This window comes from Megalops cyprinoides, chromosome 18 (genome assembly GCF_013368585.1).
Source record: "Megalops cyprinoides isolate fMegCyp1 chromosome 18, fMegCyp1.pri, whole genome shotgun sequence".
NCBI lineage: Eukaryota > Metazoa > Chordata > Actinopteri > Elopiformes > Megalopidae > Megalops > Megalops cyprinoides.
The window spans coordinates 19,654,804-19,775,561 of record NC_050600.1 but is presented as its reverse complement, the minus strand read 5'-3'; the positions used below and the strand labels follow the sequence as shown (position 1 = coordinate 19,775,561).

Sequence of the window (120,758 nt, the reverse complement as noted above, 5' to 3'; positions counted from 1 at the left end):
TATAACTTGTCCTTATCTTCAAAACACTCTATATTTGCTGTGGGTCACCTGTTACCTGACAGGCAATTCGAGCAGCCTTCAGGAGTATTGAACTCTTCGAATTGTATTTCCAGGACTCCAGACCCCACACACAATTAAAATGTTTTCACTACCCCAAAAGTTATAATGTTTGGCTTTCTCAAAAAACACTTGACAGTGATACTCAAGTTTATCAATTCAAGAAAAAACTCATGCAAATCAATGTATAAATGTAACTAATCACATTTTGTTTTCGTGTCTTACACTGATTTTGTAGAGATATTAAACAGTGAAAATAATTTTTTAAAAATGATCTGTTTCAAAATCAGTTTTAAAGGATAACCGTGTCAGGTGAAAATTCTGGCACTTTTAAAATAAAGGTGACATGAAAATTGGCTATTTTTTGTACTTTATGCAGTGCTATGTATTCAAAATCCTTTAGCCAAGGGTACACTTCAGTTGTTCAGTTTTTTCTTGAAATATTGCCATTGCTGATGTTGCACACATGGTGCAAAAATGATAACTGGCTAACATCAGAGACACTCAAGGCTTGTCTAGAACAATAAAATGTGGATTACATTCTGACGATGAGATTACTTTTGGATAAGGTCATCACCACCACTGACTGAGGCCAAACCACTGCCTGCCTGGATTTCATTCACAGCAGAGAAATGTTTCTTGTAAAAGACCAAGCCATAAATTTGTAAAGTGTATTGGGAATTACTCAGCACATGGAAGGCACCAAACCCTAAGGCTGGATCCTCACTCCTGGACATGTGCTGCTGATGGAAATCACACCTCACTCCATCTGTCTGTTCCACTAACGACGTTACCACTTGAATTCCAGAGTGATGTAACTGTAAGGCTGCTAATTGCAGCTGGAGCTGTTTTGTACACCAAGATCGGCAACCAAACTGCCTGCATTAGTTGGGCCACTACCCCAAACAGCAGTTACGAAATAGTCTGCGCCACCATAATACTTTGATAACAATCATGTCACATCCCTCAAGAAGATGAAATAGAGAACCGCTTTTACACGCAATTACCGTGACTGTTTAGTGTTGAAAAGTATTCTGTCAGTCAGTATAATGCAGATATTTGGTTTCTCCTCTGATATGAACAATGAGCATTGAATCATACTCATTGAAAGATCTCTCAAGATATTTTTTTTAAGTTGAAGATGCCGAGTTGTGTCATAATTCATAACAAATGAAGAAAAGATTTCCTATTGCTCAACACTACCTCCTCTGTGTGTATCAAAGCCCTTTGGGTTTGTGCAGAAAAAGATATATCTGTCTGCACAGCTAGTTTTGTTTCTCATTACCAGTCTTTATCCAGTCTTGATTCACGTAAATTTAATGCATTCACACTCTAAACTCATCAAAGGTGGGTAATATGCAGGCAATAATAACTATAATGTTTTTTTTTCTTTCCCATTAACAGACCATGGTCAGAATTACAAGTTGAAAGGTTGTGCTTCCTTTTTATTATTCAAATTCATTAACATCATTTCAACGCCATATTACATTCAGTTTTTCATATTCAAGGACGTCACATTCTGATGTCTTACTTCAGAGCTGATCAGTCAAAAAGAAGTTCAGATAGCCAAAGAAACCTGGAGTCTGAAGGTTATCCATTGTTAAATGATGCCAATGAGTGGTGATTATTTGAATAGCATGAGGGTGGAAAAAAAGATGCTTTTCATACATAACTGAAACATCTATGGTCCAGTCTTCTTAATGGCTTCCTCTGCAGATGACGTCATCGTCTATAGTGGTGTCTGATTATTCCAGGAAGATTGGTGCTGCTCATCTGTGAGACACCTGCAGCTGATTTCTGATCCATCTGACTCTGAAAGGGAGCACAGTTCGGTTTGAAAAACACCTGGAAATGAGCAATTGACTTGAATATGTAATTACTTACTTTGTATGCATTTAGATAATTATGCCTCATGGGATTTCATTTTTTCATTCATACATCTGTGCTGTGCCCATGTACCCTTATGGTGTCATTTATTTTGCAGAGTAATACATTTGGCAGATGCTTCCAGATGAACTTCCACACAAACTATAAGGAGCATATTTTAGAAATGCTTACAATATATCTCTGTGTCATATTAATGACAAGAGAGTCTAGTTAGAAAATATTGGAACCGGTTAACTATCAGATGTGTGTGTGTGTGTGTGTGTGTGTGTGTGTGTGTGTGTGTGTGTGTGTGTGTGTGTGTGTGTGTGTGTGTGTGTGTGTGTGTGTGTGTGTGTGTGTGTGTGTGTGTGTGTTTAATAGAATGTTTGCTTAATTCAGGATTTATAGTGGGGCATTGAAGCATGCCCCCTTTTTAATTTCCATTTCCTGCAATACCTTCTACTTTCAGCAGGTGTCAGAATTTGACACATCTCAAATATGGTATTTGGAGTTCAATGACAACTTTTTCCAGCTACTTACTGAATTAATTTTATCCATTCATTCATATATTTAATCATTAGTATTCATTGAACATATCCTGCTAGCATGTGTACACAAAATGGTGACAAACAGAAAAATGAGACATATTCTTTTAAAATTTATGACAACATTTGTCAATGGAAATTCTAGAATAAATAGCCAGCTGTATGGCATATATATATATATATATATATATATTTATATTTACCATATAAGTGGAAAATCAGTATATTTAGTTGTTTTTATTGATATTGCGATGTTGTTTCTTAAATATGACATCAATCTAATTCTTCTCAGCACCCCCAACTTAAATTATTTCCCAGTAATCTCCACAAGGCTTCTTTAAAAAGAATCCATCATTTATAAAATACTAAAATATGAAATTAATAGCTATGGGTTTATATAAAGGCTAATTTAAATAAGGTAATAGATTTGTGGGATAATATGGTCCATACTCATGACAAGCAATACAGGCCCTGGGGCCAGACTTTCCCCTCTTTCCTTGTTCTGGTTTTCCTCAGCAAGAGCCATTACTGTATCCATGGAGATTTCATATAAACTGCAGCTAGTGTTCTGGCTGAAACTTCACAGCCTCTACATATATACAGTTCAGTGCGTAGTTAATGTCCTACCCTGTTGCGGAGGACCTGTTTATAGCTCCCCTGGTAGTGATGGCCATAGATGTTATGATTCCATGCAAGTCTGCCTCGAGATCCTGCAGGCAGCTGATCTAGAACATGGGGAGATGGTTGCCTGTAAAAATTGAATACTTCAGTGTTAAATCATGGATATGAGTAACATCATGCCAATATATATATATATATATATATATATATATATATATATATATATATATATATATATATAGATCACAAGATTAATCAAGCATACCACACACACATGTAACACGTCAGCACAATATGATAAATAAATATATAAATACACGGTAATCATTATATGTCAAAGTACTGAATAATTCATTATGTGTTGAACAAAATAACTTCACAATTCACAACAAAGTAAATGTCTATCATACATCATTATATATATATAAATGTAGATGTATGTCGATTTTATGTTTTTATTGCACATTACACCTCAAATGAATTAAAAAATTATTTTAAAATGCATATTTATGCACCAGCCTACCATGGATTGTGATGTGTGTGGGTCGGTTTCTCTTCTAAAGATGAGCTAAACTCTCGCTAAGGAGACATTTTATTACGCCACATTAGTACAACAGAATACCACATGAGCTCCATGTTTCTGGGGCAAAGGCCTGAGCTAAATTATTTCAAATAAAGAAATTTAGTCTACATTTAGTCTTAGTCACTCTCAAAATGCAAAACAAAAATAAATTGTACAGTTGTGTTCTAAAGATCCTCTGATTTATTCAGACCAGAAGCAGGACAACTGTTTGACCTTTACTGGATCAACTTGTTTTCTATATTAAGAAACAGAAAAGAGGAAATAGCAAGTATATGAGACTTGAAATATTTTATCTGAGAAATGTTGATTAGAGCACTAATCAACATCCAAACATTAAACTCATTTTTGATCCAAACCTTGAACTGCATGTTGCTCTGCATGGTTCTGCTATTTAACGCCATGCTATACTGTAGCCCCCAGCCTATCCCCCCAACGTAGCAGTGTTTGGGCTTGGGGGGAGGAGCGCCCGGGGCCGCTCGGCACAGGTACTCCAGGTCACCAGTTTCGTGCGGAGATATACGGCCCACGCCGATGTAACGAGGGAAATCGACCGGTCTCACTCTATAGTCTCCAATTCCGTCGGGACCTGAAAGTATTCAGGACAGTTTATATGTTGTGTTTTTTTCCGGGAAACTGCAGAAAAAACACTGAGCAAGAGTCACCCAGCCCTCCAACTAAGGCAGGACTAATTACGATGGTGGTTCGTGGCATTAAAGTTTTATCAACGTCAGACCATACGGTGTCTTTTTCAGGGCATCGTCGAAAGAGACGACTGATTGTTCTCTGTGTTCGAGCAGAGAGGGAGGAAAAAGACTTGAGGATGTCCTGAATTGTACACTGTACATTCTTCCGTTATTTCCGTCCAAACCTTTTCACACAAAGGCAGGATTTCTCCTTCACTGGTGAAATTATATCTTACTGAAAGGAGAGACATCGAATAGGCTATCCTTCTCTAACGAGGGTGCGAGAGGCACTCAAAACAACAGAAACGCAATTCACTTGTACTTAATAACAGCCCGACAGTAGATGACATAACAAAGCAAAACCAAATTAACAGTTTTAAGTCTATAGTTTTGTTTTTTTCTGTTATTATTATCTCATTATTGTCTGTTATCGTTTCTTTGAAAATTAATAACGGAAGCGGTCGTGCTGTAGTGTATCAAATAGCCTAATTAAATCGTTAAAGATAACTTTGTTCATAGGCCTACTTTATCACAATATATGCAGTGACTTCGCTAGTTAGTCTTTATCTGACAGTTAACTACCTCCATTATTCTCTACATTATCTGTCTTTCTCTATCTCTATACACAACGTTGACAAATCCTACCTGTAAAAAGTATTCTTTGTCCAAATGTCTGTGGAGCCGTCCTGCCCCCAAGTGATGACATATTGCCATAAGCATTTCCCTTCATTGAGTTTTTTGTGTCGTCCCTGTCTGTTGTTGGCTGCACAACCTTACTGATCAGGGCAGCACCAGATAACCTCACTGCTTAGGTCTGAGGGCAATGTGACCAGTGTATACCGTGGTAGTGGTGCTGTCACTTGTCGTTGCCATGGTCGCAGGGTTGCCACGATGTCAAAGCTTAGTTACTCGAATGAGCTTGGTGTCCGCTGCAATAACGTTATGTTTACCACGTGTGACACACAATGTAACAATATGTATCATCTGCGTAACGTAACATTTTGCCAAAAGCGATATTTGACTAGATGGATAGATGATCATCTCAGACAATGAGTTAAAATATTACAAGGATCTGCAAACAATGGAGTCAGTTTACGTGAGAGGGCAGAAATGTCTTACCTACATGTAAACGTTCTTGTCCTGTAGGTCTATACATGTTTGTAAAATCATCAAGCCTTCTTAATAATTGCAAATATAAAAAGGTTTCCATACCCCCCTTCAAAAAAAGAAGATATTTAAAAACACTCATAAATAACCCAAATTTATAATCCGAGCCACAAGTATTTGAATAATAATAATAAAACTCGTTAACGTTTGTAGGGTTTGCTGGGACGTTAAATCGAATGTATTTAACTTCGACTGATTTATGAATTGTGTATTATTGCTGCTGCTGATTTTTTTTAGCGCATTATTTTGTTTTGAAACAACTGCTTTTTCTCTTGAATTAAACTACCTTAAGAAACTGTAATCGTAAACTATTGATAAATATTAACGTTTATGTAACGAAATGTAAAAATATTCCCGTGGATTTTTGTACATCGCATAGGACGTAGACTACAATTTTAATTTGATCAGGGTAGACAGCAAGCGGTTTTAGTGAACGAATAGTTTCACTCCTGTGATTCCAGTTTCTGTCAGTAGGTGGAGACAAAGATTATTTTGTTATATTATTGTCTCTTATGGTCAAATAGTGCAAATGGACTCGCCCATAAGCTTTCCACTCTTGTCAGTCACCATGGTGGCACAAAGCAGCAAGCCGTGGCGGCCTCATCGTCTTTTTTAATGAAAAAATGGATATTCCGTTTTGTATGCAGTTTCATACATTTATTTGCTTACAAATTGCCTGTATGGGTAACCATATACTGATAAGAATTCGCCGGTTTGCTTAGACGGAATCTTGGAATTGATTAAAGAGCTGAGAGAATGCAGAAGAAAACTGACTAGCTAGCTCCAGCTGGCTTTTCGTAGCGATTGAATTAACAAAGGCGGTTTTTAATTTAATTTATTATACTGAATTATAGCTTGCAAAGTGGCTTGTCCACATCAACCTGAAAGTCTTTTTATCTGGTTACAGCCTGAGCAAGAGATCAACTTGGCGCATCCCAAGGAAGTCCTGAAGGATTTTGAACCGAGGAAAAAATAAACCCCGAGGCTTTGATCTTGGCCTCCATTTGTGGAAGTATTGAGGTTAAAGACGATAAGAAAGTGTGGTCAGAGATAGTAGTTTATTTCCTTTGTCAATATTGGGACTAGGGAGATACGCGTTTGTACCTGGATTAGTTTTTCTCTCCCAAGAAGAATGGCGTCCTACGTGGATAACAGTTTCAGGCAAGCGGTGATGATGGACCCGGCCGACCGAACGCAACAGGTTTGAAACACAAGTTTTCTCAAATACATCGGTGCATTTTGAAAGTGACAGGCTTGCAGAATCTTAAACTGTTGACAGCTGGGATAGGATTTTTCGCAGAAATTGCAGTTTGATCGCTTATGGCGAGTTAGCAAGCAAGCTATCTATCTCATTTATCGTTCATGTGATTTACACTTACATATGGTGCTGAACGACGCCGTTAGCTAATTAGCTAATAACTAACGTTACTCCAAATTTGGAGTAGTATGACTTCTACTAATGTAAGGATCTTGATACACTACAGCAAATAGTAACGTTAGCCATCCAACCAACTGGCTAAGTTGTTAAATTGCTATGAACAATATTTAGGGAATTTATGTAGATAACTAGACTAGTTAAGCCAGTAACGTCATCTATTTGACGCACTGTTTTTACACACTAGTAATTCGTGGTTCTTTTTTTCGCAACGACCGGACATTAGCGGGAGCAAAATCCCACTGTAAGCGCTGGATTGTCAGCCACTTGCAAATACCCCATCGTTCTCTAGAACTTTCTCCTTCATGTGGCGAGTTGGTCTGTGTATACATCTCCATGCGCTGCACAAGATGCATGACGCTAACGTTGCTCGTTTTAACGCAAGCAGCTGACTGCCTAGACTGGCTATCACGGTGGAGATGCTGCTCGTCCCGTTGGCACTTGACTGAGCCATGTTAATTACAGCTAGGTACCTAAAGGATTCATCTGCAAATGTACCGTAATGCAAAGGCTGCCAATAGGGACCCCAATGTCCAAACAGAATTCCATAACTTGTGTATGTGTGTGTGTGTGTGTGTATGTGCGCATCTATGTGTATATATGGGTGTGTTTATGTATGTAAAACTGGGGTCTTTTGTTTTTAATATATGGACACAGTGTTGTGTGTTTGTATACGTCACGAACGTCAGTTGTATGACCTCATTTGGATGGCATTAAAAAAAACGCTGATTTCCACAGGGAAGTTAAAACACCAGCGAAGAGGGAATAGTCTGTGAAACTGTCCCACGGTTTAAAAAACAGATTAAAAGTAGTATGCCTGTCTATGTAAAGATAAGCTTAAACCAATTTTTCACCAGGATATTTTCAGAAATTTGTAGTCATTGTCATATCAATCTCAGAGTGTGTGTGACTCACCAAATTCACCTATTCATTCACTAGCAGTCACCGCGACGATTCTGGGAACATTCTCAAATCTTCTTTAAAGTGAAGTAAGCCTATTACCACCAGAGACATTACAATATCTTTTTGCTAATTCTGGACGGAAAAAATGAGCTGATAACGATATATCCCCAGAAATAATTGTGTCATACAGAGGGGAAAAAAACGTGTTGAGCACGTAGGCTCCGAAAAGGACTCAACACACCTGTTGTTGCTGTTGCTCTTGAGTAGGCTAACCTAAAAAGTTAGCATACACAAGCAGTTTAAAAGCTGTAGGGGATTCATTCCATCATTGAAGCATGCAAACAGAATAGAAACAATTTACACTGAGCATGTTTTACTCATTTAAATGCAGCTTGATCTCCATCCTCAAGGTTTTCTTGATTTTTTTCATTATCAGAATTAAACTGAAACATTTTTTTTTTATTTCAATGAGAAGGGTCAAACTGGGGTAATGGTAAATGCAGCAAATCCATTCTAACAAACTGGTAGATCCAAGTAGATCTGTACAATTCCCTCATTCCCTGCCTTACTGTGCCCAAACGCTAAACATGTTTGATGTGTTCCGGTACCTATTGAAACGCTAATGGTAAGGATGGATCATCCGTCACACACTTCACCGAGCTGCAGAGTGTACTTCCTGCACTCATATCCTCATGAAGCACATTTTTTAAAGCATACTTAATGGACACACAGTTTACAAACTCCTTTGAGTTTTTGCGTTCATATGAGAGCCCCTTTTGGGAAAGTGGGCCTTTTTAATAGTCACCCACCCAGTCTTGTGGTAAATTTATGTACTTCACTTTGGTCATTAACCGAGTAACAGCTGATACTTTGAATGGTATTCGTTAGAGCATGATATACAACCTTCCTGAGCTCATCCTTGCATTTTCCAGCGATTGCGTTATGACTACAGTCTGTTCTTGTCGAATAATAGACCTCTAAATCTGTCTTTCTCTGGCAAAGTGTCTTGGCGGCAATCGCGCCAAGTAACGCTTCAAGTGTGTTTTGATACTGTATTGTCTTTGATATTTATGGTTGTTCTCTGTGGCCCAGCACCAGTGGCATTCGAGTAGAGATGGAAATATTAAAAGTGGAAGAAAAACATATTGTTTGATTTAAAAGATTCTTAACTTGCAGGTGCAATTCATGTGTAGATTAGCTAGATACTGAGAATAAATTGAGTCTCTAGAGTAACTGAAATATTTTGTTCAAAATACAATTCACATACATATTTTGGCTCTATCATGACTTGGACCGATACTCAGTATTACAGTAATATAGTGTTCTGATTGGCTAAAGATTGTGCAAGAACTTAATCTAAAAGAAGTGCCATATTTACTGTCAAAACCATCATTTGTTGCTGGTAACCATGAATAATCAGCATTACCAGTGCTCCAGAATTGCTTACAATGTATTGAAACAGGGTTTTAAGTTCTGTGGGTGGCTGACGCTGACACCATTACTTCATGTAGCCTATATCCCATGCCGTTTGCTGCTGGTCTATGCAACATTTCCATCCAGCAAGTGCAGTTCCTGTGTATTTTCTGTTGTGAGCCATCTTTCAAGCTGGCTTGCACTACCTCTATCTTCAGCCACTCTGTTACTGGTACTGTACTGAGAGTTTCCAAATTGTTCGTGTGAGATTTTTTCTTCTGGCTCAGTGTATGTGTGTGACCAGCAGGACGGTACGTGAGTTAAATATGTGCGAAAGATAATGATCGATCAATCTGAATGTGGAGTAATGGACAGCTTTTCAGAACAGAGTGCTTATTGTGTAGCCATTAACTGAAATCTGCAGGACAGGTGATATTAAGTACATAAACATACATTGAGTGATTATCCTGAGTGTTGTCACGCTGTCACAATGATAAGCTGCCATTCATGATCAAAAGAAAATGTGGAAAAAATAAGATGGACATACACCCTTCACAATTTTTTTCCTCGGTGTTTCACTTTGACAATACATGTTTATCATGTTGCAGTTTACTTTGCAGGCATGTGGTTATATTAGCATTTTCCAGAATTTTCATAATCTGCCTTCTTGTACATGGTATTGTTTTTTTCAGTCACATAGAACATGAAAAGTTGTGATGGTTTTAATGGCTGTAATGGTTTTAATATGTGTTGTATCGTATTTTTAGTAACTAGCTACTTTATTCTCTTAGGTTATTCAGAATATGCTTTGTTTGGTTTTTTTTTTAATGTCAAGCAAAAAACAAAACAAAAACAGTAATCATCAGGGGCATTGTCCTTATTTTTGTTGGATGTTGATGGTTGATTTGTTTTAAGCGTTACTTAACATATGCCTCTCTGTAATGGACTGCATACGGTCTCGTTAAATTGGCTGCAAGTGCCACCAGTCAGCGTGCGGCACAAGCCCTTGTGACGCTGAAGTGCACTCAGAGGGAATATCAGCACATCCGCACTGCCATTACGACTCCAATTACTGTCGGGAGAGAACATTGAATTTGAGTGCAATACATTATATCTGTGTTTTTCAGCGCTGGCCAGATTGACAGAACGCTCTGAGGCCTTACCATTAGCTAAATGTGTTAGATTATGTAAATAATTAAATAAATCGGGCACCCCTGCCTACACCTCTGACTGCACCCCTATGCCCCCCCCCCCCCCCCCCCCCCAAAGGCGAGGGAAAACTCATGATAGTGGCACAGATGGGGGGGTCTTTTTATGCCTCACGTCTGATTGCAGAGGCGAGACGTGGTTATCACTGCACATGACAACCCTGCCGTGGTAATGTATGGAGACAGACTGAATGCGTTTCCACTCTGCGCTATTCGAAAAGCAGGAGGTGTTTAAGTGGAGCTGACATGCATTTGCACACATAGACTGATGGAGCCGTTTGCTTCCCAGATGAAGTGAGATGTGAGCCGGGCACGCGGGCCTGGAAAACCCTCCTGCCTGGTGCGCCGCAGCGGGAGCCTGAACGTCTGCCCGGTGTCAGTCACAGCCGAGCGGGGCCGAAACATGTGCTTTTCCCACTCCTCCGCGCACTTAACTGTGTGCTTCAATCAGGCTTCCAGACAGGCAGAAAAGCTCGAGTTGCTCCGCGTTGTCACTTTCAGATCACTCTCGGTGGCGGATCTCCGCTGCGCCGTACCCTTGAGATCACAAAGCAATCAGACGGTAGTCTGTAACAGAGTGTGTTATTTGAGAAACACCATTTCACACGTCCGTCAAGCTCCTTTGTGGCACGTTTCCATACGAGCTATGCCCTCCAGCACTGAAGGTGTTCTGTAGAATTGCTTCATCCAGGGACTCTAAGTAAATAAACAGTGTGATACGGTGCAATGGAGATTGCTGTGCCGATCACTGAGTTGAATTATGGAAAAACGCATATGTGTTAAGTGTCATAAAAAGTGCAGAGGACTCTCTGATGACGGACCGAAGTCTCCCAGTGACTCGGAAGGAGAGTCGCTAAGTCGGCATCGTCTTCTCCCCCCTCACCCGCTGATGCTGTTTATCCTAATGCAGCTGGCAGGCCGCTTAGTGGATTAGCCAAACTTTACTGTAGTATTTTTAACTCCGGGGAACCTATCATTCATGCCCCCTGATGGAACCGGCATGGATTTAGCCATCTAAGAGGCTAATCCAGCTCTATCAGAGTTTGGCAGACGCGCTGGGCCTGCGGGGGGGGAGAAGGTGCGGGAGTGGGAGGCTGGTGCGGGGGTCAGTCGGTGTGGAACGGTGGGTGTGAAGCACATGTTTCGGGCCCCGGGTGGTTTGGCTCCGCTTCCTGGTGTGGGGACCCCTGGTTCTCCCCGCTGGCTGTGCGGTAGCTATAAAGAGGGTGGGGGGGAAAGATGTCCCATGACCCCACTCATTGTTCAGTCTGTCCACTCAGTTGGCCCAATCCTGACTGAGTGTGATAGATCTTAGGAGCAGACAACTGTAACTTCCTTTTCTTGGTTGTGTTGTAGTAGGTATAGTGGGAAGGACCTGGCTTGTCACATGAGTGGGGCAGGTGTGAGCCTGTGTGAGCACTGTCGTAGATAAGTTAACCTCACCTAATCTAACAAGGTAGTTAACCTGAACTCAGTTAAAAAAAAAGGCAGTTGTGTAAATGGCTAATATGCAGAATATGCAGAATATAACCTCTGTAAGTTGCTCTAAATAAGGACATCAGCTGTAATAGGAAATCTGGGCTTCTTTTAGCCCTTTGCCTTACGGTTGGGTTATTTAGCAGAATGGATTTGGTGTTTTCATTTGTAAGTAACGGGCTATGGCTCCTGCTTGCTTTGAAGTTCCTTTCTGTTCTCGCATGGAAAGTGTCTGAGGAGCGCTGACGGAAAAATGGTTTCACAGAGTGAGTCCTTCAACAGTTGCAGTCACATGGCCAGCGTATGTCGAATAAAGAAGCCCTTTTCCTTTTTCAAACCAGTGCTGAATTTCACCGACCGACACGCGTTTAGACTTTCCACACGGTAACCGAGGCTAACGTACATGTGTTCCACGAGCGACTCCTCGTGACCGCAGACTGCATACCGAGCCCCACACTGGCCCCCGTTCCACACGCCATACATGAAATTAGGCGAATGCATCTGTGCGTAATAGCAACCTGCCATCTGAACACTCTGGAAAAGATGATTTGTTGAAGACCAAGCCACTGAAAGACCCAGTTGTTGGCTGAATGAAATTGGATCTCTGTTCAAAAATTCAAACAGTGCAATCCGCAGTTCTCCGTCATTACTGGCCAGTTTCCGGGGCAAGTAAACATAACAACTAGACCGTAGCAGTAACAGTCCTCCAGCGGCAGATTTGAAAGTTAAATGAATTAGTTCCCGGGACGCGCATAGGTCGGAGGAACGAGGTGCCACTGTGAATGCTGGCTGTTGACTGGCGGTGGGACAGAGTTAACGACAGCACAAGAACGCCCTGTTCTTCCCGACGGCATCCAGCACGAGGACTGCATGGGACAAACCTGCCTCCGGACCTTCCCGGTGCTCACAGAAACCGACCACCCGCTAACACTGAGCTGCCTGTATTTCAGTCTGTAGGTCCCTGAGCGTGGTATAACCAGCTGTGCCACAGTTAGGAAAAGTCAAAGTAGTTCTCGATTTGAAAACACTGGTAGTGAACATGGACGTACTCCTGCCGATGGTAAGCCTGTGTTACAGGATGCATGCATTTGTCTCATTTTGAAAGTAAATCATCTTGCAAAAACAACAAGCATGCCTGTGTTGAGCTGTGAGGCTTAGGCTGGACTAGACAAAATGGAGGAGTCGAGAAGTTAGCTGTGTGACTACTGTAGCCCTTTTGATTCTGCTTGTGTGGCGAGTGACTGGAGCTGCTTTCAGCTTCTCAGCCCAGAGGTGCACCACGTCTTGCACATAGAGGGTGCTTTCAGGGGCGCATTAGTCTGTTTCCTTTTTGCATTAACGTGTTTTTCTAAAACAGCGTCCATAGGTTTGACTGACACAATGAGCATATCAGAGGAAACACTGGAATATTTGAAAAGACACTTCTCTTCATTTGCTCATTTTCTGCCAGCACAGAGAAATAATGCTCTGTTGTTGTCTCTACTGCTGATTTCAGATCAGTACAATCTCACTGTGCAAAATGTATTGTATAGTGATGGTGTCCTATAAAGAAGGGAAAACATAAAAATCAGAACCACTTATTTTCTCAGTTTTGGTCTTGTTTTAGGCATCAAGATGTCAAAACTCTTTGCAACTCAGCCTGCATCCTTTAACATTAGATATTGACTTTGTGATTTTTACATCTCTTTGGAAATGCTTTTATTGCTGAGATAAACTCGCATATCACATCATATCACATGCTGTGTGCATTATGCGGCTTAGCGTGTTTGTATTTCTCAGTACTGTGACATCATGTCGTCATTCTCTGTTCTCACTCTCAGTGGTATATGTTGCGTGTAGTTAGGGTTAGGTGTACCGTTAAACTTCAGTTAAAGAAACTGAAGAGTCAATTTCGCACGTGCAAATTGCACCTGAGCCTGAAGTCCTGCCAAACGCAGCAGTCGTGTCTGGTTAATCCCACGTCTCCCTGCAGTCCTCAGAATCAAGGCAGGTATATTTATGAGTGGATGAACTGCCTGATCAGAAGCCTTAGTCTTCTGCAGAGCTGCTGTGTGCTTACTGGATTTCAGGCTTCAGGAAATAAACAGGACAGAGGCTTGAGGATATCAGACCCACAGGAGCTGTGCAGATCTGTATGATCAGTATCTCCAGCATCCTCTAGTGCCTCCCGCTCATAGAATCAAAGTATTAGAGGAGGCTGTCAAAGGCATGGCTTCTCTTCCTCTTTATCTCACAGAAACTGCAGTCAGCTTAGTTTTTACTGGTTTGTGCAGTGTTTGTATTTTGTCTGCTTATTTTTACAGCACACAAATGTTAGCCACCTCCACACTCTGGTCTGCTGTACTTACTCCACCATGAACACAAATGCTTCACCTTGTACAAAGGTGGCAGCTGCTACCCCAAACAGTTAGGTTAATTCTCCAGAGGTGAAGGTCTGACTCAGTGCTCAGTTGTTTGAACAGCAGTTAAAGCCGAAGCTGAGGACCTCACAATTGCGGGGGGACCATATGACTGAGATGTACGTGTTCCTTCGCCACGTTTTCCCATGGAACAGGGCATACTTCGTTGCATAAGAGGAGAGAGCACCTTATGAGATTAAGACGCTAATCAGCATGTCAAACAGAGACAGTGGCAAGCAGCCAGCGAGGAAACCACCTGATTGAGAATTGTATTAGAGAATTGTATGTTTGCAGCCCTATGGGCTATTGATTCACTCTAGAGCACCTGCTTGTGGCTTACGGTCAACAGAGTTACAGGCAAACAAGTTTTCTCAGATCAATGTCACGACAAGGAAATGATCTCTGTGAAAATTTGGGAAATCACAAGACCAATGCAAACAAAAGGATATTTTGATAGCACGGTTTGTCACGCGTGAAGGCTCGGCGGTAACACGAGTTGGAGGAGGGTGGGAAGGGGCACGGCGAAACGCGAGCTGCTTCCTTGTGTCACTTCCCGTGTTCCGTGCTTCGGGCCAGAGGTGTCAGGTTACGGCTGGGGCTGGACGCTGTCGGGAGTAATTGGACCCAAGGGTTTGCGTGACCCGCGGCCGGGCCTGCTCACTGGCCCCCAAGGGCTCGTCAGTAGATAGCGCTCTGTCCTGATTCAGTGTTTCTGACACAGGCTCACCTCCCCCATTTCTCCCCACAGGTGCGAGCTCCGGGTTTATCCAGTGACCGGGTGCAGCGCTCTGATTTGTGAGGCCCCCTTCACACCCCTCTCTCCCCAGCCTCGCTTTCTGGGACAGGCTGACCTCATTCTCCCCCATCGCCTGCTCGCTCGTCTTTCCCCAGATTGAACTCCGCTAGCCTCACACTGCCAAAGGCTCTCGCCTGCTGGACTCGTCCGCTCCGTTACCTCACCGTCCCTGCTGTCTCTTCACATTGCTCCGGTTCTGACTCAGGAATCGCAGTTTCCTCTCAGTCGCTCTGTAGAAGGAGCATTCACTGACATCGGTTCTGGTGATGCCAGCTGACTGGTCATCCGCTCTAAACTGGTGAGAAATCGCAGCATCAGTGATGCGCTGTAACCAGTGAGCCCTCTGCCCAGTGCGGTCAGTAGGAGTGCCACTCATTAAGTGGCCGAGGGCTGACACCGGTGGCTTTGGGCGCTCAGGCGTGAGGCTTCAAAGCCGCTTTCGCTGTCGTCTGCGTTAATCCGGCCTTCCCCTCTCGGCCTGCCCCTCCCGGCCTGTCCCGGGGAACATCCCATGCTTCCCTTATCCTTTATAAATTGGCTGAATGAGTACGTTCTCATACTCTCCTTCTTCATTAGGGGCTCGCTAAATGAACGCAGCAGTGCGTCTCATTACAACCCCCGGGAGGTCCACATTCCTGCAGATCATCTGCTTCTCTCAGCGCTGATTACCTGAAGCACACAGTCACCTGCGTTCATTTAGACTGATATTGATCCAGTGACATAACCGGATTTGGGAATGTAAACCAGAACCATCTCTGGTCTTGGGTACCCTTGGCATAAGCCACAGGAAAAACTCCTGAACAACTCAGCAGATCAGTCATATCTTTTCTATGCCCTGTTGTCTAATTACATGGCAATAATGTGCTCTGCTAATTATTTTGGTATTTGAGATCTGTTTTCTGTGGAATTTTTAAAAAGTATTTTGTCCCCATTCCAGCCCTGCAGCACTAAGAAGCCTGATCCCACACTGTGACATACAGTACCAGTTACTCCCCTGTTCACTTACCCAGAATGCATTTCCAAATCACGGAATGGGATCACCCACTGAGCATGCTCACATAATTGCATCCTGAGGGACTACAGGATACAATCAGTCAAGATATGTAGCAAAGCCTGCTGGTAGCCAGCAGGTATCTCACAGCATTGTGGGCATTACATTACATTACATTATTGTCATTTAGCAGACACTCTTATCCAGAGTGACTTACATACAGTAGGTTACAGTTTTATCCATTTATACAGCTGGATATTTACTGAGGCAATTGTAGGTTCAGTACCTTGTCCAAGGGTACAACAGCGACACACTAGCGGGGAAGCAGCCTTTTGGTTATGAGTCCTGCTCCTTACCACTACACCACACTGCTGTCCACACAAAAGAGCAAAGAGGCAAAGAGGCGCATTGGAGATGTAGGCATCGCATTTAGATAACTGTGTGTGCAAAACGTCTCAGTCAGTCAGTGTTTTCACCGAGTGCTGTGCACGGGTCATCCCCGGAGCTGCTATCTCTGTGATAATCTCGAGATTAATACTGAGCTGTAACCTTATCTGTTGACTTGGCTGCTGGCCCACTGCTAAACAGCAGCATCACTAAGTCATCACTTGGTCTTACGTAAGGAACATATACAGGGCAGGGCACATGGGCTATTCCTAGGATGCCCTGTGTCTTCTATCTCTAAGTGGTAGATGAGTTGATGAGATTTTTATGCAGGACGATAGGAGCCTGAACCAAAAGGGCTCAGGGCTGATGAGTAAGGAAGGATTTTTTTTTTTAGGGAGAAGCCGAGTTGCAGCGCATCCTTTACTAGATTCTGATGGGTTATTTATAATTTGTCCCCAGCAGTTTTACAGTGGATTTGCAAGCACTCCATCTTATGAAGAGAGACTGAACGGAGTTTATGGAGCTTTTACCTTCAGTACCAGTCAAAAGTTTGGACACACCTGATTAAGCTAATGGAAAACATGCATTCAATGACATGTTGATCTAAAGACTGGTGCTTAAAAACTGGAAATTTGTTTTTTAGACAAAGGTAAATCATGAAGTTGATATATGAATTTCTTTCCAAAAAAAAGTAGTTGTAAAAAGAATTTTTTGGCTATTTAAGAAGCTGAAATATAAGACAGGATTGCACTTGCTGTTCCATTTTCCTGGCTTTAGGCCTTTGTTCTTTCCTTCAAAGCACTGCAGGAATTTCAACACTCTCCCCATGCCCTTATCGCCCGGCTTACTGCTATGCCGTAGGTCAGTGGGTCATTTTATTGCCTAACAAACGCCCTTTTAAGTTAAACACTCTCTTAACACGTCTTGTTTAGGTGACCCACACAAATTCTTAAGGAAATGAGAGCTTATCTGCTTCACTGTAGCATACTGGGATAACAGGCATTGTCTGTGCATTCTAGCGCAAATGTAACACCTTAGTGATACAGCTGAACACTGGCCCACCAAAGCAAACATGAAATACTTCCATGCTCTGTTAGAGTTCTTTTCGCCATCCATGTCTCTGCTGGGAAGACTGCTGTCCTTCTGACATAGATGTCTCAAGTTGATATTGGTGTATAATAGTACATGAGTCAGTTTGATCATCGACTCATTCTGAGGCGTTCATCTTCAGAGGCCCACATTTGGAGGAGTGTCTGTGAGATGGGGAACAACACCACACCGCTCGTTTCTTTTCCCGAAGTGGCCGCGGCCCTCCGTTCGCGCCCTCCGGATTCTGTCACACCCGTGCGTCCCGGTGAGACGCTGACAGCAGATGGCTCTCGGGAGACGGGAGCGATCGGGTGAAGCTTTAGCAGACTGAGGAGAGGAGAGGAGCGGAGGAGGGTGTGAGGCCTGCTCCACTCGGAGGAGAAGGCAGCAGAGCAGCGTCTGCTCCAGGCCTGCCGCTTGGCTCGGAAATGGCACCGTAAGGCCCCATCCAGAAGGTTACAGTTTCAAATCCCCAGAATGGCATTGTAATTGCACCTAAATTGCTCCAGTATCCAGCTGTGTACATGGACGTGTGTGTAAAAAAAAAAAAAAACCTGTTAAAGCATTTCTCTCTGGTTAAATCCTTCTCCTAAGTCAATAGTATCTCAGTAAGTACTCGTAAAGAAGTCAATATTTGCGCAAATATTTGATATAGATGTACCATATTCCAAGGCTACCATTTTAAAGCTCTTCGTATCACATTGTGTTTAAAAAAGGATTGCACAGCAGTAAGGATTTGGCAAACAGGCATCGGGTCTGTGTCGTAAATCTCTTTCAAAGGAACGCCGGGAACATCTGTTAGTAATATTTCTGAAAGCGTATGGCATTATTTCTCTACGCTCTCCAGGTGTTTCCTACTGGCTCATGTCCCGTGTTGCAAGTCAGAAATGTATGGCCTATATATTTATTCTCTTAATAGTTGTATGTACTGCATTTTTTGAATGTGAGTGCATGTGCAGCACGTTAGTGTTGTAAGTTCAGGGCAAAGGTATGCTTGTGTGTTACTACAGGGGCAAAAGCGTCAGACCGTCAGCTACGTCCGCTCTAGAGTACTGTGAATGGACAGCGTATTTACTAATTTGTTCTCAGTGTATCTAGAGTATCTCAGTCAGCTCCATGAGGCAGAAAGTGAATGTTACCTAAATTGTTCTCTGTTGTACCTTTTGGAATGACCAGGTAACTGGAGGTGTGGAAATGAGCCCCTCTAATATGCTTCCAATGAGACTTAATTTTGGAGAAGTTGTTTTGGGCAAGTGTAGGAAATAAGCAGGCTGTCAGTTGTTTAATTTCTGGTGCATTTCCTTTTACAAATAATTAAAATGAACAATTCATTTAAATAGATTTGAAGTTCCATTTAGAGTTGAGATTAAGTTACTCAGTAGGATTTCTGTATTTTTATCTATATAATACATGGGCTTGGAATGCTGTGTTTATGCCTTCTGGAAACAACATGTTTTCCTGCAAGCTGTAAGCTAAATTGCTGGAAGGAGCATGTCTTTTAACCGGTATAAGGAAGAAACTGGTTTGTTGTTAAGCCTATCGCAGACCAGAAAACACCGTAAACAGGAAGTGCTCATTAAAACATGGATGACTCAAGCATGTTCACACATTTTACAAATTATCCAGAATTTGCATGAACAGGCTCACGCTTCTGGTTTATCTCTGTACAGCTTCTGTCAATACTGTTCCACAGTACCGTTGGCTTCGTGCTTTCAGACACAGCCTATGTCAGTCCTGTTACCTGGTGCTGTGGTCTCTGCTTTCAGACACAGCCTGTGTCAGTCCTGTTACCTGGTGCTGTGGTCTCTGCTTTCAGACACAGCCTGTGTCAGTCCTGTTACCCGGTGCTGTGGTGTCTGCTTTCAGACACAGCTTGTGTCAGTCCTGTTACCTGGTGCTGTGTTCTGTGTTTTCAGACACAGCTTGTGTCAGTCCTGTTACCTGGTGCTGTGGTCTCTGCTTTCAGATACAGCCTGTGTCAGTCCTGTTACCCGGTGCTGTGGTGTCTGCTTTCAGACACAGCCTGTGTCAGTCCTGTTACCCGGCTCCCTCAGATACAGCCTCGCAGGAATAAGAGGGTGCTCATGATTAATTCACTGTGTTCGGGGAACGGCTCCTGCGCGCATATACTGCATGATGAATAGCCCTCACACTATCTAGTGTTGAGATCAATTTGCAGGGAATATGAAGCATCAGGGAGCCCCTCCCTGGGTTCAGTGGAATGCCATTCTTAAGAGCAGTGATGACAGAGGTTATGAATTGTATATGGTGCAACCAGGGGCACCTTTGTGTGTTATTTCAGCACTGTATTAGAGGAACTTGCGGTTTTGGCGTCAGTAACGGCAGTCTTTGTAGGCCTGGAGGCCCATAGGGGCTGATAAAGGGTGACCTCTGACCCTGAGGCCTGGTTTCTGTGAACCCCTAGGGTAGTGTCGGAGGTCGCAGTTCCCCCGTCAGGGCCCTGAGTATATGGGTCCGACCCTGCAGAGGAGTTCAGAGGGAGAGCATACCTCACCGCGTCTGCTCTCCGTCACCAGACCCTCCCCTCCCCCCCGCTGATCGGGGGAGACTCACCCTCCCCTCTCAGCTTAAAGGGTACAGAGGCCAGCATCTCACAGCTGGTATCAGTAGCTGATCTCATTGTTACCACTTCATTGGTGGGGCATTATCTAATTAGAGAGTAACATCAAGCAAGCTGTAAAAAGGCAATGAGCATATGTACAGAGTTTTTTGATAGGCCAAACTCACTCAACATTACAGTACCAGTCAGAAAATAAAGACAGAAAGTTTAGACACACTTTTTGTTCGTTGTTTTTACCAATTTTTACATTTTAGAATTATAGTAAAGACATGACAAGTTCAAAATAACAAAAAAATATGCAGTGACTAAAAAAATTATAAAAAAATTTATACACCAGGATATTTACCGAGGCAAGTATCTTGCCCAAGGGTACAGCAGCAGTGCCCCAGTGGGGAATCGAACCAGCGACATGTCACTTATGAGCCCTGCTCCTCACTCTTACGCTACACTGCTGCCAACATCAATGACTGTTACAAGGCTGACTTAAAAATGCTTAGCATCGTGAATCAAACACACTGCTTGGGGTTTATGTCCTCATGGGAGCAGTGTAGGTGCCCTAACAGTTCTCCTGTGTCATTCTTACACTTTCTCTAATGTATGCAGGCCCGCCCAAAGGACCACAAAGCCATAAAGGTTTCCCAAACATAGCTGGCATTGAAGTGCATCCCAAAGTGGTGCAGCTGACGGTAACATCTCACAAGGAAGTGAGGATTTCAGACGCAAAGCGGTTGATTTTTTTGACAGCACAGTCATTAAGAGAGGAACAGACAGCCCCGCGTGCCTTTGTTTCTTGTGTCAGGTTGTCTTGACGGTGTCAGTCACAAAGTATGTGAGACAAAACTGACACCGTCAGAGACGCATCCCGAAAGCAGAACAGGATAACAGCGTTATTGCTCAGCAAGTCCTGAGGTGGGATTAGGAGGCAGGCGCTTTATCTCCTGCTGCACCAGAAATATTTTCTGTGTTAAAATATTCATTACAGCGTTCCTCACAAATAATATCACCCTCTATTTTAAATTACCGGTAGTATAGTAGCTTTGACACCACTGAACGCGAAAATTGAATTTATTAGCAGTTTGTACACGCATCTCAACTCAGTTTAATTTGTGTTTATAGAGTCTTCACGGAAAGGACAGACTGTCAGCAGAATTGGCTAGCTTCCCTCGGTTCGGGTTGACGTTGGACAGAAAGGAGACGTATGGATTCTGCTGAATGTGTGGAAAGGGCTCACACTCTCTCGGACAGTGCTGGCCCTCGGGCGGGGAGCATTACCCCCTCTGTACTGAGTGGATGGAGTTCTCTGCTCCTTCGAGATGTGGAAAGCAAACCTTAATGCTGATCCTGGAGATTCCTAATGGCACTTTGGCTGCTGCTGATGCACACAGCCATTGATTTTCTGCAGGCTGCCTGGGTGGGGGTGGGGGTGGGGGGGGGTGCTCCTTTTTTGACAAAGCCCTGTAGTCAGTCCATTGAATGATTGATTACTATGTACAGCATCCGCTGTGCATGTTTGGGTCCTGCTTGTGTGAGATATGATTGTGTTCTGAGTTTGTAGCACTGAAGGGTTTGGAAGTTGTCTGAGGTAAATCTTGTTCGTTTCATTCTGCCTATCCTGTGTTCATTGGCGTGTTTATCTCGCAGAAGGCTTTGAATCTGTGTCCTAAGAGACTCGTTTGCCCTTGGTTGTGTATGAGCGCTCTGAGCCGGTGACTGTGGAATACGCTTTAGAAGCAAACTCCATTCAGGGAGATTTGCTCCCAGTATTCTGTGTGAATTAAAGAACTAGGAAAGAACTTCAGGGAAGTAGGAAGCAGACCTCAATGCATTGCTCTGTACGAGATTAAATGGATGATTAATGAACAAGTGGATGCTGTCAGTAGTAGCGGGAATGGATGCGATATGTGGAATTACATTGCATTACATTATTCATTTAGCAGATGCTCTTATCCAGAGAGTCTTACATAGGTTACAGTTACATGTTATCCATTACATGTTATACAGCTGGATATATATGAAGGCAATTCTAGGTTAGGTACCTTTCCCAAGGGCACAGCTGGTTACCAGCACAGCTGGTTACCAGCACTGCTCCTTACTATTATGCTACGCTGCCGCCCACGGAATGAACCACAAGGTGTCCTGTGTCCGACCACTGTGCCAGTAATGGCCACAGAGGTTCAGAAGACTCGCATGGGTTCACTTCCCGAATTGTTTTGCTTATAGTATGCTGTGTTGGGAGGGCGGCTCTGGTGGGGAGAGAAAGCTGGGCTTTGAATTACACAGTAATGGTGAGGTCGCAGCGTGACCTGTGCCGTCACACGCTCGGGTTAAGTCTTTGGACCAACTGCGACTCGGCAGCCCACCGAGCGCCTCAAACGTGAAGCTATCTGGGTCCCACATACCTAGACTTCCAGGAAATCCGCTGCTTACGTGGGGATAGTTTTCCTCACAAGCGGTTGTTGTACCACTCTGTACTTTTGAGTGTGTTTGTGTCCACGTCCGCTTAGTGTTTAATCTGCTTACTAGGCCGAATCGACACGCACCCACATGGGAACAGTGTCAGTTCACTCCTTGCGCCACTCTTGGCGGAATAAGTTAATTCTGCATCCCTTAATACCCAAGTCCTTAATACCCCATGTATTACGTATAACGTTTTACAATAACCTCTGGAGAACTTGATTTAAAAAAAAAAGAAAGAAAGGTGTTTTTGTTCTGTACCTGTAAAGCAGCATATTATCTGCTGTGTCGCATGCTCAGGCTTTAGCTTTCAGTAGCGTAGTTAGCTCTGACTTCATTTGCACTGGTGGTTTGCCCTCTGCTCTGACTACACAGTGCGCAGGTAGTTTGGTGGCATTTGACATATCTAGTAGAACAAACACATTTAAAAATTAAAAGCACAAACTAATTTGATGTAGCCAATGTCTTGAATATCAGGGTAAGGTAAACGGGAGGAGATTTTTTTTGTTTCTCAGAGAACACTCCTCACCGCCTTGTAAATAATTTTAACAGCATGGGGTATATTTTTGCTCCTAGCTCAGGATTGGCAGCACAGCATGTGCTGTTTTGGGAGGCCAGTGCTTTCCTCCTACATGCGGAGAAATACGGGGGTGTGTGTGCGCATGCTGAAGCCTCTTATGGATACAGCCTCTCCTGCTGCTTCCCTGAAAATCTGCAGGTGCGCGGGCCCGGGCCGTGACTGCGGGGACCGGTGGATGGGCGGGCTGACGTTGTCATTAGGGCTGCGGCTGAAGACAGATAAGCGGGACTCTTTGTCTCTTTGTTCATATATCATGCATGTGTCAAAAAAGAACCATACCACCTGCCCACTGACAACCAGATGATACTAGCCTATGCAGTAGACACAGCCTAATTTTAACTGTTTCAAAAGTGATATTTAATGTGTCATCTCCTCTGCTTTTGTATTCGAGGGCAGTCACAACAGTAATTTTTCAGCACTGAGAATTGGGGTCAGGAAAGGAGAAGTAATGGTCAGGCTATCAAAGCATCTGACTCTCTGGTTCCTCAAGTGAATTTAAAGGCTTTGTAGTGGAAGCCTTGACCACAAACTTTGTTCCGCTTACTGAAAGCAGATGCATCTCTGCTTTGAACAGCTGTTTGTAGCTCATGCTGAAACTGATAGAGGAAGGGTCTGAAAATAGACGTGTTTAGAAACAGCAGAATGACATCTTTTTTTTCCCCTGCTGTTAAGTACTTTTGTATCTTTGGGCAAAAGATCAGAATGCAGCTGTAAATATTTTATTAAGCAGACAGGCAGTTTAGGGCAAGCTTTCAGATTTACAATCTTCGGCATGTACAGCCCTCGGGGTACGGTTTTATCAGGTTTTCAAAATTTGATTTTGAGTGTTCAACAATATGACCACAATTAGCCATCTAATTGCGGTGCTTAAAAGGCCATTAATCCAACATGGCTTGAATTGAACCAAACCCCCTAGGTTTGTATAGACAAAAGGGACTTGGTTTAATGGCCTGTAAAAACGGTAGACAGGGAGCTGTGTTTGTAAGCGGGCTGCTGGTTCAGACCTGTGGTAGGATGCCGCCGCTGTCAGTACCATCAGTATGGAGTGCCAGCAGTTCTACATATGATTATTAAATGCTTATGAAGTGTCTCTTCACGGACGCTGTGCCTTTTTGTTTGCAACTAGTCTTTTGTTGCGCTGACTCATTGCGTCTTGTTCATTTTCGACCAGTGACGCAAACCATCGGGTAGGCGAACAACCCTTGTCGCTTATCCAAAGGACATGTGCCTGAAAAAGCTTGATGTCAAGACCCGAGGGGTTATTGCCGAACCCTCACGTTGTGTAGCCATCTCCGTTTTGGCCGAAACACGTTGACTCAAGGAGTGGTAAACAGCTGCAAGTTTCCCAGCTCAGTCTTATTTCCCCCTCCTGTTCGGTAAGCTTTCCTCACAGCTCGTTTCCAGCTCTCTCCCCTCTCAGCATGGGCCGTGCGCGTTTTGATGTCTCAAGTTTAGGAGGAGCTGCCGCTGGAGTCGTCTCTGAAACCGAACAGCTGACCTACTTTTACGAAAAAAAGGTAGAATAAGTGCTCCAGCCTATACCAAATTGGGAAAGTTTACTGAGAGGAATTTTTTTTTTTTGGAACTTATAAGAAAAGTTAGTGCAGCAAGTACTTTGGGAGCTTGAAAGATTTTGCTTCATAAAATATTGATTTGCTTGCATTTTCACTGATTGATCCAGAAGCTCTCTGCAGGTCTGGTTATGTCATCTCTAATGCAGGCCTTTTCTGGGGCACAAAGCAGGCCTGTCAGCGCAGGGAGAGCAGGGTGACCAGGTGACTCCGGTGTGCAAGCTCCCCTTGTGATCGCTGGTCACATGGTCACAGCATGACCTCCGTGCGGCTTTCTCCAGAGGATCAACTGGCGTTTGCTGTCTGCAGAGCGCCACCTCGCAGGGATAAATGGGAACAACCCTCTCTGCGTGCTGAAGTGATTCTGCCCTCCCGCTTTTGCGGTTTGTCGCTAATTTTTACCCCTCACATTCGCACAGCTGTTTTTGTTTTGTTGCTTACACATTACGAGTCTGGCGGTCGCCGCGATTAATGAAGCGCGCGATGGTAGCAAAAAGGCGTGACACATTGCGACATTTCCTTCTCAAAGTACATCTCATCAAGATTAAAACTAGCCCTGAGCTGAGGTAATGAGACAGCTCTCAGTGTCGGTTGCTTTAATGTGTCAGCTTTTTTTCCTCCCTCCTGTGTAGGCCGTGATTTTTCGTTTTGTGCGCGGCGTTCTCCTGTCTTGAGCAAGCGTGGGATTGAACTGCTGCCGCTGACCGTGGAACACCCCCACACTCAGACGCTTCAGGCTGATTGGCTGACAGCTAAGAGAGAGAGAACCCCAGCTTCAGGGGAAACTCAAATAAAGGTGGGAGCACAGGAGAGAGAGAGAGGGAGGAAGAGAAGGGAACAGAATGATAGAGGCAGAGAGGAGGAGGTGTAGAGAGGAGAGGAGTAAGGAGGGAGAGAGGAGGGAGGTACAGAGGATGAGAGGAAAGGAGGTGGTGAGAGTGGAAGAGGACTGTGGAGAGGGTGAGGAGGAAGCGCAATCGGCTCGCCTTTATCTCGCCTTGTGTTTCCACCGAAAAGGCGCCGCGTCTCAAAAATAGAATCAAACGGCAAAACTAACGGCGCAGCTGCACACTAATCAGCCAGTGGGCCGTCTCCTCTCTGCGCTTTCCCTCACGCTCCCACCAACCTGATCTTTTCTGTGACAGATTTTCTTTTTCCTCCGCGCCCCCCCTCCCTCACTCCCTCCCTCCCTCTGTCCCTCCCTCTCCTTTCATCAGGCGGCGAGAGCGTCTCTTTCTCTCTCGCTCGCCGAGCGTTCCCGGGCAGAGCGCTCTCCAGCAGGGCGCCCTTTGAGAGCTCTGTGAAGGGGCTCAGTCAGAGACCGCGCGCCCTCGGCGCCCTTTGATACAGCGGCAGCCTCGAGTGGTGAAACATCGTTAGCGCGCCGTCTTTGAGGCAGATGCACAGATAGGCGCACAGAAGCACGAAATGCAAAGACGCCCCCGTGCTCTCTGTCACAGGACCCTGTAGGGGGCGCTCCCGGTGCAGAGACTGTGGCGGGGGAGGTGGCGTCGCACCCCCTCCTCGGGGACAGAGCTGACAAAGGGGCCATTGTGGCTCTGGTCCCAACCCCCCCCCCAGGCAGCTTCGGCGGGGCCCCGCTCCTCGTGACGCTCACCGCTGGGGGGGAAATTAGCGGTTGTCAAAGCACAGGGCGCGGGCAGGAAGAGCCTTCCTGCTCCGAGTCGGGCGGGGCGGGGCGGAGGGGCGGAGCCCAGCTGCAGGGGCGAGGAGGGGGGAAAATTGGATTTGAATTGGTTTTGGTAGAATCTGACTATCTTCGCCCCCCCGTCACTGAAAACAGCTCACATATTACCCCCACCCGCCTACCACCCCCTCCCATCCCCGAAAGGATGTAATCCAGAGTAATTATACCCTCACATGGACCCCTGTATAAAGAGCGAGGAGTGCCTCTCTCCCCCCTCTCTCACCGCTCTCTCAGCACTGCTCTCTGGAATTCCTACTGTTTGATGGCAGGGGAAGAAACAGGATAAAAGAAAATTGGCTGACAAAAAAGGGCTGATGAGGGGGGAAAAGGGACAATATCCCCCCTGCCCAATGAGAAAAGACCGAAGAGCCCGTTTCCCAGAAGTGCTCCTGCGTTGAAACGCATATTAATGACCACCGTGAATGAAAGCTCTGTGGTGTATGATTTCCACCACATCAATGGCCCCGCCGTTCCTCATAAGCGAGAGCGATCGGGCTTGTTCCGATCTTGAGGTCTGAGCTGTTTACACTACCTCATGCCTGCTGGCAAACATAAGCCTGCTTCCTCCTTTACGTAAAGTATGATAAACTTTGCGTTTGATATCAGCTGGCTGATCTGCGCTCCTCCCTGCTCTGCAGTTCACACAAAGCCAGGTTAATGTGCCTTTCCTTGCTCGCTGCATTCAGTAGCCTCTGAGCGTGTACTTTCAGCCCAAAATCCCTGGTTACCCTTCTGATTGTTTTTTAGCCAGCCACAGGAAGTCAGGGATTCTTGAAATCAACCTGTGACCCGCTGACAGTTGGAAACCGCAGAGAACTGTGGGAGAATGTGGAGGAGCTCTGCCAGCAAAAATTAAACATGATTATTGTAGCGCCGTCCGGCTGGTTGGAAATCCACCAGGTTTTGCATGCTGAAGAAATTCCAAACACAGACTTCTTCTACAGGCTGTAAACTCTCCACAGCGACAGCCATGCTGCTATTTAAAGTCCAAATTCATACATTTTTTTCCCCGTTGGTGCTCTGAATGCTTAATACTGCTGATGTGGAAATATGCCATTTATGTTAAAAAAAAAGAAAAAAAAAAAAGGGAGGCATCTCCCTCATTTTTTGCTCCTTCAAAAACTACATTGCTCTCGAGCCAGGACCAGCTGTATCCCAGATGATTCTGTCACGTATTCATTTTACAGTTAGTGCTGTTTGTGCATTAAAGTGAACATTTTATTTTTTTCCAGAATATTCCATAGAGGTGTTAATCCACAACATTTAGCGTATGAAGTATTATGGCCCATATATGCTAATGGGAGTTGTCTGCATGTGTGAAACCTTTATGAGTTTCAGTGTCAGCCCTGCCGGGCAGGGCCTCTGAAGCCTGCAGCGGCTTCATCCATTTCAAAGCAAGCATTGATTTTTAATAGGACACCTTTCACGAACACAGCCCTCTCTCGCAGCGGGACCCTCACACGCTGGGCTTCAGCAAAGACTCCAACTGCCACCTCTGACTGGGCACTGAGGGAAAATGACATTTGACCCTCCCACTTCCTGTCTGCAGGAATCTGGTCACAGTCAGTCCCTGCACACATACACATACACACACATATGCCTACACAGGAGGCACACAGACTTCCGTTATTGGCATAGAGGCTGTAATACTGACTGTGCTCACACAGTAGGCTGGTACACTGTCTGGGCTCATACAGTAGGCTGGTACACTGTCTGGGCTCATACAGTAGGCTGGTACACTGACTGGGCTCATACAGTAGGCTGGTACACTGTCTGGGCTCATACAGTAGGCTGGTACACTGTCTGGGCTCATACAGTAGGCTGGTACACTGACTGGGCTCATACAGTAGACTGGTACACTGGCTCACTGAGCAGACTCTATGTGTGTATTTGTATTTTGTAGCAAGTGGTATAGACTGCTGGAGATCCACTCTCTTGTTGTCAGTTTAGTTCTTCTGCCAGCGTTGGTTCGTATGTGAGATTGAACATGTCGTCCTCTGTGTGTGGACGGGCAGGTTGCCCCTGGTCACTGGAGCTCAGCTTTTGTGACAGACTCTTCTGGTCTGACTTCACAAGTTCCCTCATGACGCACTTTTGACATAGAATTTGAGGAACTCTAGTTTATTCGCTTCCCCAATGATTTTTTTTTTTCCTGTACAGAGGTTGGAGTAACAATAAAAAACACTTGTAAATTATGATGGAAACACTGCATATTTTGGTTATTAGAAGTTCATGAAAAAATGTGTTGAAATGTCTTTGCTGCTGGCTCATGAAGCGATGACCAAGCGAAGCTGGCTCCTTTACCTCACAAGCAACAGCAGGAACACGCAGCACATCAAGCACAAGCTGGTGTGCTGCTGAAATATGTGCAGCAAACGACACCGGGCCCGAAACACCGAGCGACAGTAACGTCAGCATCTCTCTCATCGCCCACGCCGTCCCGCAGAAGTTTGCCATGACGAACGGGCCGGCCGCTCCAGAGCGACGCCGCTTCCCTCTCCAGGGTCTTGCCGGAACATTCCTCCTGTCGTCCCATCTGCATGCGTTTGGCTGTTTGAAGCTGCTCGCCGGCGGTCCGTTTCTGAGAGATGCGTGTCTGCGTGTGTGTGAGTCACTTCTCCGAGGTAATCGTCACGCTCGGTGGAGGATTGCACGTACCGTGCTCCGGCCGAGCCAAAGCCGGCGCCTTTGCAGCGAGGCGTGACCAGACCGCTCCGCTGCAGATGAGCCAAGCTCAAAGCTCAGAGCTCCCTCGGTGGCCGGAGGTCCGGATACGCCTCTGAGCGAGGGCGGGGGGGGGGGTTTGAACCACGGGGGGAGATGTTCGCAGGCCCTCGTCGCCTCCCGGGCTGACCTCAGTCCAAAGCTCTGCCTCGGCGCCTGAAGCCTCTGGCCGTTCTTAGGCCGCGGGCGCGTTGCCTTCCTGTCGTTGGTGAGTCACGTTACGCCGCAGATGGAGAAGGCTGCTTATTTGCATGAGCCGCGGAGATGTTATGTATGCAGTGTCGCGCGTGGCGTCCGGGTATTGTGCCTCTGTGACGGCACACCTGCAGCGGCTGACACAGCTCGCAGAGGCGGAGCTACAGTTTTGCATGGGAAATTAAAAAAGACACGCGGTAACCGCTAAGTCAGAGGGAATGCGGAAGAACACAGAAATTTGAGGCCGGTATCCCAGGTTGTGAATCCCAAACAGCGAATCGGACGCTTGCGTAACGACCTGCAGTTAATGAATAGTCTGCACAATTAAAACACTGCTCTCTAGAAACAAAGAGGGTTGTTGTCTCCGTGAAGGTTGTTTCTGGGTTCCCACCCACAGACTGAAGTTTTATCTTCATTTGTCAAAGCTTTCTCTGGCTTAGAACACACACAAATTCCTCTCTCTTTTGCGGAGGGTGAGAAAATTGTTTTTGACCCCGTTAACAAGCCTTTTAAATGCCAACAAGCATGTAGGCTTTTTCAGATCTTCATCTAATGATCTGACTGGTAGATGGTATTTGATATTTGGGCCCTGTAGACTGCTTTGGAAAGATCTACCTCATAAAAAACTTTGCTGGCCTACTTATGCATACATTCACACATACACAACCACACTGCAACCAACTGTGCAATGGAATGGAATTGACATTGCATCAACATTGCACATTCTACACTGCACTGATGCCCTTTTTTGCACATTTAATGTATATATCCTTTATTTATTTTCTTCTTACACTCTCTGACCTTTTTTATATTTTTTCTTTTTTAAATTCTTGTGTTTTCTTGTGTTCTACTCCTAATGGCACTCATAAGTGGAAGGCAAAGGAAGAATTTCATTGTACAGGGAACTTGTTTCTTTACTGTGCATATGACAATAAAACTTTGATTTGATTTGATTTGATTTTAGTCCATGTTTGGCCAAATCACAATGCACCTTGACCTGTTCTCTGTCAAACTGAATGTAAAACCCTCATGGCAGAGCATGCTGCAGTTAGACTGAATACAGCTCTTCCATCTGTGCAGCAGGTTAACAGTGGTATTCTCCTTGGGGTTTGTGAATGAAAGTGCGTGAGGTGAACAGTCTGAATGTACCTGCTTTCTGGGTTGAGACAGTGGTGATACTCACTCCAGGGGCTAAGCCCTGGGAAGTGACCTGTAATGGCAGTGTACGTAAGGGGACAGTGTACGAATGAAACCACTAAAGCATTTAGAACATTCTCCATGGCAACATGCGCAAAGTAACCTTGAGCACTGAAAAGAAAGGCATGCTTGTTACTATCGCGCTCAAGGTTATGTTCTCGAAACCACGCTTGCGTGTGTTTATATATTCAACAATTATACAGCAATTCAACAACAGTCACCCCCACCGCTCAACACCCATAGCTCACTCGTGCTGTGAACGTTCAGTTTGCGGTACAGCTGTCCTGCATCTGGCCTTTCTGCGGTGTCCGTCAGACCGACCAAGCTCTAAAGTACTACAGGGTTGCATGGTCAGAGTCGGCGTTCTGGTCTGTGGTTTTGGTCACGGTGGTTAATTGTGAACGCGGTCTCAGAACGGCATGAGATCCGTAACCCGGCGGCTGCATGGAGTATCGCCAGTGTTCAGCCGCCCTATCGAAACTGCGCAGTCTGAATGGGACTTTTGTTCTGGCTCCGAGCACGTCCCTGCGGTGAGAGGCTGGGCCACAGCCAGCACGTCAGGTGGCCGAAAAACAGCCAGCCACCTCCGAACTCCCCCGGCTCGTTCTCAGGTGCAGCTCGAGCTTTGGGCTCAGAAAACCCCAGGTTTACCAGACACCCAGCCCCCAAGTCCAGTGCCGTTTGTGGATGCGGCTGAACGGCGACAACCACAGACGCTCAGCAGGATACGATATCGCCAAGCCTCATCTGCTGCTCTAGGTCAGCGTTCGGACTATCAGAATTTGCCCATATTACCCAGGGAACCCTGCTGCTGCAGTTAGGTGCTTTTCAAGCGTACAGACTGTTGCGGAAGAGGCACTGGAGAAGCCTGTGGAGTGTATGAAGTGTTGCGGCCCTGGCAGTTCATTTCATTTTTCCAGATTGGGCTAAAATACTAACAACAGGAATGAATCGACAGTTGGTGGTGCCTGGTACCCTACTGTCATCCATGCTGAAACTTTGTGGGAATTTTTTGGGTACACCAGGCTGAGGCACCACACACCCACACCGGCCTTGATATTGCGGCTGTAATGGCAGCACAGTAGCCTTTGTAATACAGTGATAATGGCACCACAGTGCTCTTCATAATGCAGAACACAGTACCGTAATGCAGTTGTAATAGTACTACAATGCCCTTTGTAATGCAACTGTAATGGCACCACAGTGGCCTTCCTGATGCAGTCACAGTGGCATCAAGACCGTCTCTAAGGCACAGCACTGCATTTTACTGCTGCTGTGTGTTATAAAGCTGCCATGGTCATGCTTTCTGTGGTGGAATGGGTTGATTTGCATCACAGGCCCGCTTGGCCATTGTGACAGGGAGGCTGGCATCATGTACGGCTACTGTCCTCTCAGCCACCCTGAAAATGCCCTCACTGTGGTTTTACACTGCTGTGAGATATCGAATAGCTGTTGGGCCTGAGGGAAGATGCACCACACCATGTAGGAGTAAGTCTCCCCATCCATCACTTCAGCTACACGGGGGGGGGGGTTAACATGCAGCCAGGTGAACATATGGAGCCGAGATGCCCCCATTATGCAGGAGCACCCATGAGGATCCTAAGACGAGCGAGACATGCCGTTTTCTGGGGGGGGTCGCTAATTCGTCGGGCCGCAGCGCGATCGTCCCGCTAACAGCCCCTTGATTGATAGGAGGGGAGCGTTCGGACCTCCGCGTAAGCAAGGCAGCGTCCCGGCTCCCTGCTGAGTCATTTAACTCCCCACGACGCCAGCGCTCGGCTGATCGAGGAACGGACAGAGATCAGCTCGTTCCTTCCCATCCCAATGCATCAAAAGGTCCTTTCTCAGCAGTTAGGGGGCTGTGTTTAGCCGCGCTAATGGAAAATCTGCAGCAGGACTGTTGCTTGCCTTTGTAGGCGTGTTTGGGGCAGCAAAGTGAGATGTGGTTCTGTCTATGGCATTCAGAGATACACCACAATAGGTGCACAGACAGGACAGTCCTGTTAATCAGACATTTCCTTATTTCCTTTCATCTCAGGGTTTTATGAATTCACACCATTCTTCATTTTACACCAAGCCTTTGTATACCTTATAAAAAAAAACCTTACATTGTTAAATAGGAGAAAAAGTAATGCACGAATTTGTGGTTGATTCCAGTTTTACATCTGATTATAAACGGCCAGTTTTCGGATTGTGAAATGCAGTTGTTTGCCTTCACATCCGGTTCTGTACTCTCTCTTTTATTCACGCTGTTAGCCTGTGGTCTCTGCACTGAGTCAAACCCAACGCCAGGCGAAGTCCAGCAGCTGAGGGAGCGCTCGCTTCGCAGGAGGTGTTCGGTGAAAAAAAAAAAAAGGGCTTCCTCGCATTCTTTCCGCGCTGAACGCTTGAGTCAGTCCACATTGCGTAATCTGCCAAAAACACATTTTTGTGGTTTATGTAACTTTTGGCCCAGTTGTGGTTTTTGGTTCAAACGGTGGCTGCAGAGACCCGTTTTTTGATTCCTTTCTCGAGAAAGAAAAAGGTCCAGTCTGACACCTAGTGGTCAGTTCTTGTAACAAGGCGCAGGTTTTCGTCTGAGTCGAATGTTTATCTAAACTTTGAATGTCAAACACTAAACTCTGCAACCTGGTCTGTGGCAATTTTTTGAACATGAACAACCTATCTCATGCTTAAAGGACACTTTCATTTGTGGTATATTTTGTAATCTTTTCAACACTCTTTCTCTGTTCCATCTCAAAATATGAATTTGGGTTTGGCTGTAATTGTCTGTAAGTGATAAGGCATTATCTTTCAAAAATCTCACTGATTATTCTCATTACATTACTGGCATCTTGCAGATGCTCTTATCCAGAGTGACTTGTAGGTTGCAGTTTTATCCATTTACGTAGCTGGGCACTTTACTGAGGCAATTGTGGGTTAAGTACCTCGTCCAAGAGTACAACAGCAGTGCCCCAGCTGGAAATCGACCCGGCAACCTTTGGGATTCGAGCCCTGCTCCTTACCACCATGCTACACTGCCACCCGTTCATGGGCACTGAGTATTTCCCTTAGAAGTGTGATGTTTGACAGTAGTTATTTGTGATGAGTTTAACACCTGTGGACAGGGCGGTGATGGGTGTCCGTGCTGTTGCTGTGCTGTGTGGCTCTGTGATGTGAATCTGCTGAGAAAATTCTCAGTCCCTCTCAGCAGACTCACTGAGTCACTACCCTTCAGGAAGGCTCAGCTGGGACCAAAACTCCTACAGCAGAACCATTGTGCCAAATACTCTCTTACACACTGTCTGTTTTATAAGGAGAGTCCCGCTGGGTTGGGCCTTTGAGACTGAATAAAGGCCCTGTGAATTTGTTTTTATGTGCAGCAATCTGACCATTCAGCAGCCGTCTGTGGACAGTGTTTCGTGCCGCCAGCAGGGGGCAGCGTGTCTTTTGAAATCCCATCGACCGCTAGATAACGGAGGGGCTGCAGCTCATGCGGGCATCAGCTGTGACAAGGAGCACGAAGGAGCAACATTTGCTCTGAAGTCTGGTGGCACTGAAAAATGTGAAAAAAAAGGGCCAGCATGCACATTTGCAACGGGCGCACATTTGTGGATTGTACAAGAGCAGAATTTTTCTCAGTCCCTCTAACACCACTCATTCGATCAGTGTGTGCGCGATGAAGTCTGCGGTGTGTTCGCATGCCTGACTTCATGTAAAACTGTTACGCTGTGCCACCCGCCGGAGACGCTGAGAGAGAAATCCGTGCCTACAGAATCAGTCAAAAGGGTGCACCCATTGCATACGAAGGCGGAACTCTCCATTTTAACCATCTTGTTAGCCCCTTTACTGTAACTAATAGCGGTAGTCAGAATATAGGCTTGTATTGAGTACAGAGCGCACGGCGGCATTTTGGGATTGATTATAATACGTGAGTGTTCTGCGCTGAGTGTGTCTGTAGGCTGTAATGAAAGCTCCCTCCTGCTTCAGAATGCTCTTGTGTGGAGCTCTGTAGATCTGAGAGCCCTCTGTCTGGGTCTCGTGTGGCACTGGCGGCGCTGACGGGGCCGGGTTCGGGAACGCTCTGGGCAGAGAACAGACCGCCTCTTGTCCTTTGCGTCGGGGCGCCCCCTCCATCACCCACGTCACATGACCCTTCCGCTGCGGCGGCACGCTCTCTCTCACCCTCGCGTGCGCGCGCACGCATACACACGCACGGAAAAATAAACCGGGGACTTTTTCCAGTTTGTTCCTGGGCTTGCTCGCCGTAATTACGAGTGCACTGGCGGTCACAGCTTACATCGTGCATTTCAGCCGTTAGCCACGTTACAAAGTTTGTCACAATTGTGCCTATTTAACATGTGCTGGAAGTCCCCATTGTTAGGCCAACAGATTGTTGCCAGCCTTATTGTAAACACAGGATGTTCTGTGACTGCACTGTGCACTGTGCACTCTTGTAGAGGTGGCCCATCCTGCAGTATGTGGCCTTTTTGTGTGTAATTTAAACACTGTGTTCAGTAACGTGCCTGCTCACATGTTTGCCTTTGTTTTAACAGGATCTGGAAATAGTGTACTCCTATCTCCATGGGATGGAAGCCCTATCCAATCTAAGAGAACACCAGCTAAGGTGAGGTCCTGACCTCAGGTCAGCTGTGATTGTGTCATTCATGAATTACACCCGTAACATATAACTGACATATAACGTATACTTATGTGGTCATTGAAATGTCACCAGTTGAGTTTGCGTTGCAGAATAGTGTTCAGAGATTTAGAAACAGACGTAAATGTGATTGCAGTTGTAATGTTATTGTGGTCTAATTCAGTTGTATGAATCAATACCGTAATTTGTCACTGGTAAGCTTGGTTCACAGACCATTAAATGTTGCCCAAGGGAAGACTAAACTTCATGTAGGATATTGATCAGTTTACGCATATGGACAAGGCAAGAGTGTGCAAGCCTCTGTATAACACATTGCTGTATTACTAACCTTGTTATCTGTTTCAGCTAATCAAGTGTGAACACTAGCTTTGTGCTCAGAATCTGATCCCTATAATCTCTCTCATTAAGCTTTGTTCACGTTGGTTCATGAGGATGCTGTTGGCATCACCATAAGTTAAATGTGACAGAGTAGCTGAAAAATAACCAGAAATCCAAACATTTTGTACTTAATTAGGCAGAGGGCCCTTAGACCTTTAGCTGTGAGATTTGTTCGTGACTTGAATTAAAGAGTTACACTTCCCATTCACCCAATACTTCTAATTAATCTTTGCGAGATGCCAAACTCAAAATGTTGTGAAAGTAACAAAATGAGCAGCATGTTATTCATATTCATTCATAGTCAAAGTTAGCAACACCATGTGTCAGAAGAATGCAGTTCTGCAACAGAACAACTTGTTGAAGCTGTAGGGTTAGCGTTGACCCTTCTTTAATGCTGAACTGATACTGAAACACAGCTCTTTTTTAAACATTTATTACGTAACTCCGAGAGAGTTACATCTCGGGGGGGCTGCCCTTCATCCCGTTCTGGCCGACCCCCGCGGCTCCCCAGCCGTCCCCCGAGGCGGTCACATGTCCGTCCGCGCTCCGCAAACTGTTTATCCTGGAGTCGGTTCCCAGCATGCCGCATGCTCGCACATGCGGATTAAGAGTTCGGGGAACGCCTGGGGGATCACATGACCCCCAGGGTCCGGAACATTCCCGGGCGTGACCTTTCGGAGGCCCCTCTGTTCACTTGACTCTCGTACGAGGCGTGCGGAGGGGACCGATATAGCCTGTTGAAAAAAAAATGCACCCCCGAGAGTATTCACGCTCTAAGCCGGCGCCGTATTTTTAACAGCTTTCATTCCGTCCTGTGTTGCGTGCGTGTATTTTCACTGGTGATTTATCATGTTGAACTTGCCTCTGTTCTCCTGTTCTGCATTAGTAAGCAATGAGACATGCTAAACCCTTACCCTCCATTGTTTGAAAGTCCACACCCCCCTCCCTCCTCTGTCGATAGAATTAAGTGGCTAAATCTGGGAAGGGCCTATTACGGGGTCCAGGAATGTGGATGTGTAGGGACTTACTGACTTTGAACTCTCTCCTGAAAAATTACAAAGAATTTCAAGCTCCATGTAGATGTCAAATGCATGCCAGGTTTAAGGGAAACAAATGGTTATTCATGAGAAAATATCTGAACATTTCCTTGAGAAATTGATGAGGTTGGACTGATGTATATTTTCTATGCGGTATAAGGGCCTGGAATCTTGCGTTTAGGCCTGTATAGATGAATCATCCCTAATGAGGACGTTATCAAAAGAGCCATTTAAGGCTTCCTTCTTATCTACCGACGTCTCACTCATTCACATACCACAGAGTCCACTCATTCACGGACTGCCAGCTCATCTGTGTTCGGTCTCAGAAGGGCCGGGTGTTCTTCATCTTTCTGTTTCTTGTTTTCGCAGGTTGATGTGCGAGTCGGTGCGGTACGAGAGGCACGAGGCCAACGAGGTGTTATACTAGTAAGTGTCCCCTTTCTGCGCGCGAGAACAGGATTCAATATGTTCCCATTCCTTCATTCTTTCATTAACTGGCTCGAACGTGGTGTTCCGGAACTTTTCCTCAGAGGGTCCGTCACCTGGACGTGCATTCTGCACCGATCTGCTGATCCTTATCTTATCTGGGTGGGCTAAGGGAGGTCTCGCAGCATGAGGCGATCCCTCCAGATCCTATAGGGACCAGTACATAGACCTCTAGCTGTAATTCTGGGTGACATGTTTAGGACTTGCTTTGATTCTGGAATACTGCCAGCAATTCAAGACAGAAAAGGGAATTATAATGAACACTGTCGAGAAGGAACAACTTATGAAACTTTTTTAAAAAAAAAAAAAAAACAAGAAAGCTCTCCTTCCATGTCTTTCTGGCATAAACTGTTCATGTGTTCGATTCTGGTGCGAGCTTTCATTTTGTGGTTTTCATTTCATTTCATTTTCATTTCCAAAGCAGGATGTTGACACAGACCCTCCTTTTACACTGTGCCAACAGGACGAGCTGTGTTAGTCACAGCATTATCCATACATTTAGGTTTGTAAAGAGGCTTTAAAACTACCTCTTCTGTGAATACAGCCTGTCCTAATATTGCCCTGTGAGTCAGCTGTGATTCAGCGCTTCTGTGAAAGTGAATAAAGAGATGAACAGGTGACCCCCCCCAGACATCCGCTGGGAAAAGAGACCCACTGTGTCAGGTACAGGTCTCGCTGAGATACTTCAGACTTAGTTACATAAAGATGAATCATTTTGTAATGACACTTCAGTGCCATTAAGGTGACGCTGCACGCACTTTATGTATGTGCTTGTCTCTTTCTTTTAGCGTGTCCGTGGAAGGGTTTAAGTGGTCTGAGATGGGTAGGGATTCACTGAAAGTGGTATGAATAGATGCATTTCTCTTTGTGTTGTGGTCAGAAACATAAACGAGCCTCCCTCATTTGAAGTGCTGTGGTCATCCACAGAAAGGGACGATTGGCCGTGAATATATGTCGACGGCAGTGTAGTGTAGTCGTTAAAGATCGAGACCTTGGGGGTTGCAGGTTCCAGTCCTGGGTGGGACACTGCTGTTGTACTCGTGCTGCGTTCTGCACTGTATTTGTACCGCGAGCCACTGACTGTAACTTGGTAAACATCCAGCTGAGCAAACGGACAATATGTGGAAGTGTCAGCTCTGTACATCGGCCTCAGTAAGGGCGCTTCATAAGGACATATACCTCCCAGCGCAGGCGACATCACTGCCATCAGCCGTCTCAAATGTTTGACGTTCGGCCGACTCTCCCTTTTGTCTGCGTCCTTGTGATGAGAGGCCCTGCCTGTTTCCTCTGCCCGCGTTTGATCCTCTCGCTGGCACAAGCTCTCCATTGTTCGGGCGTGGGACATCCTGCCACGGGCCGCGTGGGGTCACCGCAGACCCCCCGTCCCCCCGCCGCGTAGCCAGGGGCACCCCCGTCACCCAGACGGGCGGTCACGGCGATGTCACGCTCCTGTCCTTGTGCTAACAGCCGCGCAGATCCATCTTAGGTGTGAAGGCCTTGTAGTCTGGGCAAAAATGAAGACTGACATCGATTTATTTTTTAATCTGTTGCTAAAGCTGCTATTTTTTTTTCCTGTTTTTGTGCTATTTTTTTGGAAGCTCAGACTAAAGTATAAGATCCATTCCGCTAGCAGAAGGGTCTGGAGTCAGACGTGTTGAAATCACTTAGGCTAGTGCTACATGAGAATGTATCAACCTGGGAAAGTGTTTGGTCTGACACATGAAGCTGTGTGAGGGATATTGACTTGGCTTATATGGTACATCCAAGTATATACTCCCCCTTGGGTTCATTTTAAAAACCCCATTGACACTCAACCCACATGAATGACAGTCTGTTCTTCCATTGTGTAACCCTTCCTTGACATGGAACTGTGATTAAACACATCTCTTAAAATGAGGAGTTTGTGTTTGTGTTAGCGGTTCATCTCTCAAATTTGACTTGTCTTGATATCCAGTGTTGCTGCTGTAATTTAGATTTTTCAAAAACTGTTACAGAAGTAAGCCCTGTTGGTTGTGTCTGCGCTAGCGGTCACGGCGATTACACAGCAGACCGCTGCGATCATTAACGATCTACCCTAAAGTGATCGCATAGCTCCCCCGAATTAAAACAAGCGTTCTGTGCAAAAATGCCGCAAATGAGCCCCTCAGAGGCAGCGGCGAGGGCTCGTCCTCTTCCTTATGCACTTCCATCTCTTTCTGCGGGGGGATAATGAGCAGGAGAGCCCGGGATCGGCCTCCTCATTAGCAGACAAACTTCCCCCGCCACACCGCCGCGTAGAGACAGATTAAACAAAGGCAGTGCAGATGAGAGGGCGGCGCTGAATGCACACTAAGCAATTCCCCTTTTCTCCCCCAGGGTCTCCCCCCCCCCCCGCGTGTTTAAAGGGGTGTCTTATTAGATATGGCAACACGGCCCCGGTTATTCCCCCGCCCCCCCGCGGATATGTCTGCTTGGCTTAGCTCTCATTGGCCGACAGGGAACCCTGCTGCTAGCTCCGGGGTAAGATGGCGAAGGCGTCACTGTGCTGTGCAGGGAGAGTTGAGCGGAGCTTAGCAAGACACGCGTGCTGGGGGCTCCTCCAGCAAGATTACAAATAAAGCCTTCAGGCGAGAGCAGTCTGAAAGCTGCATTCATTTACTCCCCCAGACCCCTCTCTGCTGCGGGTGCTGGACAGCCCCCAACCCCCCCCCCCCAAACCTCCTCACCGGAGATGGAACATTCTAGACCGCGTGGGCATTTTCCGAACGTGCTGTGGGCACACGGTACTTAGCCAGTGAGCATCTTTGTCAAACGCAGTGCGAATGACCTGGACCGCTGTGACAAACACACACGTATCCATTGGACACACACCGCCATTCATGTCACACAGTCGCCAGCATTCAGACCTGCTCCAGCCCTGTCAGTACACGCTCCCCGCAGGCCAGGACAGAGGTAGCTGTGTGTCTGCCGGTTTAATTAAAAAAACCACACCCCCAACAAAGGCGCCAGCCTTACCCCTTTCTCGCCCTTGCCGTCAATGGCCTCCCTTGACCGCTTAATTCCAGCCTCAGTAAAGTGTTTGGTCAGCGCTTCAGGGCACGGCTTGGTGGCCGCCACCCGGCTGCCTGGTCCCCATCACAGCCCCCGCTTGTGTGACACGACAGTGAAGGGCTTCATACACCTCTCTGCCCCCCCACCCCCTCTGCACGGCTGGGGACAGGTACTCAAATCAGCAGCAGCTAGCGAGAGGCTTTCCATTATTTATCTAATTTACTTTCACCCTCCCTCTGAGCGTCTCGCATATGAGGTATAAACCTGCCATCCCAAACGCCACATCAGAGTCATAAACCTCTGGAAGACCCCGTTTTAAACTCCCATAATTCATCTGGCTTTTTTTGGAAGTCACATGTCCCCCGTTTGCACTAGCACTGCTCTCTCAGGTGTGCAGGAGAGGGGGGAGGAGCAAACATCTAAATTCTAAATAAGCCGTGAAGGCACTCCCCAGTGAGAGGAACTCAAGAGCTCTTCAAAACTAAATGGAATCTGCTGCAGTGTTGCTCTTGTGCCAGTTTTGCAGCGTTGCTGTTTGGTATGCGTCTGTTGTTTTGAAAGATAAACAGGATGAGAAGTATCTTCACATTGTGTGTAGTTAACCCTTCAGAGTCCAGGACCTGCCTGTGCAGCAGAGTTGATCTGAAATGGGGACGTGGGTTATACAGAGATGGCGTACAGGAGCTGTGGGCGAAGCAACCAGAAAACCGAAATCAGGCTCTGAGCTCTGTACCCAAATTTATGTTAAGATTTGCTGTTCTAGGATGGATTGAGTGGTAATATTCTGCCCCCCCCCCCCCCCCCCTTTGCACTGTAGTCACACAAGTGCACCTGCACATCTGTCACAGGCTGCAGGGTCTGCACAGACTGCACAGATTAGCACAGGTGCCCCCTTGGCATCTTACACTCCGCTTATTGGTCAGAATTCTATGGACTACATCTCCCATGAAGCCTTGTTCTTGGTGAGGGAGAGAAGAGGCTGACGGCGCTGCTGTGTTGCCCGCCCTCCCGCTGGCCCTGCCAGACTGTCAGTGCTGTGAGTGTGTGGCGTGGCTACGGGGCAGGGCTATACCCCGTTCTGCACCCTCCTCGCTAGCATCTCCTGGCATCCTGTCCCCTTGCTCCTCGCCAGCTCTACGCTGTTGCCGAAAAGCGGTACGTCCGCACCTCGTCCTGACCTGCTCACCGAGGTTTGTATGCAGATCAGGGGGAATACATTGGGCTTTGAGGGACGAAGAAAAATGCCAGTAGATTGATGGCAGCTTGTTAGGATTGAGTTGCAGTTACTTTATTAGCAACTACCCTACACCATTAGCGGCATCATTACATGAATGTTTTAGCTGTGCTTTTACCTGAAGCAGTGTTTTAGTAGTACAGCTAAAAGTGACAGGTGCTACTGGAACATCGAAACGATACTAGTCTTTCATTTCATGTGTCATTATAGTAATGATTCAGTAATAATTCACAGCCAAGAAAACACCTGTTTCACATGTCTAGGCCACCTGTCAGACACGACAACACAAATAGCATAATTGAGGTAAATTGGCTTTTAAAGGGACCGCCAAAGAGTTCCACAACAACCTGAAAATGGTTCAGAAATTACTTCCATTAGTGTGATTTTACCGTGTGTCTTACTTTCAGTGCTGTCATGATATCGCTGAAATGAACAGCGCTACCAGCTGTTGGAAAGATGACCTGACCAGTATCCCGCGGCTCTGATTCCAAAGTACGGTTTAATCCACTGGGAACAAGCTGGCCTATAATAATAGTCATTCGATATGGGGGAAGGCTCGAAAACCAATTCAAATCCCCCCCCCCCTACACACATACCCCCCTCCCCAATCACAGGCATAGTCCTAAGTTAAAAGATGAATATGCATGTTTTGAAGCACTTATGCCATCAGAACCATCAAAAATCAGATTTGAATCTCTTTTCTAATGTATTCTGAGGTGATGGTTTGACCAACATTAGTTGACCAGCTGTAATGAAAGGGAACACTTAGGTGTGAGTCTGTCAGTCCATAATGACATCACGTGAAGTCTTCCTGATATCCCACCAAAAACAGTTGAAGGGTGACAGTTTTAGAAAGAGTTGTAAGATATATCGCCCCCTTCTGGGTGAAGTTCAGTATTTTTCCCTGACTTCCCAATAGCCTTTTGAATTTCCTATGAACCGAGGTGAGATAATTGTAAAATCGCCGTTTGTCCCTTGTTGTGGTTAGAGGCCCCTCCCCCTTCCTCTCCGCTGGCGCTAAACGGCTCCCAGGGGTATTCCAGCCGCTGCGCGCGTTTGATAAACATTTCAAAAGGTTGTCGGCGGGCGGATGACCCAGTTCAGTCAGGCAGGCGCGGCTCGGCGCTCAGCGCGGCTCGGCGCTCGGCTCTCCCGCGTGGCGGCAGGCCCCGTGTGATTAATATTTCACCCGCACCGCCTCCGACGGGGGCGAGGAGCGTCAGCGGAACCCGAGACATCCCGTTTCCAGCGCCGGGGAGAGCGAGGGCCGTGGGCGTGTCGAGCCGGCTCATTAGCATGACGACGGGGGGGGGCGTGGAGAAGGGGAGAACTATGGGTAATTGAGCTCTTTAAAAGAGATCATCTGGTACATACTGTGCTCTTCATGAGCAAATTGAGTACTTCACGGCAATGAAGTGTGTCTGTGTGTGTGTTTCTATATGTGTGTGTGTGTGTGTGTGTGTTTGTGTGTGTTTGTGTGTGTGTGTGTGTGTGTGTGTTTCTTTGTGTGTGTGTGTGTGTGTGGGTTTCTTTGTGTGTGTGTGTGTGTTTCTATGTGTGTGTGTTTCTTTGTGTGTGTGTGCGTGCATGCGTGTGCATGCGTGTGTGTGTGCGTGTGTGCGCGTGTGCGCGTGTGCGCGTGTGCGCGTGTGCGTGTGTGCGTGTGTGCGTGCGTGTGTGCGCGCGCGTGTGTGTGGATGTGTGGATGCTCAATCGTGTACATGTTGGGAGCTGTGTTAAAGGATCCCTGCCTGCCTATAAGGAATAACTTTGTAGTTGTGCTTCCCATTGATCAGGGCATAATGCACTCCAAGGGATCGCACGCAAAGCATGCTACAGAGAACATTCACAGCTTTGAGATGAAAAGGCTGTTCATATACGCGTCTATACAGTTCCACACATTAAACCCTCAGAAATAAGCCCAGAGCTCAACAGTAGCTGAACTGTACATCAACATGACGACTCTAGCCCCATGAAATGGCCTCTCTGTATATGTGGGCAGGTTTGTTTTAATTGTAGTTTGGCCTGACTGATTGTTCATAATGCATTTTTTTTCCCTTTTGCAGCCCGGACGACATCGGCACATGCTGGTATATTCTCCTGTCTGGTTCAGTATTCATCAAAGAGTCCATGTTTCTGCCCAGAAGCAGGTAAGTCAACCAGCACATCTAAGTACTTTAGCAGTAATTTATCAGAGCAAACACTCGTTGTGAAGAAGACATGGGCTCAACATTACATTATAGCTGTGTCCAGGTTCGAGGATACTGTATGTAGCCTGGACTAATCCTTAAGCTAGACTGATTTTTCACTTGAAGTCTGGTGTTTTTGCACTTTGATGTCGTAATACAGGGTGACTTGAATTCTTTCCCTTTAAGGGCCGGCGCCCTTGAACGCCACTTAGATGTTACATTGGTGGAATTAATCAAATGTTCCCTCGGCCCTGAAGATGGCGGGTAAACGAGGCCTCCCCAGTCAGGCAGCGCAAATCCGCGTCCCCGCGGTACCGCTGATGGCACAGCCGAGTGACAGACACGCGTATCGACACTGTGCCACAACTCCATTTACACAAGCTGAACGCTCAGCATGAAACACTCTGAGTATATACTAGTAGCCAGTTTTTTGGGTTCTGGATTAATCTGTGTTTGACAAAAAGGAGCAGGGCACGAGACCGAAAGGTCGCTGGTTCGATTCCCTGCCGGGTCACCACTGTTGTACCCTTGGGCAAGAAACTTAACCCACAATTGTCGCAGTTAACATCCAGCTGTACACGTGGATAAAACTGTAACCTATATAAGTCACTCTGGATAAGAGTGTCTGCTAAACGACCAAAAAGTAATGTAAAAAGTAATGTGGCGGTCTGCGGGGGTAGAGCCAGGACGCTGGATCTGCTGTCGAGCCGTCCCGAGGTGTCGTGGGCTTAAATCAACGAAACACCAAGGAAGGGGGGGCGCCCACCTGACGACCTGCTGTGGCAACCCAGCTCTTGTCCAGCTGAGAGATGTAGCCAAGCCCAGACCGGGCTCAGGGAGAAGGACGGTGATTGAAGGAGGAGAGAAGGAGAGGAGAGAGCGATGCCACTGGCTCACGGATGGTACAGGGCAGAGTACCTGTAAAGGTGGGCCGGTTGCGATGATCACATCGCATTTCGCGTATAACGCAATAACAGTTTATAGCTGTAATCGTAGGCGAGTTTGTCAAGCATTTTGCTGTGTTTTAGCAGGGCGCTGTGTAATGTGGAAGTGCACGAGGCGCGCGCTGCGGTGTTTGAACACGCTGAGGGGGACAGCAGCAGCCGCGCCACCCTGCAGCCTTCCCCTGCCTAATGGACGGAGCGAAGGGGTGCTGAGCTTCATTAGGCCCCATCTGGCGGGGAGATCTCCTGTGATTAGCAGGATCCAGCTGAAAGGGACGCTGGCAGGCCAGCAGGGGGCGTGATTCCCTCTGAACCGAGTGGGGGGGGGGGACCCCTCACTGCCTACAGGACCCCTCACTGCCTCAGTGCAGTGAGGGGTCCTGTATGGTCGTTAAAAATCTCCTGACATTCTCAGTCTGGATCTTCATTTATCTACATTTAATCATCCCCCAGTGTGAACATTGCATAACATTACATCGTTGGCATTTAGCAGACGCTCTTATCCCGAGCGACGTACATAGGTTACAGTTTTTGCATGTCATACATTTATACAGCTGGGTATTTACTGAGGCAATTGTAGGTAGGTTAAGTACCTTGCCAAAGGGTACAGCGGCAGGGAATCGAACCGGCAACCTTTCGGTTACGAGTCCGGCTCCTTACCAGTATGCTACGCTGCCTCCCCGTAAACGTGTGAACTGAACGACCCTCTCCTTCTCCAGCTCATCTGATGTGTGCTTGAGTGTTGCGTGTGAAACTGGGGGCAATGTAGCAAAGTGGTAAGAAGCTGGGCTTGGAACTGATAGGTTGCTGGTTCAAATCCCTGCTGGGACACTGCTGTGGTACCCTTGGGCAAGGCTCCCAACCCAGAATTGCCTAGGTAAATATCCCGCTGTATAAGTGGATAGCGTGTAACAATTATAACCTATGTAGGTCGTTTTGGATAAGACCCTCAGCTTAATGGCAATAATAGAATGTAGTGTAACGAAATAGCAGGCAGGTGGAGGCTACATATTGGTGGACTAAAGGCTCTGAGGTCATGGGAACATTTCGAGGATGTAGAGAAGAACGAGCACGCCGTTATAGTATGCTTCATTCATTCATGCACTCACGTGTTAGTAAGGCTGCTCTTTCAGCGCGTTCGCCTCGATGCCTATGCGGTGCAATTTGGGGCATTTCACTGCCAGCCTTCATCAACAATAGGATATTATGTAAATGAAGCCAAGCAATCACACACCCCGCAATCACGTGCATTTTTAAGGCATGTTAAAGCAGGTGTTCAATAGCAGTCCTCAGCTATGTCATGACACAAATGAATGGAACTCATCATGTATAACAAAGCTCTGTGACATAGACACAGGTCATTACTGCTGTTAATTACCTCCACAGCATAATCATGGTTATTGTTATCATTGCGGCTGTAAATGATTTTAACGAGTAAGATGAAACCAGAGGCGACTTAGCCCACTCTTTTGTGAATAAGGTTTCCAGATCAGCAATGGCGCGCGTATGTTTACTTAGGAAATTTGCTCATCGGAATGAAGTCTCGAAACGGTGCTAATGACCATCTGAACTGATGGAATTGTGGAAGTTATAATTGTGATAATTACTGTCAATGTTAATTACTGTACAGTGTTTTTACTGGCATCCTAATCCATGGTAATATAAAGAGCATTTTTACATGCAAGTGTAGAGCAGAGCACAATGTACGAATTACAGGATTCACAAAGCACAAGCACAGCCAAGCGCATTTACATTCATTTACGTAAGCAAGGTAACTGTTACTTAGAATACTTTGGTGCGACATAAAGCGTAAGTAGATTAAAATGCAGTGCAAAGGGCAATCCAAGCACAAATCGCAAGCATAGCTGCAGCAAATACCAGTATGATTCACAACAGCTTAAGCAAGTTTCACCCATGCAGTGTCTTCAAGCTGAAGGTGCAGGTAATACAATCAGACGAGTGGCTTGTCTGGTTATGGTACAGTGCTGACTCAGCAGTGCATCACATTACCAGCGCAGACCAGACTTTAGGAATCAGAAGTACAGCCTGAAGAGAAGAGGAGACACATACAGGTAGAAGCCAGTGCACCATTTTGCTTTGCCCGTTGAGCGGGTGTGAAGTATTGTCATTTGTGTCATGATGTTAACTGACAGGTGTGCAAGATACTGTCAAGTTCAAATCCACTTTTATGCTTGCATTAAGGCAGAAAAGTGTCAAAAATGAAATACATTTTTGTTAAGTTCTATATTAGGAATAACCTTATTTTATAATTACTGAAGGTGTGGGTGACTTCCCTTTAATGTGCCAGTGTAGAAGGAGTATATTGGGAAGGCACGCATTCTTTCATCAAGATTTTCATTTTTATTAAAAAAAAGGGGTTCCACTGGGAACCTGAGCACATTTTAATTTCGCTTCACTTCACTCAGCAGACGCGTAGCATTCACAATTGGTGAACGATATATTAAAAAAGCCAGTTTGATAATGAGCTAAAGATGACGTCAGACAAGCTCAAGAAGCAACGTGTCGACCCCGACACGGGGCCCTCATCACACTAACACTCAGGTCAATTACACAATCGATACAGATCAATAACACGGCATTGTGTGTCCACCGCTGTAAAGTTCAGCAGCAGACCGGTTTGCGGTCACCGTCAGGGGTCACGGAGGTGACACATTACAGTGACCGCTCCCAGCGCAGGGCTCCCATGAGTCTTCAGGCCACGCCGCGGCTGGATCAGAGCTCCGTGACAGGCCAGCGTCGAACGGCGCCCAGGAAATCAGTTGTGACAGGCGGAACAGGGGAGACCGCAGCAGGAGTAAGCGGAGCTCGCCGGGGCGCGGATGAATGGAGTTTCCATGTCAGGCCGACGGCTTCATTCCGGATTTCGGCACCGTCGCTGCCAGCAAACTCTACTCTGCCCCCGGTTGTAAGGCGGCCAGCACCACGTTGGCTTCATGGAAGAGCGACTCCGTAATTGAATAGAGAATCACACAAGCGCCCTCTGCTATTTAAAAGGGCTGGCGTGACATTCAAGACAAAATAACAGTTGTCTGTGTAGAAATAGCACTGAGGATCACGCTGTGAAATCCCCTACATGCTGTTTTTTGTGCTTTATGACTTTTTTCCCTAGTTCTTAAATAAGTGAGCAACCAATCTAACAGTGGCATCAGAATGCTTAAAATGTGTGAAAAGGGGAAATCACAAGTTGAAATGTGGTGTTTTTGCTTGTGAAGCCCATTGCATTTGCGCCAAGGTTGCCTGTTCAGCTGAATATAATTGATGAGGTTGTCATCAGCTTCAGTGTGCATTAAATAAAGGGACTGGCAGTGCCCGTGGTTTGTGACTGAAAAATTCCACAAGAGTATTGCATTACTCCTGTGCTTAAATCCTTATCCTGAGATTATACTGGCTCTGACCACAAGATCTCCTCCACAGTTAGAGGATGGGCACTGTTGGTTTTCTCCTTCATGTGACATTTCAAAGCACACGGAGGGTCGCTCTCTGATAAGTGGTCAGTGGCTAATGTCCAAGTTATTATTTTACAAAGGTGTCCAATTGGAGCTTGAAATGAATCTTGTTCTTTTTGTTTAAAGTCTGTATTTGAAAGTGAACCCCAATGAAAGCGTTTAGTTGGACGAACCAAGCGCAAGCCCAGTCGGGGGTCCTGGCGAGGCAGAATTGCGGGGGATTGATAAGCCTGATCAAACGCCGTCCCCGGGTTGTGTTTTCCGCCAGAGGCAGCCGATGTGCCTTTTAAGCAGTGAGCTTGAATGGGACTTTGGGTGGGGCGGAGTCGTGGCCACCGCCTGTCAGGTCAGGGGGCCGTGGCGAGTGTGGGGGGGTGTGCACATGCACACACAAACACACACACACACACACACACACACACATAGCCAGAGGTGGAGGGGTCAGCCTCGCAGGAAATGAGCCGTCCGCTGGAATGTTGGCTTCAGTTCTCAGCACGTAGAGCGCTGGGGCGAGAGAGAGAGCACTCGCTCACACACACAGACAAGCACACACACACACACACACACACACACACACCCATCCAGCCCAGCCCCAGCCCTCAGAGAGACATGCAAGCAGCGCAGTGAGCCGTCAGAAGAGACACGCAGCGGTGGGGATCTGAGCAGAGGATTTCAGCACAGTGCCGTAGCCAGACCTACTTGGAGCCAGGGTGAGTCGTTAAGAGAGCGTCGGACCGACAGGGGCGGCTTACAACTTTCTACTAACGCGGTTGGTGTGCAGACAAGCAGGGGCAGTCGAAGAAGGTCTTTCTGTGGGACTACCTGGAGGGAACTCGATTGTGCTTTTACTTAAAAGGTTCACTGGATTTAAACCAGACTGCGGGTGGTGCTAGCTAATTCACACTGCATAGAGTGCAGCTATTAGACACAAGGCAAGAAGTGGAGACCATATATGTTTTGTCCCTGGTAGACTGTCCCCACAGAAAGTGTAAATGGAAGCGAAAACGTGCTTTGTGGTAGCGTTGCGGTTGTTCACACAGTGATTGAAAACGCACAGGCTGACCCTCGGGTTGAAAAGCGAGCCGAGTTTCCAGTAGGAGCCATCACGCTTATCAGTGTTTTGAGTTTTAAGCGTCCTCTTCAGACCTACGCCCGAAGAGCAGAGCGGCGCCTTCGAGGGGTGGGAAAAACGCAGCGGCAGGTGCCAGCGCGTTTCGGTACGCGTGATGCCGGGTCGTATTTTGGGGGCACTAAAGCCGTGAGTCACCGGTCAGCTCGTCGATATGATGTCAGCTGCTAATAAAGGCAGCAGGCTCGTGTTGTTGCACCATGCGCGCAGTGTTTGGGCAGTGTGGAACGAGGAGGGTCTGTACCGCGTGTCACTTTAATCACTGAGCCGGAACAGCAAAGCCTTCAGAGGTGGTAAGCATCTATTTTTTCAGGAATGGCAGTAAAGTTACTGGGTTTTTTTTTGTGGTTGGTTTTTCTTCTCCTCCTCCAGTCATGTAAAAACACCAGGCTGCTGTTTTTCCGTGAATCCAGCGTGAGTATTGCTATTTTTCCCGCAGATGAAAGCGTGGCCCTTTTGAAGTGGTGATTTGCTCCCGTGGGCTGCCGAACTGGGACCCCCTACCTGAGTGGTTCAGGTTCACTGCGGCCGGGGGAGGGAAGGGTGGGAAAGGGGTGTATTTGCAGGGCAGCCTTTTACAGTCTTCAGGGTAGCCGATCGGAGATCACGCTCGCGGGGTCACCTGTTTGCGATCAGTGCGCTCCCTGTGAAGCATTGTAGCGCTGTCCTTTTCACACACCATGGTGGCGGGTGTTTTCCCTCACCCCACGGCGGCGTGTTTCGTCAGAGGCGTGAAACGGGCTCTGTGTTGTTTAACCTTGGAGCGGCCGACGTGACCGGGCTCGGTCTCTCGCTTCAGAGCCGAGGGGGGGGGGGGGGGGGGGGGGGGGGGGGGGGGGGGGGGGGGCGCGTCTCCACTGAGCCTACGCCAGAGCGGAGCGTGTGATGAATGAGTTTACATTCCTGGGCTGTGGAATGGCATTCCAGCCGTGAATCCCGACTGTTGTGTAAGAGGAATGCGGAGGCCTGGAGCGGGGTGTGGGGTGGGGGGGTGGCGGTCGACCACTTCAAAAGCACCACGGTCCTGCGTCTTGGGAAAACTTCGAATAGGCGCTGCTTCGGAACACCATGTTAGCTTAGAGACCCGCGCGTCCGCCAGACACTCTTTTCCTTTTAACGGACCGGGAGCTAAACAGATCAGAACGGAATTGTTATGTGCTGGATGGGTTACCAGAGTGCCCTGAGTAAGTTGAATTTACTGCCTGCACGTGGATTTGTGAGATATCAGCACTCGTGACGTAGCTCACACATGCACCTCTTTGGAAGTTGCTCCTCTATGCTTCTTCACTCATAGATGCTAATCTGCTGGGATTCTGCATAAGTGTCCGAAATGACTTTTTCAGTCGTAACTAGTTCAGATAACCATATTTTGGCATAATTGTGCTGCCCTTTGTAACTGCCTGGGCAGAGCACGGATGTGAGGTTTGCGTCATATGGATTATATTGATCTTTTTTATTGACTGATGTTATCTTTCTTGCACAGTATATTTTTATATAGTTTTATTCTCTTTATAGTGTAATATCGAATTCAGAATTTGTGGTTGATTTTCTGTTAATTGTGCAGATACAGCCCTGGACTCAGACTTGAGTCAGGGGGCTCAGGTGCAGTGCTTTGAGCATGTGCAATATCAATGAAGGATTGAAATTAAAGGATACTCTTGATTCTCACACTAATGCCCCTTCTCTGATAGTGCTCAGACACGTCATTAGCATGACTCCCGGAGAGGTTTCATTTCATATTGAAACCGTCTGCAGTGTACACTGTATTTACATAATTCCCACACCCATGACCAAGAGTGAATTACTGAAGGCAGAGTGCAGTGGAGAATGAGTGTGGGTCCCATCAGCACATCTGCAATTTAAATTGAGAAGGTGATGGCTTTCTATACACCACTCAATAGAGCTGGTCTTATTAGGAGCATCTGCTACAATCATGAACCATGTGATACCTTTAAAACCATAAAAGATCCATTTTTTACTGATATGCTGTATGAAGTCTTGCATGGAAGAATAATACAGATGTGTCTGTTTAACGAGGGGTGCCAAGTGGCCCTCTGTCTATCTGTCTGTCCGTCCATCTGGAATGGTCACAACACATAGCTTCACTCCTCCATCTGTGACGTGACCTCTGAACACAGACAGTGGTGATAGGCCATCATAGCAGACCAGTGTCTTCCATGCGATTGTTCTTGTTTCACCCACAGCACAACATTGGCCTGGAGACAGAAAATTACAACTGTCCCCCTTTCTTTTCTGTACTGTATATGAAAGTTCAGTCAGAATATTAATGTGTGAGATTAATACAGGACAAGGATTCACTGATTTCTGATTTAAGCCAGCATGACTGTGTGTGCCCCACCAAGTACAGTAGGTTCAACAAATAACTATAAACACATCTATCTAAAAAACAATGTTGATCAACATGAAAATGTTGATCAGGTATTGTATTATTTTATTCCTGTATGTACCAGTGTTTATGCTAATTAGGGCACAAAACAGAGAAACATAAATTAGTGGTGCTAAAAATCTAAAGTTTGCATATCTGTTCAAAGACACTTACTGTTCATTGATCTGAACTTGATATTCTACTTTACCTCTAGTATCTATGTCGAGGCTATATGGGTTTTTCTGTGAGTAGTATATTCTGTAAAGGGATATCATTTTCTTGCCTGATGACTCATGAAGATCTTTGATCCCCTCATTTGGAATAGTTTATGCAAGATGGTCCCCCTAAGGTGTGAGTTAATGCATAAATGTAATGAACAAGCTACTGACTGTGCATTTTAATGGGTGTAGCAGAGGGATCTGGAATGAATTGCAATTATGGCAGTGGAAGCTTAGTCTGCAGATTGTGGTACAGTGGTGGGCAGACCTGTTCACAGAACACAGTGTGGATGTTTGGCCGTAGAGAAACCTTATGAGTCAGCTGCACCCAGGACAAGCACAACATTTCATATCTGACAGCCGTTTCACTGCTCAGTGGACACTTGTCTCAAAGCCATTTTGCATTGTGTACCTATATCTACAAAAAAAGGGAGGAGATTATTCAAATGTGGCAGTCCTCTCTTTGGTGACCATGGGCAAGACTGCTATACATCAGCATATGTCAGCAAGCTGTTTGTCAGAAAACATGGGCATACTCTCCAGTAAGCCAGTTCTGTTCTGGTTTGCATTCAGGTTGTATTGGCTTCATTTTGGTGTGAATTGTAATAAACGATGGAAGCTAGCTTGCTTCAGAGACTTGAAATTATTATCATTTTTGAAGTGAAATTATAACCTCCCATCAGCACCACTTCAAAATATAACAGTAAAATGTTTTGTTTCTTGAGGGCACCCCAGAATTAAGTGTCCCCAATTGTATGTACATTACATTACATCTTTGTCTGCCATCTATTCTGTATTTCAAAATATGCTTAGCATAGGTCAGTCTGCTTCACTGGGTAGTGTCATGGGTCACTGTTATTACAATCTGTACAGACTGTCCGTTCCGTGTTAGACCTCAGAGCTGAGGGCGTTGAGTTGTAAGCATGACACAGAGCCACTGAGAGGCAGTTTTCACTGGGCACTCTTTCAAGCCCAGCTGGATCACATGCTAACAGCACAGCGCGCTAAGTTTGGAAAACCTTCATTCACAACTAATGTTAGATTGGTTGGTCCTGCTCCACAAAATATGGTGACCCCAATATTAAATCATACCCCTCATTATGTAGATGAAATAATAGGGAAAATGCACATATTGTTTTTTTTTTTGCTTATTTTTAAAATGGTAATAAAAAATGGTAAATGGTAATATGGTAATATGGCTATAACTTAATAGCATTGCTCAGAGAAAACTGGTATAGTTCACAAATAATGAATTAAATTCCAGAAAACACAAGGGTCACATTTATTCCCTGTCCGTATGCATCCGGAGGTCGTTTTGTGTACTTTTTTGGCGGAGTGTATTTTTAGCGGGGGGGGGGAGCGTGGGGGGGGGAATGTTTGCTCGGCCTCTCTGCCGGCCCCCAGATTTTTCCCACGGATAATCTTTAACAGGCACTGTAATTGAAGCGTTTCTGCCTTCCTGCCTCTGAAACTTTCCGTCCCCCCCCCCCCCCCCCCCCCACAGCTTCGGCAAGCGTTCGGCAGGCAGCCTGAGACGCGGGTGCGAGTGCATCGTGTTGGAGCCCTCCGAGATGATCGTGGTGAGTCCTCCTGACGCCCGCCTCATGCACTCACCTCTACTCTCTCGCCTCTCCCACCTCCACCCTCAAGAACTCCAGAGTGGGAGCCATTTGAAATCACCAACGGCTGGGCTGATAGGAGAAATCTACAGCCTATTTACCCATGTTAATGTGGTATTGACTTTCATGTCATGTGCTGACGTTATGATTTTAATGCATGACTTTTTTCATGTTTGACTTTTACATGATTGATGTAGAAATTTGGTGTATAAAGAACCTTAAAGAAAAATTGTGGTCCAAAATGAAAATATAACAAATTGTATTGTATGAGTTGCGTCAGATACCTTAGTGTTGGACCGAGCGTTCCAACCGCATCCTGTAAGCTTACAACACAACCCTCTTCCTGCAGACAGGTCCATGACTCAAGCTGGGTGTATCACTGCAGGACACTGAGAATTTTTTCTTTTTTTGAATGAATGTATTAGTGTACAGTTTGTGCTTGGGGTGAATTTACTGTCTAGGAACTGAATGAAAAGGTAGACAAACTAAAGCAGCCTTTTAGTAAACCGGATGACAGATAAAGTGTGAAAAGCTGGTTGGACAAACGGCCGTATCCATCTGTCCAGCCTAATTGTTACAGACCACACATCAAAGCTGATTGGTCACTTCCCGACTTAAACATTCTCAACAAAAATACCCAGCTTAATTCTACTAGTAAGCAAAGCATTTTAGAATGACATATCTCCACGACGCATGCTTATGGTTGTCCTTGTGCAATGGCCGTGCTCAGATATCGTCCTTACTCTGGCCTTGTTTCATAGGTGTCTGCTTCGAAGTGCCCACTTACCTTTAACAGTGTCATAGTGGAATATATCTGAAAGTGCAAAGGTGCTTCCTAATTAGTTACTTTGGACTTCTTTAGAGTTTTTATACAAAGTTTTTCTGCCCCTGAGTTTGCACAGTATGCTGTAAAAGGTGACCAATTCCGCACTGTGGTACTGAATAGGACTGTGTTGCATAATGAGGCTGGTCAGTCACCGTCCACAGGACGTCCGTCTGTGGATAATTGACCAGGTGTCGTCAAGGGTGACTAGCATTTCCGTCGTTGCCTCACACTAAGATTTCAGAGGTCAGCGATAAGCTTTGAAGAGCAACATTCGACATCTTGGAACCACCGCTGATAAAACTTGATCATGACCGCTAGATATTAATGACAGACACAGCACCATGTCATAATGTGAATTCTGTAGTCAGGTAGTGCTTCATGTCCCTACATTCAAGTTTAAAATGACTCCCTCGCTGCATCTCGTGTGAAATGACAGTAAGGTTTCAGCTCTTTTGAGCCTTGCCTCCCTGTGGGTCGCACAAGGTTTATTTGCTGGTACAGATCTAAAACATTTTACAGTCAGCTATGGCGGCTTCCCTTGATGCTCATGCGCCTCTGTGCTTACTGTGAACCCTCAGCTTTTACTTGTAGCATTACACAGAGCGCCAGCTAGTTTCCCCATATCCCAGATAAGCAGGCAGCCGTTATCTTAGCGTTTCCCAAAAGGGGCCAGTTTACATGCAAGCACTCCACTTACCGCGCTTGCATTAAGAAGTACTGTATGCGTGCACACATCTAACGTTCACACGCCCGTATCTACAGCTGCGATCTCCTATTCTTGACGGTACATTAGGGAGCAGTTTTGTTAAATGTGCTTAACCTGTAAAGTAGCTGCGTGTCTATTAATAGCTTGTATTTTTCTCTGGGCATTACTGCCATTTCAATCGCCGCAGGGTTATCAGGTCCCTTTCTTACCTTGCAATTACGTTATTGTGAGCCATATAATTATTAGACATTTGCTTGGGGGAGCCGCTTGACAGATATGGTTTTTCATAACGGTTGATCTCCAAACTATTTGCGCGGCTCGCCGGCAGTTGCCATAGCAGCAGATAGTACGGCAGAGAGGTGTGCGATGCTGGAGGCGGGTTGCTGTGAAATTTGAGGCTGCGCTGAAAGGAGGGAAAGGCAGGAAGCAGCGTGCGAGCGGCAGCCTTCTCGATCCGTCGCCCCCCTCGTGGTTCGCTTCTCGAAACGGCGTCATTTTTTACCTCGGTCGTGGCTCCCCGTACGCACCAGCGGGCGCACAGCTCGGTGAACCGGCGGAGATACGCCGCGTTGTTCGTAACGGTAGCCGAGAACGCCAGACGAACTCTCTGCCCCACGCGATTTTCCGCCGACGCGTTCATAGGGAAGGGAACGTTTTGACGTCTCGCCGGCGCCTTCGCTGCCGCGGTTTCTTCACGGCCCTGATGTTCTCCTGCGTCGGAGAGGCCATGGCAGGCGAGGCTTTTCTTTGGTCGTGCGTCCACGTCGCTCTCCCCTTCGCGTTTGCGTGTCGTCCGCGCCTCTAAGAGCACCTCCCCGACCCAGCAAGGCCGCTCTGCCAGCCAGACGAGCAGGTAGCTGACCCGCGATCTAACAGGTTAACTGCGATCACACCAGGGATAGAGTCTGTGACCGTTTTCAGCCATTTTTTTTTTTGAAGCTGTGAGTTCTGTTGACGCAGGTTCCCTAGGCCCTGCCCACACAGACAGCCGGTTCTGTTTTTTTTTTTCCCCCCCGGCTCAGGTGGACTATATGGATGAAAATGAGGAGTACTTCCAGAGGCAAGCGTCGCACCGGCAGTCCCGCAGGAGGTTCCGGAAGATCAACCAGAAGGGGGAGAGGCAGACCATCATCGACACGGTGGACCCCTACCCTGTCGGCAAGCCACCATTACCCAAAGGCTATCACACGGTGAGTCAGCGGGCCTAAAGATAGCGCTGGGGCTGAGGGATGCTCTTTCTTTCTCTCTGTCTGTCCCCCTCTTTCTCTCCCTTTCCCTCTCCCTCTGCCTCTGTCTCCATTTCCCTTGTTCTCTTTCCTCCCTCTCTGTCATTTTACTCCTTCTTTCCATCTTTCTTGGTTTCTCTCTCCCTGTCTTGCTGTTTCTCAGGCTTTCTCTTTTCCTCTTTCTCTGTCTGTCCCCCTCTTTCTCTCTGTCTCTATAAACCTTTCTCCCTCCCTCTCTCTCTCCCTCTCTTTCTCTCTCTCTCTCTCCCTGCCATTCTCTCCTTCTCCCCATGTCTCCTGCTACTCCTCTAGCTTTCTCTCTCCCTCTTTCTCTTTGCTTTAAGGGGCGAGGTTCATTGAGGGAGGAGTACAGTGTATCACACCTCTGAGAGGCCTGGCATCAGCACTGTTCCTGAGTATCTTTCTGTATGCATGTCTGTTTTTAAACAGGTTATATCACAAAGGCTCTAACTGCATATCTTAATCTCTTCAGGAAAACAAACGCACCAAGGCGCTAATGTAGGGGTAGTTATGATATGGAGTAGTTACTCTGAATGAGTCCCACTGGCAGGAAAAAAAAAAACATGGCTTCCTTACAGGCGTTTCAAGAGCTGCCCTGTGTTTACAACCCCGCCCCCACCACAAATATGAAGGGCCCGGGGGTGTTGGTTTCTGCTGTGGAACGTTCCTCAGTATAGCAGCCATGCAGGCCCTGTAGGGCTTAAAACCACAACAGCGGGCAGAAAATGCATCGTGTGAGCCGTGTTTTCCTCCGCGCTCGCTGCAAGAACGTGACCGCCGAGGCGATCAGAAGCGTGGTGGACAGGCCCTCTGGAACGCGTGTGAAAGTGTCTGATCTGCGGCCAGTTCTACCCGGTTCATACTTTCCATTCCTCACGCTCCCTGGGGGACAGCGCTCGGGCCGCTGCACAAAAGCACTTGTTTGCGTTGGTGCAAAGCAAGAGGGAAAAGACGCCATCGGGCCTAATGGGGTGTTCGTTGCTCGTTTTAAAAATGGAACGGTGAACTTTCTCATGGTCCAGAGAAGCCGCTTCTGAATCGTTCTCAGTTTTGATGTCGCCTGCTTGTGGGAAGATCATTCCGATTCTATTTTAATGCTGATTGTTTGAGGAGATAGTGTGCGTAAGAGTGGAGGGCGAGGGTAGGTCATTTCAGACTGAGGTATTTTGCAAAACAACCACGAGTGTTTTAACAGCAGCCTGTGCGAGAGAGAGGTAAAAAGGTAGAGAGAGAGGTAAAAATGCAGATTCATTTGTTCTACAAAAATCTCCAAAGGCTATCGCATGTGTGTTTGGGGGTTTTCTGAAAGAAACTGCTTGTTTATTTAACATTGTGTACTGACTTACAGCTCCCTTTCCACAGCTGTCATCTCAGAGTTCTATAGATTTACTGCAGAATTTCACAGAGATTATGTGCCTCTTTCAGACCGCTTTAATTGCGAGAGTGCAATTAACCGCACCCTTAACGAGATGCCCTTAACGAGACGCCATGTGAAGGTCACACTTTTACTGTGTCTGGAGGAATTTGTGTGATATAAGAGGTTTGCATCATCAAGGCCTGGCTGTAAAAAAAAAAAACAAAAAAAAAATGCCCTTTCAAGTGCGTGATAGCCCAGCAGTGGAGCTCTCCCTGGGAATTCAGCCCCCTCTGATATCCCAGCATCCTTTTCCAATCTGCAGTAGTACGCAGCTCACTACAACCACAGAAGTCATATTGCTCTAAATCTTTGCATGGTTTAATTTGAACACTGTCCAGAACTGTTAGTCAGCTTAGTCTTCCAGACTTTTATTTTCCCAAAATCTTACCACGACTTAATGAGCCGGGTACAGCAATGCCAGTAATATGGAGAGTCGCACAGTACATGACAGCTGGTATATTTGTGCTGGTCATGATGGCCACCAGTGATTTTGCCTCTGTTTCCATTCTCTATTATCTTAAACAGATAAACAATTTTCTTGGGTTAGTCTGCTTTGCTGTCCCTTTGCTGGTCATTGTGGGTCACTGGCACTTTGCGAAGTCACTTCTGTGCTTCTCATGCCACGCTGTCATGGACAGGATGGTTAGTCATCCAAAAGTTGGCTGTAGGTCAAACCACCGAAGGAAAAAAAAAAAAAATGCCCCCAAGATTCCCTGGCCAATAGGGATTTAGTTCATTTTTTGCTCACTGTGTTTAAAAGATTCCTCTCCGTCCGTGGGCAGTGTGTTTTAAGCATCCCGCAGAACTGCATGCTGAATCTGCATCGGCACGATACGGAGTCGAAATGCCTCTCTCCTTTCCGCTGGCATCTCTCGCACTGAATACTTTATCAGGCCATGTCAAAGCTTGCTAGCTAATTTTCATAATCTTGAACTGAAATGTGGCGCGTGTGATAACTCTCATATTTTCTTTTCCTTTTATGCCATTCATTTCATATCGGCCCCGCAGGAATGCTCTAAATCTCAGGTACTGTAACTCACTGTATGTCTGTGTCTACTTACTTCAGGTCTTTGGCAGTGTGTGCTGTGTGTCTGATATGTTTGTCTGTGCTCTGTATGTTAGCCGCTTTAAGAAATGTGCACTGTGAGAATAGATTATGAAGTTTTAATTACTGTCACATTTACGGTGATGAAATTCAATGTTCTTGTATGTATTTTATTGGGAGAGGCCAAGTAAGGAAATGCACAGTATTTTAATGATCATTTTGTTCAGTATTTTGAGAGTCAGTCATTGTAATGTGATTATATTAAGGTTTATTTCTACAGAATTCATAGCACTTAATGCAATAATAGAATGTTGTGTTATGTCTGTGTGTGTGGGGGGGTTCTAACTGGGTTTTTTGTCTATTTCTTAAGAAAATTGTGAGTGAATTTGACAAATTTAGGATCTGGAACAAAACGATTCATTGATTTTTGAAAGGTACCTCATAGCCACCCCTAATTATAGTTCTTTACTTGGTCTGTTAGCTAGCTGTTAGCCACCCACTGGCTGAGTGGGCCCTATAAGGTTCTAAGGCACTTACTGGAACTGCAGGACACTCTGTCCCCAGGTCTGTCTGTCAGGCTACCCAGTGATTTATTTCTACTTATCTTGCCTCTGTTGTTTGTAGTGGGGGCTGTTTGGGAACGGATTAAATAAGCCTTCCACGCTGCTGCCAAAGCTTAATAAATTCCTCATCTTGAGTGTATTTTCGGCTTTCCGCTTGCTTCTTTTGCATTTTATCTTTCCTCCTCCATTGCTCTCTTGCTGTTTTTTGCAGAAGGAAACTAACTGTTTATAAAAACGTTACGTTAGTGTTGAATAGTTATCTTCCATTTGCTGTAATGCAGTCCCCTCTCTCATCATGGAGCCATATTTTGAGCAGGAATTGACAAAAACGTCAAGATGGTTTGTTATCCATCCGCAGCTCATAGAACATTCAGAAGAGCGATTAGTGTTACTCATAGCATGTTACCCTCCACACACTCAAAGATGTGAAGTCTGTGCAGTGCGTGCTTGCTGAGTGTCCCAAAAAATCCCGATACACTCACAGGAAGCTCAGAAGGGCAATTAAAAGGCATAAATCGGGGCGTGCGCAATTGTAAATCGTTAGATTTAGATTCTTGGAGAAATTGGGTGACGCGCAGGTCATAAATCAGCTGGAAAAGGTTTGCGTGGCTGGAGAGAGGATAGGACGATTTATAACTGTGCTACATCAAAGCAAATGCCACCTGTGCGGCTACAAAGGCAGTAACAACAGTGATTAATGATCGTGACTGAGGAACGTGACATCCATTATTGCCAAGCAAATTTATCGCACAATATTTTGACTCCATGTCCATAATGAGAGCGCAGTTACATTCTCTGAGAGATACTACATTTAGCCTCACAGTGCTGTTTCCTTCAGCTCGTTCCTTCATTTGTCCAAACAGAATGTGATTAGGGGAGAGTTTTACACTGAGAGTTGTGCGCCGGCGAGCGCGAGTGACGAAGCCGTCAGATGTGTGGGAGAAAAGGCGGTCTATTTTTAGAGCTGTCCTTTAAAACCGTGATTGTTCTTCTTTTTTCTTCTGCTGTGCACCGCTTTACGAGCTGGGTGTGCAGTATATTCACAATAAACCACAATTAAGGAAACCGTAGAAGAGTTGGGAGAGTAACAGTGTGGCTCTGTGTTTTTTAATATTTCCTTATCTGTGTCATGCAGACTTTTGGGCGAAGGAGGAGCTTTTTTTACGTATTTGAAGAATAGAATATGGTCATAAGTCTATATTGTACCTTCAGATTCTTATGTCAATCACTCTTATAGTGCTATCATAACTGTGTAGTATAAGTGTGTCTTGTTAGCCATGGTATTTCTCTCTTCCCAGACAGTTCTGAATTGGGCGGTATTTGAACTCTGCCCTACCAGTACTTACAGAGAGAATTAAAAACCCGGAGTACACAAACAGCAGGCTTATTTTCAGCCGATGTCCAGTTAAATCACTCGGGTCACAGTATCACAAAGAAACAAAACCATAATGGGTTGCAAGCTCTGATTTGCTGGAGTTGTACAGTTTTAGAGAATGATGCCATTGCTCTTCCCTTAAGCTTTATATGGAAGTGTGCTGGGACAGAGTGTTTTTCTCCCATTTGGAGACTGCACCTGCAATGTGCTTGGCTTGCCTAAAGATAGCTGGTGACAACTTCAGGATGGAACTTTTTTTGTATTGAAGCGGAGCTGGCCACTATTTGACCTCCACATTGCGCATGGACATGGTCCATGGTCCACAGCCTGTTGTCATTAGTTGCAGCAACATGTTTTTGGGTTTCAGACTGGACGACTTGGTTTGTAATCTTACAGGTGGAACAGGGATAAAGGTTGGTGTAGGAGGTGGTGGTGCATTCCTCTGTTACAGTGTCATTGCTGATATTTAAGGGCAAATACCTATTATCATCAATACATATAGCACAGTGATATACCCCCTTTGGTGTAGCGGAAATACCATGCCTGTGTTGGATAGTGAATACTCTTTCCCAGTGGGTTTTTCAGTCTCTTCTTCTCCACCCTGAAATGACCAGCATTTTTTACCAGGACCTCTCTGATGTCCTGTTGCAGTTATTTGTCATAGACTAACATGGGTATTGGGACCCCACATTACTTTTCGTCAATGTGAAATATGCCTTCTCCTCCTTCTCTTTGACACAAACATTTACGACCCCAGCATCTGTCAAGGCGGTACCGAAGCTGTCTGTTTTATTGGGCCTCGCCCTATTTTCCTTCCCTCCGTCTCACTCCCCACTTTGTTTTTGCACTCGGAGGCCCCGGGGCCCCGGGCCCGGCCGTGCAGCGGGCCTCCCAGTTTGAGAGGAAATCCTCTTCCTGCTGGTCGTCTGAGCCAGGAAGCCGGCCGAGGCCCGGGCCTCGGCGTGCGGGGCGGGATGCACCCCCTGCACCTCCGCCGCCGCTGTGGGAAGCGCGACCCGGAGAAAGGGGGCTCAGGCACCTCTTCCGCAGGACGCGAGCCCTGCAGAGAATGGGAGCTCTGTTAGCTGAGGGCATCTATTTACCTGCACTGATATACACACACAGTCTCATGGACAGGATACAGTCATATAGGTGTTCATTAATGCACAAGCGAGTGTGACTGGGGAAATGTCTTATAAATTATCGCATCAGTATTGGTTGCGTCCATGCTGTGCATAGGGAATCAATAAAGTTCAAAAGGTCCTTGGCCAGCTCATTAGTTACAGTTTACTGTGATATATATCTGCATGCAGTAAAATATACAGCAATGTACATGTGTGTAAATATGCTGTTGTTGTATTTGCCTGAGTGCCTGTGTGTGTGTGTGTGTGTGTGTGTGTGTTTGTTTGTAAGGGAAGGGGGTTAATGGCTGTAAACAAATATCACATGATGGTGGTTGGTGAACTGCAGCCTGTTTTTCATCAGAAAATATTAAGTAGGATGATGCATTTCAACGACTTAAGGAAAGCTCATTGCAAAAGAGTGTATGTGGCGTGTCTACATACCCAGTACAAAAAAGAACTGACCTTGATAATGGGAGTCTTGTTTTTCTTTATTTGTCTCTAAAGAACCCTTGTAGTGAGCAATTCTGCCATTTAATTTTTATGTACAGGTTTCAAACCATAGTCACCAATACTGATTGACACTTTTTTACACAGCCAAATTGGTAAATTGAGTTAACTGGTGTGTACAGTAACAACACCTGTCTAGAATAGAGCCCATTCAGTCTACATGTTGTACAAAGCTATTGTGGTGACCTTGTTCTTTGAAAATGTGTGCCTCGGTGGTGGAATTTGTTGGTCTGGTTCAGTTTGATTTGTGGGTAAGTAATCATTATGCACGTGCAGTCCCGCACAGTTATCTTAAATGACGAAGTGAGTAAATTCTGTGTGCCAGCCCATGTATGCTTATAGCGCCCACGTACTTCTCTCCCCCCGTAATGTGTTGTTGAGCTTTCCACTCCACATCGCCGTGTACACACGGGCACGTAATGAGGGCCCTCCTCCAGGCCGCAGGGCCGGTCTGATTTCTGATCTTGCAATGTCGTTAACAGTTTATACCATTGCAGCACGCTCAGACACATTATCAGACTCATGTGAAATTGGATGCCATTGATTTTCCCAAGCACGTATTGTTTAGAAAAAAAAGACGGGCACGGGTCACTCGCGAGGCTTTGTGTCAGTCTGATGATGATTGGAAAGGAAGCGCATGTTTGGAAGTCCCTTGGCATTAGCCTTTGTCTGGTGATGTAATGGAGCTTTTGTCCCTGATAATTGATGCTCGGTGTTTAATGATCGAGTCAGCCACGCTTGCGCTTGTTTATACGATCGGTTAAATAGGACTCCTTGACTGGGATGATGTCATAGTGTGTTGAGGTCCCCGTGGACAGCAGCAGATTGTACCATTAAATGTAATCAGAAACCCGCGTGGCTGCTGGTCTCCCGCGACCGGTAATATAAATACAGAAAATACCCCCCCCCCCTCCCCCCCGCTAAACTAAGAAAGCGCTACTCAAGATAGAAGGAAAGTATTTTTCAATGCATGGAAAAATATATAGCCGTAGTAATCGCCTTTTTCATGAATGCAATTTTATGCATAATATGTACTATATGTAATATACTGCAAAATATATTTTCAAATAGATCATGAAAAATATACACAACACGAAGATGACAACCGTGAATATATGCCAATATGTGCTAATATTTGAATTTTATATATAATTTTAAAGCGCCTTTAATGTTAGGTTTTATATATCAACGCATTTTTGGTGATAGTCGGTGTTAGAATGGGAGTCGACGTGCGAATTGTCCGACCATACACTGATGCTTTCATGCATCATGGAGTTAATTTCTGCTTTTAAATAAGTGCATGGACACAGGACACTTCATTCTTTGACCAGTTTTATATATATATATAACGTTTTGTTTATACGTGATTCACAGTAGCTGCACGGTGAGGACAGCGGTTCTGTGTTTTTAAAACGGTACAATTCCCGCAGAGCGGTGTCAGTCGCTGAGATGGCTTGATATCAGGGGTTTTGTGTTTCCAATGATCAGAAACCTCGCTCCACTGTTTTGCCATATGCTGTCTATTCACACAGCGTGATAAAGTAAGTGTCTGTTCGCTGGGGTGCCGCCAGATGAATTCGTCACCTCCGTCGCTCTATCACACAGACGCCGGTGATCGATGGGCGCTCCCAGGGGGGGATTGATAAGCTAGCAGCAGCTCTGATGCCAGCGGGCTCCTCTTACTTTATCAGAGGATGCCATCTCTCCATTCGCTGCTTTTCATCGCTAAAGGCTTGGAGGGCCTGGGTAGGCGAGCATCATAACACCACTCCAGCGGAATATTTTTACAGCACGGAGAGAGAGAGAGATACAGAGAGAGAGCGAGGCGGGGGTGGGGGCGAATCGGTGTGCAGTTACATCATCGCAGTGTGGTCCTCTGTTGCCGATGCAGGTGACGAACCCGATATCTCACCTGTTCCGGGAAGCGGCCATGGTGTGTTTACCCTGAGGGGACAGCAGGTATCTCTGCGATGTTAGCGTTTCTTTTGCTGGTATTCTCTCTCTCTCGCTCTTTTCTCGTTTCCATTTTCCCTCCCCCATCCCACCCTTCCTCGTTTGAAGGGGAAGTTACCCTACCTCTCGCCACCTAGGAAATGGCTTTTCTCGTTCGTTGCTATGCCAACTGCTTGCTGCCGTTATCTTTATGAGTAAGCGCTATGGATGTTACTGTCGCGGAGCTTGTTATGCCGATCATAGCTGACGAACACATACGTTAGATATCTCGTTATTGCGAGTATTAGCGGAGATGCCCGCTGCTATTTGTGAACGTTCATTTACAGCAAGACGTATTAACCTCCTTGTTCAAAGCGAGCGGTTACAAATTATCAAGAAGGCAGACGTCCTTCAGTGAGGTGGCAGTCATCTTCGAGGCATTTGGGGTGCGGAGAGGAACAGTGTGGTAGCGCGACTGTCCTTTCAGCGTCGCCGAGGGAGGAGGTTCCGCAATCCCGGGCTGTCCCTTCCTTTGGTCACAAATGAAATGGGAGTGTTCACAATGTCTGGCAGACTGTTGAGGAGTGGCGGGGGAGGGGGGAGGGGGGCACGGCCCTGCTGGATCCAGATTAATTTAAATACTGCATTATGAGTCTGCGTGCGTGTGTGTGTGTGTGTGTGTGTGTGTGTGTGTGTGTGTGAGAGAGAGAGAGAGAGAGAGAGAGAGAGAGAGAGCGAGAGTGAGTGGAAGCGTGCGCGCGCGCGCCTGTGCGTATGGGGGCGGGGGAGTGTGTGTGTATGTCTGTATCTGTGTGTGTGTGTGTGTGTGCCGTCAGCCATTTTACCATTTTTTTTTTCCCGGCAATTGATTATTTCACCCACCTTTCCTCTGTGATTGGTCCGATACTTCGTTGCTCAGTGTCAGTGTAAAAGACAACACACTTTGCATCTTTGCCCGTATTTTATTCGGTTGCATTTTTATATTAAAACGTGCAGTAGGTGGGCGTCTGCCGTTGGAGACTGATGCTTTGCTTTCGATCTGACGTTTGATGCTGAGCGGCGACTCTTTCCGTTTGAGGACTGGACTTAAGTGACAGCTGCAACGAAGGGGCTGACGGAGCGAGACGGAAAATAGGAAAGCAGGATGTTAAAATTAAGCCCGACGTACATTTTTTCAGTATGAAACCGTTAGCGACCGCTGCCAACCATGGAGTCATGGGTCAGCAAGATAAAAATCTTGTGAGTATTTGCACTATATCAACAAACCGTTTGTCTAATATGGATAAATATTGTGAGCTACATACTGGTTGGAGGTTTTTATTCTCAGAAACATACAGAGATTAATTAATGATGTCTGACGGTGAGATGAGTGTCAGTGAATGTAATTATGAACTGATTTGTAGCTAGAGGTGTGTGTGTGTGTGCGTGTGCTTGCATGAGAGAGAGGCAGTCATGCAGTAACTGTACACTGTACACAAGTACACAAGTTGGTGTGTTTATTTTTTTCAGTGTTTCAGACTTTGTTCTCATCTTTAGTGCAGGGTAACCGATTTTACATGCCGGCAGTTTAAGGTCTGAAAACGAGATTTCACATCTGATATTCCACCTGAGTGGCTTCTTCATGTTCGGTTTTTTGAATGCATTCAAAAATGATTAAAAAAAAAGAGGTAGAGGTAGAATATTGGCATTTTTAAAGCGTGACCGAATGTCAAACTTCTGCTTTTAATGATGCCATACTTGAAGCTTTATATGGAAATGATCACTTCAGATTAAGCATGTTTTTTACACCAGCAATGTTTTGTTTTTCCCCCATCAGCAATATTTTAGGAGTGTAGGATATCCAGAAGAGAGAGGAAATTTGGACAGGCACAGTGTGTCATGTAGTTCTACAGAAAGGATGCCTTCACATGTGCTCTGAGGACTTTGTCCTCTGAACATCAGCTGAAGAGTTTGCCTTTTATCTGCAGTTGGAAGGAGGATTTTGAGCCATTGCACTCTCTGACCTGAGGATTTGTTGGGAAAATAGGAAAAGCATCACTGCACTACAGGGTTAGTTCAGTGGGGATTTGTGCTGGGATTCGCATATGTTAGACACCTACACAGAAAGCACAGACTTACTAATGTGGAGGAATACTGAGATGGGGATGCAGATGATTGTGTGTGTGTGTGTGTGTGTGTGTGTGTGTGTGTGTGTGTGTGTGTGTGTGTATGTATGTACGCATGTGTGTGTATGTGTGTTTATATGTGTGTGTGTGTATGTGTGTGTGTGTGTGTGTATGTATGTATGTATGCATGTGTGTGTATATGTGTGTGTGTGTGTGTGTGTGTGTGTGTATGTATGTACGCATGTGTGTGTATATGTGTTTATATGTGTGTGTGTGTATGTGTGTATGTGTGTGTGTGTGTGTGTGTGTGTGTGTGTGTGTATGTATGTACGCATGTGTGTGTATATGTGTTTATATGTGTGTGTGTGTGTATGTGTGTGTGTGTGTGTGTGTGTGTGTGTGTGTGTGTATATGTATGTATGTATGTACGCATGTGTGTGTGTGTATATGTGTGTATGTGTGTGTACGTGTGTGTGTGTGTGTGTGTGTGTGTGTGTGTGTTTATATGACAGATGCTCATTATCTTTGTGAGTTGATACCAGTACATGAGATGCACTGTCCCACTACCCCACAAGGAGCCTGGTGTAAGTGCTCTCTACCCTGCCAGTGTCAGGGAAATTTCCACATGCATCCCTTTCTCTTTTCCTATGTGGTGGCATTAGATTCTTCTTGAGATTAATGGTGTCAGTGCCTCCCAGTTATCTCAGGTTTATCACTGTCGACGTGCATTGCAGAACGTGGACGAAGTGTAACCATGTGGAGGAGGCGACGGCCGGACCTCAGGTGGCCCTGCGTGTCACCGCAGAATGGAGGTCACCCTCTGGGGTGGTTATGTCGTGTCTAGCTTGCCCGTGTGCGGCGCTCACATGACCCGGGCAGAGACGGGAGGGTGGGAGGGCTGCCCGTGTTTTTCTCATTATTATTGCATTGCAGCGTAATGTGTCGCGGTGGCAGTCAGCAGGGGTAAGCCTCCTGTAGTATCGGCCTGGTTTAACAGAGGCGCTGCCAGGAGCGCGGGGGCGTCTAATCCCTCAATCCCGTCACGGTCCGGGGAGGGGAAAGCCCCGCGACGCTCCGGGCGGCGACGAGATGCACCCGCCGGCCCTGGCGAAGCGCCTTCCCACCCAGTCTCCCGTAATTTCCGCAGGTTCCTGCCATTATAAACGTACTGCGTCTGACGAGCTGTGCGGGAACCATCTGTTTTCTCTGTCGGCAGGGGAGAGGATTGCGCCCGGCTAACGTTCTGATTGCGGTTTCCTGCGCTGCAATATAGGTCACTAGGTCTACAGTGTGATAGTGATTGATTGCAGCTAGCATACATATGGATATTGATCAGGTTAAACGCCACTTGTATGCTAAATGTAATTAGTTTTGCAGGCTCTTCCCCCAAATATCAAATATATGGCATTAATTCTTTATATAGGTATTTGTTTGGTTGCTGTGCTTGCTTTTGTAGCAGTTGTATGTAGTGTTTTGATCTGACGAGAGGAGCGCGTGGCACAGCTGAGCTCTTGTTGGCTTATCTGTTTATGTTCCTCCTCACGGGACACACTCTCTAAAGCCTGAGGATGACCCAAGGCTCTACTCCCCATTTCATTGAAGGGTGAATATTTGTTGCATTTCAGCCTTAATGCTGAAAGTAGGTTTTCTTTCTCCTGATACTATTTGTGCTGGCAACTTGAAAAAGCAAGTTCCAAACGACTTAGCATCTGAATTGTGCGTGGGTGCTTTAGCGATTCTGCTGCAAAGGCTGCTGGGTAGTCCGCTTGTGTAAAATGCATTGTTGTGTGTCAGGTGCAAGCACGTTATTTATTTACCCATACAGTTTGTTTCTTTGTGTTGCAAATGCTCTTTTGCAGACAACGAGATGCTTTAAATGCATATCCACTGGAGCAGCACGTTGAGGTACAGTAGAGCCAGTAACACAGTAAATGAGCCATACGTTTGACAACAGTGCTGAAATAAAAGCATACAATAGCTGCTTTATCATACATAAACTGCCTAACAGTTGTACTTTAAAATGAATATAGCTACAGCATACTAAGAAACACACAGGATAAAAATGATCTATTTTAGCCACATTACTTTGTATTATAGTGTCTAACAATGATTCATAAAAGTGACACTGCTTTATAATGAACTGGCATGTTCTTAATTAACTGCAAAACAACATTACTCTAAATCAGATTTCACTGAGGGGTTAGAATAATCACGTGCAATTACAAGATGTAGTCACCCCTCTGGCTTTTGTGTCCCTTTGTGACACTACCTTGCTGGTCACTTTGGTTGACACAGACTGGGTTCTGTGTCAGGGGTTTGACTGATTGATGAAATGCAGCACATCTGTGTTTTGGGCATCGTTTCAGAATGGCGATCTCAGGCTGGAAATCATTTTCACATATTCGGCTTCACGCACACAAACGCCGCGGTAGGTATTTCAAGTGCGTTATTGAATAACAGAATTATTGCATGATACAAACTGAGTGTTTTTTTGGTTTTTTTTTGTATGCAGCTTACTTACTCTCTAACCGATTGTCTCCTCCTCTCTGCGTGAGAGGGGTGAAATTGTTTTGACAGGGGGATCGGAGTTGATTACGGTTTCTCCATTGGTGTGTTCGGCTGAGTAGCTGCCGAGCAATACCGGCCTTATTTCGCTTTCCTCCAAAGAGCTAATGAGGCTTCCAGAAGGGAAGGCGCACCGGCAGGGGCGGAAAAATGTCCATTTGAGCGAACTCCCCTGGGCCGGCGGGGGCCTGGCTTTGACTGACTGATGGCTGACCTAAATAGAAGTGAAAGGAGAATCCCCAGCCCCTATTATAGAGCGGGGAGCGAGCAGATAGCACTGAGGTGTGGAGGGGGAGGTGCCCGGGGTGGCCGAGGAAGTGAGACAGGAAATCGCTGTTGACATTTATGCAGTGGTCTTTATTACACGTGTAACGTCTTTGTCACATACAGTTTATATGGATTGATTCTTTTCCATGCACATCCAGTGATGCTTTTGAATGCCTTTCATCTTCTGCTTGCGCCTTCGTGACTTCATTACAAACTGGAATCTGAGTAAATGGTAAATAATGTAAATGGTGAGCGCTCTAAGGCTTTTCAGTGGTATATTTTATGCTGACATGAGACTACTCCATCAAGCTCATAGCTGAAGCTTGTTGTGAGGATATTCACGCATTCAGTGAAGCACCTCGTGTCACTTCATAATTAGACAAATTTGATTGATTTAGGCACTCTGAATGTCTTTAAGTTTTGATATTCTGCAAGTAATTGCGAGTGATTTCGAAGCAGTGACTTTACATTTTCAAAAAGACGCATTATATCTTTATGGCCTGAATACGGAGAGATGATGTATCCAGTCATATTGATAATTGCTTTCCCAGACTTCTTTAGCAGTGTAATCTCCTCTAGCGGACGTGAACAACATGTTTACGGTGTTATAGAAAGTAGCCCTGGTGTGCTCTTAGCATCAGAATTCAGCTCAGGGTCTTTGTGTCTGGTTTCAGAAGTCTGTGAATGAGAATGGATGAGAATGTGAACTGAGATCACTCACAATCCATTCCTCTGAAGATTAGCCCTAGACATTCTGTTCAGCAGTGAAGTATTTCCTTATTTCTTTTTTCCTTAATGACTTAACAATTCTTCAAAACAGTCACCGCTCACTGACATTATTAAATAACCGCTGTTCAAAGGAACTATTTAAAGGGAATGGAGGCATTGCATATCAGAGTGAGTTTCTGAATGTAATGGTTGCTTTCGTGAGTTAAAGGCCACCGGCAACACTCTGGGAGGATCAGAGACAGTTCTGGGGTGGACTCGTGGGGATAGTGCCAGCCTTCCTGAGCTGGAAATGGAAGCTGACTCTGAATCGGACCTGCTGTTGGCGGATAGAGGATGACCCTAGACAGGGATGTAGATTGTGTGTTTTTAGAGGAGCACAGTGGATGCCAAACTTGTGTATTTCTTCAGATCAAGAGATACCTGCGTCATGTTAAAGGAATAATGTTTGATAATTTAGTATTATGAGTAGAGTCAAAATGAAAGTTAGTAAAAAAGGATTTCCCATATTTTGTTGCACTGCTTAATAAACTGTGTGCTTATTAAATTCAGTAATTTTAACTAGCAAAATGGATGTCACATATTTCCACATTACCACAGGGTGTTCCAACAGAAATATGTTTAATGTAATAGGGGGAGCTTAACTGGAGACTCATTATTATTCGGAATATTTAAATTGCACATCCCTAACCTCGCCGGTTTTATCGTCTGAAAATAACGACCTCGCCGACTACAATGCTGGAAGCACGAAACAGAATCCCGCACCCCAAGGAGTGTTTTGGGCTGAATAATTCAGATCGCTCCTTTGAAATCACGTTTGGAGAATATGAATACATTCGCACTCCCTCTCACTGGCATCTATTGTGACAAATGTCACTCTCAGCGAAGCTTTACATTGCTGTATGAATAACATTCGCACGTCACAAGTGAGAGTGTCAAGGTGTGAGCATTTGTGTATGTGTGCATTTATATTGCGTGTATGTATGTATGCACAAGCACACCTATATATGATAACACTAAGTTTCCTGCTGGAATGGTAATGCACTATCTGCAATCACATGGAAAAATGCCCCTAATAAAGTAATTATTAGTGTGAAAATTGTGCTGATCGTGTGCTCTCTCAACACCTGCCCCTGTTAATGAGATCTTCCACATGCAGAACATGGTGGCACTGCGAGAGGACTCACTGTAGATTGTTAATTACCCGCGAATATATGCACATGCAAATGACTTCCACCAGCCCTGGAAGAGGAGGCCTCCCAAACAACGTGTAATCGCCGGCATCTCCCTTTGTTTTCCGTCGCCCGGCGTTGGCCTGCAATCATACCTCCCGGTTCCGCGGACCGTGAAATCCACTTAGGCCAAAATGAATTTGAATTAAGTGGACAGTGACGCCCACAGGGAAGTAGCAACTGCTGTCGGTGTGCATTAGAAGCCTAATATTTTCCTACTGCGAAAGACAGCCTCACCATTGTAATGTTTTTAACTAAAGCTGTCTGCCGTGGTCATGTTTCAGTAGACATTGTTATCCACGTTATTGATCAGCCGCGCAATTTGGATAATGAAATTGGGGGGAAAAAAAAAAAAAACCAGCAAACTCGCAAATTAAATTTGCCGTCATGGTGCGCTTTCTTATTATCATGACTGTCGTCGCTGCCGTGAGCAGACACTGATCCGAGTATCCGGTTTCTTCATTCTGTATTCCCAGTATTGTGATACCATTATGTGATCATATTCTATCATTTGAATATCACAGTTCAAGTGGAACGTGTTTTTCTCTGTAGGCTTTTTTTTTTTTTTTTTTTTTTTGGCGTCTGTGTTAATTGTCTTGTCATAACCACATTTGCCTTTGGGTGTAAATATTCCAGTTACATATTCATGATCCGTCGCATCCAGTGCTTAGAATTATGGGTCAATTCTTTTAGCTAAAAAAATGAAATATTCATGCTGTTGTTGGCATCCAGTAGTGTCTTATTAGAGCTTGTTGATGCTTGTATAAAATCGTCTACTTTTATCAGTCAGTCCAGTCTTCCCTTCATGTAAGAGGCACTTATGGGCTGCTTTCTCGTCTCAGGAGGCCTGGTTAGGATGTTTTACGTCAGTGGGTGCAATGATGCCATCCTCTGGGGAATTTGTACAGCTTTGTTTCCATTTTAACCCAGTCTAATTGTACAGCAAGGTTCAGTTATGCGCTTCTATAGCTCAGGGCTAGATTAGTGTTTGCCTGTATTTCAGAATCCTTTCCATGGTGCAGAATTGACCATTGAGTGTTTATAGGTCATATGCTATGCACTGTGAAAAGCACAGACACATCAAAGTATATTGTCTTTGGCGCTAGCACAAACGGTAACATATATTGTTTGTGCTAGTGCATCATACACGATCCCCCGGATAAGTATTCCGCACCTCCAGTGCTAGTTTTGCTGTGGCAAGTAGCGGAAGTTGATCTGTTGGTCTTTGGTCTGAATGCAGTTTTTGGTCCTGTGACCTCCTTAGACTGTGCCTGCTTCACTCAACTCTGTCCAGCTATAAACTGGACAGTTGAACTGAGGCTGAAGCTAGACGCCCAAATCAGTAGTTGTCAGTAATTTTACCAGTGACAGTTTGTATTGGTTTGTTGACATAGTGTATTTGCAGGCAGTTTGCAGTGCATTTGTTGTAATTGTTGCAGTTGTGAACAGCCACTCTCTTCACTGTACTTGCAATGGATAGGTAGGCTCCATTTGTATTTTGTCCACTTGTACATTGTCCATTTTGTCCAATACCATTGTATTCATGGGTGTCTTAGAAGACCTTGTGCAAAAAAGCCAATTTCAAATAAATTCGCAGTAATAAGGGAATGTTGACTGGAGGCAGATCCTCCTTAATTCCCTGCTTGTCTCACGGCATGCTCGGCACTCCCAGCATCCCTTGCTCCGCTGAGCCCCCAGTGGCTGCCTGTAGGAAAGCAGGTGCAAGGCCTCAAAGCTTTCTGTGCCAACGGACTAGGCTGAGGTGCCTTCACACGACACATTCAGGCTATCTCGGCTCCCCACACCTGCTGAGAGACTCAAGCAAAGCTGTCAAATGCATGCAAACTAAGGCAAAAAAAAACACCCACTGTGAGGAAGAGTGGAATGGTAAATTTCCCAAACCAAAACTGACTTGTCTTCTGTTGTATTGGTCTCCTTGCCAAGGATGTAAAAAATGCTGCTGAATTCATTCCTTTTATGGAGGCAGAGTGGGAAATGTTATGATATGGAATGTGATGCCTCTATTTAACTAAACTATTTTACTTCACTTCACCCCCAGAGAAGAACATATTTAATTAATGCCCTCTTACTCGCAACAGAAGTGTGGTTATTATCAAGTAGCTAGAGGCTGATTCATTCATTTGAAATGCTGAAGGCTTCATTGATGGCTTTATATATATAATATTTATTTTATTTTATTTTGAGTAACTCAGTAAGATGGCCAATCTATTATTTGATTAGACACAAAATGTATATTCATACATGAATGCACATGAAAGAAAGGCCCCCCTTCTTGTGCCGAGAGACTGCTTACTGTGCACAGTAGCAAAATTCTCATATTCGTTGTCATGTCGACTGTTTGCTGTCGTTCGCTTGGAGATCCAAACCGTGTGTGACTGTACTGTGCATTGACATCGTACTGATTTTGAATGCTTAACAGACGCGCCTACGATCTGTAATCGGCGGAGCGCGTTGGATCTGACCGCTCTGCCTCCGGGCGCCTTTCTGTCCCCCCCCGCAGCTTCCCGCGGATTTCAGCAAGCTGCACCTCAGCGACGGCCTGCACCCGCAGGTGACCCACGTGTCCTCCAGCCACTCAGGATGTAGCATCACCAGCGACTCTGGGAGCAGCAGCCTGTCGGATATTTATCAGGTGAGGGGCGGGGGGCGGACGCCTCACCTGGCACACGACACCTTCGTACCAGGGCCGACGTCTCTAAGGCTGCTGGCACTCATAAGGGTGTTATCACTTTCAGCTGGTAATTCAGTGAACGAGATGTGCGTACTATGGCCTTCAATACCCTCATTCAGTAGTGAGGGGGATGGATAATTTACAGCTTAACAGTGCCAAAAACCTGTCAAATCTAAGTGCTTTGGTGATAACCTTCCAACCGAGTTACATTCAGCTGTAGGAAGTCAACACAAATACTTGATGGTATTATGTCAGGAATACTCAGAGTGAATCAGAAACAGAATTTAACTTGTACCTAATGAAAAAGCTACTGTATAAATAGTCAGCTAATTCAATAGAAATATTGCTAAAAGGATACCATTGAAAATGCATAACCTGAAGTCAGCACAGTACATAGTTTTCTGTATGACAGTGTGTAATTATTCGTCTGAATTTTGAAAAAGGACTTGCTGGCACATCAGACCCCGCCCCCTTCTGACATGGTGTGACCCCATTGGCTTTGAGCTGCGCTCCTGTGTTGTCTTAAAGGTCATTACTATGTCTAGCGCTTGTTCGCGGTTACAGCACCATCTGCTAACAGCTCATTAATGCATCTGTACGGATGTAAACGTTAGATCTGGACCTGCCAGCCCAGGCTAAAAGCACGCAAGGTGATTCTGTCAGATAATAACATCCAGGGAAAGTGTTTGGTTGGCCATGCCAAGCCTTCATTCAAAAGTGTATGCCTTTCACATCCCAGTGGAGTGCTTTCTCTGGGCATTGTCATGTCACCTTTTGACATGCTCCAGTAAGGTTTAAGGTATGCTCTGTGATATATTAGATGTATCTGCTTGTGAAATTCTAGTAATATTCAAAAATAGAGATCAGTAGTTTAATAACACAGATTGACCTTTAAATATGTTAAATATGTCACTGTTTAGTAAAGGGTAGCATGTGAACATACCTCTTGCATCTTAGGTATGACTATAGCCTGGGGCTCTTGGGCCTGTTCCAAACTGCTCCATTGAGAGTAATTGACTGCATTCTCTCTGTGACTGGTAAAGATGGCGGGGTGGCAGACTGCTTTCTTCCTGAATAAATCATGAAATTGGTTCTTCCGAAGACATAAAGCATCGATCCTAGAATAGCCATGCTGAAATATTAATCCCCCCCCCCCCTCACTCATTGTGACAGGTGACGTGCACTCACAGATAACCCCCTTTATGGCAGGGGATAAAAAGGGACCAGGATTTTCTTTTTTTTTTTACGTTTGCGCTGGTTATCGCTGCTATTTTAAGACGTTAAGTATTAATGAGAAAACATTTTTAGCCGTTTGAGCTGATGATGTAATGGGAATCCTATGCACCATTTTAAGCCATTTTTTTAAAATTCAGTGGTGATGTAAAAAAGAAGAGAGAGAAATTTTAAGGTAAGGTGGTAGTTTAGGTCTTCACATAGCAGAGACCAGATTAAGTTATGAGCCCTACGTGCAGTTAACAAGAGGATTATCCAAAGCCCTGTTAGCTTGAAGCCCTGTGTTTAGGGGTGTTTGGAAAGATGGGGAGTGAAACACTGTGGGTTTGAGGAATTAATGTATTTTGACACCGTTTGCAGATCCTCCTCTCACTCCGTGCTCATTTCCTCTCCTAATATTCATACCTTTCCTTTTAATATTCACTGTGATTGAAATCCTAGTGGACCCCCCCCCCCCTCCACACGCACACACACTTCCCTATTCACCTTTGAGACGTGGAGACAGAGTCACCCCTCAGACGGAGCTCTGAAACATTTATGACTCGCACGCTTGTCATTTAAAGAGAGACAAGGCGCATTCTGTGAGAGTCGGGGGGCTCCCGGTTAAAAATTAAATGCGAGGCGCCGGCCGGGTGGATGAAAGAGGGAGCGTGGGACGGGGCGCCTGCAGGCAGAACGAGCCGGACACGCAGGACGCAGCCTGCTCACAGCGAGCGGTCGCAACCGTCAGGACACAGGTAGGAGCAGAGCGAGAGCGGGACGGGGGAATGGAAGACCGTGCGGGCGGGCTTTGGTTTTTCGGCCGCGCTTTGTCAGGAGCGGGGGGCAGCGACGCTCCCTCCAGGCGGCGCCGGGGGTTTATTTTAAGCCGAGGCGTCATCGCCGGCGCGTCTCCTTTTATACTCGTTCTTCGGTTCGGCTCTGTGAGGGCGAGAGGCGCCCGTGCGAAACTGGGATGCCTGCGCTCGGTGCGGGGCCGAGAACTCGGCAGGCAGAGTGGGGAGAGAGGAGGGGGGGTTACCTGCGCTAAAAAATCCCACGGGCGACAGACAGAATTCGCGGGTCGCCCCGAGCAAAGCTAGGTGTTAAGTCTTTTTTTTTTTTTTTTTTGGTGAGGTGTTGATGGTGTGGGCCCGCCTCCCGTTGGACGCCTCCCTCGACCTGTCGCGGCGGGGGCTGCGTGCCATCTGTCTGGCAGCGAGGGGGTAGAGCCGCGCCCGCCGTCCCGAGATGCCCGCCGCCCTGCCCCCACCAGCTGGGTGGCACTGCATCTGCGAGTAATATGGAGCGGTGTGACCGACAGTCCCAGCAGGGGAGTGGCGCTAATCGATCAGAGGTGATTCCTGTGGGGTGTCGGTGCGAGGTCCCTGCTTGAGAGGGCTCTCCTCGCAGTGCTCTGGCAGCGGGGGAGCCAGGGGCAGACCAAGTGCCCTCAGCGTTCACCCCCGCCATTCGGTCCTTTTGGTTTAACCCGCCGCCGTGGCTCTGTGCTTCCCTCCAGCTGACGGATTCTGCCCGGGATCTGTGTGGATTTGTGTTCGTTTTTGTAATGCTTGTTCATGCAGCGCTTGACACGGCACAGTTATGTTTTTTTCATGTGTTTTGGGAGGAGCGGGTCTTTTGTCTAGATTTGCGGTTGTCCTAGTTTAAGACTCAGAAGCAGTTGCACATAGATTGCGTTTAGCAGCAGCGATGGTGTTATGATCTTCGATCATTGATCTGGAGTCTGTTGTAATGGTATGTTGCCATCCATGTCTTCTGGGTCTGTGTGAGTTTAACTGACGTGATTTGCGACTAAAGACTTTTGAGGACAAACGGAAAAGGCCCTTTTCTTTAAAATGGTGCCATGTTTTGTTCTCTGCGTGCTTGAAGTGGGATGAGACTGTTGACTCTCTGAGTGCTGATCAGAGATCAGTAGCGAATGAGGGAGTTCTTTGGCAGCAGCCTGTCTGACTTACTCAGTGCTGATCAGAGATCAGCGGGGGGCCAGGGAGTGTTTTGAGAGCAACCTGAATGACTCACTGAGCGCAGATCAGAAATCGGTGGGTGGCGAGGAACTGTTTTGGAAGCAATCTCTGTGACTCATAGACTGCTGATCAGAGATCAGTGGGTTGCGAACGAGTGATTTGGAAGCAGCCTCTATGATTCACTGAGCGCTGATCAGTTGGTTGTGAGGCTGGAGTGTTGGGTCACAGCCTGGGTGACTCACCCGGCGCTGATCCCAGATCTGTGGCTCCCCTGTCCCTCAGGCCACGGAGAGCGAGCCCGGTGACATGGACCTGAGCGGGCTGCCGGAGACGGCGGTGGACTCGGAGGAGGACGATGATGAGGAGGATATCGAGCGGGCCTCCGACCCGCTGATGAGCCGGGACATCGTGCGGGACTGCCTGGAGAAGGACCCCGTGGACCGGACGGACGATGACATCGGTGAGTGGGCAGCGCCGAGCGGGTCTGAAAGAAAGAACGAACAGAACAAGGGATCGCGGTGAAAGTGCATGTTCGAACCAGTATGTGTCTGTCACTCACTCTCTGACCCGCGTCATTTCACAAGGCTTTCCATGGCAATGATTTTGCTGTTGTTTTCTCCACTCTTTTTGTGTTTTTCCTCACGTAACTTGTCTGATTTTTGCTTGAGACGTGCAAGCTTATAGCTCGTAGCTGGTAGACACATGTGGGATTCCTTTCCCCTACATCAAATCTGAATGTGAATCTGAATGTGTTTTTCTATGTGTCAATAACTTTTTACAGCACTCACTCATCTCGAATGACCATAGCTTATTTTAAGCCGTATACAGCAGCGGGATGCAGTCATATAAGCTAATGCATAGACGGTGCATTGTGGGTGTTACTCAGTTTATTGTATTTGGAACTGTGCCACGTTTGGACGCCGGTGGCGGAGTTGACATAACATGAGGTTTACAAATATCAGAGGCACAGTCTGACATACTGACACGAGGAAAGGGGCGTGTGAGGTTTCAGGTTCAAATCTCAAGTAGGGGCACAGTTGCGCCCTAAGGTAGAACCCGCAGTAAGCGCGCAGGACGGCACACGTGCCGTACGGCTGCGGGGTTAAGGGCGTGGGCGGAGAGGCCTCTCTGATGCAGCTCTGCTGAGGATGATGCAGCATTCAGAGCAGACGGGTCCCCGGCGAGCCCCGCCGCGCTGCCCGAGCTTTTCTAGGTCACCTCCCGAGCAGCGGCATTAAATTTGCAGTCCTCTGCGCTGCCTCATTCCCGGACGCCGCTGCCGTGCCAGGCTGGGGTCAGGGTGCCCCCCGCTGCCCGCGTGGGCAACCCGCTGTGGCGTGAGAGCCAAGTGTGGGCACCGGGACGGGTCGCGGATCCAGACCCCATGTGAGGAGTGGGGGCACCCAAGGACACTATGAGGACACGACCCGCCAGCTCAGATAAACACTGCAGATCACAGGGACATACCCAGGAAACGAATGCACTTAGATAAAATAAGTATGTTTGTTATAATTTTGCAGTAAAAGCTTGTGTATAGGGTATAAGCAGTAGAAACAAAAACCTGTTTGCAGTGTGAGCACATGCTGCTTGATAGGCTTGATAATCAACAGAGGCGACGGAGCTTTGTGGCTGAAAATGGTGATAGCATTTGGTGATATGCCTCATGACAGCATTTATTGGGGCAATGACACCGCCAATGGTGCTGTGTTACAGATATGGCCCTAACAATTTGGTACTTATATTGCATGCCTAACCCAATTGAATGCACTTTTGGTTAGTTGCTATGGATACGGGTGTCTGCTAGATTTAAAAAAAAATGGACATTTTTTGCTTTAACTATTAGGGTCACCCTGAAAGCAACGCCCCAGTTTTGTTTTTCCTGTACTTTGCAAAAATGTTTTGCAGAGTCATTGTTTATGCGCACTTTACCTTTACACCTCACCAGGTTTATCACTTTCTTATAGAAATTAGTATGCCATTCTTCTTTGCATTTCTGAGAAACTCTTATGAAATGTTTATTTCCCAAAGTGCAACACTCTCTTTTTCTTTTTTCCATGGATTCACATCATATCTCCTTTGAATTTGTTTATTTACTACACTGTAGGCAGTACGTTCCTCAGTATGTACGTTAAGTCCTTTTTATAAAGGAATGGCCTTCAGGTTAAATGTACATGTGAATGATGTAAATGATGGTCTCTTAATGAAGTGGAGGCACATTGAAGACCTTGTGCTAGTTAGTGTAGACCTCTGCCTCTTCAGAGTCTCAGCAACGGGGCTTTCACCTTTCTTTTGACCTCTTCCTCCTCCTCCTCCTCCTCACAGAACAGTTACTTGAGTTCATGCACCAGCTGCCCGCCTTCGCCAACATGACGATGTCGGTGCGGAGGGAGCTGTGCGCCGTCATGGTGTTCGCCGTGGTGGAGCGGGCGGGGACAATCGTTCTCAACGACGGGGAGGAGGTGCGTGGCCCGCTTTTCGTCGAAGGCGTCCGGAGCGTCCTTCAACCTCCAGTGCTCCCGTTTGCCGCTCTGTTAAGCAGGAAAGAATAGCGTCTCTTACGGTCTTCATAAAGTCATGATTTCCTTACAAGAGACAGAAAGACGCCACTTATGAGAGTCTCTCAGTGTGAAAAGACCCAATTCTCAAGAGCCTCTCCCATTATACATAGAAATGCCTCTGAACCGGTTAATAAATGCAGACTTAAGAGGTCCATTTTAGTGCAGCAGAGGTCTATTGAATGTGAAGATAAGGTTATTTGTCCATGATATCCCATTAAAACTTGGCAGTGGACCTGCTTTATAAATGTCACAGTCATTATTTTTCATGTTTTAAATGGTTAGAGTTACCAAAAGGTAAAAATGGACTAAGTTAAACATAAGAAAATTAGATATACTGATTCCATATAGAGACTCATTACAGTCTAGACTGGCTGCATTATGGTAGTCGGCCTGAAACTTTGTTCCGTCACTGGTCCAGCTGGACTCCTGGTCGGTGATCCTGAACGGCTCGGTGGAGGTGACGTACCCTGACGGGCGAACGGAGATCCTGTGCATGGGGAACAGTTTCGGCGTGTCCCCCACCATGGACAAGGAGTACATGAAGGGGGTGATGAAGACCAAGGTGGACGACTGTCAGGTGGGCCCGGGACGGGGGAGCATTACTCTGTCTCTGTCATCACCTGCGTGCCAGACATGCTTCAAGCCAGTTCCCCCTGGCCTGATTGGTCCAGACATGATGATGATGCCTGTACACCTTTACATCTTAGCATTTCCCAGAATGCATTGTGGTAAAAGCTTGTCCAGCTGTGCTTTATTATCATAGATTGATTCAGTGTTAAGGTTGGAGCAGAGGGCCTGTGTTACTCCAATGCTATGTAGGTGGTACTGGTCCACAAAGCTTTTTTGTTTTGTGAATGTGTGCTGAAAAAGCATTGCACCAGGGAAGCTGCTCTTTTTTTCTCTGTCATTCTGTGAAGCTCGTCTGAGAGAGAGAGAGCTGTGGCAGACAGAGGCCTCTTCTCTCCTCCTGACCTCCCCGCCCTCTCGTCTCTGTCTGCAGTTTGTGTGCATCGCCCAGCAGGAGTACTGCTGCATCCTGAACCAGGTGGAGAAGAACATGCAGAAGGTGGAGGAGGAGGGCGAGATCGTCATGGTGAAGGAGCACCGAGAGCTCGACCGCACCGGCACCCGGAAAGGACACATCGTCATCAAGGTGAGACCGACCAACCGACCGCCAGACCCGCCCACAAACCCCCAGGCTGGCTCTGCTGATTGGCCGCTTGTTAGTCTGTCAGTGACACGATTACTGTTTGGACTGGCACGGGCAACAGAGCGGAGCTCCTCCTCCCACACTCCTCCTGTTGAGAGCCGTGTGCGCTCTCGGTTATCTGTTAGCCTGGAATAACTGCAGTGTGTCTGTGTTACGTACACTGAGGAAAATCTTACCTGAGCTGGTACATGACGTTATGTTACATTTCTCTGAAGAATACCGCGGTGAAATGCTGTTTCTCAGATTCTTCTTTTTGATACCTAGTTTATTGAAGACCGGCTTATAGTTTTTTGTCCTTGCTCAGGTGTTCTTTTTGTTTACAGTTCAGACTTGTATACCCTGCTGTATACCATGGTTTTGTAGTGAATTCTGTCAGATGTATTGGTTTTTGGTTTTTGAATAACAGAGGAAGTAGTTCTGTGCCAAAAGCACTGTTAGGAGTTTCCTTGTGTATTGGTGAAACTTGCAGCCAGTTTTAAAATACCAAACATTTCACTCGACAGTACTTGATAAATTCAGAGTAGGGTAATCCTGGTGAAATTACTTCCCACTGTTAAGGGCATGGAGCACTATCCACAGCGATGTTACGAAAGCACTGGTACCACAAGGTTGCAGCCTAGCCGAGGTTTATTAATGATTTAAGGCTTCCTGTGTTCCGAGCTTTTCTCAGACGGGACAGGCCCAGAGAAAGTGTACATCTGTCTGCACTTTTTCTCCCCTCCCCACGAGAATCCCCTCTTTTATCCGCTTGTTTTTTCTGGTACCAGTGCATTTCTTTCTCCTTCAGGATTCGGGAAACATTTTGTTGTTGTCTGCCGGTAAACAGAGGTAAAAAGAGTGAGGTACACATCTTTCCCTGCTTTGAAGTGATGCGCTTTCTGTTGGTGGAAAACCTTCAGGACTTAGAGTCAAGACTGAGAGGAATTCAGAGGTTAAGGTAATCGGCACGTGTGTTCTAGAATCTTCAGTGAAGTGCGACCGTACTTCTGAGGTTGGAGTTGCACAGCGAACAGTTGTTGTGGCCACTCTTACGCGGTCACTGCGAGTGGTGTGACGGTTTTGTGACGGTGTGTCCTCCAGGGGACAGCGGAGCGACTGACAATGCATCTCGTGGAGGAACACTCGGTGGTGGACCCCACGTACATCGAGGACTTCCTGCTGACCTACAGGACCTTCCTGTCCAGCCCCATGATCGTGGGCAAGAAGCTCCTGGAGTGGTTCAATGATCCCAGCCTCAGGGACAAGGTAAAGGCGCACGCACACACACACACACATATGTACTGTCACGCACACACGGATGGGACAGTGTCATCACTCATATTTCTATTATGTTTTATTGCAAGGAAGTTTTTGTGTTGTTCAGTACATTAACAACTTTAATAAGAAACACTCTCAAACACAGCACTTGCAAAGCATTAATGTTTATTAAACAAATTCTGTTTTTCAGAAATTTTAATACATTACACATGGTGCAAAGTATATACAAGTGGCAACATTCAAACTTCATTGCTCTCAATGTTTACGCCGGTTCATGTGGTTCTCAGAGTGTAAAATTGTGTTTGTCCAGGTTACACGGGTAGTGTTGCTGTGGGTAAACAATCACTTCAATGACTTTGAAGGAGACCCTGCCATGACTCATTTTCTTGAGGAATTCGAGAACAATCTAGAGAGGGAGGTGAGTCAGAAGTCGAACATTTCCCAAAACTGTGAATTGTGACAACATTCTGTGCCCCCCAACTTCCTGTCTGATAACGAGAGGACTGTCTGCGCTTTAGAAAGTTAATTATTGGCTTCCTCTTCCCTCAACAGAAAATGTGCGGGCATCTGAGACTGTTAAATATTGCCTGCGCTGCTAAAGCCAAACTGAGGCTGGTGACCCTCACCAAGGCCTCCCGGGAGGCCCCCCTGCCCTTCACCCTCCTGGGGGGCGCGGAGAAAGGCTTCCGGATCTTCATTGACAGCGTGGAGCCCGGCAGCAAGGCCGCCGAGGCCGGCCTCAAGCGCGGCGACCAGGTACGGCACCCCCCGAGTCCCGCCCACTCCGCTGAGGGGTGAGAAGCGAAGCCACGCCCCTTAGGAGCAAATGTAGCCATGGGTCTGGATTCAATTTTAAAGCGGAGGCCACGCAACAGACCCGCACTCAGTCCTGCCTTCACCGCACGGCCGCGCCCTCACACCTCTGTGCTTGTCTGCTAGCTGCTTCAGCCAAACGCCCCCACCGGTCTGAATGTGCTTTCATAGCTTGATAGCTGAGGCCTTGTCTTTGAACTGCAGCTGTTGTGCAGTGGGAGCCAGCCTGTAATCACTGGTTAGGAGAGCTCACTCCCAGGCTGGGCTTTGTGAATGCAAGGGAAGAGCCTCAGAGAGAGAGAGAGAGAGAGACAGAGAGAGAGAGAGAGAGAGAGAGACAATGGAAAATGAAGGCATTTTGTCAGAAGGGAAATACTGACCATCTGCAGCTGACCGAGCTCCGAGCCAAGCTCTGCAGCAGCCCCCCCTCTCAGTGAATGTCGTCCACATTTCAGCTCAACAGCACGCCTCATCTGAAACGCACTCTCGCCTGTGTTTATGCAGATACTGGAGGTCAACGGCCAAAACTTCGAGAACGTCCAGCTCTCCAAAGCCACCGAGATCCTGAAGAACAACACTCACTTGTCTATCACTGTGAAAACAAACCTGTTGGGTAAGTCGCCGGGCGGAAAACGGCGCGACGGGCTCGGCGCAGTTGAAAGAGACGCAGGCAGAGCCCAGCGCATGAAGCTGTCACAGAATCTGTGTGCTCATTACTGTGAAATGTCACTGACAGATTACAAAACCAGCATGGCTGCATAAATCATGCATATCGTACGCTTTGAACAGTCTTTCAAAGGGGAAGAATTCACATTTAATTGCAGAAGGTGCTTCCTCATTTGATTTGCCGTTAGTTTGTATGTGAGAGATATTTGGGGTTGAATTTATATAAGTAGACAGCTTTATACAACTTTAGATAACTTGGGTGACTCACATTTTTAGATGGTCCATTTATACAGCTGGGTGTTTTCTCAAGCTGTTGACATTGAGCACATTTCATTTAGTACAACGGTGTGACATCTGTGCTGCGTCCAGCACCAGCAACCCGCTGGTTAGCAGTCTGGTTCCCTGTCCCTTATGTGACAAAATGAGCAGTTACATTTGCAGTGCCTCTGGGGCTGCAGTGTAGTTTAGTGGTTAAGGAACAGGACACGTAACCAAAAGGTTTGATTCCCCCTGGGGCCACTGCTGCTGTACCCTTGGACAAGGTACTTAACCCACAATTGCCTCAGTAAACATCCAGCCGTATGGATGTATGGATAACATTGTAGAAACCTATAATTGCTAAATGAGCATCTGCTAAATGCTAATAATGTTATGTAATGCCTCTGACCACATTCTCTGCGCAGTGTTCAAGGAGCTGCTGGCCCGGCCGGCGGAGGAGAAGAAGAACGGGGCGCCGCACCTGCCCAAGATCGGCGACATCAAGAAGGGCAGCCGCTACTCCATCCCGGACCTGGCCATGGACGTGGAGCAGGTGATGGGCCTGGAGAAGGCCAGCAAGAAGACGAAGGCCAACACCGTTGGGGGCCGGAACAAGCTGAAGAAGTTCCTGGGCAAAACCCGCATCAGCATCCTGCCCCAGAAACCTTACAAGTAAGCGCCAGTCGAGTCAAACATCATGTCACCCTTGGCTTGTTGTTGTGATGAATAAAAAGCACGCGGGGCGGTTCTCTGTGAAAGTAGTAGTTGTATTTTTTTCTAGTTTTCTGGAAAAAAAAATATCAACGTTTAAAAAAAACTCCCCAGGGACGGTGTTCAGAGGAATTTGACAAGCACACTCCAAGTCAGTGCAGTGTCTGACAGAACTACCCTGGGTGCCTTTTAGTGTTTGGTCATTGCACTACTCCTGTAGTGATGCACCGTGCCAAATACATGAAAACAGACCCTCTCTAAGGTGTAGTTTTCCCAAACTAATGTCTCCCTGTTTACACAGTGACGTTGGGATTGGCCAGTCTCAGGACGACAGCATCGTGGGATTGAAGCAGTCCAATCAGATCCCCCCCGGGCTCCCGGTCAGCGGAAACCTGTCCTCCAGTAACCCCGACCTGCTGCAGTCCCACCACCGCATCCTGGACTTCAACAACCCGCCAGGTGAGGGCGCCGCGCTCTGTTACTCCACATCACCACCTATTTCAGTCTGCTCTGTTCTGCTGTTACTCTGCATATACTCCAGCTAGGGTTGTGAGGCGGTCCTGTAGTACAATACAACACAACTAAATCTGTTCCGCTAGAGAGTGCTCAGACTCAGGCTTAAATCAGCTCTGATAAAAGCTGTTGGCATAACATGTGAACAAGGCAGGTAGGTCATAGACAATACATTATCATTCAGGGCACACAGAAGAGCCCCAGGATAAGACCCTTCACCAACAATGCTAACAGTTTTCCTGATATAAGAGATGGGTGACAAGAGGTACGAGAGAGCCCCCCGTGATTGTTCTCATGTCCTTTTGTGATGCTTGAAAGCTTAAACAGCCTAGCCCTTAGCCGTGCCCTTGTAGTTGTCCCCGGACACCGCGTTCGGAGTTTGAATGCTGCACTCGCTGGTGGAGGGAACAGTAGAACACTCTGGACCTTTCGCTCCAGACGCCGAACAGGAAGACGGCCCATGAAATAGAAATGAAGTTTGCCACCAGGTGTTATGAATATTTCAGCCAGTCTGCTAATGTTCCCCCTAAAAATATCTGTCCTTTTGCAGCCCCGGCCGGAAGTAGTGAGTATCCGAACTGTTCGTCCGCGAACTTCGCCCTCTTCTTGCCCTTTCTGTCCCGCTTTGGTCTCTCCTGTGGTACTCACTGTACTCTGCTGTTCGATTGGCCAACAAGGTGACAGTTTCCCCCACTCTGGCAATGACAGGGGGCTTCTTGGGTCTTTAAAGCCACACAAAGCGGCTGGGCTCCTTTGGCAGACTTTCTGCATTCGTCTCAATCATTCCCCTTGTTTCTTGTGGTTCTTCAAATGTAGTTCTAGCTTGGGTGTAATACATGGGGGTTTGGGCCAGTGTACGTCTTGTTAAGAATACCCTCAACGACTCGCATGGTTACCTCGGTATGGGACAGGGTTTTTATTTCTCTCTTGTTACTCTCTCAGCTGGCTAGGCCTTCATTTGATTAAACATTTCTTTGTGGTCTCTCAGCCACCTACACATTGTCCCCTCCCTTTATTTTGTAGAGTAACTCATAAAACAAAGGCTCTTCCACCTGCTTTAGAGTTTTCCCTGAACAAGGGGATTACATGTTTTGCTGGGCGTGGGAACCAGGCGGTGTTAAGATGGCCCTGATAGCTTATGGAACATTAGCGTTGTCGCTCCACTTTAGCACATTGTAATGAACAATGGGATTGTGTTACTTGGCACAGTAACTGTGACGCGTGCCAAGAGTCAGCACTCAGTGGAGGGGAACAGATTGGAAATCAAAAGGGGAAAAAAAATCATTATGTGGGGATAACATCCAGTACTTAGATGTAAACTTGTATCTTGGACATTACTTAAGTGTTCCACAGGCCTGTTGGTTTCAGCAGGCGTGTTTCATTTATCTTACATTTTGCCTTTTAATGTTTAATTAAATGATTTCATCGGAAGAGCCGAAATACAGGTACTCTTTAAAACTTGAGTAGGAATGGGGTTTACTGATGGCAGTTGCTTTGTGAATTGATCGGTTCCTGTTTTCCCATTTCCTTGTGGCGTGTTTGGGAATGGCTCTTGGAACCTGAGCTTTCAATCACCTCTTTCTAAGCGGACTAACGAATACTCTTGGCTGATGCTCTCTCCATCCGCCAAAAGACTTGCCGGACCAGGTCCTGAGGGTGTTCAAGGTGGACCAGCAGAGCCGCTACCTCATGATCAGCCGGGACACCACGGCCAAGGAGGTGGTGGCCCAGGCCATCCGCGAGTTCGCCCTGACCGCCGAGCCCGAGGCCTACTCCCTGTGTGAGGTGTCCGTCACGCCCGAGGGCGTCATCAAACAGCGGCGGCTGCCCGACCAGCTCTCCAAGCTGGCCGACAGGATCCAGCTCAGTGGCAGGTAGGAGGACCTGCAGGTTCATGTCAGACACTAATTAGACACACAGCGCCAATCGCAAGATTTGAACACACCTGATTGAGATAATGGGAAACATGCATTCGAAGACATTTTGATCTAAAGACTGAGGCTTTAATTTGTTTCTTAGACCAATACATATAGTGAGGTTGATGCTTATAAATGAATTTCTTTCCAAAAAAAAATTATTTTTAAAAACATTCTTTTGGCTACTTTGAAGAATTTAGAACATAAGATTGTTTTGATTTGTTTAACACTTTTTTGGTCACTTCATAACAGCATTTGTGTTATTTCATATTTTTTGACGTACTAAATTGTACATTATGTTACATTAATTAATTTGGCAGAAGCATTTATCCAAAGCGACTTCCAAGTAAAAATAAAGAATGAAAGGTGTGTCCAAACTTTTGACCAGTACGGTACGTATTCAGTCATTGTCAGGAGGTATAGCACCGGTGGCTTTTGAAGAGCTGCCCCAAAGTGCCCCGTAAAGTGTCAGACTCTGAACTCGCAAGCCGCTCCATGTTGCAGGTACTACCTGAAGAACAACATGGAGACGGAGACGCTGTGCTCGGACGAGGACGCGCAGGACCTGCTGCGGGAGAGCCAGCTGTCCCTGCTGCAGCTGAGCACGGTGGAGGTGGCCACGCAGCTCTCCATGCGCAACTTCGAGCTCTTCTGCAGCATCGAGCCCACCGAGTACATCGACGACCTGTTCAAGCTGCGCTCCCGCACCGGCTCGGCCAACCTCAAGAGCTTCGAGGAGGTCATCAACCAGGAGACCTTCTGGGTGGCCTCGGAGATCGTGCGCGAGCCCAACCAGCTGAAGAGGATGAAGATCGTCAAGCACTTCGTCAAGATCGCCCTGCACTGCCGGGAGTGCAAGAACTTCAACTCCATGTTCGCCATCATCAGGTAGCCCATACTGATGCTCTCTCCTCAGTGACATTCGAGGTTTTATGACTTATACTTGTATTATTCTACACAAAATAAGAGAATCGGTTTTACCCAGTCATATGACTTTAATCTGAAATTGTGCTTGGTTTGAATAACCCACTCAGTTTGGTACTGTAGACTTGCTGGGATGGGCACGGTTTGGATGTGCAGGAGTTGTTGAGGGGCGTGACCTTTGTGTTGTAACCTCTCCTTTGTCTTTGTATTTGTGTGTGTGTGTGTGTGTGTGTGTGTGTGTGTGTGTGTGTGTGTGTGTGTCACACAGCGGGTTGAACCTGGCTCCAGTGTCCAGGCTACGGGGCACATGGGAGAAGCTGCCCAGCAAATACGAGAAACTGTTCCAGGACCTGCAGGACCTGTTCGACCCGTCCAGGAACATGGCCAAATACCGCAACGTCCTCAACAACCAGAACCTACAGCCTCCCATAATCCCCCTCTTCCCTGTCATCAAGAAGGACCTGACATTTCTGCATGAAGGTAAAGCGTAGGTCCTGCGCTGACAGCAGCATAACCCTGTACATTCTGGGGCAAATGCTGGTGTTTCCTCTGGATTCACGGGGTTAATGTTTCTGATCCCATTTTCAGGCAATGACTCCAAAGTGGACGGTCTGGTGAATTTCGAGAAGCTGAGAATGATTGCTAAAGAGATCAGGCACGTCGGGCGCATGGCTTCCGTGAACATGGACCCCGCTCTGATGTTCAGGACAAGGTGCGTGACAAACCTCAATGCAAAACACGACACCACCTGCTCTTTATGTATGCCGTATTTATCATGTCTTTTGCCATGGTTTTTTTCCCCACCTTTGACTCACAGCACTTGCAGTGACTGCTTGTTTTTTCCCCCCCTTAATTTTTCTCGGTGACATTCTTCAGCTTTCTTTGTGCTTACAATAATCAGTGTTTTATACTGTCATAAAAAGACTCTTAGCGATGGAAAGGGATTCTTCATGAACCCCATATTGTAGTTGGAGCTACCGTACACTGTCGCAGCCAGTATGAGCCAATCAGATTCAGTGATTATCTCTCCATAGTGAGACATCACAATTGATTAAAACCATTATTAGCGTTGGTGTTCATGAAGCCCCACTTTCCCATCGCTGCTCCCCTGTTTTTTAGGCTTCACGTGTTTAATGCTTGGCGCCAGCGAGTGCTGTAGTCTGTCTCACGTTGTGGTCCGTCGAGCTAAATTTCCCAGCCTCCCCGGCTTCCTGCCTCTCCGTCCTGATTGGCTGGAAAGCTGCGGGCTCTCACGCTGTGGGCCGCGCCGGAGCGTGACGACCGAGCTTTTTCGTACATGTCCGCGGGTCTCTGGTACTGCTCACCCTGGTGCTCTGGCCTTTAGCGTCTAAGCTTCTCTCCCTCTTTCTCTCTGTCTCTCCCCCCCTCTTGTCCCTCCCACGCTTCACTGTTCATGGCTCTAAACTTGCAGGAAGAAGAAGTGGAGGAGTCTGGGGTAAGTCCCGTGGCGCTACAACACCACCCCCCTCACGCGCGTTTTTTATTTCTCCCCCCCTGCATCCGCCTCCTAATTTTCCGATGCTGCCATTTCGCCCCCCCCTTTTTTTGGTTTTCGGTTTTAACGCTTCAGCTGCTGCGCCTCTTGTCACAGAACAGCGTTGAGAAGAACGTCACTTTTGCTACTTAAGGTCACTGGAAACACTTGCGCCCGAAGGGGCTTCAAAAACTGCAATTCCATCAAGCTGCAACATGGAGATGACACACTTTACCGCTTGTATAGCAAATTAAACACTCCAGTCTGAAGCATTTAGCAGCAAGACTAACTGTGTGCTGCACTGATCTGTCTGTACTAAAACGGATTGCGTGCTTTCATGTTACTGCGGCCTCATTGCTAAAACTGTCACCATTTTGGCCTGGCGTTGTAATGTGCATCACATCTGTTCCTTTAAGTCCATTGAGCCGAACGGTCGTTTTTGACGTTCGGTTCTGGGAATCCCTAACCCGAGTCGTTAACTAGCAGAAGTGATTGTTTTGAAGGGTTGCAGCTCGCTGATCGGAACGGTCCTCATCCAAACAGCATGCTGTTTTCAACGCGCCTTCAGCGTTTTTATACTCGAAAGCAAGTTGCTTCCTCTGCTAAACTGTCAAAACATTGTACGGTAATCCCTGTCTGTTTATACAGGCGCTGAATGACAAGCAGCATGTCACAGCCTTTAGCTGCATGGGCTTTGTATCCGGCTCTGACTAGCTCCAGCTCGTGGAGCTACGGCATTCGCCACAAGCGGCCCCTTGAAGTAAATGTACATTAGGTTGCAGGAGTCAGTCGTAATTCCAGTTCAGCCCTGAAGGGGGAGCTGAAGCTGGCCTCTCCTTCCGCTACCGCATGACTGGCTGCCCCTCTCCCCCGGAATGAGGCTCGGAACGCTGCAAGCCGAGTGCCGCTCCAATGCCAAATGCATGTTTGCGTCTGACCCCCGCGGGCACAAAGGCGGCCTCCCCCGGTGCGGTTCTCTCACCCTGCTCTCTGCCGCCCCCCGCAGGTCGCTGAGCCAGGGCAGCGCCAACGCGGCCGTGCTGGACGTGGCGCAGACGGGCGGCCACAAGAAGCGCGTGCGCCGCAGCTCCTTCCTCAACGCCAAGAAGCTGTACGAGGACGCGCAGATGGCCCGCAAGGTCAAGCAGTACCTGTCCGACCTGACGCTGGACACCAGCGAGGACAGCCTGCAGGCCATGTCCCAGCAGTGCGAGCCCTCCTCCAACACGCGTGAGTCGCGCGCGCGCGCCCAGCCCGTGTTCGCTTCCCCGAAAACGCGCGAAGGGCTACCTTACCCACTCGGGCTCACGTACTCCACCAACACATATTCCAGTTTAAATCGCACACGCTCTGGTACGTTACCCCCCACAGGTGGGATCACACACTCCGAAAACATGCGTCACACGGGTTTAAATAACATACACTCTGGGAACATACGTATCATAACGCATGTCTGTCTTACCTACACAGTTGGCCCATACACTCCACCAATGTGAGCAAGTTACACACATTCCAGTTTAAATCACATACACGGTGGCAACACATGGTAGTCTTGCTTACCTACACAGGGAGCTTTATGTACTCCATCAACATGCGTGAGTCAACCCTAGCAACACGTGGAAGTCTACCTCACCTGCACAGGTAGCCTCACATACTCCACCAGCGCGTAAAGTGTCACATATTCTACCAGCATGCAGGAGTCCCATTTGCCTGATGTATGATGTGCCAGCTATGTGCCTCAGTGGTCTGGTGTTAAAAACCAATTGTTATATTACAGTGCCCAAGAATGCCAGCGACAAGAAGAGGCCAGACACGTCACCTGTGGTCCCTCGGGCCTCCATACAGCAGAAGCAGCAGCAGCAGAAAGGAAACCAGGCCCTTCAGGTCCCTGCGGTGCCGCTCCACCCGTCCCGCAAGAAAGTGCCTGTGAAGGACCTGCCACCTTTCGGTAAGGCTGTGTTAACACTGAGGCTTTCCTCTGAGGCAGTACTCGGTAGACGAGAGTTCATTGTTCTTCCCAGAAGGATCGTCATCTCTAGCTGTTAAGGGAAAGCACCATCAGATTTTGGGTAAAAAATGGACATACAGTAATGTGTATTTGTTTCTGTGAGCAACATCGCCATCTAGTGATGACACCTGGTATACTCGTTCAGAGGAAAGTAAAGAACACCGGTCACAGAAAACCACCCATATGATTTTGGGTGAACTCGGGTAACCAGGGTGGTGTTTCTGTTATGAATTTGAAGGCGCAAGTTCACCTCAGTCCTTGAAGAAAATCCTGTCCTTATCGGAGGAGGCGGGGGAGCGGCACAGAAGGCAGACAGAAGACACGATATCTAACACCTCCTCCCAGCTGTCCTCCCCTCCCACCTCCCCACAGAGCTCGCCCAGGAAAGGTAAGGGCCAAATCTCCAGGCGAGCTGAACAGCGCACCAACGCTGCCCTCTGCTGGAGGAACAGGGTCCCACACCAACACTGCTTTGTGTGGGCATCACTGTTTCCCACACTGCCCATTTCTGGGTGCAGTTGCCTCCAGTTAAAAATTTCAACTCCTGTTTTCAAATGTTTATTGAAGTTATCCTCAGGAGTATCTAGCTTAACATCTCCTTATTATATTACATTAACTGCATTTTCACCCTTATTAGGCGAAAATTGTGAAGGTAATGCATGACATTCGATTGCTCATATCTGTCGTTTCTGTTCAGAATTCACTTTACAGATATTACCAAAATGATTGTGTTTTCCTGATAGTGATTGTAAGCACCCTGTGGGAGATTCTTTCCCGTTACTGTACTGTATGCTGTATACCAGTGGGAAAATGATCAAGCTGTGTTTCAGTTTTTACGGGTAGAACACTTGTCTTTTTCGTTTGCTTTTGTTAACAGTTATGGATGTTTAAGTCTAAAAACCCCAGCTCCAGGAAGCTTAGTTACTGAATTTCTTATAACTGCAGACGAGTTGGAAATGAATTGTATGAACTCAGTAAGCCTCATACATACATGCATACATACATACTTCAAATACACTATTGCTATACACAGAGGTATGATTCTGTTAGTACTGTAGTCCCTGTGCTCTAAATGCCATTTGCCTTGCGTGCAGGGAGTGGAACACAGACAGCTCAAGGTGTTAGACACCTGTCCTTCTACAGTAGAAAGGCAGCCACAGGTAACGGATTGCTGTGTGACAGATGGGTCTGTAGCCGAGCAGGAACTTTGATGTAGGAATAGCTACAGAATGCTTCTTGATCTCTGCTTGGTGTTTACAATAATGCTGCCTAGTACAGACCCATGCATTGTAGATTCCATTAGAAGAGTGAAGAGCAATAGATTGCACTATTCTCTTTAATCTCTCCTGCCTGAGTTGGTGCTAGCAGTCATTATCTGTGCAAATGATAGTGCTGATCCTGTCGTCGTCAGGCTCTGGTCTTTAAAGGCAAAGTGATGTTTCTTCATTTGTTAGTAACTGTCCTGTTTCAGTAGCCTACATTGACATGAAGTGCAACTTATATAACTGATTGTATAGATGCTGTAGTAGAAGGGATAAAAGATGAGGTAGCAGCAGTAGAGGCGGAGTTTAAGGGGCTGGTAGTAGCTGTAGAGGCGGAGCTTAGTTGCTGGTAGCAGCTGTAGAGATGGAGTTTAGGGGCTGGTAACTGCAGTAGAGGCGGGGTTTAGGTGCTGGTAGCAGCAGTAGAGGTGGAGTTTAGGTGCTGGTAGCAGTTGTAGAGATGGAGTTTAGGGGCTGGTAGTAGCTGTAGAGGTGGAGTTTAGGTACTGGTAGTAGCTGTAGAGGCGGAGTTTAGGTGCTGGTAGCGACAGTAAAGGTGAGGTTTAGGGGCTGGTAGCAGCAACAAAGGCGGAGTTTAGGGGCTGGTAGCAGCAGTAGAGGTGGGGTTTAGGGGCTTGTAGCAGCAGTAGAGGCGGAGTTTAGCGGCTGGTAGCCGGAATAGAGACAGAACTTGGGGGCTTGTAGGAATAGAAGGCATTGTAGGGCCTCAAAGCAACGGTAGAGGGTGGACTGTAAGCTCTTCTATTGTCCTGTTTGCCAGGTGCCAGGCAGCTGAGTTCTCAGCCCTTCAGACAGTCAGAGCTCACAAGCTCCTCCTCCTCCCTGGGAAGTGAGAACAGTAACAGGAATAACAATGGTCCCGCTCGGATGTTTCTAATAGGTGGGGTTACGCCATGTAGATAGTATCTCCCAACTAGCATCTAGATGGTCATCTGTAAACCCCTAACACCGAATACACATACAGACCCGCACATGCTCTGTGTCTTTCTAGTAGTAGCTGGTATGTGTTTAGTGAGATGTGTAGTAGTTATAGTCTCCATTATAATCAAGTAAGCTGTCAGAGGAATCGGTGTTAAGGCTGGAACATTGATTCTGATTTTAAAGAAGCGTCCTCTGTTACTGTGCAATCTGGCAGATTGTGCTCTCCAGAGGTGGTTTCTGGGAGTTATTGTCGAGCCTCTTTGTCCCCAGCTTGAAGAGGACACGCTCGGTAAATGACTCTCTCTCTTGAGCGCTCTCAGCTCGCCCCGTTGCCATAACGACGCTCAGCGAACGGCGGTGCGAAAAAGTCATTTCGGTTTCGCAGCGTACCGCCGCCATCTGCCTGAGAGGAATTAAAAACCCGCTCGAACGAAGGGAAAACGCGGAGCGGATTCGGAAAGGTTTTCGCTTTTCGACCGCGCTCACCCACCCCGCTCTGTCCCCGCCCCAGGTTACCCCGGACCGGCGGACAGCTTCTCGGACTCGGGGCACAGCGAGATCTCATCCAGGTCCAGCCTGGTCAGCAACTCGTCCTTCGACCTGGCGCACGACGAGCGGAGGCAACGGCACTCGGTCAGCGCGGTGGACCCTCACCTGGGCTGCGGCAGGATGGAGCGGCGCGCCACGCTGGACCCAGATCAGTACAGCCTCGGGTGAGACGGCCGGCGCCACACAGGCCGCCGGAACCAACGAGCGACGCATCTCCCGTTACAGACGGGAACACGACAGAATACCAGAAACAGAACAGTACAAACATGTAGGCTTACACTATCACAAAGAGCTCCTATTAAAGGCTGTAAAATATTTTGGGAAAAGTCAAGAATTTAAAGATGAGCCCCACAGAAACACTTTTAATTTGAACACACCAACCGCAGATCAAGCACCAGTCTTACTTAGATTTGGTGCCTCCGATTTTAAACACTTCTGAATTTCATTTTATAACAGTGCAACCCTTGGGAGCCTGTGAAGAGCAACACAAGGAATAAATTTGTTGAGAAAGTCAGAACGTTTTAATTTTCTGTGGAAATAAAAATGTTCTAATGTTGTTTTAATAAAAGAAGAGCGCAGAGCGCAGACAGCTTAAGGATGAATTTGTAATGTTTCTCTCTGCTGTCAGCTCGTACTCCTCGATGCACGAGGTCCGGAACCTGTGCGGCGGGGCGACGGTGCTCTCGTCGCCGAGCTCGGAGGAGCTGACCCAGGACCAGGGCGACCGCGCCTCGCTGGACGCCGCCGACAGCGGGCGGGGCAGCTGGACGTCCTGCTCCAGCGGCTCCCACGACAACATCCAGACCATCCAGCACCAGCGCAGCTGGGAGACGCTGGCCTTCGGCCACGGCCACTACGACGGCCCTGCCGAGGGGGCGGGGCTGTGGGGCGGGGGCGGGGCCGGCGGCGGCGGCGACCCTCTCGGGTTTCCCGAGCACGGCGGCAGGGACGGGCGGGGCGGCGGAGGCCAGGAGGCGGGGCAGGCACGGGGCAGCTGGGCCTCGTCCACCGCCTACTGGGGGGAGGACACGGAAGGGGACACGGGGACCATCAAGCGGCGGGGCGGGAAGGACGTCAGCGCCGACCCCGAGACCAGCAGCATCACGTCCACTGGCTCCGAGGACTCCAAACAGCACAGCCGGCCCTCACACATCACAGTGTCCTGCAGCAACGCTAAAGGACTCATCTGTAAGCAGCCTCATCTGTCTGTGTCATTCCAGCTGCTGCGTCTGCTTTGACAGACCTAACAATGCCACGGTTATATAGAACAGCCATCTCAGTTATATATTATATTACATTACATAATTTGCATTTCGCAGATGCTCTTATCCGGAGAGACTTAGATAGGTTGCAGTTTTTTTTTCCACGTTACTCACTCACTCACTTACATACAGCTGGATATTTACTGAGGCAATTCTGGGTTTACTGAGGCACTTCTGCTGTACCTTGCCCAAGGGTACAGCAGAAGTACCCCAGCAGGGAGTCAAACTGGCAATCTTTCCATTATAAGTCCTGCTCCTTTCCACTATGCTACACTGCCACCCCTGTATGAAATATAACCAATTAAAAAGTGCAGCTAAAAATGAACTGTGGCTTGCAGGGCAGTTGGAACAAAGTTATGCTAATGTGTTAATGGAGTAGTTCGTTACTTCTAACAGGAACCACTGTCTTATAACTCTCCAGCTATGCTAAAGAGGTGTTCGTGAGTAGAGTTGTTCTCTTCAGCTTTGTACTTACCATACCATTACATGACAGTATGGTACTCCTAAAATGTCATATGTAATCTATGTAAGTCACCTCAAGCTCACAAGGATCAGTGTATAATAATGTAACGTGTAACAATAATATAATAATGTAATGTGACACCCACCCGTGTCTCCGCAGCACGAAAGGAGGGCAGATTTCGAGAGCCTCCCCCGACGCCCCCCGGCTACACGGCCCTGACCATTTCGGACTTCGGCGAGGGCCAGCCCCACTCTGGGCGGCGGCCGCCCGACTACAACGTGGCGCTGCAGCGCTCGCGGATGGTGGCGCACTCCTGCGACTCGCCCCTGCCGCCCCCCCAGGCGGGCGCGGGGTCTCGACCCGCCAGCCGGCCGCAGTGGAGCAAATCCACAGACTCGGACCCGCGGGCCCACCGCGCCCACTCGCAGGCGGAGGACGAGGGTGAGTCCGTGTCTCCCAAACTTATTCCCCTGAGGAAGCCAGTGGCCAGGTCCCCTGAGACAACCAGGCCGTGACTAACAGTCAGGACAGAGGCAGGTAAAAACTAAAAAACCACACCCCCCCCCTCCCCCCCCAGTTATGCATCGCTTTGAACGGTCTGCATGCCAAGCGCGTTGTTGCGCTGGTGACGTCCACAGCACTCTGGACCCGTGTGTCGAGCCCCTGCATGTGTCTCGAGGCACTGTCATTTCGTGACGTCGGCCATCCTGACGCCCATCGACTCACAGAGCGAATGCCGTGATAGCGCCATCTTGTGTTGATACGCATATGCTATTTTTTTTGTCCTGCCTGCCATTCTGTGTTTGGTGTTCTGAGGAAGTCACTTTAAATTTTGCACACGCACCCCTCGTCGTAAGTGGAAGCCTGTCTGTGGGAGTCACGTGTGCACCGTGAGGCGTAAGACTGACACCAGCCTTCCATTGTTCATTTTGATTGGCGTGTCGTTCTTAAACGAACTCTCAGTTGCTGTTTCAGGTATGACACCAGGATAAAGAAATTAATAACAGTTTTAGTTAAGACTTGTTTCGGTAAATTGAAAATGGCTCGATATATTGTTGGAAAGTCTCCAAGAGCCAATGACTGTGGATTCAGAAGCCACCTGTTTTTCATTAATAGTTTTATGGTAACTTTGCCACAAAAAGTAGTGAGACATAAGCTTCACTGATACATTTTAATTCTTCTCAAGATAAGGTAAGTGGTCTGGAAGGCAGTGCTGTCTCAGTTCATGCCATTTTTGCACAACTTCATGTACAAATGAACAGGGGGTGGTAACCATTTCTCTCTCTTCCTCCATAGAAGATGAACAGGTGTCAGCTGTCTGAGAAGGTCGTCCCCTGCTGGACGCATTTAGCCGTGGCCTGAAGCCACCATGTTCGGGGAGCACAATGGACACTAAACCCCCGGGGGCCCCAAAGCCCTGTATGCCGGGCCCCTCTGGTCTCCCTCTCTGCCTTAAAGCAGCAGGGACGTTTGAGTCCCCAACATAGAAGACTGTACTGTGAAAGAAGACTAAAAAAAAAAAAAGAAGAAACTAATAACGCCTTCGCACTTTGGAGAACTGCGTCGCTTGAAACACACACACACACACACAGCGGTGGAAGACTGTCCCAGCTAACCGCTGTCACTGTACACCAGAAACACCGTTCCGACATTCCCTTTCCTGTTTACACACGCCATCACATCACGTGTCGAGACCTTCGGCTGCACTTTTTAATTTTCTATTTTAATAATAATAGTATTAACGATTTAAAACAAAAAAAAAAAAAAGTAATGGCCTTTTTGGCTCTCGGCTTCCTCTAGGATTTTGTCCGAATTGTTGCACCCTGGATAAAGACAAGCAAAGACTGTGAACCAGGTTCTGTTCGCAGTTTTTATGTCACTATTGTGCTTGTGGAAGAGATAAGTCTCTCGTGTCCATGATGACAGTATTATCCTTCTTCTTCTTCTTAATTTACTTTTGACCTTTTTAATCACGGTAGGGTTCTGTGATGTTTTAACTGAACTGGGCAGCTCTGTAGAAGGATGAGATGTGCCAGAGTGGTGTCCTGTGCGCTGGCTGAAGGAAGAGGCATCCCACCGCAGTCTAGCCGCTGTTCCACGTTGCCGGCTTTACAGAACCCGACGAAGGAAGGAAGCTATCGATCGGAGCCGCCCGCTGTGAGAGACGCCACGGCGCGTCTGAGGGAGGCTAGCTCGCAGCGCCCGCTGCCTGCCTGCTGCTTTACCCCGTTGAAGTGATTGACAAGCTCATGTTTAAAAAAAAAAGTCTTTCCTTTTTTTTTTTTTTGTTTTTGAGGCTCTGTGGAGAAAGCAATCTGAAGACAGGCATTAAGAGCAGTGCTTAAGAACACGAGGAACGCTTTCTTTTTCGTTAGTTTTTTCGAATTCATCGAGTCGAGCTGATCATATTGATCAGTAGGTTTAAAAAAAAAAATATATAGATTTCAAGACGGTGATTGCAGTGTTTTTTTCACTGTATTGTGCAACATCAGTGCTTTATTTAATAGTTTTCTGTCCTAATAAGAAATCATGTTTTGAATTGTTTTTTATTATAATTTTCTTGTTGCAGATTCAGTTGTCATTTATGCATTTTGTAATTTAATTGTAATATGCATTAATCACTTCCATTGTAGTTCATGGAGATTGTGTGCATACGGTTTGGCAGAATCCTACTTATAAAACAAGTTGCACAGAAATGTATAAACATTAGGTCATTGTAATGTAACACTTTCAGTTCAATCTGTGAGGTCAGGTGTAAAATGTAAATGGACTGGTGACTTTCTCATACTTTTTCATACTACTTGTACCTGTATGTCTTTTAGAAAGACAATCGGTGGAGTCGGTATGTTTTTTTTTTTTGTATTTTTAATACAATAATTGTAAATCTGTTATATTTTTGTTGAAATTGTAGAAACGTACTATGTTTATGCCTCAGCAGCCAGTTTATATAAAACTGGGAATGAATAAATATTATAAAAACAGATGTCTGGATTTTAATTTCTTTTTTCTGAACTTGGTAGGGATGTTAAGTAGATATCCTTTTATGTGTGCTTTGTCTATAACAAGGTTTGGCGCCATCCAGTGGTAGTTTGTAGTAAAACATGCGGGTGACTTGGGGACGTTTATCAACACAAGCGTGAAATTGCTGCTTAATTTGCGCTCCTGCACAAAATGTAGAATGTCTGTATGGCTGACTTATCAATCATGCGTGCTTAATGCACAGCAGGCATTTAGGTAATATTCCTGATAAATCCCAAGTGCTCTTGCGTGCAGGACTGCTTTCAACGTGCATAAAACTGCCTCCGATTTCACCATAATGTGGTAATAGTACCCATTTAAGAAGATGCAATTTCTTAATGAAGTGTGCAGTGCAGTAACCTCGCTGCAATGGTTAACGAAGAAAACATTTCTGAGAATGTGACTTTAATGTGACTTTAAAATACTTTAATATTTGAGGCCTTGTTAAAGAGAGAAACACTCAGCTTTTTTGGCAGCGTGCCAGGCTAAAGTAAAAACGCTGTTTAGCAGCAGTGGGGCACTGCTATTAGTGGAGAGTCTATGTGCGACACATCCACTTTGCTTAGCGGGATTCAGGCAGTCACGAATGTCACCACGGTGGCACTTGCAAATCGCTTAGCGCGCTCGAAAAACAAAATAAAGGGCTTAGTTAAGTTCAAACAGTATATGTACGTTTATATTCTCATGGCTTTCACAGTGACAGAACTGAACGTTCCGAAACCCAGCATTTCAGAGGAGCCTGATGTCATGCCGTCTTCCCTTTATACAGAACAGAGAGAGAGAGGGGGGTGTGTGATATGTAAATTAGCTAGAGGCGTAAAGTCAGAGTCATTTGAATACCATTTGGATACAGGCGTGTGAAGTGAAGGAAAGAAAGCCACTCCGTCTGGCTTTGTTTTGCTGTGACAGTGCTTGGAACGTGTGCAGCGGAGATGCAGACCAGACGGGTTTCCTGCATCTCGTCTCGGCCTCATTAACCAGGTTAGTCTCCGAGCAGTCAGTAGCAAACACACTGGATATGAAGGACATTTACTGGACAGGCACACATTATATATCTAGAACATCTGATATAGAGTGTACTCGCTGTAATTCAGCTTGAGCCTGTTCTGGCTCTTTTCCCTCACGGCAGTGCTTGTTTCAGTTTTCACATTTCCATACTGTACTATGGCTGTATTACAGTATAGAAAAAGTGAAAATGGACACTATGCTATATCTTCTGTCATCTATGAAGAGAACGGTCAATGTTTTGATGCCCTTAAAATAGAGTTTTTGGAAGAAATAGTGGTGCCGGCTTTTACTGGAAATGGCATCAGTATTTTGTTAATGTTGTATGTAGATACTGCTCCCAACCAGTAGAGAGCAGCACTGCAAGTGTCTTGATGTTCCAGTTGGTAACTGGATGGAACCTCTAAAACCTACCAGATTCTCTTCCACTGGGGCATTCACACCACAGATACTCTATTTATTATTTATGACCAGATATTCAGCTCCTGCATTGCTTCGGTATGTAGAAGGTGTCGGTTGCAGACAGGAGGTTTTGATGCCGTTTGTGTCCCTACGCTCGCCGTAGATGTTCTGTAGTCTACCCTTCACGAATGTTCGTAACGAGCCAGAACATCAGAACTCATAGCCTTGACAGTGGCATAGGCTGACCTCTCAATGTTGAAGCACACAGAGCTGAGTGTCTGATCATAATAAATAGAACATCTGTCCCGACACCTTGTGAAACGGGGTGAACCCGCAGCTGAATTTTTCGAAGCACTGGAAAGGACCGTGTTCTTACTGAAGTTGTGCGCCCGGGAGGTGTACTGTGATCTGGCGCCCTCTGCTGGTGGGTAGGACGACGAGCAACCTGCTACTGGGCACGTGGCCAGGTCATGGCAGTAACAGTGATTTGCATGTACCCCCCCCCAGCGCTAGGAAGACTCTAAATTGTTCAATTGACCAACTGCAACATAATTGACTGCAAAGGCTACCTGTCACTGATTGTACTGATACACTTGTTTGTGGATCATTATAAGTGACACGTCACATCGTGCCGCTGTAGACACCCCTGTGCCGAAATGCAAATGCGTCATTAAAAACAAGTCATTTTTTTGGAGCTGAGAGATTGCAGCCTTCCCTCCTCTTTCTGTTAAAGCGGTCCCTGTCAGTCTGCCAGTTTGGGCGTGCCGTATCTTTCATTTAATTTGATCATTTTGACAGTGCCCTGCGAAATCCGCGTGCGCACCGTGGCGAATGGTTTCGGATAATATTGCACCGCGTCGTACTCATGAATCATTCATGATGGAGGTCAGCTCATCACTGCTGCCTTCTGCATATCTCCTTATAGCCCTCATTATGAATTTCTCAGTACTCGGTACATATGAAAACTGTGGTCCTCTTGAGTGAGGGAGGGCCCGGGCCCCTGAGGGGAACGGCCAGGGCGCTAACAAAGGTCTGTCCTTTGAAGATGAAACAGTGGGCTGGAGTCGTGTTCCCTGGACCGCTTCATCGCAAAATGTCTCCCACATCCTTGAAACAAGCATCTGTCATTCCAACAAAGAGAGGCAGGGTGGAATCCCTATGTGGACCCAGTCATCTAAAAGTCATCCAGACGGGCTCCTTGCAAATAAAAGCCACATCATGGCTTTGGCTACCAGTATGCTCCTTTCACATAGAGATGCATAATTGCATTTTTTCCTACATGGTACAGTACATAATACCAAAGTGGCTGCTTGTGGTGTCTGTTTATGATAGATAGTATTATGTGAGACAGTTGTGTTTGGTTGTATTATGTGCATGCCGTGGATTGCTCACAATGATGTGTGTGGGTGTGCAGATCAAGGCAGTCTGTTATTCGCTAAGAAGAGGGTCATTAAAGCAGAGCTTCTGTCAGGTTGTTACTTGTTTTGAATATGTGATCAGAGGGTATTTCCGTTCAGAAAGCCTCTGGGCGGGGGCTTTTATTTTGCCCCTCTGGTGAGCTCCAGAGTTCATTACAGCTTGTTGTTTTGCTATGGTTATGTAGGAACATGGCCCATTCCGTCGATGGTACAAGTTTGGTATGCATGTCAGACAAGGCTACAGTATTGACCAGAAGTACAGTACCTGTCTTTGAATTTAATGTGAGTCCTTCCATTAATGCAGAATAACAAAAACAGGACGATAATTTTCAAGGTGTGTACTTTTATTTTAGGTCTAGATTGTGTGTTATTTTTTATTTAAAAAAAAAAAAAAGTGAAAGATTTTTAGAATTCCACAGAAAGGTTCTGCCTTTAAACTTCACCTAAGTGATGGTGAGTTGTTGCAGTTATTGGGAAATACAACTACTTGCCAGCAGGGGGAGCCAAAGAGCAGCACAGATCCTCCTGCAGGTAGCACTTCAGAACCGATGCCCACAGTGTCTCCTCTGCAGCTGTCAGAAGGTGGGCTGTGTTACAGAGCTACCTCTGTGTATAATTAGCTACCGCTGCGGTGGTGGAAATGAAAGGCAAAGACCATAGCTAATGCACCCATTGCCAGTGCTGATTTCAGAACCCTGGCTGTTAGTATATGCAGTTGAGAGAGGGCACAATAATCTTTCAGCATGGTCAACATAATACCAGTCAATTGTTGATGAATCTTGGCAGGTGATACACAAAACTGTTTAGAGAGTGGGGTTGAATTAGGATGCCATAGTTTACCATAGTTTCATTCAGTATACTGCACCTTAACTTCAGAGAATCTGACATGAATCAGTTCCATGTTCCCTCATATAATAATAAAGGATAATAATAATAATAAATAATAAACTCGAGCATTAAAAAATTAAAGCCACATCTTTGGCCTAGATCTTTTTTTGCAAAGATCTAGGCCCTTTTATGCAACCTGTTTTCCCTTTTATGCAACCTGTTTCGGAATCCCCAGCTGGACCCTGCAAGCACCTTTGCACTCATGAAAGAATGCTGAAGTAATACAAATGCGTTCACACGCAGCACCTGTTTTACAAAATACAAGTCACACTGCGTGCAACAGTGAAGTGGGCGCTCGTTGGAGCTTCGGTGCTATTCCACTGAGGTCATCCGAGCAAGATGTTCTACCACTGCGGGCTCCCAGTTCTTGGCGAAATGACACAGCAGGTTTTGAAGCATAGCCGTAGGGCTAAGCCTGCATTCAGTGTAAATACCATGCTGACTGAACCGCTTGGGACCCCACAGTGGATAACAGAAGCTCAGAATAACAGGGCAAGGGATGAGCTGCTCTCTAACTTATTTCTAAATCGATACTGCTCGATACAGTACTCAATACTGTAAATAGCTGTGCAAGTCATAAGCCTTCCCCTGTTATAAATAACCCGCTGTGATGTAGGGGATAGTGCTGACATATTGAATGAACTGCACTGAAATACACCACATGATCAGAAATGAGTCAGGACTGTAAAACCCCAAAGGTTGCACTGAACAGCAAAAGGTCAGGTCAGCAGTTGGAGAGGTTGTAACAGCCCACAGGACTCATCCAGACCAAGATCCAAACAGCCATCCAGAGCCACAAGAACATCCAGCACAAACCCCAGGGAGGTTTGGAGGGAGCAGAGCAGGTTAGCAAGTAAATGGCATTCACAGCAAAATGGCGGCTTGCTTGCCCTTGACATCATGAAGACAAGCTGAATCTAATAAAAACAAGGCAATGTCTGGATTTAGGTTTCCGAAGGGCAGCTGTTAATTTTTCTTTTCTATTGTTTGTAAGAACCCGGATGCTGAAAGTTTCGGCTGTATTAGTTTGCGCCCACGGCCAGACAACTGGATGAGAACGGCAGCTAATTACTGTGGGATGACATGATCGATAAAGAATGTCTGGAAGATCAAATGTGGAGATAATGTTCACGACCTTTAGACATACTGTAAGCGTTTGGAGTTTTTTAAGCCTTTACTGTATCTTGTTAAAGCGATAACGTTGCTCGTGGGTAGTTCTTATCTGGCAAATTGCACTGCTCGGATATAATTAGTCATCAAAGAATGATTTCTCATCAGAGGCATAGCACTACACTAATAATCTGTTTCCCAGAGGCATCTTGGAGCAAGCCTCCAAAAATATCATTTAGAAACAGTGTTTTTCTGCTGCTGCTTAATTATTTTACTTATTCATTTTTAATATTTTACGCGATCACGTGAGCAGCAGTGTGGCGTCATGGTTACCAAACGGTTTCTGCTCCGGTTCCCTGGTGGACTGACTGGTGTTGTAGCCTTTGGTAATTGAGTCTGAGTTAAGCCCCTTGGTAAAAATCTTACGTTAGCTCCATCAGTCACCTTGGTTACGGGCATCGACTGGGGTCGTAAGTATGTCACACTCTAGTGACCAGTCAATGAGTAGCTCACAAAATATCAGTAACATTACAGTATTCAGATTGTTTAATTATTTCCATATAATTCCAATATTACACGAGCTAAATATGTAGCTCGGGATATTTTCATCAGTTTGAAGCAGAAAAGGTTTGCGACCCCTAAACAAATGACTAACAATCAATAATGCTAAATAATACTATTAATCAATATTAATAACAATCAATAGCGCTTAATTGTTGCATTTTGAGTATGTCTAATCTGGCCCAAAAACCGATTGCGATCATTATTTTCTGCAGCACGATCCGAGTCAATGGAGACGCGTGTTGGAGTGTGCGGTGTAGGCTCGTCAGAGCACATTCCTGCCGGGGGAAGAGGTGGGACGGACGGAGGCAGAGAGAGAATGAGAGAGCGAAAGAGAGAATGTGGCACTGGAGAGCAGGCTTTTCATCCGTCAGATGAAGGCAGCGAGACAGACAGGGATCTTAACAGAAATGTCCGGGAGGTGAAGGTCGACAGGTCCCATCTGCCCACACAGACTCCATCAGCCGCTCACAATGGCGTTAATGGGGGCCTCGCCGGACCCAGGCGGTCACGCTTGACTCCGCGCTCTGGAGAGGATTGTTTACGAGCGCCGGTGTATCGAACACTTCGCTGAGAGAAATCTTTCCCATAGAAAGTGGCAATTTAAATGATTCCCCGTTCAGTCCTCTTTAAATGTTTGCCGCAAACTAAAACTATAAAGAAAACTTTAATAATTCGCTCTTCTCGGATGCGTGCTCCTTGGCTGTCATGAGCGAGGGATTTCACAGAGCGTCAATTAACATTCTACTGTAAGTAATTAATTTTCATTATGCTGTACATCCTTCGCATATGAAAATGTTTTTGTCTCGGTAGACTTGATTTAATTTAATTTAAAATAATCCACTATTCTTTCTCATTTGGTTATGAAACATTAACAACAATAAGGAGGGGTTCCTGAGTAGCTCAGTGGTTAAGGAACTCATTTTGAGCGTAGGCTGAGCTGTATGGACAGGATCTGGCCCTGGCCTCGTTCTGCCGGTTCTAAGAGTGGGTGCATCAGCAGAAGTTTCTCCCCTCAATGCTCTTGGACACTGACTCATCAGACACCTGTGGGTTGCTCAGATGACATCAGAAAAGCCACGCCTATCCTCCAGCAGGCTTTTGGCACACCGTAGTGCTCTTGGGAAGTAAGTGTGCAACCCTTCAGCACTAAGTCTAGACCACACTACACAGCCATATCTACATCACACTGTTTCCTTTGCAGGGATGCATCAAGTACATTTGTTTAGACAGAAGAGTGGCAATGTAGAGTTTTGAATTGCGGCAATTTATTGATATATGGTAGCAAACTGAGATTCTTGTTATCAAGCATTGCCATGAGTCCTCACGGAAACAATCCTGTTGTCAATGGCAAAAGTACTGATGTGAAATGTGAGTACTTGGCATGGCAAAATGGCTTCCCTGTAAAAACACTTTTGTTTTGCTGCAGTATGAATTTCCTGACTGGCTTCAGCCATTTGCAACAAGATCTCTTTGGACACATACACAGAGGGAGCAAGAGGACATTACGTGAAACCCGGAGTTTACCACACACTTACTGTGACACACACACACACACACACACTACTAACTGACTGGTACTAACAAATAGGTCAGCAATCTGAAATAATGTTCAACAAGTGGTCAATTGTATACATCAAAAAAAAAAAAAAATCATTTAATTATTATAACTTGGGACATTTCTGAAGAGAATGTGATCTTTCACATACTTTTTGCAGTGTTCATATGCAGCAAGAAAGTGCAAAATGGATTAAGTTTTGGTAATAGCTGTATAGCTATATGAACTGTCATCTGACCTCTGTGAGTTTAAATAATGTTGCAAATGATGTTGCAAAGTAAAAGTTTGCGAGGACTAACACCTGAAATTTTGGGTTATTTTTCTAGGACGCACTGAAAAGGCGTTAAATCCAGATACTGTGTAGGCATGCTCGTATGCCATCCACCTGTAACTTGGCTGCCATCCCAGCTTTTAGCAAATTCATAACACATTTTAGAAATAAATCAGGTTACTCTAAAGAAAATGTTCATTCTATCTAGTGGAATAAACAGAAGATTCAAAACTGTTGCTGGTAATTCAATAGAAGCCCATCTGAATATATGAAAAGGGGAAAATACCTCTCTAAAAAGCATGTACAAATCAATCCCTTAATAGAAACTGGGGATTCTTGTTCTATTTTTCACCTCTGCAGATCTCACTTCATTTCTGCAGATATTCCAAAGTGAAAAGATGACATGCATTTACCTAAGGCAGATAGTTTCTTCCTTCGTGATGGAGACCATGCAGTCGCACGAAAGAACCTAAACCTTATTGAATAAAAGCTTTCTATACACAAGCTGTCTGGAATACCACCATCATTTTGTGCACCTGTGATTTACATAACAATATTAGCAATGACTTCACCCACACAGTCACACACACACTTTCTCAGGAGCAATTGCTAAGTTATGCTAAATGATTAAGTTGTACATTAAATTGTACATACAATTTTGTATGTTATTTTTCCTATATGAAAAAAAACAACACAATGCTTGCAAAAACACTACACAAACACTGAGAAATAACTATGTCAGCTAGCATACACTTATGTGTGTTATGTCATTGTCTGTGTCGTAAGGGAAGACCTTATGTAGTCTCAATGTAGTAAAAACCTGTAATTGTTCCATGTGTTCAAAACAAGACTGATATTATAAATGTATACTCTGTTTGTGTCTGATTTTTTAAAAGAATTTGGGTTTGCTTTAACGTTTTCATCCCTAGCCATGAAATCTTACGCATGTGGCTCGGTGGCAAAGACTGCAACAGGATTGCGGGTTTGAATCCTACATATGGTGCTTTTGTCGTATCCTTGAGCAAATGACTTGATGTGAATAGCTTCAGTAAATTTCACGCTGTACAAATGGATAGAGTGTATGCTGCAGGTAAGTGTATCGCTGCAGGTATGGTTGTCTGCTAAGCAGCTGAAAACCATTGTACTGCTGTGTGAGATGCTCAAAAAATTACAGGGATTTAATCAACGGAGCCTAACTGCTTCCCACCACGTTTGATTTCACAGCTGCTGAACATTTATTTTTAATGGGCCTTTACTACAAAAGAAATAAATAGCTCAGTGTGGGTTTGTTTGAATTTTTATCAGCCACGTCGGCAAACGCGTATCGAAATGTAAATTCCTTGTATCTTTCCCTCTGTCAGAGAATGTATTTATAATTGGCACACGAATGAGAATGTATAATTGTATTTATAGTTGTCCCTGTCCACTCTTTTGCACACAGACACAAGTGCACCGCGCACACACCAGCCTCAGTATTTTTAAGATCATACTGTCAGGCACACATAAACACTTTTACAACACTGAAGAGAGGTTGATAGCATTAAATTGCTCTGGTGTGAGCATAGGTATTCACACTGACTGACTCTCTTTTAAGATAATATGAAATTCAACCCTGGTGGAAAAGAGTAGACAGCCCCTGTCTGGCATCGGTATAATATGAGAGCTTACTATCTCATCAGGAAGAAATTCCGAGGTCCTACATTGATGTTGACACAAAATGTATTTTTCATTCCATCCTATAGGTGACACTGTTTTCTATGGAATAAGATACTTCCATGATTCTTTCCCCTCTCTGTCTCTTTCTCTGCTTTTGAGATGGGGAAAGATAAGCAATATTACAGCTGTTTATGCCATGGGTACAAGTCCTGTCTTACTGTAAACTCTTGAAGTACCAGCAGTAGTGTATAAAACTATTACAGGACCAACAGTGAGGAGTAACAAGTGGAAGTCTAAAAGTCCTCTCTTTGGAAACTTGATTACAAGACCAGTAGCAAGCAGTACTGTGGAAAAAGTCCTCTCTTTGTAAACGCGATTACAAGACCTGAAGGAAGCAGTAATGGGAAAAAGTCCTCTTTGTACATCTGTATTGTAACTACAGAGAAGCAGGGTGCAGATTAGAGCAGAGTTTTGGTGATTAGAACCAACAGGTTGTGCAGTTGGATCCAGTCCAGGGTGAGACATTCCTGTGGTAGCCTAGAGTAAGATACTTCACCTGATTTGCTTCAGTATGTATTCACCTTCACAAGTGGATGCTATGTAAACATCTAGGCTCTTTAAGTGTCTCTGGATGAGGGTGTCTGTTAAATAAATAAATACCATGCCTAGGTGGGGATTCAGGAAAGTTTCTCAGGCAGAACAAAACAGAAGGAACATCCCCCCTCCTTTTTACCTTAATACATTCATTTCTCTGAGATCAGCAACTTTCTTATGACAAAGCCTCTCTTTGAGGAAGGATGATTTAGCTGTCTTCACATCTACAAAATGAGTAATATACTTTTGTGAAATGTGCAGAGCGGGTATGTGGAGTAAGAGGGAGATGCAGAGAGAGTGCATTGGCATGCTGGTCCATCAGTGTCCATCCATCCCCGCTTTCGCCCATTTAGAGTGCACCTCAGCTCCTCACATTTGCTGAGGTAGAGCCGATGAAAAAGTGAACTCTCCACGCACGTCATGTGAATATTATTTACAGGACCTGAAGCGTTGCTCTCGCTCGATCTCCCATTCTCTTTTACTCTTTCGCTCTCTTTCGCTCTCTCTCCCTCTCACTCTCTGGTGGCCACCTCTCAGATTCCTGCTTGCGTCTCCAAAAAAACATGCCATTCGATACTATACGTCTCCCCCCCCCCTCTACAGAGTGCTGACTGTGTGAAAGGAGTCAGCAGTCCTGCCTGTATCCTAATGTCTCTTGTCTTGCTGTGGATTTTGCAAATAAATCAGAGCATTCAAGCGCCATTTATCATTTATGCAGTATCTGCTTTTTAAGTCAGTATTCCAGAACATAAGGCATATACAACGTCTTTTTTTCCTGAACAGGTACTTTTACTTTACTTGAAATCGCTTGGTCTTTGCAAAATCCCTCTGGATTTAGGGAGACACTCGAGATTCGTGTCACTTGAGATTCCTCTCACTTGAGGTTCCTTCTGACCCAATGTGTGATGGAAATACATATGGATGTCTGTGGTTTTCGTCCTGTGTCCTCTCTTAATTGTGTTAATTCCTAGTAATGCAAAATTTGACAATATGTAAGGTACATATGTACACAGAATATAGCAGGGGGAAATTCAGATTTTTGCATTGTACACTGGTATCATTGCTGTTTTTTCTGGATAGCTGATAACAATAGTGATTTTATTGTCAGCATTGCAAATGGTACCTAGGGTTGTTCTTTGAGAAGGAAAAACCCATGGAAAGAGTTTGGCTGGATGTGCATAAATCACCCTGGCAAAGTGTCATGTGACTGTTGTGTCCAACTAAACACGTTCCCTCAGGCTTGAATACATATCAGCCCATTAACTCACATGTGAATGTGATCTGAATGCTTTATATTGTTGTTCTCCCTCAATATTGTTCGTGTAACATGCAATTGCACGTGGCCTTTGAGTTTTCTAGTCTACCTACTGTGTATCCAATTCAAACATCAGTTGATAGGAGCAAATATTGTCAAATTCTTTGTATGTATTATACACACACGTACACACATGCATACATAAATACACAAACTGCCCCATTGACATCGGTTTATTTCAGATGGTTCGGATTCTGCTGGCTGAAAGCACTATGTAGGTGACTGCTGGGTAAACAGTAATCGCTCCTCCCCATGTTTTGATTGGCCGATAGGACTGGATGTGGGACCCACAGCCTCGATGATTCATTTCTATTCCGTCTGTTCAGTCACTTCCTCATCAGGGCATCACTTCATCTGAGTGAAATTACCACTCCTTGGCCAAGAAACGGCACCTCTTGGTCTCATTAATCCAAACATTTGTCCAGCCGGCCAATCGCAAACGATCATCTCGGAGCGACCGCCCAGAGACACCAATTTTCTGGCAGGTAGCTTCGGCGCTAATGTTCCCAGGTTTGTGATTCGTAATAAGAATCCGAGTCAAAATTATGATGTAATCTGGCCCCAAATCGACCGCACCATATGGTACTGATGTAAAAACTGAACATTGCTCTGTGTGTATGAGCCGTGACCTTGCTTTTCCCTGAAATCTTCATGCTGTTACCAGTAATAAATGAGGATGGAAATCAATCACTTACTCTTTTAATTCATATGTTGAATTAATATGCTTGATGATACAATAAAATAAAATAAGCTCATTCTTTTTATGTCGTGTGAATTGCAGACAATGAATTAATAAAGATGATGTCTGGAATTGTGAATAGTTTGGGATTAATTGGAATGTAATTATGTAAATCTTAAAACCTCTAAAAAATGGAAATGAATCTTTTCAGAAGCCGAGGTCTGTATCCATTCATGGGTAGAATCTGTACTCGTGTGTGACAAAGCACGTACAGTTTGCACAGAATGAAAGTAATAAAAATATACACCACAGAATGAAACAACCTACTGGTTACCTTCCTCAGATGAGACAGATAATCTGAATATTATTACTTTGTGTTTGGGAGGCATTTTACATGTAGAAACAAGCTCGCGCTCAAAATGATAAAAAAGAATAATGAATTTAGAGGTCACAAGGTCAGTTGAATTTGCACCTTAACATTTAGATGCATAAAAGAGATTACATTTACCTCCATATTATATGTATGCAGCACATAATATCATCATGCCACTTTTTATTATTTCTGAAATATCTTTTTTAATAACGTTCCAAGTCCATGCAGAAAAACAGATAAGATATTCACACAAAAGAAAAAAAGGTGTAGGTCATACAGATGTTACAATGTGTTATTAAATGATATACAGTAGTTTCTCTGTTCTTGCTCCCCCCTCCCTTTCACCTCCCCTCTCCCCCTCCCAAAGCTCTTCCCTTCATTTCTCCCACTCCCTTCCCTATTCCCTGCCTTCCTTAACAAAACAGGAAAGTGAAACGTTAACAAAACCAAAAAATGATGTGCATTATAAATCTGATTGAAAACTTCATAGTTTGAGTTTAAAACAACTGGAGTGCATTACATTACATTCATTTAGCAGACGCTCCTATCCAGAGTGGCTTCCAGCACAAAAGAACAGGAGTGTATCCATTCAAGCTGAATGAGCAACAGTGTTAGACCAGGCTAACAACTCCCAAACCAGTGAGTGTGAGCATAACAATGTTTAAGCCCTGCCACAAGTTAATTTGTACAAGCTGATTAGGCAGCCTAGAACACACGCTACCATACATCAGCAACTAGATCACAGAATCCAAAACGCATTGCAATGCTACGCATAAAATAAACAGCAAGTACTACGAGAAGCAGATGTTAGGGGGTGGGGACTGAGGTGGAACCAAGATGCAGTCTGAAAAGGTGATTCCGCTGTCCTGAGCCCCGTGGGAAGTTATTCTACCACTAAGGGACCCATAGAGATAGGGATCATGTCTGAGAGGACCAACCCTATCAGGATGGGACTGTCAGTTGCCCCATGGTTGCAGAGTAAACTTGAAGAACAATGCATGCACATCCCATTTGGAGTTATGAGCTGTTGTCTAGTGGCAGGCAAAAATTGGTAAGAATGGCAGACAATGGCCTGGGCTTCCAAGGAGATGAAAGGACTATAATGGGGAAATTTCTTAATCTGTGCTGGCTGTGCAAATTCTCATAATACAATATAAAGGGATGACAAGATGCTCTCAAATTTGTCCCTTGAGCCTTTCAGGCAGAACATGACTTTTTCAAGTTGAAGTCGCAACAACTCCTATAATTCCTATTCCTACAATTCCTATAACTTCTTCTGTAACTTTTATAAATGTAATAGTGGAATGGATAAGATTTCTTCTTATGGAAATCACGTCTATAACAGAACTATATTTACAGATGGATTAACCAGGCCATATGATACAGTACAAAAATAAATGTACAGGTTGTATCCTAAAAATAGCTGTGCTGATGTGATTTCACACATATCACAGAGGAAGTTGTTCACATCTGCACGCCTGAAATAGACTTGCATGAGAGTAAAGGTAATTTGCCTGAATCTGCTGTGGGCCAGGTCAGGTCCAGCCCCTACCCTGGCTAATTTGCCATTTTTCAGGAGGATATGGTGAGGCATTTAAAACCGGATTAACCCGAACGTAGAACAGGGTGATGACGCTCCTTGATATAAAACAGCCTCTCGGCACTCAGGTGAAAAAGAGCTGCCCGGGTTCTGCTCCCAAACGGGCTTCAGATTAGCCAGAGTTTGAGAGGTTTATGTTGCAGAATTCATTTTAGTCATAAGAGATCCAAGGCTTGCTTTTAGAATTCAGCACCTGTAAGTTATCAATGGGGATGGAAGGGGGAACATTAAGCAAAAGAACCAACTTCCTTATGCATAAGGGACTAAGGATTGTGATCTTGGCCAAATTAATTTCTGTGAGAGCTGCTTAAATGAGGGGCCAAATTAGTGGTGTATTTTAATGCTTGTGATTGCTTCCCTGAATTCTATGTTGAAAGCTGGATCCAAACAAGACAATGAAGTGATTACACTTCAGCAGTTTCATCATTGGGTTGCTCTCTGTATCTTATAATACTTTCTAACATTCAGATCAGAACTTACACAAATGGGACTGCTTTGTTACACACAGTAGCAGTCCAAAGTTTAGAAACACCTAATTAAGGTAATGGGAAACATGCATTCAAAGACATTTTGATCTAAAGACTTATGCTTAAATGCTTGAAATTCTTAGACAAATATAAATCCTGAAGTTGATGCCTATGTATGAATTTCGTTCCAAAAAAAATAATAATTTTAAAAAACATTTTGGCTATTTTGAAAAATCTAAAATATAAGATTATGTTTGTTTAGGTTATGTTTGTTTTAAAAAAAAATGGTCACTGTGTGATTCCATTAGTAGTTTTGATATCTTTACTATTATTCTAAGATGTAAAATAGTATAAATAAAGAAATAAAAGTGTTTCCAAACTTTTGGCTTGTATGAGTGAGGAGATGAGCAAAAGTTGACCGTTCAAGGAGGAGAGATCAGCATCCACCCAACATACCTGAACAGGATTACGCTGCACCCACAAGTATTGTTTTGTATGTTACAAGGCCAATAATGTAGACACTTTGGGAGGGCCAACGGAAATGACAGGATTATAGGGGTGTATCAGTGAAAACGGCTGAAATGTATTGTTGATCTCCTATGATGTATTGTTTTTGCCGCCTGTCGGGGAGCTAATTTGGGTTGATCAGTCGGGAGGCCGCTGATTGACGAGTCCGGTTGCTTGGGAGTCCTGCTGGCTTTATCTCTGAATTTGCAGGCTGTGTGGCTCCAAGGCTTGGGTAACGGCCGCGCCACTTTTGTGGTGGACAATGCCACAGACGCAGCCTGTAAATTAAGACATTCTTCATGGACGTTTCAGGGGAGGGGGACAGAGGCACAGCATTTGCCTGAAAGTGTGAAGTTGAATCGTTGAGTTCATTCGGTCTGACAGTCTTTTGTTTTTTATGTTCTTGGATGCTAAAAGAAGCAATTGCCCCGTATGAGTATGCTTTGAATGTTTCCACAGAGGCGCATCTCCGGGGAGGAGTTAGTTTCAGTAAAATCCTGATTTCAGAGGTAATTATATTGACATATTCACTGTAGAGAGAAGACTAAATTGCCAGGGTTTGAAGGGAGAATGTTGATCAGGGAAAAACAGTTCAAATGGTACTTGGATAATGTGGTAGTGTGGAGTAAAGATGTGCACGGAGAAAACTAAATGTTGATATTCCGGAAATGATTTAGAGAGAGATACCGTATGGGATTGATGCAGTTCCATATCTGGTAGAGCTGAGAAAAAATGTGGCACATTGGCTGAGACCACAGGGATATGTGGAGACTGCCAGGTACAATCATACATGAGCCAATAAAATCAGTTGTTATTTTTTATATCAGAGAAGAGAATGTCCTCGTGTATCAATACAGTCATTTCTCCAGCTTTAGAGTAAAAAACTGAATGGAGCGTTATCCCTCCCACCTTTGATGGATTTTAAGGATATCACCAGTACACAAATGAAAAATGAGTGCTGGAAGAATGCCATCCCATCTACTGGAGATGAGTAAAGGTTGTATTTTATGTTTATGTACTGTTTATGTACTAATTTTAAATCTGAAAAAAGGAAAAAAAATGTTGTCATAGAAGAAACTGGACTATGTTTGAGCTGAAAAAGAAATTGTGAAAATAGTGGGCAGCAGTGTAGCATAGTGGTAAAGAGCAGGACTTGTAACTGAAAGGTTGCAGCTTTGATTCCCTGCTGGGGCACTGCTGTTGTACCCTTGTGCAAGGTACTTAACCACTTAACCCACAATTGCCTCCAGCTGTATACATGGGTAACATGTAAAAAATTGTAACCTCTGTAAGTCACTCTGAATAACAGCGTCAGCTGAATGTCAATAACGCAATGTAGCCCATAGTACAGAAACATAAATGTAAAGTGGATAACCGGAAAAGGTGGGAGCAAGCCTTATACACCCTCCCCTCTGGCCCTCTCCAAAGAAGTGCAACATTGTCCAAAAACATGAAAAATGCTGTATAAAAAGTGCTTTGTGATATAATACGTGTAAAATGCAAATGCTACAACCAAGACATTGGTTGAACGTTGGCATGATGCTGTAACTAAACAATGAACAAAGTAAACCCTTTCATCATTTGCTATAGCAGTAACCACAGTGACATTACGCAATCGGTCTGCACAAACCTTTATTTCCACCTCACCTACTGTAACCTCATTTCAGCACACAGAATGTGGATACACAATAAGTGGCCTTGGACCAACGTAGATGATTTTGTGCTTCTTACCTTATCCTCTTTTGCCTTGTCTGCTTCTGCATGTGATTCTCCTGCCCATCACATCGCTGCAAATTGATTTCAAGAGAATTAATTTCAAGGCTTAAGGCCTTTCTGAGGTGTTAAACTGAGAATTTATTATGATTATAGCCCCTGGTCTCTCAGGAAAGCAGACACATCCACAGGGCAGACACAGACGTAACCGCCTCCATTAAGCGTGATCCTCAGATACATGGGGGCAATATTATTATAATATAATATAATAATTATATTATAATATATTATATTATAATTATAATATATTATTTCATATTTGGTTCCAGTTTCGTGAAGCAATGGCTTTATTTGCTTGAGGTTCCTTTTCTTTTAGCCCAAAAAGCGCAGAGTTCAGGGAGAACGTGAATCAGAGAGGCCCCTGAAAGCAAAGCTAAGCGTGCTCCTGTGACAGTCAGCTCTCTTGGCTGTCAATGGTGCCAGCAAATCATCACGGGGCAAGGAGATGCTTTTTGTTGCCGCCAAGCAGCCAAGGAATAATGAGCATAGGCAGTCACTGGTGGTTTAATAACACTCCCTTCCCCTTTCTTAAGAATAATTCAGAAAAGGCAAATAGTTGGAGTAGGCCCTATTTCAGATTTCCCCCCCCTATGTCCCGTCACTCCTGCCATTTCTCCGCGAGCGACTCCCAGGGTTGTCTAGCTATATTTTAGCCTCTCCGTTTCAGTGGTTAAACTTGAGCATGCAACAAAGGACGTCAAGCAAGATAACTTCAACATCATAGCTGTCAACATTAGAGAGGGACCCTGCTGGTTCACAAGGAGTTTCTCTCCCTGGGTGGATGCAGGCGCTCGGAGCTCCAGCACCACGGGAGTCCGAGCTCAGTGAAGAACTCCCCTTTGCACCGGCTCATCAGTCAGGCCGCTGCTACCAGACCCCTTGATATCTTGTGTGAACTCAACCTCCATGGTCATTCTATCTACCATTGAAAAGACCTTGCCTGGCTTAATAGCCGATTCAGAGAGCTTGCTCTTTCCTCTTTTCTTTGAGATGAGTAGCTATGCGAGCTGGTGTTGAAGCTTAATTAAATACAGCGCTCTGCGCCTTAATGAAGTCAAACGTTACACGGGATGGAAATTATAGAAATGCTTTGGAGCAGCTGCAATTTAAACCGCGAGTCCCCGTTATTTTAATTGCATCTAGAATATCACTTGAATGTTTACAATATTTAGCTGCGTTTCCACAGAGCTGCGCCCATAACTGCCGCATAGACAGAGCACGCCGCCTCAATGGTAAGATGGGCTGTGCTTTACCCCTCAAGAGTAATTTCTCTGCTGTTAATTTCACTCTGGGTTGGGTGAGTGAGTTGCCAGTTTTATCGTTTTATTTCAACTCAGGCGGCGGAAAACCCCCGTAAATGAATTAACTTGGAAGTCTGAGTTTGGATGAAAGGGTGGCTGAAATGAAAACACGGTGAGATGAAAGGAGCCTGAGAAACGTTGACTGTAGAGTGATAACCGCTGTTAATGAACCGAGGTGTCGAGTAGAATGAAAGGGCTGTTCATGATATTTCAGTACAGGAGACATGGTTCATAAGTGCGTATAGAGATACATGTAGCAGGTGCACCACAGATATTATTTTCCATAGGCCAGAAATAAGAGGCTCACTGTTTTATTTGATTTATTATTTTAAAAATGCATTAAATGAATTCGGTCTAGACCTATAACAATTTCAGACAGTTCTAAATATTGCCACGAAAAACATATTCATCATATAATGGCATATTTAATCAAACGAAAAACAAAGATTATATTTCTTGATTTGTTTTATAATAAATCATGCTGCAGCGAACACATTTTCTTTATGACGTCGCAGTTTCTGAGAATATTCCCTCCGTTCTTCAGGGTCGCGCTATTGACTGTGTCACATTTTCTTTGCACTGTAGCCCGCCGCAATTAGCCGTAATTGTTGTCTTTTGTCAGCGTTACATTTCCCCGCAGAGCCGGGAGAGGTGAAAGTGCTCATATTATCAGTGGCACAACGGCTCCCTTAATGTTTAATCAATCATCTTAGGTTTTGTCGCTATTGAGGTGTTCCATCACACACTGGCCTTCTATTACGATCCCATTCAGTTTTTTTACAGCGAGATGAAACGCGTCCCGCTGAGCTCGAAATGAATGAAGTTCGGCCGATGAAATTCCACATGATAAAATTTGAAAGTCCGCTACCGGAAAAAAGGTCAACCCTATAAATGTGTGTTATTATAATTGTAATGTTTGGTTTTTAAAAATTTGGACTGAATGCCTCGGCTCAAAATCATTTCAGGCAAGCGATATTATTCGTAGAAAACGGATAAAGCACATCACACTCTCTTTGTTAAATGTAGCATGTCTGATTAAAATGGATTTAATATTATGATATATATTTAATACATGTTTTATTTAAGATCTTATTAAATTCAACACCTCCTTGCAACCTAGGTATTCAGATTACAGTATCTGACGACTATCATCTCACCCATGCTTTCCTGTTAGATTATTGAGATGGCCTGTCTGGCTCTTGATGAAAATTACAACCTTCTTTTGCAGGTTAAAACTAGTCATCTGCATTATATTAATAAAGATTTACAATGACATATATAAATGTAGCAACACTCAAAGTGATTACTAGGGTCTGTTTTGAAATATATAGACCAATCATGTATTAAAGTATTTCTCAATGATGGAAAAGTTCTGTCAAGGGAGAACATGTCTACAAAAAACCCTGTTCCTTGTTCAAAGGCTGTTTTTTTTTTTTTTTTTTGGAGGTAACCATGGGTAATTATTAGCGTGGGAGTCAGTTTGTTTTGAAAAGTGCTGGGGACAACGATGGGTTCGATGTGTTCACACCTTTTTAAAGTGGTGGGGACGAAATGGGCCACAACAAAAAGTGGTAGGGACATGTCCCCAGCGTCCCCAGTAAAATGAAGCCTATGGTAATTAGTCATGCTTTTGGGTCAGTGATTCACATCTATTACAGCCAACCAGGAAGTTTTCACTCTTGAAGTACATCAGCCTGAGTTGTGCATTGCAGGAGGTTGAAAATCTACAGATAAGTATTCAATGCATACATTTCTCATTTATCATTCCATACCACACTGTGTGGATTTGATGCAATTCAAAAGCCAAATGGCTCATTCAAAATACTTTTCTTCAACTGCAAATGATGCAAATGTGAACACCGGTTTTAAAAAAAAAAAAAAGGATGTCAAGCAAGTTTATATTCCCAGTGGCTCATGGGTCACAGTTCGGCTGTTACATTGCAGATGGTGCGTTGAAATGCAAATGCCTCATCCCAAGACAGCTGTGTTCCTAGAGATGAAAATAATTTTGCACACATTCTTAAATGTGCACCTTTTGCAACTCAGTGTGAACCCTCCATGTGTGCACTTGTCTCACACTGTTGCACACTCCCTCACAACCTCCTTTACAGTTTGGTTCTGCTGCACCAAAAGCACAAGGACAAGCAAGCATGTACAAAATGGGTAACCTTGCTACCAGTTGTTTTGATGTTAAAATGAACAGACAATAGGAAGACTGGTGCTTTGCTTCTTTGTCCCTCAGACATCATGGCTGCAGCCCACCCCGGCTCCAAGATGCCCTCTAAAGGTAAGTGTGATTGGAGTTCCACTGCACCTACAGGAAATCTTGCTCTGTACTGAAGAAAGGGACACAAGCTTAGCTTTGCCCACACTGTGGTTACTCAGCGCCCCACACTTTGCAGCCTCAAGGCCCCAGCGCAGTTCCCAGCTGAATCTTCCCCTCCCTCTTGCCTGACGAGAGGAGTAAGGTAAGAGCTCCACCCTCCTGACTACCCCCCCCCCACACACACACACACACACAAAAGAGAGATGGTATTATAGCGCAAAGTCACTGCCGGGTCACAAGGCAATGTCGGGTCAGCATAATCTTCAAAAAAAAAAAAAAAGAATACATACATTAAAAAGCTGAGCAATCCCTCAAATCTCTTGTCTTTTTAGGCACAGGCCAGCTACTGCGTCATCTTGGTCATCGCTGCCAAGACCCGAGCCCCTGCCAAATGATAAAGCTCTGCAACTCTCAGCCTCCTCCCAGTGTCGAACACACACAACAAAGCTACCATCGTAATAAAAGCCTCCCTTATCTGAGAGCGGAATGCAGCCCATCATCACACACAGCTCTCCTTGCCAGTCTGGCTCCTCCGTCACATCAGATACTCATCCCAGTAACACCCCGAACTTCCCTGTCAGCTGGCCTCTCCCGGTCTGTCTTCCCTGCCCCTGCAAGTCACCCCACCATCAGCAGCCACCGCGTAAAACCAAACACACAGACCCCAACAGTGTTGCGTTAGGGAGTCAGCAGCCCCTCACACCTACTCTGTTGTTTTTAAATATCTCTCCCAGCTCCTGCCGTAATTAGGAATGAGACGCAGGGGCACCACATTCCAGCCCGCAAGCCTAGCTCGCACCGACCTGCCCGCTTTCCAGCTTCTGGTAAGTTCCCCAACTGTTGACACACTTACACATGAACCGGCGTGAAAGTTTGGAGGGAACACATGCGTGGAGTCATTAATCGTGTTGATTTTCGCTCGAAACACTATCATTCCAAGTGCATTAATTCTGCCCGACAAGTCATTAGCCCAGCTCGAGACACTCCTCTGTATTATCAGAGGATGCTTTAAAATCCTCCCGCGTCCAGGCTGTCATACCCACTCACTTCATTTCCCCATCCTTTTCCCGCTGCAAACCCATTGTTTTCACAGGGGATTTGGATCTGAAGTGCACCCAACCCTTGCGCAAACAGCCACATACAAATAGCTTTCCTCAGGCGATGCACTATTGCTTAAAGAGGGCACAAAGAAAAACCCCAAAGTGTTAGCTGTTTTCTGTGATAGAGCTTTCAATTGGCATTATTATCAAGGACTAGTATACTGCCATCTTTTGACCAGTCATCAGCTTCCTACTGTAATACCTAGTCACTTTGTGTTTCATTGATTTTGGGTGCATCTTGTGGACCTAAATTTGATGTATATTGTAGCCTGATAGAGGGCCAAGCAAAATGGTAGCACATTAAATATGATATTGATTGGCCACATGGTGGCGCTACAGCAGATGATCACATATAAACCCCCAAGCATATACAGTATAATGTTCAAATGAGAGTCACATATATTTTGTTGTCTTCCTCACAATGAACATTTTTGAAATTATGCTCAATATCTGTAATATCAGATTTAGAGCCATTTCAAATAGATATAAATTTGCAATTGATTTGGCTTGAATCATGAGCATCTTAATAATGTAACTTTTTTGGTGCAGAGCACCCTAAAGCATGATGACCTCCTCATGAACTGTGTACAGCTTACAAAGAGATATGAGTGATCCTTGCATTACCCTAAATCTAAATAGCAAACAGGAACTGTGTTCAACAACATGGTAGGCACTAGCCAATCAAATTGTACCATTGTGTAATTTTTACAAACAATGGAAATGATAAAAGTCCAAGTACTAATAATTATTCTTAGTGGTTACCTTAATTAAAAGGTTTCACCAAGTTCAACTACCATATGGGATTGCTGCTTTTATAGTGCTTTTTACAGAACTGTATATAGCAGCAGTATAAAGACTGTCCCATGATGTCGCAACCACTTGGGATTTTGTGTAAAAACACCCATAAGACATCTCATAATAGGTAAGTCAAACTGAAGCTAAATTGTATACATAGGGTCTTTATGGCCGCACAACCTAAGACGACCTGTATTCCATCTGTAAACCACAACCTTAACCCTAGTTTAACCAGAACATCTGGGATTTTCCCTCCTCACGGATGTTCTAGCATTTTCAGAAAGCTTTCATTAGGAGGCTTTGACATAATTAGGAAGCTT

General features: G+C 45.8%; 1 protein-coding gene across 8 annotated transcripts; it reads left to right on the top strand.

The window, feature by feature from the left end:
- The first annotated feature begins 6,275 nt into the window (after positions 1-6,275).
- Positions 6,276-97,781, top strand: LOC118792934 (rap guanine nucleotide exchange factor 2-like). 8 transcript variants are annotated; one of them, XM_036550799.1, is made up of 30 exons: positions 6,276-6,723; positions 35,165-35,235; positions 37,053-37,109; positions 43,500-43,583; positions 53,271-53,346; positions 55,940-56,107; positions 58,590-58,607; positions 73,544-73,675; positions 77,197-77,374; positions 79,237-79,373; positions 79,891-80,049; positions 80,473-80,625; positions 81,763-81,927; positions 82,250-82,357; positions 82,492-82,695; positions 83,257-83,365; positions 84,102-84,348; positions 84,689-84,846; positions 86,534-86,774; positions 87,321-87,704; positions 88,009-88,220; positions 88,329-88,452; positions 89,173-89,196; positions 90,242-90,465; positions 91,013-91,183; positions 91,482-91,631; positions 93,959-94,160; positions 94,625-95,184; positions 95,881-96,162; positions 97,018-97,781. In XM_036550799.1, exons 1-30 carry the CDS (start codon positions 6,655-6,657, stop codon positions 97,041-97,043), a joined length of 4,893 nt encoding a protein of 1,630 aa, XP_036406692.1. In that variant the 5' UTR covers positions 6,276-6,654; the 3' UTR covers positions 97,044-97,781. The 8 variants fall into 8 exon arrangements, with proteins under 8 accessions (XP_036406692.1, XP_036406690.1, XP_036406691.1 ...); XM_036550797.1 differs by having other exon boundaries at positions 95,881-97,781; XM_036550798.1 differs by lacking the exon at positions 58,590-58,607 and having other exon boundaries at positions 95,881-97,781.
- Positions 97,782-120,758: the final 22,977 nt, after the last annotated feature.

Bases quoted from the DNA above. Each gene is read 5' to 3' on its own strand.
- LOC118792934 (XM_036550797.1), top strand. From the start codon at position 6,655: ATGGCGTCCTACGTGGATAACAGTTTCAGGCAAGCGGTGATGATGGAC. The intron at 91,632-93,958 runs GTAAGGGCCAAA...TCCCCGCCCCAG, and splicing joins ACAGAGCTCGCCCAGGAAAG to GTTACCCCGGACCGGCGGAC. The intron at 94,161-94,624 runs GTGAGACGGCCG...CTCTGCTGTCAG, and splicing joins CCAGATCAGTACAGCCTCGG to CTCGTACTCCTCGATGCACG.